This window comes from Argiope bruennichi, chromosome 10 (assembly GCF_947563725.1).
Source record: "Argiope bruennichi chromosome 10, qqArgBrue1.1, whole genome shotgun sequence".
Lineage (NCBI taxonomy): Eukaryota > Metazoa > Arthropoda > Arachnida > Araneae > Araneidae > Argiope > Argiope bruennichi.
Genome location: NC_079160.1, coordinates 115,294,685 through 115,438,863, shown reverse-complemented (window position 1 = coordinate 115,438,863; position 144,179 = coordinate 115,294,685). Strand labels below are relative to the sequence as shown.

The window sequence follows — 144,179 nt, the reverse complement described above, 5'->3', positions numbered from 1 at the left end:
TGAAGAATCTAATTTATTTTAAATTATAGCTTTTCTTAATCCGAACATAATTTTACAATTATTCGTATTAACAAGATCTAGTTCGTTATTGCTAGATATAAAAATACCTACTGTGTGATTGATTCGTGCTGTAATTTAGTTTTCAAAATGAATTAGTCGAACTTTTTCCAAGTGTTTTTTATTTGAATTGCTCAATAAAAGTCTTGTCAGGCTGTTCTAAATGTGTATCGAATTAAAAACAAATCTAATAAACTTAAACCTCAATGAACTAAATGTCATATTTTTGAAAAAGACATTTATTTATATGAATGTTTAAAAATACATTATACTGTTAAATCATACTAAAATGTGACACGCATAAGAACTTAGTGAATAAAAAAAGGAATGATTAATTAAAGAAAAGTCTTTGAAAAAAAAAAGAGAGAGTAACATTGGACTTGATTCATAAAAAAGAACACAAGGCTAAACACGTCTGTGATCTATCAAGGCTTAAACAGATCTGTGGTCTAAGAAAGCTAAACCTAATTCAAATTCAAATTATTTAATTTTTCAAAACATTTAAAATTTTAATTAAATGAACTTATTTTTTAAATATAATCTTTAATTTCTCTTATAATTACCAGCTATCAAATGTTCCGAAGATGAATTGTAAAACTCAAGGACATCAATTTTACTGGATTGTGAAATCAAACTCATTTGCTGAAGATTTCCTACATTCACATATAATTAACCATTAAATAATTAATTCTATATTAACTAATCATTTCTAATTAAATATTAATTATAGCATATAAATTATTATTAGACCATAAAACGCCCAAATAAAATTATAGTCATTAGTTAGATAATTGAGGTTATTAAATTTGTTTAATTATATGAATAAGCATATTTACTAACTGGCTATGTTTCACAAACTCTCAGCTTTATGTCGATTAAATGTCCTGTCAGCTAACCGTTCCGTGTCAGAGGTTAAGCAGAGCACGACTTTTTCAATAATTAATGTATAGCCTTCAGAAATTCAATATGTCCAGACAAAAAGTTACTGTTTCTCTCATCACTCATTTTTTTTCTTTGACTTTAATTATGCAGTAATAATAAGATTAATAAATATTAATAGTTTATAAAGTTGAAACGCGATCACCGTTTTAGAAGCTCATCTAATACGATAATAGCCCTGCACTTTCCATAATTAGAATAATCGACAAAGTATTCCTTCATTCTTGGTTGACCCACGCGATAATTTGGCAAATGTTCTAAAGATAACTTGAAAGGTGGCTTGTGGTCAAAATAAATAATATATGAGACAGGATTTCGGTCCTCAGCAATGGTATTAAAGCTATTATTTGCTGGCACCTAATTCGCTGATTGTTCCCTACTATTCACTAGACTTCTTCGATTGTTTTGCTGTTGCCATCTATCAATGGAAATATTAAAAGAAGCGAAACAATTATTGGATTTAATTGCCCGAAACCAGATGTCATGTGATATAACGCGCACGCAAACTTAATCGTTTGCATGTATTTCCCACCTCTACTAGTCATGTGATTTGCATATGCCTACGCTCGTTCTTTTATGGCGTTGCAGTTTCAATTTTGTTTGACTAGCTTATTTGGTATACTTTTCATTTTCAAACCTCCATACATAGAAAATTTCTAGGTTACTTTTCCTAAGATCTTAGATTTCCATTAGAAAAATAGTTTCTTTTTATTGAACAAAATTTCTATACATTGATCAAAAAATTTTCTTAAAAAAATCTCTATCTACGGTTTAAAATCGCCCTTGGAATTCTTTCAAATGTAAAAATACAAATTAAATAAATATAAAAATATATTGTTTCATTGATTTTTTATTGATATAAAAATTCATAAAAGATTTTTTTTTTTAATAAAAACGCATTAAAAACTTACAGGTGAATCACATGTTATTCTAAATTTCTGTCCAACGTATCTTTCTCCTAACATGAGGTGAATTTTTTACTTTAAATTCAGTTTAATTTTAAATTAATTGTGAAAAATCTCTAAAGGGAAATGTAAAAAAGAAAAAGTTAATCTACCTAAAACCTTTTAAAAAAACTATCTTTTTAAAAATTTACCTCAACATTATAGTCAGATAGTTATTTGAAACTGCTTCATCTAAAATAATTAAATAATTTCTGGTTTTTATACTATATGAACATGGATATTTACTTTCTCATATAGAGAAAAAGAATAGAGAAAATATAGAAAAGAGAATATATAGAGAAAATATTGAAATCGTCAAAAAATTCGAACTCGATATTTTGACGAATCTCCACGTTTTAGACCTCCCAAAGCTGAAAAAATAATTTTTTATGAAATGTCTGTCTGTCTATCTGTCTGCCTGTGATAAAGATAATTCAAAAACGCTTTGAGCTAACAGATGAAACTCGGTATATAGTCTTTACACCAAATTTGTAGATTTCTATCAAATTTTAGGCAAAATCTATTCTGAGAAAGTCTGTCTGTCCGGCTGTTCGAGTATAAGATAACTCTAAAATAAAGAGAGCTAAATAGGTAAAATTCGGCAAATAGGTTTAACATCAATATCTATAGTGTAGATATCCAGCAGATTTTGAGCGAAATCCAATAAAGGGTTGATCGTCCGTGTACTTTCAGAAAAATGTAAACTCGATAGTTCAAAACCACACTGACTTAAATATATTAAATTTGTATGCTATTTTGAGTCTACAAGTGTAATTTTGTGTCAAATTTTGGTTTCAGTCGGGTGTGGAAAGCGCGTCTGAAACACAAAATCTGATTTTCGGATACTATTAATCGCCTGTCAGGGATTAATCGCCAAAAACCTAGTCGAAAGTCACTCCACTGATTTAGTAAAAATGCTAAATTCACACCAAAAGTTAATATTTCATAACTTTCGTACACCCATGTCGTGCAAGGCATTCTCTGGGATAATACTTTTATTAAAGAATATGCGAGAAAATTTTGAGAAGACCATTCTAGTTGGTTAGTAAATTAATACCAAACTTGCACATTACATACAAATTTGTACATTTTTTGGAAAGATATTTTGCTAAATTCAATTTTTATCCGTCTTTAAAAAATTAAATATGTAACATTGTTTTTAATTGCAAAAGAATAAAAATTCTGCACTATGGCTTTCAGGATAATGGAATTTCAATATACCAATTTTTTTGAAATAAGAAAAAAAATATGTAAATTCAAGATTGTTAATTAGATTATATATATTCATTAGAACTTATAAAACGTTTTAACTAATTTATGTATCGATAATTTAAAAAAGAAAGAAAAATAATGTCATAAAAACGCCGTGCAATAGCGGTAGGTGTCTTTTTGGGTGTGAAGGTTCCATATCATGCATTATTTTCGTGTTTCAAAAGTAGTTATTTCTAAATTTATTTCATTAAGTAAAGGAATGTATTAATGTGTGTTCTTAAATAAAAGTCCTCATTTAATTGAGCTTATAATAACGGTGAAAATATTTCTTTTCTTATTTTTGGTGTCTTCAACTGTAATTCCGGGTAATGAAGTACAAGTTGCGATTGGAAAAAATATTCTATATAAACAACATTAAAATGAATTTGTAATAATAAGATTAATAAAATCAATCATAATAAATCCAAGATAAACTTGAATCTGTTTCTAATGGCTAATAATGAATAATAATCTGGGGGGAAAAATAAGTGAGGTTCGAATTCCTAATCTAGAATATCATAGCATGAAATGTTTTAGGCTTGTTTCATCTGTGTTTACTTTATTTTTAAAATGTATTCTTAATTGCATGACAGCGAAAATATGGCCACTAAAAATATATATTTAATATTTTTTATTACACTGACTATTAATTCAATAGTTAAAAAAATGAAAACTTACAGTGGCTCAAAAAATTGAGAGTACACCTTACTTTTATTTGATAAAACCGACTTTCAATATAAATAACACATTACCGAGAAGAGCAAACGTGTTTTTATTTTTACTCATTACAAATGGTTTAATTTAGAGTAAAAATAAAGAAAAATCAACGAAAAACTTCTAAATTGAAAAATTTCAGAAGCATTTTAAATAAACATACTCAGATTTTTGCCTCAAAAAATTGAGAATACACCAATGAAATGTTTGTTAATATCTCGCATAGAAACAAAGTGTCACTTTTAAATTGCATGTTTATTGGCTCCTATAATGGCCTCTTAACGTCATGGTACCTATTCGACCAATTTTTGGCGGTATCTGAAGATATTTAATCCCATTCTTTTTGCAACACTTGTTTTAGATAGGTTTTACTTTTAATTTTGTGTTTTTGGGCCACTTTTTCGAGTATGGCCCACGAATATTTGATGGCATTGATGTCGGGGTACTGAGGAAGTATGTGTAACTGCTGTTTACAATGAAAAAGACACCACATTTTGAAGTTAGGAGTATTGTTTGGGATCGTTGCCCTACTGGAAAATGAAATTCCCATCTAAACCCAAATTTTTGCACTTTCCTTTAGATTGCTGCGAAGTATATCCAAGTAAACCATATGATTTATAATACCATCTATAAGAATTAAATTTCCTACCCCGGATGAAGCCATGCAACCTGAATTCATGACTTAGTCACCACCATGTTTACCTGTAGGACGTAAATTTTTTGGATCCAAAGCAGTATTAGGCTTTCTCCATACAGTACGATGGCTATCAATGCCAGAAATGTTGAGTTTTCTTCCATTAATTAATATAACTTTCTTTCAGAAGTAATTTGTCTTCAATTAATGAGTTTTTTCAAACTTTAAATGCTTTATCAGAATTTGAAAGCTGATGAATTGTTTCTCTCTAACAATGCGAATTTTATATCCAGCTTGTCTACTGTCATTTCGCATAGTTTCATCACTTACACTTTTGCCTATGATTTGAAAAGTTTCTGCAGCAAGTTAGAAGAACCATACGGTCGTAGCAATCTAAAGGAAAATGTTATAAATGTGGGTTTAGACGGAAATTCCCTTTTCCAGCAGAACAACGACTCCAAACAGAATGCAAATAACGTCAAAATATGGTGTCGTTTTCATTGTAAACAGCAGTTACACACACTACCACAGTACCCCGACATCAATGCCATCAAATATTCGTGGACCATACTCGAAAAAGTGGTACAAAAACACAAAATTTAAAACAAAACTTATTTAAAACAAGTGTTGCAAGAAGAATGGGATAAAATATCTTCAGATAACGCCAAAAATAAGGTGAATCGGTACCATGACGTTTAGAGCCCATTATAGGAGCCAAAAGACATGCAATTTAAAAGTGACACTTTGTTTCTATGCGAGATATTACAAAAATTTCATTGGTGTATCCTCAATTTTTTGAGGCAAAAATCTGAGTATGTTTATTTAAAATGCTTTTGAAATTTTTCAATTTAGAAGTTTTTTGTTGATTTTTCTTTATTTTTACTCTAAATTAAACCATTTTTTATGGGTAAAAATTAAAACATGTTTGCTCTTCTCGGTAATGTGTTATTTACATTGAAAGTCACATTTATCAAATAAAAGTAAGGTGTACTCTCAATTTTTTGAGCCACTGTACGTAAACTGCACTTGAAGATATTTTTGAAAATGTATTAAAATTAGAGAAAAAAATTGTACGGAATGAAACTATATAAAAGAAAACATCTTTTTCTAAATTTTAAATTATCTTGTGATGATTTTTATATTATAATATATGCTATAGCCAGTGAGGGAAAATATAAAATTTTTAATTAACATTCCATTAAAATTTTGAAAAATACTTCCTTAACGATCCCCAATTGTTCAAAATGTAATTACATTCTAAACTCAGCAGCTTTAGATCCAGTGTTCTGTCCTATAGAATGTTTTTAATTAATTTATATTATTAATATCACCTAACGCATGTCGTAACTTATAAATAGTATGCGAACCTATAAAGATTTTCTCGTTAAAAAAAAAAGTATAAGGAAACCATTTTACAAAACATAATCAGGCGATTAAAATATTCTTAACAATCAGAAACCAAGAATGAATCGCACATGAGGTCAATGTCAAGTTTTGTTCTCTTTGAAAAGTGTTGAAAACCAAACGACAAAAAAGGACTCTTAAATAACTGCTTTCCACAAAAGATTTGTGAAATATTTAGAGAGTAAAATTATCTTGTCAAACAAATTTAACCTCAATTTGGATATTTATCCAACCATGTAAGTCAAAGGTGGAAATTATCTCCTGGATCATTAAAACAAAAATGATATATTTAACTAATTCTTCCAAATAAACCTCCGCTTTTAAGTGCTTAGAATGGGTTCCGTGTACCTAGATTACGCCTCCACTAACACGCCAACGCAAGACCCACGCTTTCATACTTCGGATTTCAAAAAAGCTGTTTTGCCTTACTTTTATTTTCTTCTTTTCGACCAAACGACAATTTTTTCCTTCTTTTTTTAGTGGCAACAGTTGGGCAATACCATCTGCTGTTTGCGATCGTTTATCTTCAAACCACATGTCTTTCCAGATGATTAATTCTTCATATCGCAAAGTGGAAGAATTTGTCCACATGCAATGTTCTAAAACAATATTTCTTTGTGAAATGTGTCTCACGGAACTCAGAAGTGACACTTTTTGTAAAGAGTTAAGGTTTGGGAACAAACATAACTTTTATTCAATAGCTTGTAGTTTTTGACCCACTTTTCTTGTTTAAAGACAAATTTCAAGTTAGTTAAGTGAAATGTCGTCTTTATATATACAATAAACAATACATTACACATATTAATGATACGTTTTTTCATAAGTGGTAGTACTTATAAAACATGTAACAGCCATGACTTTATTAATACGAAAATAATAAAACAGAAATTAGTATTAAAAAACAAGCCAGTTTTATAGGTTACAGATAATTGGACTTTTTTAAATATCTCTGTATTTTCTAACAAACATTTTGAAATACTAATAAAATATTATATGATTTTTATATCATCTCCAAATCATGTTTCTACATTGACGAATTAAATTGATAAAAAAGTAAAAGATAAAAAAATGGAAAATTTTAAAAAAAATTTAAATTATTAGCAGTAAATAAACAAAAGAAGTATATACAAAATAAATACAAAATACAAAACAAAATGCTATTTTGAAAAATTATGAGTTTTGTTAAAAGAGTAACTTGATTATCCTTTCTTAAATCTTAAATTGATTCTAGGATTGTTGTAAAAATAAAGATTGCGACCACAAGTTTTCGATCTAACTTAGAAAAAAAGTACCGCTTTTGCAATCTAACTGCCTGTTCTTTCATCACATTTGTAACACATTACAAATTAACAAAATTTCATATGGTGCGAAAACTAAGGCAATATCTGTCGATTAAAAAAAAATAAAACAACTCTACCATTTTTGGTGGTGGATCACGAAATGCGTGAAAATGCTATGCTAATAGAATGCGTGGAAATGGTAAGATTCGAAGTTTTTTTCCTTTAGAGAGTATTTATTTGGAAATGAAACTACTAAACAAATGTTATATTTAAGAGGATTTAGGCTTATTTATAGAACATATATAAAAAATTATTTGGAAGCTTTGAGAGAAAAAAAATAGATAAATCGGTCTGTAGTTAGTTTGGAATGGCAATGCTGCAATTAAGTTCAATTACAGAGAAGATCTCGGGGTCTCTGGGAACTTGAGGGTCATAGGATTCAATTTCTTTGATTGCTACATTATTGCTCTTGTCCAACTTGATGAGGAATCTTGATGACAATTTTTTTATGGAATTCATTTATTGTGGGATAGTTAAGATCACGAGGAATACAAATAAAACAAATAGAATAACATACAAATTATTCTTTGCGTATATATTTGATGAATCAAATGATTATGCAGATTTATGCGTTAATCTGTTCATATTTTAATTACAGTGCACTCCCGAGTATCCGGCCTAATGTGGCGGAAGGATAGACCGGATAACGAAGAAGCCGGATAGGCCGGAGCTCTATGAACTCATTTCTTAGCCCTTCAATACCAGAAGACAAAGTTTTTATACCAAAACTCACTGTTATAATACGTATTTTCTCACTTCTTATTGAGTACAAAGATCTCCAAGTAAAATATGAACACAGCCCAATAAATCTTAGAAGCAGTTGCCGGTTTTTGCAGTTACACCACCCTCTAGTCACTGTATAGAACGTAATTTCTCCTCCATAGTCAGTACAATTTTTTTTTCGGTTATTATCCATTTCGAAATCTGCACTGTGGTACATTTAAAAAAACATTAAGCATACCCCAAAAACAATTTATGAATACTGTTCGCACTGTGCAGTTATAACTAGAACAGCATCAACAACAACTGAGCTCCGTTGCACATTGACGAAATAATGAGCAACGAGCAGAACGTGGCTCTTTTCCTGTCACAACTTGCATTTTGCTCTCGGCACTTAGAAGGATCGTAGCAGACGCCCTCTTCCAATGCTTTGGCAATATTGCAAATACAACGATTAGTTTTCTTCATTTAATTACGATGAAGGGAAACTAGGCCGGATAATACGAAAGCCGGCTAGTCGCCAACTGGATACTTGGGGGTGCACTATGTTCTCGACTTTTTTCGAGAAATGTTGGAATGCTAGTTATTATATAATGCAAAAAAGAAGTTACGTTATTGATTCTAAGCAACGCCACAATTTGCCTGAATTAAGTTCTTAGAATGTAAATTTTGGACCTCGTGCCCAAGACTTCACTTTTTTTTAGAACTTAACCAAACGCAAGAATTGTCTTTTTAGCAATCAAACCATCAATCAAAATACAGATTTGCCGTCTTTCACCACATCTGTGAGGCGTAAAAAGCCAACAAGACTTCATAAGGCAAGGCGGAGCTTGAAATAAGGCAATATCTGTCGATTCGGGAAAAAAATCAGACAATTAGCGCAATAGGAGATAGCAGAAATGACATGCAACTCATCCTCTGCGTGGGAATGGGGTGAATCACAGATCTGTGTTCTCGCCCCCACGGCTTAGAAACAGGTAACGCCCAGGTATACCCGAGTCTGGACACCTACGTCCCCAGCGACAGGAGCCCAAGGTTCCCGAGGTCAATGCTTCCGTTCCAAACCTTGAACCGAAAGAGATATTGCGAAAGAATTAGGTCGGATGCGGACTAGAAAGTTTGGAGCCATCATATGAAATGTGCTCAAAAATAACTCTACTTTTTAGTTCATACTCTAAATATACATGAATATTGATAACATGACACATCAGATAAACTCATTTTCACGTGCAATGCATAATACTAAAAAATAATGTCATCAGATTCCAAAATCTACACTGCCTTTTATTTTTAAATGAGTTCAATGAAAATGAATGTTATTTGTGTTGGTTATCGTCAATTTTCTATCTGAGAAGTTGAACATTGTCATTCATTATTGTTTGTATTTGCTGCATAAATTATATTCAAAATTTAAAAATAAAATGCAAAAATCAGAATATTTTTTAAGGTTAAAATACTGGGTAGTTTGCAAAAATTTTTATAAAACCAGGGATTTAATAAATATTAAAACTAGCAGTGATACGAACCCGTATGTAAATTGTATGTTGTCTTTGGTAGCAGTGTCATTTCCTTTTCTGTTTCCTCGCTGATAATAAACGGACTCTAACGTAGAAGAAAATATCTATAATAAGTCTATGATTAGACTATAAAAACAGCTTGAAACTAATTGTAACGATAAAATCGATTGTTAAACATCAAGCAAAAAAAAAATTCTTTAAAAAATGTACTATTTATTGAAAAATAGCATAATAATTAAATTGATGTCATTAAAAAATTTTTAGTTTAAAAACCTGTAAAAAAGTAATTTTTGTAAGGCTTAGTTCTTTCCCCCCCCCCTTTCTTTATTTTTTTTCGTTATTGTTTAACTGTGCCAGTAAATCTCATTTAACTTTTAAAGAATTTAAATTTCAAAAACTGAATCTGAGATGCACATTTCTTTCTTCTAAAGAATATTTGTGCCAAATTTCGTACAAATTTTCGAAATATACTTCCATTGAAGTATAAAGAGCTGTGAGATTGGCGTTCAAAAAATAAGAATTCATGATGATCAGTTTGGGAGCAAAGTCATAAAACACATCATCGAACACTGATTCGAATTCATAGGTATTTCAATGACAAATTGCTTTTCGAAATGCTCAAAGGAAGAAAAAAATGATACAAAAATTCCCCAAGAAGGTTTTTATGTTATTACATTCTAATTAACATAGACTTTATAAATCACAGTGAGATTTCTAGAAATGTTACATTTGTTGATCAGCATTGAAATCTTGCAACAGAATTTATTTTATTTTATGGGAGGTGATTTTAGTTTAGTTTTGTTATATAAACATTTCCTTTTGAAGCAACCAGCATGAAAACTATTTTGGGGTATATTTCATCATTTTAAACTGGGATCAAATGATAGAATCGACACATGTACCAGCATTCTCTCTCCAAACTTCAACTCCAGACATAAGATTCGTGATCTTATGAAAGATTCTTTCCATTGGGTCTTGAACTCGAAACCCGGTCCTACAGAAATTATGCCATGTAAGAGGATCTGAGTCACAATAAATCTGCCGAGGTTCATCTTTCTTCCTCCAGTTTTGCACAGAATTTTGCAAAAGCCAGCTCAAGTTTCATCCTTGTTATCTGATTCAAAATTATGAGGCTTGTCCCAACAAAGTCTCTTAGGAAATCATAAAGAATCTTCTCCACTTCATCACAGCAACATAAGCAAATCTGAATAGTAAGACAGCCGTAAATAGTAATATGCTTGCTGTAAATATGCAAAATATTTCTATTACGAGTTACTAAGGCTGAGTCCTAATGGCCATCACCACCCACGTTATAACATCTTCCATATAAAGGTGCGTTCCGTCATTGAAGCAAAAGTAAGTCGTCACTACATCATTGCTATGAGAGGACAGTGAGAGGAACTCTCAAAGGAATATACCCGTTAACAATAATAGAACCGTTAATACCATATATTTTAAACAACCTGCTAGACGCAAGTAGCAGTGGGTGTACAATAACCGCCCAAAATGGAGTCTTTAAGAAACATTTCAAGTGCAGAATCCTCACAAGTAGGTACGTTTCATCATCCACGGTCGGATCATTATCTATCCAACATGTCCAATATTGTGCCATAAAAAGAAAAATGAATTTACTGTAGCAAATTCTTATTATTGATTCTTGAGGTGGTATCCGGCATCCCCCTCGTAAGATCATGAAACAGTTGTTCCCGACCTGCTGGAGCACACGGAGTAATCTGTATGGCCATCGTCGCCATAGAATGGGCGTGTGAACTAATGCAAAATCCTACTTGCCATCAACAACCATGTTGTATCTTTTTCTGTAGAAGGTGCGATCCGTCATAGGAGCGAAAGTATGTAACATCACTACATAATTGTTATGAGCAGACAATGAGCAGAACTCTCACAAAGAAATATGTCCGGTACCAGTAATATAACTGTTAATATCATATAGTTACCTCCGATATATACCAAAAAAAAATCTACCCTGTCCTGAGGATATTCGGTACATTCCAACTACCCGCCAGGTGTAAGTAGCAGTTGGGGTACAATACCCGTCCATAATAAAGTCTTTAAGGAACATTTCATGTGCGGAATCCTCAAAAGCAGGTACATTTCGTCATCGCCGATAGGACTGTTAACTAGCTTACATGTCTATTATTGTGCCATAAAAAGAAAAGAGAATTTATTATAACAAATTCTTATTATTCATTCTTGAAGTGTTCTCAAGTATCCCCTTCAGTTATTCTCGAACTTCTCTTGCAGGCGGAGTGACCTGAATAGCTATCGTGGAGGTGGCATGGAGGTGAGAACTGAGGCTGAGGCTGAGTCCTACTGGCCAATCACTTTAGATAAGAACCAGAAATGTCTATAATACACCAAAAGTACAGAAATTATGGACAAATCTATTTCTGGAGAATGAAAAGACCAATCAGAATATATAAAAAATATCTAATATTTATTTCTTATTCTTACTCATAAATGATCATTAGATATGTTGTATCTTTTTCTGTAGAAGGTGCGATCCGTCATTGGAGCGAAAGTATGTCGTCGCTACATCACTGTTATTTCCGTCAGGAAATCCAGACTAACTACTACTGAACCGAAAACTTTTCATTTCCATATTTGGTATGCCTCTCATAGTAAAGGTTTAAAACGAATCAATAATCAAATTTAAACTAAATCAATGAAATGGATGAGATCATTGCTCAGGAAATGCATTTATGAAGAGATCGCAAAATATGTCATCGCAAAAAAAAAAAAAAGTATTTAATGAGCGCTCATTTTTTTCGTGGAATTATTCTTCGCTTTTGTGCTTCGTTCTCACTGTTCATTTGAAGATATTAGTTTCATCCAATAATAATCATTTCAGTTTCAATGAAATAACTAGTCAAGAAATTATTTTAATTCTCAATAAACAGATGAGAAAATATATGAGAATCTCATTAATTCAAGCGCTGCCTGCCTCATTAAATCATTCTAATGAGCTATCTGTTTCTTTCAGGCTCATATAATATGGCTAAATAGCAATTTCGAACACGAAGACAATCAAATTAATCTAATATTTATTTCTTATTCTTACTCATAAATGATCATTAGATTTTATGGTCTATCGATTTATTTTACCTTTTGTTTCAAATAAGAAAATCTTAAATTTATGAGTTTATTTGCTTGTGATAACAGTCAAATAATTCATAAAAAATATGCTTAAGTGAACGCTCATCTAATTCGTCTGAATTAATCAAGCATTTTAAGAAAAGCAAAAACTGTGTAGAAAATACTTATGAAGCTATATTTTTTAAATAAAAGATTAAATCTGATTTATCTTTTTTCTAAAACTCTTTAACTAGAAATAAACAACGGAATAAAGTGGGATACATAAATTAACTTCAGTGACTATTGGTGACTTAATCAAATTCGTGACTATTACAGTCTAATCACTTTAGATAAGAACCAGAAATGGCTATAATACATCATAAGTATAGAAATTAGGGACAAATCTAATTCTGAAGAATGAAGAGACCAATCAGAATCTTGGAATTTTCTGCCATTCCAATATAAAGTCAAGCCTTGCTTAACGAGTACCTCCAATAACAAGCAAAATGAAATGGGAAAAAGTGGCTCGTTTAACGAGCGACTTTTCGCAGAACGAGCGTCAAAAAGACATCGTGACGTCATATGCTGGATAACCTGTGTCAGTTTCTATTGAACACACATTTTAGCAAAACTTTTATATCTACATGGAAAAAGCTTTGGTTGGATAACGCTATCGAACGTAACTCCGAAGGGTTTGTGGATCTTAATCAACGATATTTTGTATCCAGAACAAGATTCTAGAGTTAGAAGTGCATAACTACGACTTCGATGGGCCGATGGCAGAACATACTTTGGACTACCGGAGAACTTATGGAGCTATATTTTGTGTCGCAGAATCTAGTTCATTTTGCAAAAATATTTCATTCGTATTCGTTCATTCGAGTTTTTGTATTCACATGCACAAAAGCAGACAGGTTTCGCTTTGACAGATCTCGACTAGAATTTGGCATAGCACTGCCATAGGGATATAAAACCTACTCATCCAATTTTTTTCACCAAGTTTTTTGCGTTTGAATTACCTTGATCATAGGCAGATAGAAAGAAAAGCATAATTCCAAAATGTTGTTCCATCACTCATGCAAATCTAAAGCATGATGAGCTATTAAAATCTGGGTATCGAATATCTCAAAATGTTCAACAACATCATTTACAAACTATCATCTCTTTACACTTCGTATACAAATAAGCGAAAGTAAAATTTATTTAATTAATACAAAATTGTCATCACTGACATACATGGCACAGAAATCGAGCTTATTACTGATTGTCGAGTGGAAAAGTTAAATATAAACAAAACATCATACGAATTTCAGACTATTTCATTCACTGAACATTTTTGCAGTTGTACTGAATAAAACGCTTTGCTTACTAATTAATGGAGCTACAAAATATTATTAGATGCATTACGGTGATAGTTCGCCATGTCACCAGAGAAGGCATTCAGTGAGAGGAAAGAAAATATAAAAGAAATTTTAAAAAATAGGCTTCAAATAAAAAATTCAATCAGGCGCAAACATAGGTTTAACCATTGCCAAAAAAGTTATCGTGGTAAGACTTAAGATTAATGTACAGCTTCTCGCCAAACACGCCAAAATCGTGCCAATCATCAAAATTCTGCAATTCTGGGGGTATACCAAAAATTTCAATGTTCAATAATATATATATATATATATATATATATATATATATATATATATATATATATATATATATATATATATATATATATATATATATATATATATATATATATCGTTCATATTTGGCTAGAAATCGCTCCAAAATGTTTCAGTTTTGGTGCCCGTATATTAATCTTGTCTACCTATAATCGTTATGATTTGCCTATGGAAACTGACGCTCTCGTCTTTTAAAACAATTCTTACAAAATTGCTTTTTGTATCACCTTAAAGCTAAAAACATTGCTCTCACAAATATATAAATTTCATCTTCATACAATTTTTATGTAACTTTAAAAATATTTTTAATTCAATTTCATACATTATCTGAAACAATGTTTTTAAATGATATGATGGAATTCAAAATATTCAAAGTACATGCTTTTACTAAACATTAAATCAGTAGTAGGGTTTTCACTTTCGCTTTTATTTCGTGTCATATACACATTGTGAATTGCTGTAAACTATTTTAATTGAATTTATGTGTTTTAGTCGTATTAAATTACAAATTAAAATGTTTTTTTTTAAAGAAATGCATCCCATATTAATAATTTACAACCTAAAAACTCAATAATCTTGGCGAACAAATGGGTCGCCAAAAGTGATTAGTTCATATGTAATAAAAGATAAAATATGTGACACAGAAATTGCAATTATTATATATTGTCGAATGGCAACAGTTAAGTGCAAATAAATCACTCTACGATTGCTTCAGATAAATTTATTGAATGTTTTTAAAGGCACTTAATTCAGTTTTTCTCTATTTAATGAAGCTGCAAATTTGGAGCTCGAACAATTTTGAGATGAGAAAAAAAAAAACATCTTCTTCTAAATATCAAAGCATGTGTAATCTGATTGTCACGTGGTTGTTTAAAAATCAGTTTAAAGTGGGTTTTCACGGAAAAAAAAATTTTAGAACTCGATTGACTTTGAGATGGTCAAAAATCCTCGCTTATTTAAACGTTGGTAATCGCGAAATATGAGTCATGGGAGAAAATGATGTTTTTATGTCGGATTGATACCACGTGATTTAAAAAAAAAGAATGTTCTCACATGATAACTTTTTAATATTATTGTGATTTATATGAGTTATTAAAAGTTTAATAATATATATTTTTGCATTATTTTACTTATTTTAAAATTTTATTTTAAGTTGACCTCATATCACATTTAAAAAAAGCTGATTACATGCTGCAAGAAATTTTAAATAAAGACTTTTTTTTATAAATAAGCACGAGTTATAAGTCTTCATTCGCGAATAATTCACGACATTTACTAATTCGGTATTTAGGACATAAGGCATGGCAGTCTTTCAATTAAAAATCCTATAAGTCAAACAACTTCACAGATATATAAATAAAAGATTACAAAGAAAAAGAACATTATTTTCATATCTGAAACTGTACATTTATTTATTTACTCAGTGAAATTGTTCATATATATGATAAATATCACAATTTTGACACAGTTCGTCGAACTGAGTTTTGTCGATTAAAAAAAAAAAAAAAAAAACCTCTAATCTTTTAGTTCGTATAAAAACTTATAATTACAACACTAAATGAACAAAACAAATGCAATCAGAGATATCTTGTATGTAATTTCAAAATAAAATGATCGCGGTTGAATTTTCGATAAAGCACAGTTGATATTAAAATCTTAAAATACAGAAGACTTTCAATAATCTGGCGTTTTCATAAAATTATCATGTTATGAGAATACATCATATTTTCTCTTTTAAAATGTATGGCGCTGTAAAATCTATTGTAAAATATATGGTATTTATTTATATCAAAATGTATGGTACTATCATCGTGTTGAGCCATACAAGCTAGAACTCCAACATGAATCGAATCAAAATTATCTGATCCTTCAAATGCTAATCAAGGGGGAAAAAGTTTTCAAAGGCATATTATTTAAGAAATAAAAAATCCTATAAAAAAACAATAAAATTCCGCAGACGATAAATGAAAGCCTGCTAAGAAAACTGAACGTTCGTTCTTGATATTTGTGATTTATGGAACTTTTACAAGCTCACTGACAGTTATCTGTCGGCGATTTAAACCGAATGAGCGTCTCTTGTTTTTATCTGTAGCGCCAACTAGGGCCAAGAGTACGACTTCTACTTCATGTGTCGCATTCGCTTGCACAGCCCCTTTTTACACGGGGGGATTATATTTGCATTTGGAAATTAAAATTAAATTATTAATAATTAATAAAGTTAATTTTCATAATATTTGTGATTTCAACATAAACAATTTGAAGATTTGGAAATAATACCATTTTATAAAGAAATTTTAATGCACCAGTTATAATTATGCATTAAATAATTTTGATTGAATTTAAAGTTGAGAATTAAAATTTAATAAATTACTTTTGCTAACCCCTGTATATCCATTTATATGAATTCATAAAGCTACTATTGGGAAAAAAAAAAAAAAAAACAACTCCAAAATTCTGTCTTCGATATTCTCGGAAGATTAAAAAATCTTTTTGGTGTTTTGTTTCATAATTTAGAGAAGATATTTGTTTATGTCTTTTCGATTATTTCTTTCACCTATTAAATTCAAAATCTTTTTTTTAAAAAAGATTTTTAAGTTTTGGTGTCGAACTTCATATATCTAGTTCATTGTTCCTTTTAGTTATTGAATTCATATGACACGAACGGACGGACGGAAGGCAACTGCATCGATCTAAAATGGCATACTTTTTTCTGCAGCGCTGATGAGAAGATTACACTCTAAAATCCATGCACTTAGCTAGTGTTATCTCATTCATATTCATGTCAAAGAATAATTCTACAGAAAATCAACCTATTCGACGAACCTGGACCATAATTTAATATATTTAATGATATACCAAATTCCATCTATGTGACTCATTGCATTATTCTGCCATCGTGTATAAATGTATACGGATAGATAGACAGATTTCCTGCTTGCCAATTTCTTCCAAGACTCGATATGAATGTCCAGTGATGATGTCGTGTCCGCGTTACCACGGAAAGGGGGTGCAGTAGCTTCTGAGGGTAAAGACCGCTGAGCATCCGAGGGCAGAAGTCTAACTTCTAGCTCATATGAAGATGAAACTCACACATTCGCTTGTACAACCCCTTTTTCCAGGGGGGGGGGGGGCAATTTCACACACCTCGCCGATAGAGCACACGCGGAGGAAGAACCATGCCCGAACCCGGGACGCTCAGATCATGAGGAAGATGCGCTACCCCTATGCAAGAACGCCGGCATGAATGTCCAGTACTGATGTGAAAATCACATACTAAATTTCAACCCATTAAATTATTCCGTCAGTAAGTCTGCCTGTTCTGACAGGCATAATTGCAGACAGACATGATTCTATAAATGTTTTTCTCGGATTCAGGGATGTTTAATATGTGGAGATTTATAAAAATCTAGCTTTTGAATACAATTATTTATTTGAACATGCATGCAGGAGAAGGGGAAAATCTACACCTTAAAACTTCTCGTTTTAGCCTTTAGTGGCATGTGAAACATGCGCCTTCCTGGTCGCCAGTTTCACATGCTACTGTTAACCCTCTGACTGCGTAAAATCACTATTTACATGCGATGTTTGCAAATAAGTTCAAACATTTTTCCAAAACAAAGTGAACTGATACTATATATTACACGATAATAATATAATATAATACAAATCTGTAATTGTAAAAATAAACACTCTAAACTGCGAAAAACATCAATGGACTGATTGCCAATCCGCAGAAATCGCGGGATACGCAGCTGGAAGGTTAAGCTATGAAACAAAAAATAACAAATAATATTTAACTCACCTTTTTATTTCTTTTATCGCTAAAATTTCGTAAGTGGTTGCCACTTTTCACACAGTAAATTTTCTTTAAATGAGCGTAATCTACTCGGTTGTTGCTATTCGTTCTAAAACAACCAGTCCCCCAAAATTGTCTTAGTCCCGCAAGCATCCGCTGATCAGTGTCCACCGCGTGGATTTGTCGGGGGGCGTTCTTTGACCGTCAAGGCCGAGAGCCTAATTGAATAAGCGGGGCCAATGAAATGCTCCGAGGCAGCGAGCCATGTCTCGAGTCAAGGTGGAAATGAAGAACCCCCGAATCGATAAATTCGCGGCCAAGTGTACATTATTTATTGCTCACCGCTTTCTTGATTAAAAGAGAGAGAGATGACGTGCCAAATGCTCTTGGGTTCTCTGTGGCGTTTCTCGACAAGTTGAAGAACAGCCCTTTTGTCGGATTCGTCGAAATGAATCGAAACAGGGAAATATGGAAATTTGGAAGTAATTAATTTCCTTAACAATTCAATATAAATACTTCTGACTTTTGAATTAGCCTGTAGAGCATGGTTCGTTTAGTTAAATCCAGGCTATAGGCGGACTTCCAACTAGAGTCTAGTCACTAGACAGCTACTTACGGCCTCTAAGCTGAGAGATACAGCAAGCAGATCTATTTGAAAAAAAATTATAAGTTGCTATATAAATAGGTTTGAAAAAAAACGCACAAATTATATGGATAATAAAATATTAGGATATTATTAATGTTTTAAAAAGTATAATCAGCCAGGTTGTTTTATGTTTCTTATCAATAACTTAGTTATTAGTATGTATATACGAACGTTTGCTTTAGTTTGGTTTGGTTTGGTTTTATGGCACAAGGAACAGATTTGGTCATTCTGCGCCAAATTCTTGTTAGAAATGGATTTCATGCTAAAAATTAAAGCATTCTTTGAAAAAAGATGCAATTAAATCTTATGTAAAATTTGATTATCGTTTAAAAAGGCAAAAATATTTGAAAGAGGTTTATAGTCTAAAATATTATTTAAATTTTTTTTTCAAAAAAAAAAGTCGCGCCGAAATTAACACATCGTTGTGTAGTAAAATTTTGGCATTCACACAGAATATACTTAACCGTTAAAACACAATTACATTTATTACTAAGTGGTTCATGATCGGAGAGCAAAAGATGTTTTTGGGTTAAATAGTTGTGGTCCTGTTCGAAGTCTCGTGCTAATAACATCTTTCTTTCTGGTTAGAGTTTTACTTTTGAAACTTTTGACAGATGGCTGTATTTGAAAAAGTTTATTTGTAGATAACTTTTCCCACGTAGCTTGCCATAATTTATTTTGAACAATATTTATTGCTTGTAATGTATCGGGTAATGAAACAAAATTTTCTTTCATCAGGCTTCAACTTTTTGCTGTCTTGTCAGCTTTCTCATTGCCCCAAATTAGAACATACACAGAAATCCAACAGAATTTAATTGCTAAATTATTTTTGAGGGATTTATGTATGTGCAAGCTATTTAGAACTAAGGGATGATTTTCCAATGACACATTCTTAAGAGCAGCAGTACTACTTTTAGAATCATTATTGTTACGGATTGTTATGAGCAAGGATAGAACCTGGAATCCTGCGGCTCGCAGCCGAGTAATATGACCACAATACAAAAGCGATTGCTCGTGTAGCGTAGCTGTTAACTGGCTTATAAGCTTTCACCGCAGACTCTCCCTCCAATGATTCGGAGGTGAGACGAACGCCAGTTAACAGCTACGCTACACAGGCAATTACTTTTGTACTGTGGTTTTGTTACTCGGCTGCGAACCACAAAATCCCAGGTTCTATCCTCGCACATAACAAATCGCCACAGTATATATAATAACTTTAGAGGGTGATGAAGTTGCAATTCTCAGGAAGCTTAGATATATTGCATAAAGTTGGGAAGCAAAAACAGGACAAAATGGGTGAAGTCTTTCGGATATTGTTACATTTCGGAAAACTGCTGCTGAGATGACACTTTTGTTTCAATAATATTGTGATCAAACATGGATATTAGGCCAGTCTAGGAACATCTCTACCAATAATAAAGAAAGATATGCGTGCTCATGTTTGTATGTATGTGTGAAAGAAAGAATATTTGCTTTTTACAGATCTGCCCATTTGCTTCATAGCTATCCAATTTGGAACCTTGAAGGCTGAGAATGTGCACCTCGGGAGAATATTTATAAAATTTTAATTATTAAAAATTAAGTTAAATTTGGCGTTTTTCTAAGATAAAGTTCCAAAATATTACCGTATAAAAAATGCATTTCACACTGCCTTAGAATATAAAAATTACCTTTTTAACGATATTAATTTTATAAGCTTGGGGATTTTTTCGAAATTTTAGCAATTTCTTAAAAATATTCGTTTGCCTGATTTCCAACAATAGATTATATTGTTGTCCTGAAATTCAAATGGCTTTCATAAGATATTTAATTATTTGATTTTCTTCCAATATTGAAAGCTAAAGAAGATGGATTGTTTAGTATTTCTATAATTCACAACACAGGTTAAAAAAATTATAATATCGCGAAATTTAGAAAGCAAAAGAACCACACAATTACTTCTGTAATAACGCTTTGATGTTATGGAACTGTCTCTGTTTGGAAGGCTCATATGCACAACAAACAGAACTTAACTAAGACAATTAAAATGCTATTGCTTTAATGTCAGATAATTTTTAGAATCATAGACTTGAAATATATCTAAACGATTTATTTACGGTATCCTCTCAAGAATCCGGTGCGCGACTATTCTGCTTCCAGACTATCCAGCCCATTTTTCTTTTATCGTAATTAAATTATTTTTATTGTACACAATCAAATTATTTTTTTATCGTAATTAAATGAAGGTAAGGCGTTGCATTGGCAACGTTAGCAAGGCATTGGGTGTCTGCTACGATCCTCTTACTCGTCGTATGCAAAATACATCCTGTCACAATATGCTACGATAATTGTGACAGGAAAACAGCTGCGTTTTTCTCGTTGTTCATTGTTTCGTCAGTGTGTAACGAAGCTCAGTTGCGGCAGCTGTTACTGATTATTATTATAAATGCACAGTACGTACAGTATTCATAAACTGTTCTTGGGGATATACTTAAAGTTTTTTTATGTGTACCACAGTTAATATTATAGAATTTATGTTAAAATGTAAACAGTTTATATCCTTTAACTTACAATTTCTCTAATAAATTCTTGAAACGTGCAGTGCAGTTTATAAACATATATAAACTACCAGTACAGAATCTTCTATTTTAAATCGACATATTACCGGCAATGGCTTCTATGATTCACCTAGCCCCGGCCGCGTTTACATTCTACATGGCTTGAGATAAATGGAGGGCTTAGCACTCAATAAGAAGTAAGAAAATACGTATTATAACAATGAGTTTTTGTATTGTGTATAAAAATTTTATGTTCTGGCGTTGGTGGGCAAAGAAATGAGTTCATAGAACTCTGACCTTCCCGGGTTTTTTGTTACGCGGCCTACCCTTCCGTCACATTAGGTCGGATACTCAGGAGTGTACTGTAATAATAAAAAAAAAAAAGTAATCAATATTTCCAGCTGACTTGTAATAAATAAATATAACAAATGCATAATTTACAATGTCGATAAAATTAAAAATATGATTTAAAAATAAATCAACAGCTCGTTAAAAATGTGCCATTATGTGAAATTAAATTGACCAGGAAAGAATGTTTTACAGTCATCTGTATTGGACGGAGTCCGTTTGTCGCGTTGGAGGTCCCAAAGCTTGGCGACAAACTTGGCGATCATTTGGCGACATGGCAACTAATTTGGCGACTTTGGCGCCAAAATAGATTATACCCGAAACATCTAGAATTTTCCCGTTCCGTCCAGTAGGAACCGAGTTACGCCTCGAACTTTCCTGATTGGTTGAGAGGCTTCTAGCCCCTCCTCCTGAGACCTATAAAAGGAAGAAGCCGCAGCTGCCGGGTTGTCGTAGTCGGGGTTGACGGTAAAGAACTAGCCTTCCAGAGATAAGCGGAGCAGCGACGGAGTGAAGCCAGTGCTGAACTAAGCTGTGTGCTACGGTCTACAGTAGAGATTTGTTGTATGCTGTTGTGTGCTGCACGTCTCGGCTGAAGATAATCGTCTTTTGTGCTGTATATAGTTGTCGTCTTTGTGCTGTCCTGTGTGTCTTCGTGTAAATAAACGTCGTTGTTTTATTTTCTACTGCCGCCTGCTGATTGAGCGTTCTCCACACCATATAACTCCCACTATCCAAACGAACCCGGAAATTTCGTAACAATATATAATCGACCTTTTGAGCAATTTTGCTCAAAATTTCATAACACATTTATAATGCAAATACTAAAAATGTATGCTAAATCTTAGCTTTCTATCTCTTTGCATTGTGTAGTTTTCATTTGCAATCAGGCTGATATCTTCAGTGAATAAATTTCGCTCAAAATTTGGTATGTAGAAATGCGATATAAAAATCACATATCAATCAAATTCACGATATCTGAAAGCTTTTTTGAATTATCGAGTTCACAGACCGAGATAATTCAAAAAGACACAAATAGTATAGAATCCGACCAGGCCGTGTTAGGTCCTGTAGGAGCAGCTTTTATTCTCCACAACTTTTAAAACCAGAAAAGCAAATATGGATTTTATTTTAATCTTTATGAAAGCAGTCTTTAAGTAATAAAAATTATAACTAATTTAAATAATTAAACTCTTATTGAGATCAGCTACTCGCATACACATTTTTTAAAAATTTATTCTACATTTTAAAAAAGAAAGTAAAAGATCCATAACTTTTTTTAATGTAATCTAAATATTCTGCTGCAACATTTTCCAGAATTATTGATATTCAAATCAATCAGCCACTTAAGGAAAACTGTGAAGTGCATCAATCTATAGGCGCATTTCAAAACGAAAAAAAAAAATCCTAAGGATATCGTTTTGAAGTTTAAGCTGTTTTTGATCTTAAATTCGTGTACAAAACCCCTGCAAATGAAATGAAAACATATAATTAGGTTATCTTAAAAAATAAATCCTTTTGAAAAAATGTCGAACCCTCAGGTCCCCCACACACCTGTGGGGGCACTAAGCTGCCGCCTACTTCACTTATTTTTAATACGATCCTATCTTAGAGAATCATAAAACACAGAAATTTATTAAAATTTAAAATATGGTGTGTGTGTTTTTGTTACATTCCTTTTTTTTTTTTTAATTTGTCTACTTTGAGTATGAGAAAGTAAAACTCCTTCAAAACGATCAGCAGTACAGATCGTTGAACTTAGAACGTCAAAATTTGGACATCTTACTTCTTGAGCAGTAAACATTCTTTAAAAAAAAAGATTTTTTAATTACAAATTAATCAAATGTTTTCGCTTTTCTACCATAACTTCAGGATTTATAACAATACAATAAGCACTTTACTCCACTTTAATATTTTTTTTATAAAAAAAAGTTTTTATTTTTATTATTTATTTTTTTTAAAAAAAAGCTTATATCAATTTTACATCTTTTCAATTTTTTTCTCTGTTTTTAATAATTTTTTTTAAAATATAAATATTTTTTCATTTGTCAAATTTTACTGGAGTTATACTCGCGAGTTCGCAAATTGTACAGACTAAGTCTATGGCAAAGGATACCGACGTGCTCTGATTAGTTTAAGCCTTGGCATTTTTTTTTTTTTTTGGCAATGTTTTGCACCCATAATAGTGTAGTTTTCGCTTATTTGGCTCAAACCTTGTACCTTTCATTAGTTTTATGGAAGATACGAGTGAATATCAACACCATCTAATTTTTATTAATATAATTATTTTCTCTTAATATTACTAGTAATACTACTAATACTAATTAATAATAATACTAACAAATATTACTAATAATGCTAGTAATACAATTAACTAATGTTGTTTATTCACAGAAGTATAAAAACTAAATGGAAGTAATTACTCAACATATGATACAGCAATGAAATAATTCTTATTTTTCTATGATTTTCGTGCCTTTATTAGATAATTTATGCAGTCAGTGAAACTTGTTGATGAACGTTTGTTACTTTCCCATCAACTACATATGGGGAGATGATTACTTAATGCCCAAAACGTATAAATATGTAAGCTTTAACGGAATATGTGATTTCGTAGCTAATTTCTTTAGTTATATCAAAATAATATTAAGAAGAAACACACACACAAATTTTTTTTCTTAATATATTGTAATTTTTATATTTCCTGAATTTAGAATTCAGGATTTGATCTTTTCTGCTGTATATGTGTTCCAGTTTAATATTACATGTAAACCGTAAAAAATGGGGGGGGGGATAAATTCACAAATTTTATTTATTTTGTAAAATTCTAATATTTTTGAATTTTTGCATAAAATAGATACTAAAAAAGTAACATCGTTAAATGTCAAAAATTTAAAAAAAAAAAAAAATTTTTTTTTTTTTTTTTTTGTCTAAAAAGAGCTATAGAGCTAAAACCTTCTAGCTTAAAAGTTTATCAAACGATTTGCTCAAAAATGTGAACATATTAGGTGCTTGCATGTGTTTTAATCAGCGACATCTATTGGTAAACATGCGAAGTATCTATATAAACGACAATGGTTTTGGGTTTTACCAATTTACTATTATTTTATTGCTATCAGAAAGTTTTCTATTTAATATTATTGAGTTATTCAGTGTACAAAGACCCCAATCATTGCTTTGTTTGTTTGATTTGAAAAAATATGTTACTGATGCCCATCAGACACGTTTACAATCATATGCTGATGCTGATCCATCATAGTAAAATTGTCGGTTTGGTTTCAACGCTTTAAGAGTGGTGATTTCGATGTCAATGACAAAGAACAGCCTGGGGGACCAAAAAAATTAGAAGACAACCAAGTGCAAGACTTACTGGACGAAAATGGGAAAAGATTGTAGAAAATGATAGAACATATTTTGATTGATATATATTGTAAAAATTTTTTTCAATAAATGTTTTTTAGAGTGAAAAAATGATCAAAATAATGCAAGCACTTAATATCTTTAAAAATATATTTTCTAGTTCTTGAATAAAAACAGAAGCTCTCCTTGTGTCAAATCTTTAAATATCGGGGTTCGACTAATAAATAATTCGAAATTCTCAGTACTTTCAGTATTATTAGCATTTTCACAAGCATATAGACCAAATTCGACTATACCCGGATTCGAATTCAAGATTTTTGAAGATTTGCGAGAGTTAGCGGAGTTTCTGAACTCGAAGTTCTTAACCTCCGGACTGGTTTGGCAATGAAGTTACTTAGCAAGTGGTTGTGCATAAAAATTTCAAGTGTACTTAGCAATTATTTATTACAAATATAAAATTATTAATTATTATTACTAATATAATTACTTAATATTAAATTTACTTATAAGATAGATGGGGGAATAAAAGATAGAAAAAAAGATTATGAGTTTACATAAAAGTTTTGTCGGTAAAACTCGGTTCAGAGAATTGATGTGGTAAAGCTAATGGAAATGCCTTAGTGTCATTGCATAAAAGACGGCGAGGTCTTCCGGATTTCTTCGAGAGTTGGGGAGATAATTTTCTATTTTCTTAATAGCAACTTTTGTCTAGCGCTTCTGTCTAGTTTTTCAAAGAACTTCGTGAACAATTTCATGCGAAAGTCGATAACTATTGAAAGAATAAGGCGTTTTCAAATATTATTGTTCCCATCAAACCATTGAATAGATAGCACGTGCAAAATTTCAATGCTGGATGTCTCTATGTACTATCTTCACATTTATAAATATAATTTGATTCAGCAAGTATATTATTGGGTTAGTTTAATCGCTTCCCGTTTCTAATTATAATTTAAATGAACTAACAGAAACTTAGGGAAGCCGATAATGCAGTCAGACCAAAGTAAGTTTAGTTTAGTTATATTAGCACCCCGTTTTAAAGCAACACCAGGGCTATTTTGGACGGACCTCGTAATTTGGAACCGCAGTTAGATGACGAGGACAACACCCGAGTTGGCACCCCCACCCCCTCTCCAAACTTCCGCACTACACCAACGGGAGAACATTTGGCCCCGATAGATTTAATATGAACCAGACCCGCTTACACGATGGTTCTTCGGTGGAATCGAGTCTGGCACTTGGAACCTTCCGGTCCCGAAGACAAGACCTCTCCATCAAGCCACCGCGGCCACACAGACCAAAGTAAGAATACTAAAATTTTAATGTAGTCTATCAAAACTTGAGTTTTTAAAATTTTAGTTGAAAATGATTTGAGTTTTTTAATATTTTAGTATTTGAGATCGACACTTTTGCTTTAAGATCAAGATTTACCAAAAATTTGTTTTGCAAACAGTAATTTCGGGGCACTAATTGGGATGGCAACAGTAAATAATTAAGAAATGGAAATATTATTTTGATTTGAATTACTACAGAAGATGATAAAAAGGAGCATAATGATTTTACAACAGTACATAAATTATCTTTATTTCAAATCGAAATGTAAAACAAAACATCACAACCATGACATATAAAAATTCTTTTTGTATACAGAAAACTAATATTGCATTGCTACAAAAGTGCAAAAAAAAAATTTTTTTTCAACACGAACACTTTTCAACTACTATACAACATCAGTGCAAAAATAAAAGAAAAACTTGATTTGCAAAATAATCCAAAACAAAGGCAGAGTAATTTACATGAACACGCACAGCAGACTAAATATAATTCGAAAATATATAAAAATAAGAAACTTACAACAAATAGTTATCATAATATAATTTCATAGTTACATATAGTCAAATTCACTACCATACTCATTCATGCAAAGGGAATACTACAATATTCAATTAAATAAACTTGATATAAAATTTCATTTATAACTGAAGTCAATGACAACTAAGCTTGAAAGTATGTAGAAAGCTATACGGAATATCAGTTAAATAATTCTAAATATCTTCTTCTGGTTTTTAAATCATATCTGTACCAATAATAAAGATGAAGGACGTGTGTGTCTACAAGTCAGACCTTTTGGTCTATAGCTACCAAATTTGACACTAACTTGGTGGGTGAGAATGTACACATAGGAGCATTTTTTTTAATCTTTATTAATTAAAAATTAAGATGAATTTGAAGGTCTTCCCGCGATAATTTCCAAAAATATTGCAGAACAAAACTAAATTTTATGCCCTTTCAAAAATTTTAATTGATTTCTTAATGATACCAATTAACAATCTTGGGATTTTTTTCTTCTAAATTTTAGTAAATTAAAAAAAAATCCTTATTTCCAACAATATATGCATTGCTGCCCTAAAATTCAAGCCGTTTTCATTGTTTCATCAAATACGGAATCGCGTGATTTTTACCCCATTGTTGCAAGCTAAAGAAGAATTTTGTTTAATATGTGTGTAGTTACCAGACAAATAAAAAAGAGAAAATACAATATAGAGAAATTTAAAAGATATATGAACCGGATGTTTACATTTTTAAAAGCTCTATGATGTCATCGGGCTGTCTTCATTGGAAAAGTTCATTACACTATAAACAGAATTTAACTAAAAAATTAAAATAACATGGCTTTAATGTCGGAATCATAAACATAAAATTATAGCTAAATTATTTATCTCAAATTGGATAAAATGAATATTTCCAGTGAACCAACTGGTCGCCTTAGGCGACTAGTTTCTAGATAGGTTTCTGCTTGCAAAACAACAGCTGATTCTCTATGTATAAATGAAACGAAAGGTAAGATAGGTTTCAAGTTATTCTCCAGTCAGTTATTTGCTGTTATTCCATGCCATAACAAAGACATGAAGGCATTTCAATCCATTATATTTCTTTAGGCCATCCATTCATACATTCTCGGTGTCTCCTAGTTATAAAATTTCTTCTTCGATATAGCACTGACCTTAAGAAAAGTAGGTCCCAATGATAAAAAAAAAAAAAAAAAAAAATCGATCTTTAATTAATCTTTATCGAAATTAATTAATCTTTTAAATCTATTTCAATTGTCTAAAAACTTAAGGACAGAAAAAAATAGTAGAAATATTTTTTCTTGAATTTCTGGTATTCCATACGATGCGTTATATACTTCAAAATATAGTGAAAAAAAATCGTCTGAGCGACTGTTTCCTCCAATTAGGACGTAAAATATTACAGAAAGATAGAATTTTGGTAACAAAGAAAATTTCACTTACTTAAGACAATACACTTTTCAATTAAAGTTTTTTACATTCCCATAAATCAACAAACAGATTGGCAGATAAGTCAATTCTTTAGTGCATTTGGTTCCAAATATTACCACATGTTAAATTTAATTTCTAGCTCTTTTCGTTTTTGAGCTACCATGCACACTCTGAAACAGATTTCCCGTAGACGAATTTCATTTGAAATTTGATCGGAATATGCAATTTAGGTGCTACGACCTCAAACTATTTTTACTTTGGTCTCATTTCCTTCGTTGCATTTGAGTTATCGTATTAAACCAACTTAATTCCTTTTTTTAATCGTGTGGCAATATGATTTTGTTTTGGTTTGGGGTTTTGAAGCCACAAAATGCACAAGCAGAAAATTGGCGATTTATCGCTTTTGGAGCATCAATTTTTCGCTTACAGGGTTATTAGAAAATGTTGAAGAAGGTTGTCACATTTAGCGACTTATCGTTAACGAAAAGTTACAACTTAGCGCGAATTTCTGCCATGTACTCGATTCTCCAGTTTGACAAATAAAGGAGAGAGTAAGGAGTAAAGGAATAAAGGAGAGAAGCGTAAGACGCTATCACCCTAAGAAGCACACAGAAGAAAATGGAAATAAACGCGAAACAAATATATATATATATATATATATATATATATATATATATATATATATATATATATATATATATATATATATATATTGATTTTGAATTTTTCTAGCTGGAAAAAAAAGCTTTGGAACTCGAATAATTTAAAAATGGGGGGAAAAAAACGCTTTTCTAATTATTGAAGCATGCGTAATCTGATAGTCACGTTATTGTTTTTAACCAATTAATTAATTAAAACAAACAATGACTCTTGAAATCTGCTATAGCAGATTTCAATTTATTATTATTATTTTATTGAGAAAAGTTTAAATTTGTCTAAGTCTCGAGGTTGAATTTATATAAGATTGCTATAATTTTTTAATAATATTTTAAATGCTACAATGCAAGAAGAAAGTAGCTTTTGAATTTTTTAATTCAATTTTGCACTTACCGATCCAACATTATTAACCCTACTGGATGAAGCAGAACCTTTAACAAAGGGACTGAATTTGAGCAATAGGTCCAATCAACTAAAGGTCAACCCTGCCTATAAGCGGTTCCAAACTTTTCTCCCCTCAACTACTAATCCTGATGGTGCGGGCCGATTAGAATTAATTCGTATGCCTAACTTTCCACTCCACACAAAACATAAAAATGAGAAATTTTCACATGGATGATCATTTTGGATTTAATTATAACATGATTGAATGAACCAATCTTGAATGACCACCATTAACATTCCTCCAAAACTTTCAGGAACATGCATTATATCAATGGTGGTCATCGCTTGTAGCTTTCTACATGCGTTCAACATCAATTGTCATTAGCCATTATAGAAAATTTACAGATCCAGGGAAACAAAATAATTCAAAATTGTAAAATTTTCTTTCCATTTTTGAATAAACTGATTTATAAAATGGATCCTCGCACAAGAAAAATGCAATCATTTTGGAATTTCATAAAGGGAAGACTAATATCTTAAACATCATAGATAATCTTATAGCACATAACAATTTTAGCTATAATTAAATGCCTGATGTAATATTTTATATTAGTTCACATCCTATAATTTTTATTTCATACTTGAAACTACAGACATTGTTTTCAAATCTACATTTTTAAGAAGTGGGTATTTTTTTTTTTTTTCATAGCTCAATATAAGTATTTTAGAAATATCACTATGGAAAAGATTTTTCTTTTTCTTTAATAAAATCAATCATTCAATTCTGGTTTTGGATATGCAGACACGTTCTGTTTAATTAGATTAATATCCTATTTTCTATTGCCTATACGAGGACTATTTTGGACTTTATAATTTTGAATTATAGTCAAATGATGAGGACAATGACTGAGGTAACATCTCATTCTTCTAATTTTTACACCACACAAATATATGAACTGTGATGGCAGTTAAAGTTTACCACCTTTATATACACAAGAGATCTTTAATAGAATCCTGTCTTAAACCTGCATTCCTCTGATCCTGAAACCTAAATCTTACCATCAGGCCCCATATACAGATGCAAGATATTTAAATAACTATTATATTCTAGAAATACATTAAATATTTTATGTTGGCACAGTATATTTGTATAATAACAAAAAAATCTTTTTTATAATAAATGCAAAATATAAAATTTAACAATATAAATGGCACACAAATAGAAAAGGATGGGCATTAACATTTTCCACACCTAAAAACAAAGTACAAACTCTAAAAATTATATCATATTTAACAATAAAGCTACAGTGTTTAAATTATTTAAAATTTTTGTATTTGTTTATTGCATAAACAATTGTGAATAGACATTAAAATTTTATGTAAATCTTTTTTCAATTACTATTGAAATTAATATAAAAATTTAACTAAATTATAATCTAATAGAAAGCTTATCTTAATCCAGATGGGATAGGGTACATGCTTTTCCATGCCACTTTTTTTTATGATGTTACTTGAAATATGTTTATAAATTAAGGCCAACTGCATTTAATGAAACAAAAGCAGCATTTGAAATAGAATCCATTTGAATACCAACTCAAATACAAAGCACGGTTTATAATTCCATCAGTCAATGTAAAAGTAATTGCCAGAAAGTAACTGTAAATAGTTGGATTGTTTCTGATAACTTACAAAACTGTATGCCAGCATAAATTTAGTTATGTAACTTTGATGCATATTATTAAATCTCCATGCAATAAATTTTTCAAAGTACATATTTTGGGACACCCTGTTTTAGTATATTTTTTTTAACAACAATATTGTTAGTATATTTTTATCACAACAGAACAAAAAGTGAGAATGGCATTTCATTTCTCAAAAAAACATTTCTCAAACTTTTGTCATTTCATTCAAATTCTCTCAAACAGAGCATAAAACAGTAGAATTTAAGAAATAATACTGCCAAATCTGAAATCATATTTAAAATACCTTGTAATTTAAATACCATATTCACTTAATATTTAACATATTATTATGTGAACAACATTTTAGGAGCTAACTGTTTTTTTTTATCTAAAAATTTGGCCAATTAAATTGCATGAACATAATTTCAATTAAATATTCCTTAATTACTTAGTCTTTCAAATTATTACAATTTCAAATCAAACAAATATCAATCATATTTTAAAAATGAAAATAAATTAAAAAATTTTTTAAAAAAAGCATTTCTGCATTAAAAAAATAAATTCATTATAAAATTAAAATGAATATTAAAGTGTTCAAAAAATAACAAATATTTTAAGATGTTTTTCAGTTATCAAAAAGATCCTTCCTGCAAAGCTGCTTTTGCTTTATGCTGTTAGAAAATAAAGTATAAAGATAGGGACAAGCATCTAAATCAGAATTTCCTACCTAAAATAAATTTAAAATTGTTATACAAAATATGAAAGAATAAAAACACTGCTTCACATTTTTCTCTATACAATTAGCACGCAATATCAATAAAAATGAATGCTCAAAAATCTGCAACCACATAATAAATCAAACATATCAAATAAATTAAATGCCATCTATATATATATTTATGTTTAAAAACATAACATTTGTAAATAAAATATCACTCAAATAATTTCATGGAGCAAAATAAGTACATAGAGACACAAATAAAGGCATAAAAATACACTAGTTTACATGACCAGCTTGAACTAAAAAGATATTAATATAGGTGCCATATCCATACAAACAAGAGAAGTTGGCAAACAGGCATCATGTAACATCACTCAGTTCCAATAAAGCATTAATGATATCTTCCTTGTTCCCTCTATTGCTTTCCATAACAGCACGCACAATGTCTTCTTCAATATTTGGGAACATTTCCACAACCTTTCCATGAAAAAACAAAAGCAACAAAATTTAATATTTGATAATGAAGAATATAATTATTTTATACTTTTAACAGTATAAAATTTTATTTAAAACTGCACCAATCTTTTATAAGTAATTAAAGAACTCAATCAACTCAATTATAATTTAACAGTAATGTAAAACACAGATTGAAAGCAAAAAATGTAGTAAGTGCCTTTTTCATTATTATTTTCTCGTTTAGCAGTAAATACTAAATTTTAAACTGAAAAATGATTAATGTGCTCAATAAACTAAGTAGTCTGTTCACATGAACATAGTATAACACCAAACTTGGTGATCTTAAAATTACAGCAACTTTTTTACATACCTTATTGTGTCGAGTCTATCAGAGATTTATTAGAATTTAACCCACATCAGCTCAACTGCCACCACAGAAGTTGTATAAGGCTTCAATTTGTTTGGCTTAACAAAGCCACTGTAATGTTATGCCGCAGCAGCCATATATTAATGATTTCAAGTAAATTCTAATTCCTGCACTTATGTATGAACTAATCATTGCAAAAGGATTGTAAATAAGATCAAGTATAGTCCACAGCTCACTTCGAGCCACCATAGTTGAAAAATTCATTGGTAAATGCCTCCAATCACATAAGTACTGCAATAAGCGATTTGGAAATACAACTGCTATTCAGCATTTACTGTACTTTTTTCCATTTTCATTTGTTCAATTAATAATGGGCAATGGCATAATTGAAATGAGAAATAATTGAATGCTGGATATGTAGCTTAGACTTTTGAATCATGGTGTGTTTGCTCTAGACAAAATGTTACTGAATAGTGCTTAAACAAGGAAGATCTGAAGAAGACCTATCCACATAATTAAATGGCCTTTTTTATATCAAAATGACATACCTGGTAGAATTTATACAATGATCTATACTAAATTAAACAAGAAGCTTTCTGAGCTTGGTAGAGTGAGACTTCTATGCTTTCCACATAGACAAGCCCAATTTTGCTTGTCTATGTGGAAATTTTCCAAAGTAATATATAAAATACTATTTATATATAAATAATTATGAATTACATTATTATTATTATTTAGTTATACTGTCAATACCAATTTACATTATCCTGTTATAAGCGAGTTCAAGGTTATGTCCTCATTTTCCGTTCCCACTTTGTATATTTCCTGTTTTAGCAATGCAAATACAAAATTTCGATATAAACACAATTAGAAATAAAAAGATAACTGACTACTCTTTTTGCGTAAATAAGCAGTGGGTAATATCAGAAAGAGATCAAATCATACATGTAAGAGAAGAAATTGTTAACATAATCACAAAATTACATTTAGAAGTTCATAATAATAATTTCAATTTACTGTTGGAGGCAATAGAAAGAACTGATTATTGATAATCTCATAAAGATGCATGAGCAAATCGGTACTACAGAAACTAATGCTTCAAATCCAGATTCACCAATAAAGCATTTGACATTTTATAAGCATAATAAAAGGTTTCAATGTAATGTGAAAGGGAATATAGACTTTGAAGTAAAACTCTAAATGTGAATATTTCAGCAATAAAGAGTTTATAATAGTTGAAAAATGCATTGGTAAATGTCTCTAATCACATGAGAATGTGATACCCCGACTTAGTCAGAAGCTAATTGGGAAACATGATACAGCCGCCAAAGAGCAACCCCACCTAGCACAAAGGAACAAACTACACTTGATGTCATTGGACTCTTGCAAACAATAAAGAACCCTCTAGACAAAGCACATACTGGTACAGAAAAAGAAGAGGGGAAAAAACATTGCATTTTTGTGAAACATTAAAGATGCATAAAATACATTAAATGAGTGTTAACTTTTTACATTAGGAGAGAGCTAAATACAAAAGCTTTGATAAAATGTCTCTAATAGGAAATTTAAAGATCGGAATTTTTATGAGTTCTTCGATTTCAAGAAACATCCAATTTCTTGGCCATCTTAGTTTGTGTTCTCGCCATAATGCACAGGCTTTGGTCACATGATATAGATAGATAGATTAAGATGATCCTTAAAAATCAATTTAATAGATTAAAAATTAAATTTAATAGAGCACCCTACAAATTTGTTCAATGACTTAAAAATACAGTTTTGTAAAAATGTTAGATTTAGAAGGCCACTATCCTTCCTGCTTTAACCTTCTGACTCTCAATTCGGCCGAGATGACTGATCATAAAAGCTTCCACAGAATGGCTGACATATCATATCCTTACATCTTTCTCCTTTTTAAAACCAGGTCATAAAATGGTGGGGAGTGACCTTTCTCTTTGACATTGGTTTCTTTCTCTCTCACTCTTATTTCTTCCTCTCTCATGCTTACTTTAGATTAAGCTTTCTGCTTGCTAACTACTAAAATCTCTTGCAAATTCTTGAATATAATAAAATCAGATATTTTTTTGCAGTGTTTGCATCTTGTGTTCAGAAACAATTCTGGACTTGCAAAAGGCATTTGTAAAAGAAGGGAGATGTTTTGACTTGGTTATAGTAGACATATATCTACAATATTTGAGAATGTTATTTAACATGAGAATATTTTGCCCAAGTAAATATTCTATGTCTTTTGCTGCATCTCTTGTGTTATTCTGTCATTTTAAATTCTGGAACTTTTAATACATTTCGGTAATTTACTTTGGAAATGAAGTTATTTTTTATGTATCTATACATATCTTATTAATCTAAGCGATTGCTTTGGAAATTATTTTGTTTAGATTTAAATAAATTAAAAATTCTCTTAAATTTCAATAATATATTAAATGTTTTCAATGAGTTATCTAGATTAATTATATTGAAAGGAAAAAAAAATGAGACTTTTGAATGATTCAATGTTATAACGGAGCTATGGTTTTTCTTGTCATAAGCAAGCAAACACCATTTTAAAGTTATGTTTCTACATCAAATAAGTCTTTTATCAATTAAGAAGAGAGTAAAGAATGAAATAATATACAGCAGTAAAAAAATGAAACTTCTAGAAATTATAAAGTGCTATCATGATTTGTACATGCTTCAAAAGTCAACAATAGCTTGGATGTTAGAAACATGATGACACAAGTACCTCCACGATGCATATGAAGACTTGATTGCAAGAAGGGTGAAGGAAATGTTTTAAAACAGGAAGGGAAAAAATGAATATTTTCATCATATTTTACATCTTTATTTTCCTAAAGTAATAGATACTACTGATGATTAATAAGCAATATATGTTGTTGAGAATTATTAAAAAAGAGTTAAACCAAATTCCCTTTTCATAATTTTTATCAATAACATTTAGAAGACAAGCAATCTGTCTCATCATTAAGACGAGCAATTTGGCTCACCATTCAAACTGCTGGATAAGTATAAATGATTCAAACAGTCATACTTCAGCACATCAGATTAGAGAAGGAATTCAAACTTATATATCCAACTCTTACCAAAATTAGGAATTTTCAAAAGCTCCATATTTAAATTTTGCATCATTTAAAAAAAAAATTAAAGAAATGCAGTAACCATTTTTTTGCTGCTTATGCACCAAACATACTGAAAATAATCTATTTTTCAAATAAATGATAAATGGTAATGAAATGCTTTGTTAGCCATAAAATCAATTGTGATAGCACAATATAAATTTCAACAGAAGTTGAATTTCTTCAATGAAACATGTTGCTATTAGTTTAGAGTAATTAGAAAGGTATTGTATATTTGTAGTTGCCTCCAAATGTGCATTAGCAAAAACTTATTAAATTATATGAAACAATAAAGAAAAATTGCAAATGGTTAAATAATTAAATTTTACAATAGTGATAATTTTGCATATCTTTAATAATTCATAAAAAAATTATTGAACCTTATTTCAGAAATATCACATCCATCATGAAGTTTGAATTAGAAAATCAGTTTTTGTTCATATATATCTTTGCAAAACTCTTTGAATGTAAAAAGTACAATGATAATGGTGCAGTGAGATTATGCATGTTTTTTTATTGCCTCTAAAAAAATCTATGAATGTAGGATAGTTAAGTTACAAAAAGTAAGAAACTGCTGCTGAGCAAAACAGAATACATACATCATTGATTAGAGTCATTCATTCATTTGCAATCAGAGCTTAATTTATAAGGAAGCAAACAATTATTTTACATGAAATTAATATTAATTAAACATATTTAACTGCTAACATCTATTGCTCTTTTAATCCACTTGCATTTTGTATTTAAATGTGTCACAACTTTAATTTTGAATGCAGTATCTATATATAGATAAAATGCTAACATATATGGCACAGAAATCACTCATTACTTATTGTGGAATGGTAGCAATGAAAAATAAACATATTGATGTATGAAAGTTTCAGCATGCTGCTTCATTCAGCATTTTTACAGCTGCACTTAATTCATCGCTCTATTAATTTAATTAAATTATTATATTATAAATGCTGTCCCCTATGTCAAACAATTCAGTCAGAAGATGTAAAATTAATTACGAAATAAACTTTAATTGGAAAATTTAATAATCAAGAGTGAAAATAGACTTAACTATCACTATGGATATTTGCTATGACGTACCTACTGGAAATAGATAACTTTCAAAACTATTCATTCCTCAAAAAGGTTCTTGCATTATCATAAAACTTAAAAAATTATCTCTTTAATGATATCGATTTCATTTCTATACATTTTTTTCCTTTTACTTTTGATAAATTCTTCAAATTTAATTTACAATGTTATGATGCTTTTAATATTAAATTGGGCTTGGTCTGAAAAAAGCCTTTTAAGAGTAATGGTCACTTCAGTTGCTTTTAATGTTATAAAATTCAAACTACATCAAACTCAGCCGTGATTTTGCTAATGTTGAAATTAAAATAAAAAAATTATATTTTTTATAATTATTTCTGAAATAGGATTTTCACTTCTTCTTATATTTTATAATATGTACACTTTTAATTTATGCCTACAATAATTTGTTGCAGAATCATTCAGTTAAAGTCTTATTTTTAAGCCATATCAAATAAACTGAATTTTAAAAAATGCATTCCATAATAATCGTTTAATAACTTAAAAATAAATATCTCTGGCGAGCAAGCTGGTCACCAAAGGCAGCTGATTTGAGATAAATATCATAAATATTAAGCCTGAACAGTCTCATTCTAATTCTAGCCATTCAATGTCTTTTACAATGATTAATAAAAATTATTTAAATAGAATTCCTTGCACATCATTCAAATTAGAATAACAAATCTTATTCCAGCCAACAATAACTGTGATAAATAAAACAAAATTCAATAGAAAAAAATTCTTCAGAAAATGTAACAAAGAAAATCTAATTCTAAAATTTGTCATTCAAATTAGAATAACAAATCTTATTCCAGCCAACAATAACTGTGATAAATAAAACAAAATTCAATAGAAAAAAATTCTTCAGAAAATGTAACAAAGAAAATCTAATTCTGAAACTTGCACACTCATGTTTTATTTCAATGTGATATTTTTACTAAGCCATATAATAAAACCAATAAATTAGGAAAAGTCATAAATTATTAATTCATCATTTCTTTTAATTACCTGTCTGTATTCTTCTTCAGTTAAATCTTCAACCTCTACAATACCCATTTCAGATCTAGACTGATCATTAACATTTGATACTGATTCATCACTCACTAAAAGAAAGTAAAAAGCATGTAGTATTAATAAAACAAAAATTAAATGTCTTAATAAATAAAAGAACATTTACAAAACATTATATAACATATACTGCTTAAAACAATTGGAGGATATTGTGAGTTCAGTACGAAACAACTATATAAAAGGCAACTTTTTTAACAAAACTGAAAAAGAAGAGGTACGAAAGGAAATTTATAATGTTATATATACAATATGCAAATACATAGAAAACTATGCATTTTAGATTAGGAGTGAACAGCGACCTGCGGATTTCCTTCGATATGAGGAGATTAAAAACAATTGATATTGTTGAATGTTTTGTAATAGTAATTACTATGTCTCAGCAACATGACTTAGATGAATCAATAGCTTGGAGGGCTATCGGTCATTCAGAGGCGGGCCAAACACAATCCGTTATAGTGCAAGTGTTAGAAGTTTCTCAAAGTATGATTTCCAGACGATGGAATTGGTTTTTGAAAACTGAAAGTGTTTACCGAAGATCAGTACAAGGTCGTAAGCCTGCAACAACACAAAACCGCACTATGAATGCCACTTTATAGCAACAGACCTCCAGAGCAGTACCAAATTTTCGACTCAAACTATTCAAAATCGACTCCGGAATGTGGGTTTATATGCTCGCAGACCTATGGTTTGTATTTCGTTAACAGTGGCTCACTGTGCTGCCTGCAGAAGGTGGGCACAGGAACATCTCAGAGGAAACGAGATGAGTAGAGCAATGTAAACTTCATGGACGAGTCCTGTTTTAGTGTACAACCTAACAATAGGCGGATTCTCATATGGAGAGAACCTGAAACTCATAACAATCCTGCATTTGTGCATGAAAGTGTCCATTTTGGAGGAGGTAGAGTGATGCTCAGGACCGATATTTGTATCAATGGCCACAACAACCTGTACATTATCAGAAACAGAGCACTAACGACTCAGTGACATATGGATGAGTTCCGCAGACCAGTTTTGGTCCTTTACGCTGCAACAATTGGGGATGAATTCATTCTTGTTGTTATTACGGCAGGCCACATTGTGCTGAGCTGGTGGAAAATTTCCTTTGTGACAAAGGAATTCTTCTAATGGATTGGCCAGCATATTCCCCAGATATGAGTCCAACAGAACAATTTGGGGCATTCTAGGAAGAAGGGTTGCTAGTCCTCATCACTTCCAGAAACAATACAGAAACTAGAAAACTCTCTTCTACAGGAATGAGAGAGAATACTCCAGTCCCTTACTGATAACCTCATTGAATCGATGCCTTGTAGATGTGTGACATTGTTTTTGTTCAGGGAAAAAAATACCACTTATTAAAACTCATTTCTATCACAAGAAATCACTTTTCATGTTTGTATATTATGCATGAATTGTGCATTTTTCAATTTAATGCTGCATATAATTTAATTATTCCTTGTTTGTTGTTCCTTTCCTTTTTCTCATATAACATCTATACATAATAAATTAGTCATGAAAACATTTCCTCATCCGCACTTTATGTCCAAAATCCTAATATCCCCTAATTGTTTTAAGCACTGTATATACTGATATCTTTTATAAGAGCTGGCATCATTCAAACCAATAAAAAAGTCAATTAAAAATCAAATTTATTGTTATTTTGATGTATTACTGGAAAATATAAAAATTCAAAAAATTCTTCTCTTTCCTTCTCTCTCTCAATATATATATATATATACTAATCACATTTACAAACAAAATGATTCACAGGGGAATTTATATTTAATTTCAATTAAATATAGAGATAACTTTTTACTACATTTCCATTAAATTGTTCTGACATTAAAACTGTATTATTTTAATTGCCTTATTTAAATTCTGTTTATTATGCACATGAACCCTTCTAATGGAGACAGTCCCATAACATCATAATGCTATGAAAAATGTAAATATCTGGTTAATTGATGTTCTAAATTACGTTATACTGTAATTTTGGTTTTTTTTTAAATTTGTTTTGCAAACTTCACAGATATTAAAAAGACTACTTCCAGCAATGAAAACAAGATCAAATTTCTACAAGATCAAACATTTAATGAAGCAATGAAAATGTTTTAAATTTCAGGATAATGTAATCTATTGTTTGATATTAAACAAAATATTTTTTTAAAAGTGCCAAAATTCAAGAATATATAATTATTCATTTGATTTAATATATGATTATTCAATATATGATTCAATTATGATATCGATAAAAAGAAATTTTTAAAAAAAAATTTTGAAACCTCCTTGTAGAATTTATTTTTTACAATTACAATTTCAAAAGCTATTATGGAAAAATACTAGCATGTGCTTAGTTTTTAATTAATTAAAATTCTAATTAAAAGTTTAAAAAATCTCTTAATGTGCACATTTTCACACTCCAGAGTGCAGAGGGTGAGAACCTGACCTGTAGAGCACCAAAAAAATGCATACCTGCACAAAAACACCCATATTCATCTTTATTATTAATAGAGATATATTAATATTAGCACTATATACTAGTGGATAGATCTGATATTATTCAGGAATAAAAACATTTCATGTATAGCATTTTTAAAGTATAAATTACTTAATTTAAAATAATAATATGTCAAATCCTTTACAAGATATATATATAAAATAAAAGAGAAATATATATATATATATATATATATATATATATATATATATATATATATATATATAAAGGTAGAATATTTAAAGATCTTAACATTGTTCTGCAAAGGAGTTTAGTTATTTCAAAATCATCAGAGCTAAATTTTTCAAATAATTAATAATTAAAAAATAAAAACAAATAAAATAATAAACAAATAAATATATTAATTAAAAAAAGTGATTAGTATAATTGAAAACACAAAATATTTAATTATATTTAATTTTAAAAAATTGGTGGGTTGTTTTTTTTTAAATAATTTTCTTAGAAGTTTCTTTGGGGGGGGGGGGAGGCTAAATATTGTTTATTTCTCATAGTCTGAAACCACATTTGATGAACATCAATTTAAGCTCACAAATTAAAGCTCACAAGAGCTTTAATTTTCTTACCCCTGTTTCAGAGGCTGACTTACACCAGCTTTGAGGAATTTTTAAATCAATATTCTGAAACAAATGAAAAGTATACAATAAAACAAAACAGAAATTTGAAATAAGAGCGGCAAGGTAGTTTGAGGTTAACATTAATTTTAATGTGCCTATATTATTTAAAAAATTAATAACAATTGAAAGAAATATTTTGCAGAAATGAAATTGATATTAATAAAATGGTAAAATTTGAAATTTTAAGGTCTAAAAACATATTTTCTGGAATAATTTCCTCTGAAATTATATAAAAAAAAAATGGTGGAAATCAGAATACACTATTAATATTTTTAATTTTTGGAAGCTAACTGTATTCTTTGTCTTGTTTTAAATGATAAATGCGCAGAATATGTTTGAATTCTAATTTGTGTAGCTAATTGTTTAGGAAGACATGTGGAACATATATACATACATATCTACCATGACCTTTATTTATATTAAGGTTATATACATATAAAACTTTAATAATACTAACCCACACCTTCTTGGTCAGAGAAAGGTCCATAAGGAATAACAGTAACCATAGATTTTGGGTGATATATAAGAGTACCAGCAGGAATTGGCTAAACATAGTGATAAAAAAATGAATATTTTAAATTGCTATAGCATTATTAATTATGATTTTAACTTTGTGTAATGTATGTGTTACACAATATCTTAACCAATTTCATATATTCTTAATACAATTCGGTAATTATTATAATAATGTGTAGCCATAATAAAATTCGCATTCTTTAAAATATGTTAAATTTAAGTTCAAGCGACATTTCTGGACAAGAAAAACAACAAACCCATGCACATTTGTCAAAAAATACAACAATTACATTCTCATCATAACTATTATAATTTCAATTTGTAGGAAAATTAATAAATCATGAATGCAATTATAAATTTTTAATTAATTAAACATTATTAATTCAAAAATATGACTTTAATTTGGGACACTTACTGAAGTTAGAAATTTTGCTAACATTACAAATTCTATAATATTTAAGAAAAGTTATATTATTAAGATGTTATTTAGAAAATAGATATTATAATAATAGATACTTTAGTGAGATATAAGTATCTATTATTATTATAGCATCGATAATATAATTATCGATAAATAATATAATAAGATAATATAATAAGTCAGCAACATAATATTACAAGATTATTTGATATTCAACAATTCTGAAACTTCCATCTTTCATATACTGCCTTATAAATGTTATAATATAATACTGTTGCAATCCAAATTATTTATAATTAAAATAAAAAGAAAGGAAAAAACATTACAACTTCAAAAAAGCACATATGATATTATGTGTGTTAACCCTTTAAAGGGCCATTTTTTTCTAGTCATAGTATGTTAAAATATTTTTAGGCTTGAAATTAGAATAAGAAAAAGGATTTATTTAGCTTATTAGATAAATTTAATTTGATTAATTAATTAATTTGGTTAATTAATAATTAAATAACAAATCAAGACACATCATTTTGTCTGAGATAAAGAACTAAAGCATCTAAGTTTCTGAATTACTAAAAAAATTTGTCAGAACTTATGCCAACCTACATAATTTCATACAAAGATTGATAAATTTGGTGGGAAGCATACTTCCCACGGCCCTAGAAAGGGTTAAGTAAATTATGTCCCAATGTTTTCTAGTATCAGATAGATTTGATAAAAAAGCACTCTTACTGGGTATCAAACAATTAAGCTTTTAATAAAAGAAAATATTACATAGTTTTTAGGATTTTACATAATTAATGCTTTAAATATGATTTGTTTTTATCTAATAGCTTCATTTCTGATAAAATATTTTAATTTAAAGATGAAAAAATAATAACTTTTCAGTACTTCCAGTTTACTCTGGTAACTATGGTAAAAATTAAATAAATATGATATAATTTTTTGTTGTTTGTAATTAAATAATAAGTCGAGTCTAAAAGAATATAAAATTCTTAAATAGAAATGGATGATCTCAATTGAACTTAAATACATTAAATAAAAAAAAATATGTAGGTTTTGTTTGTTTGTTTTGGTTTAGCTTTTTAATTTACAAAATCTGAACAGATTTATGTATTTAAAAAAAGTTATTCCTTTGATATAATACAAAATTAAATAATCTGCAAATTTAGATTTTGATACAAGATTTTGCTTGAGGCTGAAAATTGCCTTATTAGTTTAGACAGTTTGAGTTACAGCTTTATAAAAATAAACTATAAAATTTATAATACAACTTTATAATTTTTTAATATATCCATTTGCAGAATTAACTAAACTCTCCTATCATCAGAAACTGCCAAAAATATTTTCTATACATTTAAATTTAAATTTCTTTCTGTTAAAATATAATTGATTACCAGTTAATTGCAAAATATGATAAAATGGCAGAGACCATATTTCTGATTATCTATAAACAAAGCTTCACTGATTACTTTTTATTTTACTTACTTGACAAGTAAGGACTAGATTGATAGTTCCTTCTTTGTTCTCTCCTAATTTTCCAGATAATTCAACCCACACATTTACTGTTTCCCCTTGTAGAACATTTTTTGGAATATCATATGACCCATATGCTATTCTTTCATCCAATGAAAATGCACACTGTAACACATATAAAAAAAAGGCAAAATTAAATAAATAAAATCCAGAGAATATTAATATAGTTCTGACAACAAAATCTTAATGAGAAATAATCAAATATTTTTCAACAAGAAATTGACATAAAATGATATTGATTGAAAAGTTATTGATATAAGATAATGAAAACATTTAAATGCTATTACATGCTTAACATTTAAATGTTGAGCATATAATAAAACTTCAGTATATTAGGATTAATTTTAAATGATCAATGCTGATCACTTAAAATTATAAATAAACACCACATTTCACAATCAAAATAAATATTTTGCATACTTTATAATTTAATAAATATACTATAATCATCTATATTTTAATTTTTTTAAAGTATTTATTGTACAACTAATTAGAGGAGGAAGTTCATTAAAGCTTCTTTTAAACATATAAACAGTACTCTTTTAAATACAGTAAAAGTACTTTATAACAGAATTTATTATTATAATTTTACAGTAATATAAAGATAGTGAAATTCATAGAACTATCAATACATTGAATATTCTTCCCAGAAAGAATTTCTGGTGAAAGATAATTGCTTCTTGGATAGCAAAGCTTTGTGCCTTATTCCAACAGTAAATTTAAACAAACCTCTTAAAATACTTTTTTCAATTATTTTAAATTAATATTATCCTTATGCAATCAAGCACATACTGAATTTAAATTCAGATATTTTAGTCATCAAAGGAAATCATGGAACAAATATTTTTTCTCTCATCTTACTGTCATCTTTACAAAATTTTTTTAATGAAATCTTTTTTAACTGAAACTGATAACAAAATAAATGTTTTTGCATTAGATTAGAGTGTTATTTTGACATGCAATTGTCACATGTTAAAAAACAGGTAATTATAATATTATATTAACTTCTTATTAATGAAAATCTGAAGGAATCAAAACAAAAATGGCAGTGTTATTTTGAAAGACAATTGATATTAATTGTTTATGTGATTTTATTATTTATAATATTTTGTTTTTTATTTAATCACTTTATCTGTATTTTTTATTCTTTGTATATTTATTCATACAGTCAAGATTAATACTGAACATAGATGGCGCAGTATGCGCTAACCCATATGTATGTTTGGAATGTGGGGGAAGCGCACTTAAGCTGTTTTTGAAAACACTTCTCCCTGAGAGTTGGTGTGAAACTGGTGCAAGTAGGCACCGCTCGCTCTTTTGTTAGCGGCAAAAAGAAGTATTCGTTCGCTCTTTGTTAGCGGCAATTTCTACTTTAATTGTATATAGTATTATGTGTTACCTTATATATGTGAAGTCATCGTCCATGTGTTGTTATATGTGTGTGTGGGCAAAATAAATAAGAAAAGAGACAAGAAGGCATCTTTCCTTGGCTTAAATACACACAACCAGCTCTACATAAAAATTGGAGGCACCGACGAGATTTCAGCATGAGAAACAGATAAGTTTCTTTCATTTGTTTCTTATTATTATTGATTATTAGTTTCATGTTTTTAAAGAGAAGAACATCTGAAAAATTAATTAGAAGTTCTCGAATTGTGAGCGAACATAATTTTCTTTAGTTTCGGTTCCGTTTCGCAAACGATTTGTTATATAATTTCTTTTCAACATGGACGATCCGAAAAGATATAAGGAACACATCTCAAATTAAAGTCGCAAGAGGCAAGGTTAAGGCCTCCTTAACTAGATTAGAACATTCTGCAGATGAATTAGAATCAAAAAATGAAGTAGTGATTCGTTTGCAGAGGTTAGAAGAACTTTTGAAAGAGTTCGAAAAATTAGATTCAGAATTAACTATTGAGGATTCTGAAATAGAGGAATTCGAAAATAGATATTTTTCCTTGAAATTAAAGTTTCAAAATAAAATGGATGTCTTTAATACATCTCAATTTACTTCTGCTCAAACACAAAATTCTTCAGTTCAATCTATTTCGAATTTTCGTTTACCAAAACTTACTATTCCAGTGTTTTCTGGTAAATTTGAAGATTGGATGAACTTTAAGGATTTATTTGTATCCACAGTTCATTCGCAGCTTTCACTAAGCAATAGCCAAAAATTTCAGTATTTAAAGGGTTTGTTGTCTGATGAACCCGCTTCTTTAATTAAGCACATACCGTTGTCCAATGATTCCTATGAAGAAGCATGGGGAAAATTAATGGACAGGTATGATAAGAAGAAGAAAATTATTAATGCATTAATCAAAACATTTTTGGAACAAAAAGGCATCTCTCAAGCCAATTCAACGAATTTGCGAAATATAGTTGACACGAGTGATGAGGTTTTGAGAGGGTTAAAATCTTTAGGAGAAGAGGCATCTAGCAGAGATCCATGGCTAATTCATTTGTTATTGCAAAAATTAGATCCTGAAAATTAGATCCTTTGGTCCGTGAAAACTTCAGAAATAGAATTTCCTACGTGGGAAGAATTCTTGAAATTTTTAAATACCAGATGTTCATCTCTTGAACTAATGGTTTATAATGAATCTGATGCTAAAATTCCTACTAAGTCTAATTTTGTTGCATGTGAAAATATTCAAAGAAATAAAAGTGATAAAAATTGTTTGAAATGTTCGGGAATGCATAAATTGTTTAAATGTATTAAATTTAGAAATATGGATTTGAATGCTCGGAAGAATTTTGTAAAGCGAAACTATCTTTGCTTTTTATGTTTGAATTCTCATAAAATTAAGGATTGCACTAATTGCCATTTAAAGTGTACCATATGTAAAGAAAACCATAATTCACTCTTGCATGAAGATGTTAAAAGGGTAGTAAATAGTGCACGTGTTTCAGAATCCGAACCCGAACCTAACGATCAAACCCCAAAACACCCCTCCGAAGACGACATCCGCCCAGGGGGAGAAACGCAACGCAATAAATCAGTGGAACCTCGAAGGCCTGTTAGTTCTAGCACATGTCTAAACAACTCCAAATTTATAACCTTCCTTCCCACGGCAAAGGTTTTACTGTATAATAGTGGGGGTGATTCTTTCTTATTCAGAGCTTTACTAGATAGTGGTTCGGAGTCCAGTTTTGTCAGTGAAAATGTAATAAATATTTTAGGACTAAAAAGAAAGAATGCTAGAGTGTCTCTAAGTGGGATAAGTGGGGTTCAAGCAGGAACCACACGTGGCTCAGTTAATTTAAAAATTGGGTCAAGATTTAGTGAAGAATGTGTGACAGTTAATGCTTTTATTTTAAATAAGGTTACTTCTCAAATCCCAGTTGAGAATATTAACATTAAAGAATTAGATTATTTGAAGGGCATCACTCTGTCAGATGAAGATTATTCAAGGCCATCAGTATGTGATATAATTTTAGGTTCTGATTGCTTTTTCTCAATCCTTCGTAATGGAAAAATTAGTGGGTCTGAAGGACAACCAATTGCGCAAAGCACAATATTTGGATGGGTTGTCGCAGGTCAGATTCGAAGAGATTCTATTTCATCATCGTACACACAATCGCATCTGATTTCCGTTGAAAGTGATTGTAACATTGATTCTGTTTTGCAAAAATTTTGGCAAATGGAAGAGTTGCCGGATAAAAAGTTTCTTATGTCAAATGAAGAAGAATTCTGTGAAAATCATTTTAAATCGACTTGCAGGATAAATGATCAGGGTCGATTTGTTGTAAGATTACCTGTTTATAAGGACATTAATCAGTTAGGAGATACAAAGGGAATGGCTATTTCTAGGCTTCTAGCTATGGAAAAGAAATTTGACTCAGAATTTGAAATGAAATACAAGAGTTTTATGAGAGAATATGAAGAATTGGGGCATATGTCACCTAATAAAGATTTTGATTCTTCTAAACCGGATTGCTTTCTTCCTCATCATGCTGTGCAAAAGAAAGACAGCATTACAACCAAATTTCGAGTTGTGTTTGATGGATCCTGCAAACCGCCTAACTTTAATTCGTTGAATTCAGTTTTGGGGGTAGGAAAATTATTGCAACCAGATATATTTACTATTCTTGTCAGATTCAGACTAAATAAAATTGCTTTCACTTCCGATATAAAGCAAATGTATAGACACATTTTAATTGATTCAGAAGATCAAAATTTGCAAAAAATAGTGTGGAGAAATTCACCTGATTCCACTATTAAGGAATACAAACTTTCTACTGTAACTTATGGAACTTCATCCGCTCCATTTTTAGCTACTAGATGTTTACATCAAATAGGCTTGGATTCTCAAATTATAAATCCTGAAATATCTAAAATAATTCAAAATTCCTTTTATATGGATGACTTGATGGCTGGAGCAAAATCTAATGAAGAAGCAATCGCGTTAATTCAAAAATTGTCGGAAATTCTAGATGTCCGAGGATTTCACTTAAGAAAGTGGCGTTCTAATTCTCCACATGTCTTAAATAATTTAGCTGAATGCCTGAGTGCTAATGAATCTAATGTGGAAATTCATCCCGAAAACTGTTCTAAAACTCTGGGACTTATTTGGAACTCTTCTACTGACTGCTTTGTTTTTAAAATTGACTTTAATTTTGAGAATGAAATCACCAAAAGATCTTTTCTGTCACAATCAGCAAGGCTATTTGATCCTTTGGGTTTTCTTTCACCGTGCACAATATTAATAAAAATCTTTTATCAGCAGTTATGGTTGCTGAAACTTGATTGGGATAGTGCCTTACCGGAACATTTTGCAGTTAAGTGGCGTAAATTCAAAAAGGAATTTCGGCAAATATGTCACATTTCTATTCCGAGATGGCTTCTAACTACAGAAAGGGAAATTACTCTTCATGGATTTTCGGATGCATCGGAATCAGCATATGCCTGTGTAATTTATGCGGTTCAAAGAGCTGATAATGGTGTTACTAAAGTCACTATTTTAGCAGCTAAAAGCAAGGTAGCTCCGCTAAAGCCTGTATCCATTCCACGGCTGGAGTTAAATGGAGCTCTCCTGTTAGCCCGATTATTATCTGTTCTAATTAAAACTTTTAATGATCATGTTATTAATATATATGCTTGGACAGATTCTCAAGTTGTTCTTTCCTGGTTGTCTTCACCTCCTCGAAATTGGAAGCCCTTTGTTGCCAACAGGACTTCAGAGATCTTGGACCTCATCCCTCAAAATAGATGGAGGTATGTGCCGTCAAAGGAAAATCCAGCAGATATAGGATCCAGAGGTTTGTCTCCTAAGGATCTGCCAGACTGTTGTCTATGGTGGGAGGGCCCTACTTTCCTAACATCATCAGAGGCTGACTGGCCAAAGCAACCAGTATTCAAAAACAATGACTCTGTCCTTAAGGAAAAGAAAAAAACTGCATGTGTATTTGCTGCAATTTTGAAAAATGACTTAATAGATTCATTAATTGAAAAATACTCGTCATATACTAAGTTAATTAATGTATTATGTTTTTGTATAAGATTTATAAATAATTGTAAAACTGGTAAAGTTAATAATTCTACAGGTATAATTGAACCTATAACTTCAAAGGAAAGAATTTTTGCTCGTAATATTATTGTAAAATATGTTCAAACTGTATATTTTGATGCTGAAATCAATTGTATAAGGTCAAACCAACCAATGCCAAAGAAAAGCCCACTATCAGCACTTTGTCCATTCATTGATAAGGACGGGTTGCTCAGAGTGGGAGAGCGTCTTCAAAATGCATCTTTGCAGTATAATGCAAAACATCCTATCATATTACCTAACCAGCATAAATTAAGTATTCTGATTGTACTATATTTTCATATTTTAAATTTGCATGCATGTGGTAATTTGTTAATGGGTATTTTACGCCAAACATTTTAGAAATTAAATGTTAAAAGAATAGTTAAAAAATGTGTATTAAATTATGTTGTATGTTGTAGATTTTGAAGTAATATGTCAAAACAAAACAGGAGAAAATGGAAAAAATTGTTATCCAAACATTAAAATCTGTGATATTGCAATTATTAAAGAAGACAATATTACCCCAGCAACATGGCCTCTTGGTAAGGTTGTAGCTATACATCCTGGCAAGGATGGGGCCATAAGAGTAGTTACATTAAAAATTTTGAAAGGGCTTTTTAAAAGGCCTATAGTTAAACTGTGTATCTTACCTGTGCATCAAGAATGACTTCTTGATGGGTGGGAGTATGTTTATGTGATTTTATTATTTATAATATTTTGTTTTTTATTTAATCACTTTATCTGTATTTTTTATTCTTTGTATATTTATTCATACAGTCAAGATTAATACTGAACATAGATGGCGCAGTATGCGCTAACCCATATGTATGTTTGGAATGTGGGGGAAGCGCACTTAAGCTGTTTTTGAAAACACTTCTCCCTGAGAGTTGGTGTGAAACTGGTGCAAGTAGGCACCGCTCGCTCTTTTGTTAGCTGCAAAAAGAAGTATTCGTTCGCTCTTTGTTAGCGACAATTTCTACTTTAATTGTATATAGTATTATGTGTTACCTTATATATGTGAAGTCATCGTCCATGTGTTGTTATATGTGTGTGTGGGCAAAATAAATAAGAAAAGAGACAAGAAGGCATCTTTCCTTGGCTTAAATACACACAACCAGCTCTACATTAATATTAAACAGCAAAGTAAAGGCATTTTAAGAAATTGTTATTCAGTGATTTCTATAACATCACAACAATACTGGCAGGATCTATAATTGATTTCTGAATGTCATCAATAACCACAACTCCTCCCATATGAAGTACATCTCATTATCAATAGTGGTAGGTACAGAAATGGACCTCCTGCCATGCCAGGGTGGTGAGAAATTACCATCATGCAGGAAGCTTCTCATCCCCATTTTTGAGATGCCCCAAGATAATTGTAAGAATAAAAATATGAGCTGAAAATTAGGAGAATGAATAGGACAATATAAAATTAAAAGAAGGGTGTTCAGGTTTCTAAAATAATACAAGCTATATGTCTATCAAATTTGAAACATAAATAAATTTGCTGCTGAAACCATTAAGAACAAGTTACAGAAAAAATTTAATTGAAATTTTTAGGAATCATTAATAATGGCAAACCAAAGATGGCTAGTAATTAATAAAAGAATGGAAGAAGAAAAAAAGATTGAAAAGAAAGAATTGCTACTGAAAAATAAAGGCAAATAATAGCTATTCAAAAATAAGAGAATAGGAGAATTACAGGAGGGAAAGAGAGAGAGAGAGAGACAGGGGTTAAATAGAGTTAGAAAAGCTCAGATTGCAAGCTGTAATTCTGAACAATGTAAATGAAATTAGTTAATTAAATGCTAACATTGTTTTTTCTAAATTAAAACTCAGGAATTTGGTTAAAATAATTTATTCCTAAACAGAATTTTGCATGAAATAATATTTTTTAAAAGGAATCACATACTGAAATTAACTAATTTGCAATTCTAAGAAATGGATTATTTAATTGGCAAATAATAAAAAACAAAATAAAATTTATTCTCACCTCATCAAATATCTCAATGTGTATAGTTTTATCCTGTGCTATGAAAAAGCTGAAAATGCAAATAATATACAATTAAAATAATTATCATATATAGAGCAAGAACTATTTACATACTTTCTTTTATAAATAAAAATTAATTAATATAATTTAACATAACATCAAAAGGCAGTATAATTTATTAATAATATGTTTTAATCTTAATATATATATTGCATTTTTAATAAAATAAAATAAAAATTGCATTTTTCTAATAAAAACATAATTTTTGTTTCATATATATATATATATATATATATATATATATATATATATATATATAATTTTAAATACTTTATTTTTGCCGACCTTGATTGGGGGGGGGAGGTGGAATAAGACTTTTTTTAAAGGACAAAAAGTGACTTATTTCACAATATTCAACATGATGACAAACAAATATAAATCTCTACATAATTTTTTTAAAATCTATTTATATGAGAGTAAGCTTGTGTTTAGTTTTTGTTATGGTTTTGTTTTCCTTTTATAAAGATTATAATGATCACTTTCCTCCCAAAAAATCTAACAGATAAAGAGCAGGCCTTTTTTCTTTAAAAACTACCAACATTTCTATATATCTCACAATAAAATTGTAAATTGTGTTGTTTTGAATTGTAATCAGAAACAAATAAAAATAAAATGAATTATTGATATAGATAAATTAATGATAATTATTTAACTTAATAAAAAAAATTTCAAAAAGAAAAAAGGTACTTGCAAAAAGTGGTGAGTGTTTTGTTTTTTCTGAAAAATAATAATTGACCATTTTTAAAAACAATTAACTTTTTAAAAGCCTCGATTATTTTCCCATTCAAACTCCAAAATGTCTTTAAAAGTCCAAATGAATTTAAAGGCTTTTTATTCCTTTTAACTAAGATTTACTTTATTATTATTATTATTACATTTTATTGGATCAACAGAAATATAAATAAACATGAAGATATTTGAATCTCTAATCCAAAACAAAGTTCCATGATAAGTAATTTTCAAATCTTGACTGCATTGACCAATGAATTCCATTTATAACAATTTTTTGCTATAAAATTTACAGAAATAATAATAGCTTCTTAAAAACATAATAAAAATGAAGTTTTATTTAAGAATTTATCTCCAAAGTAAGTTTAATTAATTAATTTATTTGTAATAACTTTAACAGAAATTTAAATGTATTACTGAAAGGTTTGATGAAAATAAAAAGCATTATTGTGCTTAAATTAAGTTAAAAAATTATTGAAATAGAAAAAAACTTATTCAAAGAAAAAATAAAATTTGGTAAAAAGTTAATTTAAGAAATTTTAAAGTAATGTAAAAATATTTCATGTAATAATATGTTTCAAAGTTACTGGGAAAAATCATTAATTAAAAATCTAATTAAAATCTTGAGAAAACTTTCTTAATGAGAATCCATAATCCAAAAAGTAATCAGATGACAAACCTCGTAGCTCTAAGTTTAATGGTCTGTCCAGTAGAACATTTTAAATGACTTTTGCATAAAATATTATGATAAAAACTTAAGTATAGTAATCACTTAATTGGAAATTTCACAAGAAAAAATTCCTAATTACCAAAAGAACTGAAAAGGATAAATAGAAATATCATTTATTTACTTTACTTTATTTCTATGCCCCCGCATTTTTTTATTTGAAATTTTTAAAAATGTTGAAGTCTAATAGGTAATATTCATCGCCAATCTAATGCCACAAATTTATGAATGCAAAGGGAAAAAAATTATCTCGACACTAAAAATTGGCAAACATTTTGTTATGCTCTACTAACCAGAAAAAAAAGAAGACAAAAATGATCCATTAAGTTTTTTTTTTTTTTTTCCCCAACAGAAATTATTATTACAATAGATAAAAAAAATTATTTTTAGCCATTTTATAATTTTTAGAAGCATGAAAATCCTTAATTTGTATCAGATATTAATAAATTATCTTTTTGCACATAAAAACATTTTATCATGTCTTACATTTTTTAATACTAACAATAATTAAGCTTTAAATACCAGAAACACATACCAATTAAAATTCTTATTCCATCTAGGATTCCTGGCACCATTGTAGTCAGTATTTGTTTCATAAATTGTGTTTCCAACTCGCAATCTTACATAAGGATCCATTCGTGTTAAGCCATAATTCTTGTTTAACTTTGCCTAAAATGGAATAAAATTAACACTTTTAGAATATATATATGTAATTTTTAAACTCTTAATTTAATCCAAATTAATTTCCAAGAGTTTATCTTAATTTAGCCCATCGTAACTTCATTCTAAAATATTCTCTTATTTTGTGATCCAATTCCACTTTCGGTTTAATTAATTCCTCTGTAAAAATAAAGTGCCATCAGTACTATGTATCAAGAGAAAGCGATATCTTCGGTTGCCCTTGAAAAGGTATCAAAGGTCACCACGTGTATTGAATTGGAGCCTGGCCAGAAATCCTATGTTATATAAGACTAGTGATCATTTGTTCGCCCCCTTTTTGCCTTCTGCTTTTGTGCCGCACTGCGCCTTCTTGTAAATAATCATGTTTGCCTCTCGAGAGAGAATAAAACGAAATTAAAAATACAAAGTCTCTTCACTGCTTCAAACCTGCATATTACTTAAACTAAAATATGTTACATATAATTTAGCTGACAGGATTCGAAATCTATTACATATATATACATATATATTTGTCTTTTTAAAAGAGAAAAGTTATTTTATCAATTTAAAATTTATTATTGTTTTAAAGAAAAATCTTGCATTTAAAAATAAGATATCTCAAAGGTAACATGGAGAAATTTTACATTTTTCCTTGTAAAAAATAAAGCAACTATTTGAAATAACATTTACTTATACTCCTATTCTCTTAAATCCCCACCCAGCTGTAAAATCTTGGTCAAATATACAATCTCATTGATTAAAGTTCCATGGGCACTTGCTCAAAGTCATGTTCGATAATGCTATCTGGACAAAACTTCTTATTTGTAGATATAAGGGTCCTTTTCAAACAAATGCTTAACAGACTGATTCAGGCTAATCCAGCATATGATGTTACTGTGTCCCCTAGCCACTTATTCTGCAAAATATCATTTGTTAAACAAACCACTTTTTCACATTTTGTTTTGTTCTATAAGCGAATCATTCATTATGGCCCATGCTTGTTTCACAAAGTTTGACTGTAAATTCAAAATGATTGTTGTGGAATGAGAGGAGTTACTGGCATCTGCTTAATAAACAAGTACCATGTTTCATTTAAAAAAATCACTGAAATGAGAACTAGATGACAGTCTACTACGTTTATTTTTTATTTATTATAATTGATTAATAGAAGTTAAGAAAACATATGCCTATATTTGTTTTGTTTTTTTAAGTATAAAATATATTAATATTTGAAACTTTTTTTAATGGTACAACTCAAATTCCTTTTGACTCCAATAAAGAATGAAAAATCATTTATACTAAATTGTAACTGATTAATGCTGTATTCCAGTAATATTTTTCAATAATGATTATGTTCTCATCTATACATGAAAATCTATATTTACATTCAAACATTTTCACATTCAAAACTATAGTAAAAATACATTCAACATAACATTCTCATATTTTACTTCATTTTAAAATAATTATTATTATAGTTTAGTGTGATTGATGCCTTACAAAAAAGTCTGTCAATTAAACATATCACAATAATGAATAATGAATCTGGTTATGAATATGAACAAAGATTTCCTTTAACCAGAAGATAGGAAAGACACAAGAATGACTCAGATTGTCACAAGCATGTAATATTGACAGTTATTACACACAATAATTGGCATGATTGATTGATTAAAAATATTGTTTAAGAAGTAAAAAAAAGAAACTGAATTATTTTTTTAAATTCACATTACAATTGAAAATACAATTTTTGCATACCATTTTTATTCAATTAATTATGCTCATACTATACAAAAATATGAAATTTATAAAATTTCTCAGAATAAAAATAAATGCAGTTCATTTAACTTTTTCTAGCACAGGTTATTAAAATTTTAAAAATATAATGGAAAAGCAAAATGAGTGGGATAAAAGATCTTACAGTAAAAAAATTATTAATATTAATATCTCCCATCATGGGGGTCTCTTCATTTGGGAATATTGCCTATTTAAAGTAACCAATTAGTAAGAAAATCTTCAGTTCATAAACATTTTCATTTATGTTCCAAAAAATTTAAATCATTGAAAACATTAAAAGCACATGATCTTATATATTTACCACAAAATTATTCTAAACTATATCTAATATATGCAAATTAAGAAAAATAAAAATCATTATAATTTAGAACAAATTTTTGATAAAAATCAAAGTTAACAAATTAAAATATAAAAATAATTATTTAAAACAAAATGCAAAATTTAAAATATCATATAAAAATTAAAATGTCTTATTATTTTGAGTACAACTGTTTGAAGCATGAGCCTATGTTTTTTACACAAACGATTTTTGAATATTTTACATATTGTATGTGTTTTATGCACATTTGTTTTTGTATAATACAGTGCATATCTTCACAGGAGAAAGAGCATATGCTTCATATTTTTGAATCAAGTTTCCCCTGACGCAGACATATATATATATATATATATATAATTATAAGGACCACTGATATTCTGTGTCATTTCATGCTGTAAGATTTTATTCCTCATCAACAAAAGATAAAAAAATTATTTCTCATTTGAAATTCTGTAAGATTTGTAGTATAGTATTTTTACAGGAATCTGACAGTTATTAGTACAAAATATATACAGTAAAACCTGTTTTTATGAGGTAGATAAGGACCGCATGAAAAAAAACACATAAAAATATATTCTGAAATTTTATAAATTTTTATATATGGTTACGAAATTTCCGGGTTCGTTTGGATAGTGAAAGTTATATGGTGTAGAGAACGCTCAATCAGCAGACGGCAGTAGAAAAAAAAGACAACGACATTTATTTACATGAAGACACACAGGACAGCACAAAGACGACAACCATATACAGCATAGAGAAGACAATTATCTTCAGCCGAGATGTGCACACAGCAGCACACAACAAGACTCTACTGCAGACAGTAGCGCACAACTTAGTTCAGCACTAGCTTGATTCCGTCACTGCTCTGCTAATCTCTGGAAGACTTGTCCTTCACCGTCGATTCCGACTACTCTCCCGGCAGCTGCAGACTGCCTCCTTTTATAAGTCTCAGGAGGCGGGGCTAGAAGCCTCTCAACCAATCGGGAACTTTCGAGGCGTATCTTGGTTCCTAATGGATGGATCGGGAAAATTCTCGATGTTTCGGGTATAATCTATTTTGGCACCAAAGTCGTCAAGTTAGTTGCCAAGCTCTGGAACCTCCGACGCAACACCCGGATTCCGTCCAATACAGATGAATGTAAAACAGTCTTTCTGATGATGGAACCAACTATATTGGGAAGCAGCTTCACAGATTCGTAACAATATAATAAACAATTTTGTATGACATAATACATAAAAAAATTTTATGTGGCAGACAGGGACAACATTAAAAAAAGTAGCACTTAGAAAATACATCAATTATTTACAAAATGCATAGAAAGTGCATCAAAACAAAATAAATAATTAAATTACATCTGGAAACATTTTTAAAACATTTAATTTCTCATTGTATACATGGAGCACTTTATATAATTCACTGCTACTCATCCTTATCCAAAACAGATGGGCTACTAGTCTACTTAATATTAGAATCTTTGTTTCGAATTGAATTGTCTTTCTTTTCACTGTTTTTTTGGCTACAATTGTTTATTTTAAGGAGTACTTATGTCTAATAATAAAAGAAAAATCATAAAAATTATATACAAATACAAAAAAAAGTAATTATTTATTTAGTTTTAATCTCATAATAAAATGAAGCTTAATCACTTGAATCAGAATATGAAGCATATGTTACTAGTTGTCGAGCAAAAATAATTGAAAGTGCATTGTCAGGTGACTGTTTAAAACAAATAAAATTTGAAGAGTACATGTATATCTACACTGATAAAAAACATTACAATGGTGCCAATGCCATTGAAATTCATATCCACATTTAAAAAATTGCATGAAAAAAAATTATATAAAAATAAAATCTCATAAAAAAAAGACCACACAAAAACAGGTTTTACTGTACCTTCATAATTTAAAAATTAGAAAGAAAAAAAAAGCCCATGTTACCAATTTTAACTTTTCCTATCAATACTGTATAGGCTTTCTAAATGGTTAATAAATCTCTTGTTGTAATTAACAGATTAAGGAAACATTTTTTTAATGGTCTTTTTCCTTATTTAAAATCTGGATTGAGCTATTTGGTTTTCCACAATTGGAACAATATATGCAGACCAATAGTCTTTCCATATAATGCACATTGTTGCTATTGCTATTCCCCAATCACATTCATCCTTTTACACTCCTTTCTAATAGTCAAATTTTCAGGTCTATTTTTCAAAACACACTCACAATTTTGAATGCAAAAATATTTTTCATGGTCGTCATTCTGGAAAAAGACCATACTTGCAGAAAATTTCAGAAATTTTGTTTTTATGCAAACTGCTGATACTAAATATATTTCCAATTAAAATCTTCATTTAACATATAATACACCATTGTTGTTGAATTAAGAGGTAACGAGGAAATATAATTTTAAAAAAATAGGTACTTTAATCTTTATGCGGGAAGAATGGAAAATGACTTTGATTTCAACTGCCATATTATATCCTGATTTTTAAACTGTTTATTTAATATTAATAGATATTGTAAGCTAATTATAAAAATTTGCCTTTCAATTTCAACAAAAAGGCAAAAAATAGAAGACATATTGATGGAAATTAAGAGCACTTATCTAAAATTATAAACATTTCATAAAAACCTTGAACCTCAAGCAATATTAATTAAATTGCAAAAATTTCATGTAAGATAATTAACAGTACAATAATATGATTTTTAAGCACCATATCACATTTTAAAAATATATATTAATAAAATAGTTTTAATTATTTTTATCAAACTATAACAAGTACCTATTGAAATTATTACAGCAGACCAGCACACAACTTTAATATTCATTACAAGAAACTAGACAAATTTTGTTAAAAACTAGAATTTCATTTGTTCAAATACCTTTCAAATTCTTGCTTTAAAACTGGAAATATCATTTTAAAAAGATATAATGATGGAGATATTTAATTTACGAACCTCAACAACTGTAATAGTTAGACGTCCAGAAACAGCAGATGCTACTGTATATTGATGTTGCAATGCAATTGCTGCTTGTTCGTCCAAAGATAATTGCTGTGCCGATGTAAGAGGAGTAACTCTTAAGAAATCATCCGGAAGTTCTCCTAACATCACCTAAAAAATACATTAATAATAAAACAAATGAATAGATAAAAAAAAGTCCCAACTAGTAAATTAAATTAGATAATGGCGCAGAATACACATTTCTTTTAGAAAGATACCTGTTTCCTCCTTTCTTTGATTTTATCTTCGTAATCATCACTAACAGATTCACAAGAAGCCATTGCATATGTCACATTACAAAGAAGAAGTATATAAATAATTGCCTATGTTTACTCAAGAGCAATACAACTGGAAACAAAAACACAGCAACTAATGAATGTTTATTTATTTTTAAAAGATATCGATAAAATTGATGACGGAGAAAGACATGGATAATTAATCGATTATTTCACGACTTCAAGCTCGGAAGACAAATCTTTCAAATTAAAATAGGTTATGTTAAAGTCAGTTGCAAGTAATTTGACTAGAAATGCAATTTTCCAATCAAATTATAATTCTTAATCAAGTAAAATGACTGATGAAATTCTCTTGAATATTAACCTTATTTTATGACATTTATACAATGATAATTGCTTCGAAGTATGGCAACAATCCACAGGTACAATAAAATTTCTGATCATATGACTTTCGTTCTCTCTCTCTAGTAAGGAGTTGGTCTGAAATTTTTAAAGTACATCGTTTATTAAAAAGAAATTCAAAATGTCTCTCAGCGACGATGATGTGCAAAAACAAGTAAGTGTGATATTAAATAATCTTTGTACGTATAAAACTATTTTCGAATATCTGATTTTTGCCTCTTAAGAATTTTATGATTTCTCATTTCAAAACTGAAAGGCTTGTAATTTTGTTTTTAAAGAATAAAATTTGTTTAAAATTTATTCTTTTGGCATTCTTTAAAAAAGTTTTTTTACTATCCTCCTGAAATTTTTCATGCAGCTTTTTATAAAAAGATATGAAAATAAACTGATATTTCTCGTATATTTTTCTAAGTTCCATTTTTTAGACTTTGAGAGATTATTTTAATTGTGGGTATAGCTATTAATTTTTATTTATTTAAAAAAAAACTTTTCTTTTTCAAATTTCTGAAATTTTATTAATATTTCTAATGTATGCTGAATTAGACATATTTTTTTAAATGATTTAAAATTTAAACTCCAGTCAAGTTTTATGTTCCATCGTAAGAAATATTGATTTGACAATTAGTGTATTTTTAGTTTGAATATTTCGAACTTTTTTAGAAGGAAGCAAAAAAATTTAAGTATCTGTGTAATTAAAAGTTCAATAAAAACTCTGAAAAACATTTTAATAACTTTTAAAAATATATGACTAAGGCAGCTACTTTAGAATTTCAACATAGTCTAGTTTGAACCAGGATATATAGATTACATTATTATTTTATAATATTACATATTTGTTTTGATGCCTATTCTGAGTTCTATAGAACCTGTAAACAGATGACATCTAGATCATAGATCAAATTGCGTCTTCCATTGTTTTAGTTTTATTATTCCTTCTGTATATATGTTTCTTATCTGTTTTCGCTTTGTTCCATGCAATAAGCTACATTTTGGAATGATAAAAATAAATTTAAGATATTGAGGTAAAACATCATTTTAAATTCTACTTTATTAATAGTTTTTATGTGTTTATTTAATTTCAGATCAATCACATGATGGCCTTCATAGAGCAGGAGGCCAATGAAAAAGTAGAAGAAATTGATGCAAAGGTAAATTATCTGTGAATTTTTAAATAAATACCCATTTTTGATATCATTTATATTATTTAATGTTATAAATTAAATAATATTTTATGTAGATGTAAAATATAATTGATAATAGATATATTAAAGAATATTAATTATTGTATTATTATAGAATGATTATTAAAAGTAGACAGTTAATTGGAAATTAGGATATTTTATTATAATAAAAAAAATAAGTTTTTATACACACTAGATAGTGTACTTGAAAATTCATCTACATGTATTTATTCTATATATTTGTAAAGATAACTAAACACAAATACTTCTAAGTCTACAATTTTTTATATTTAATGCAGAAAGGATTCAAACATCACCCTCTATTTAATGATACTCTAAAATATCTGAATGAAAAACATCTTTAATGTCAATGATTGAAGTATGTATACTTAGAATTTGGCTGCAGATAATTATCCGTGGGAGAAACATGGAGCTTCTAAGCATAGTGGCATTTTTAAGATCTTAAATTTTAATTTAAAAGATTTACAAAGTCAGGAGAAGGCAGTCTAAAGGCTTTTTGTCTTCAGATTCTTAATTTTTTTTTTTTTTTTGTAGTAGTAGTATATCTGATTAAAATCTCTTTAGCAAAAAAAATTCTATTGTCCCCTAATGTCAACAAATCAAAGTATATATCAAAAAATTTCAATGATCAAAGAATTTTCAGATGAACTGACTAAAAACAAATTTTTTGGAAAAGACTCTCAAAAAACCATATTGATTACTGATTAAGGTCACGTTTTTACTACAGGTTGGATATTTCAAGCAATATAAGAGAATACGATCAATGTCTTTTATTTTTGTTGTTGTTTACTGAGAGACAGAATTGTGTGTGTGAATTTTCAATAGAGCTGGAGTATTAACCTTCTGGATAATAAGGCTTTTTATTATGTCTTTTCTTTTTTTAATCATAAAGTATGGTACAAAAGAAAAGAACATTCTCTAGAGTTTTTTAATGCTTCACTATTTTGATAATTTTTTTTCCTCATAATATGAAGTAAGCTTTTCTTGTACAATCTTCTACAATCCTTTCTAATTCATGGCCTTTTTTGTGAGATTGTCATTTTTACTCCATGATATATTTGAATGTCCTGAAATCAAAACTTATATGATTCTTGTGCTTTAGTTGGATTCTAATTTAGAGTATCTTGACTATTTAATGAATAACTCCTAGTGATTTAAAAGATAATTTTTTAACACTTGAAGAACAAAGAAATTAAGTGTCTGCAAAACGTCTTTATTAATGTCGCAGAAAATTGAAATAACTTTTGAAAAAAGGATATAGTTGTAAAATGCAAAAAGCATAGAAGTAATTAGATTTATAGTTAAAAATATAGAAGTATTAAGATAGTTATCACAATACCTACTAAGTGTAATAATATTATTTCTTCTTGTAAATATGTCTCATTTTGTTTAGATGAAAAGAAATTTTACTTTTTTTTTTTTTTTTTTTGAAAGGAATAAGATTTTTTTTTTCCAGTTATTAGTATAAACAAATGCTTTTTACCAAAAAAAGTTATCAAACTGTATTTAAGGATTGGGGAGTTAATGATTGTTGATGATTTGATAAAAAATATTTTTTTCCCAAATGCCAAACATACATGCCGTAGATTCTAACAACAATGAGAAAATTGATGCACAAGACTGGAAAATCCAGAGCTTAGACAAGACAGTTACATACATTCCATATAAGTACAAAAAATTTTATGAAGTGTTGATAAGACTACATAAAATTGCAACAACTGTAGATGATGGGAGATGTAGTATTGAATTTCATTGTGTAGTTTGTACATAATACTTTCAAAATATGCATGTAGCGTGGAAATATATAGTATAAATTACATTATTAATATACTGAAAAATAAACTTTGAAAAATTCTGATTCTTAACTCTCTGGCTGCGTAATTTTTAAAATCACTATTTAGTAGTGATGTTTGCAAATAAGTTCAAATATTTTTCAAAGAAAATGATGTTAGATGTTACAATAATAATATAATAAAATCTGTAATCGTAAAAATATACACTAAATTGGGAAAAACATAGAATGCCACAGGAAATGGACTGATTGCCAATCTGCGGGATACGAAGCTGGAGAATTAATTGTTACTTTTTATGCCTAATTTATTACTCAATTTAATTTTTGGGAACAATTCCATGATTTTTAGTGCCATTTTATATCTTTAAGGAGCTTCCAATTGATTTGTTCCATAACCATATATTCTATGGATAATAGAGGGTTAGTATAAAGAATCTCATAATGAAGTTTGGGTCAAATAATATAATTAGCAAGAAAATATGATTTATTTTTCTTATTTTTAAAAACGGTTTTTGGATTTATTACATTCATTTTTAACCCGAGTATGCTTTTCAGGCTGAAGAAGAGTTTAACATTGAAAAAGGTCGACTGGTGCAAGAACAAAGGTTGAAAATTATGGAATACTTTGATAAAAAGGAGAAACAAGTTGAACTTCAAAGAAAGATGTAAATTTTTTTTTAATAATATATTCATGCTTATTTTAAAGTTTTTTTAACAAATAAGAATTAATTGAATTTGATTTTGTTTGCAGTCAGAGCTCAAATATGTTGAATCAAGCAAGACTGAAAGTTTTGAAAGCAAGAGAAGATCACATCAAGGTTTATTAATATTTTCTTCTATTGTTAAAAAAAAAAAAAAAATGTTTTTTGAATAAGGTGGTGGATATAATCATATATTTAAAAATATATGGATTTATGTGATAATGAAAACTTTAAATACTTTACCTTCGTTAGAAAGTTGACTATTTCTGTCTTTCTAGAAGTGGGAGAAAAAAAAAAAAACTGCTTTAGTGATTTATTTTCAACTGTTTAGTAATTTCATTTTAGTAATGTTCTTTTATTATAACACAGTATTAAAAAATTTCAAGCCTCATTCAAATCTGTTAAACTGAGGATAATGGATGTTCTCTTTCTTACTTTTTGTTTTTATATAGCAAATGGCATTCAGAATTGTTAGATAGTATTATTGTATTTTTTTTAATTATTATTATGTAAGAACAGAAATATATTGCAGTCAATTTAAGAAGCACTTTTTAAATTAATTGTATGACCGTGTATTTGTCTTTGCATTTTGTAAATGCTTTACTAAATTGTTTTTTCTGCTTTTTGTAAACTGTTTTGCAGGGTGTTCTTGATGAAGCAAAGAAAAAGTTGCATACTAAAACGAAAGATACTGCACATTACCAAGATGTTCTGAAAAATCTAATTCTCCAGGTAAGGCATTAATATTGTTATGCTGACTGAAAAAAAAAATGAAATATTCAGATTTAATTAATCATTGCATCTGTTCTTCCATATTTTAAGGTTTCTTTTTCTGTTCCTTTCTACTTGCTTACTAACTCTTGTATTGTTATTTGAAAACAATTTAAATGGGAAAACTGTTTCGTTAAAGCATCAAATCTGTTTACTCAATTATCCAATAGAATTTATGAAATTTTCTTGTTTTATAAAATAATTCATTAATTTTATTTATTTATTGAAGTAAGCCAAAAAAAATCTTTTGCAGTTATTAATATGATTGTGTCATTTGAATATACTTAGAACCTTGTGAAATGAAAACTTTGTTTTCTCTTATTGGAATATGTAATTACAAATAAAAGATTTCCTTGTGGTTTTTAACTTATGCATATCAGGCTTAACATGTCCAGATGGATGGATGGATTGTTGATTTTTAATGGCATAAGAGCCAGGAAAGGCCATACTGTGGCATACATATGGTCAATACAAAATAATGTAATTCAAGGAGCCTTCAATGATAAAAGATGAATAAAAGTCGATGATAAAACTGTAAAACAATGATGATATGCCCATTGTTTTTAAAAAGCTTTTTGTGAGGTTTTCCCCCAACAGCACTCGCATATTTAGTGGTAAGGAGTTAAAAAACATAAATGATGAAGATTAAAATCAGGGCATTCAATAAAAATATGATGAATTGTTAAGATCACTTGACAGAAAGGAGTTTGATCACCGAAAAGAAAGAAGGAGGGAAAAAAAAGATATTTGTGTGTTAAGCGAGTATGGCCAATATGGAGTCTAGTCAATTTGATATTGAATGACAAGGCCATGATAAATTGAAAGTTTTGTGCAATGTAATTTATTATTTATCTGTTGGTTCCATGATTGTTGCTATCATAAATAAAGATATCTCGCAAAAGAGTTCTTTTCATCAGGGAATAGTATTTCATGCTGCATAAACAATGTCGCTGTACTTGCAGCATTGTCTGCCAATTCATTCACAGCTATTCAAGTATGACCTGGAATCCAGCAGAATGTTTCAGAATCTCTGTTTTGAAGAGTCCTTAAAAGACGCAAGATTTCCACAGCAATGGGATGAATTTGAATGTAAAAAAAATGGGAAAATGTTTCTTAGAAACTCATATTGTTGGTTTAAATACAAAATTTACATTCAGTGCAGAGAAAAATATTGAACATATTTGGATTATAATTATATATCTAGAATAATTGCAGTTGCTTAAGTGACCAAAATCTTGGGAATCATACAAGTATATGTGTAAATTATTGTTAAATAAGTTTTGCATTTTAAAGAACACTGTTTTGGTCACTATTATACTGTGTGCCATTTAGAATTAGAAATTATAATTACTTTAATTCATTTTATTTTTAAATTAATAACAAAAATTTTGTAGGCTGTCTTTCAATTGCTTGAAAATGAAGTTTCTGTTCGGTGCAGAAAACAAGATCTAAATCTGGTAGAAAATATATTAGGCACTGTAGCAAAAGAATACCAAGATAAAGTTGGGAAACCAATTAAGATCAATGTGGAGAAGGACAATTATCTGTCACCTGATTGGTAAGTTTCCATTCCAAATTTTGAGATAAAAAATTTTACTGGTTGTTTATGTTTGACCTAAATTTAATTTGCCACTAAACATTTGTTTTTATTGGCTTTTATTGTATTTGTGACCAAGTTTTCAAGAAACTTGCACTATTTAATTTTATTAAAGTATTTTCTTTAAAGTATAAATAATTTAAATCCTTTGATACCTAACATGGAACCAATATTTATTCATACTCTTCAATTTTAAAATGTGCTAGTCTTTCATCTGTTATGGATTTCCTAACAGTTGTTCTAGGTTATATACTGCGTATTTTATAGTTAAAAATTATTTGATTGGCTTTTGAAAAAAATGAATTATTCTAAGAAATAGTAACTAAGTCCCTATCCATTTTATTATATTGTTAAATAATTGTATATGTTTCTGTTCCTTAAAACATTATCTCTACTTAAATTGAATGCTGCTTCTTTTAATAGTTTTGATCCACTTTGCTTAGAAATATGACTTTAACTTAGATAGAAATTGTAATTTGAGATCCTATTCACTTCACTGTATATCTTCTATGCAGAAGGATTTGGTTTATGTAGAGTTTCCTGTAAGAGTTCATATAACTGTGTATTGAAAAATAAGGCTACATGTTTGAATATCATTGTAAACATTTGATGATATTAATCTTTATATATCTTTAAATTTGGACATTAATCTAATTTAACTAAATGGTAGTAAGACGTTGTGAATTCTTATATTAGTGAAATAAAATTTAAAAAAAAAATGTATTTTACTTGTTTTGTAACAAAACTGTAAGTTTATACATAATTTTTTTAAAAAAATGATCAAGATCAATAAAATACTTAGGAAATAAAATGGATAAACAATGAAATTTTGTAAAGAGAATTTTTATTTTTTAAATATGTTTTTAAAGCCCTTCTCTTGAATACAGTTGTGTTTTAAAATCATATTCTAAGTATTTATTTCAAATAAAATATAACTATTTTTCAGTCTAGCTTAAAATTGTACTTTTTATTTCAGTGCTGGGGGCATTGAACTGACAGCTCAGAAGGGAAAAATCAAAATCAACAATACTTTAGAAAGTAGATTGGAAATGATAAGTCAGCAGGTAATTCCTTATTATTTGATGTACAGTCTTGATCATTTACTCCTCCCCTCTTCAAAATTAGAACTGGACTTTGAAAATACAGTTTATAAAGTTATTTTATAAAATCATGACTTAAATTGTTTAGACTTCAAAAAGATTTTTTTGTCTCATTTTAATTAAAATATGCATTATATCTTTCAATATTTTCTTTTCAGTTGCTACCTGAAATTCGAGAAACCTTATTTGGACCAAATCCCAACCGAAAGTTCAAAGATTAAAAATTATAAAGATTGTGGTGGTTTTTTTTGTTATTCAAGAAAAAAATCTCTCATTGCAAAAAACACATTCCGTCTTATTTGGGTAGTGTAGATTTCCACAAAAAAAAAAACTGGTGTAATGAGTAGAATTGTATACTGATATAAGAAGTTGAATTTGTTTTATAATTTATTATAATCAAGTGTCATTTATGTAATCTGTTTTTCATTTTATAATGAAGTAAAGACTGTAAATGTTATATTGTTAAACCATTTTGTTAAGATGTTCATCCTTCATTCTTATACAAAACTAGTCCATGTAATTTAGATGCTGTGTATTTATGAACTTGATTTAGTAGAGAAATGGTGCAAGTTTGTTAACTTTATGGATCATGTGTAACTGTTTTGCAGTATGCAAAATTAAATTAAATTAGAAAATGAAGAAATGTTGAAATGATTGTTATATATGTCTTGAAGTTAAGTTATAGGTGTATTTATTGAAGAAATAAATAATATTTGGTTTAATTTACAGTTCTTCTTAATTATTTGAGTTAATAACCATGATAAATATGATATTACTGATTTATATTGTGCAAGATTTCTTTGACAACAGTATTTTTGCACATATTCCAATTATTGAGGGATGGCCGTGCAATTTTAAAAGATATTTTTAATGTGCATTACAAAAAAAATTATTTTTATTTATATGTAGTTATTACTACCTAAAAAATACTTTATTTTCTATTTATAAATTTAAAAAAAATTAAAATATCCATGACAGATTTGCATTAGGCTTGCATGAAGATGAATTTGTCTCAATTTTTAAAAATCTATGAAGTCTTAAATAGACAAACATCCAAAATAAGTCCATCACCAATGCTTAATTGCAGTGAAAGCGTGTCTTTTTAAATTAAAAAAAAATTAGTGATTTATTGCTTAAACCTAAAATCTCTGAAATACATTATACACACAGACATAAAAATATAATTAGTTGAAAACTACAAACATAGTTTTATACAGTACTTGATTGCTTAGAATTTTGTAAAGTTTTCTCAGCAGGCAAATATATTGTCCATTTGGGATAACAAAATATTAGAATATTTTGACTAACAGAATGAAATTGTATAAGAAAATTTTAGAAATCCTGCTTTAATAATCTTTTTGTCATGCAATATCATCTAGAGTCACAGTTCATAATAGAAACCTTGGATTAATTAGAATCTGCGGGGTGCATCCTATATAGAAGTGACAAATCCTTCAAACCAGTCCTCTTCCATAAAATGGAGAATCAACTGAGATTGTAAAAGAATAATTTAGGGGAGATATTTTGTGCGTTTTAAGGTTATCTGTCCTTATCACTTCTGAGAAAACAGTTATATATCTTTAAAAAAAATGTTATGCATGGGATTTTAAATCTTCTTTATTCATCATAATAAAATCAATATATGAATAATTATTTGTAACTGATATTTATATAATATTTATATTTTATAAATCTTAATTGATATTTTTTAGCTTAATAAAGCATATCTACAATGATCATTATAATATTGATTCCTAAAATATAATTAATATAAAAAAAATTTCAGAAAAAATTGAAATTCAAAGTAACGAATAGCATATACATTTTTACTAATGTAAAAGGTTATAAAAACATTTTAAAAAATGCATTTTATATATATATATATATTTTTTCTTTTAACTTTTCAGTATTGCATGCAATTAAATTCCCATGTTTACCTTGTATTGCATTTTCATCTTCTAATGTTTTTTATAATATACATTAAATGATGATACAATTTGCCTATACTTTACATTGTATGAAACAATATGATTTACTTAATACATCTTTCCAAAACTATATAAATATCAGAAAACAAATTTTTATCAGCATAATCCAATTTCTCCTATCATCTGTTACATCTACAGGGCTAGTAAAATTAAATTTGTGGAAGCTTAAACAAGGTCCACAAGATCTAGCCACAGTCCATTGTCAAAAGTTGCCTGTTTTTTAGGAATGTATTATTTTAATAATATAGTAAAACAACAATTTATAAGCTTTTTCCGGTATTTCTTACTGATGATTATTGAATCATTATCAGTAAGATAAAGCATATTACCAAACTAAATGAGTAAAAATGTATCTTATTTATATGTGTTTGTCAGTTTGCATATTTAAATGACATTATATATTTACTGACGCATTAATAATGCAATGTTTTTTGGAATATTCCATAAGCATTTCATTAATAAAGATTTCATCTTTTTATTTTTAAAATACAATAATATCTAGTAATATGAAATATACTATATAAAATATATACTGTATTTTATATAGTATATTTCATATTACTGATATTCTTAAGTTGAAAGGAGTTTAATTTGACTTTAATGTTTAGCACCTTAGAGTGCCTATTTAAATTTTTCTCTATATATTGATTAATTCCTTATATAAAACTAAATTTTGATGACTACAAATTTAACACACCATAGCACTAATTTATATCTTAATAAAAGTTAGGTCCTTTTTTTAAAAAAATTCTTAATTGTGATATTTTTTACTTAATGAACTGGAATATGAAAGTCTTATATTCTAATGTTTCTTTGTTATAAGCAGACAAAATTATAATAATTTTTTAAGTCATAATTTTATCAGAAATTTGTGGATTGAATAATTTTTATTGGTAGTACTGGCAAAATATAAATGTGTCTAATCAAATGTATTTATTTTTATACTTAATTATGACAGTATAATTTCCTTAGTTTCCATCTTAAATATTTATTGGGGGGGCACATTGTCCAGTTATTCTATTGGATATTTACATGTTTGACAATTCAAATTGTATTTTTTTAAAGATATAATGATTATAGGTGATGATTCCTGTAATTTTGACCTCTAGGTATAAGATGAGAATATCTTCAGAATTCTATGCCAAATCATTGTAAAAATATGAGAGAATCTCAGGAATTAATATATAATGAACCTGTAAAGGACATGCCGTTTTTCTAATTATCCGGTTTCTTTAAATCAATGCTATTTGACAAGATTTACAAAAACAAAGTAGTGTAAAGATGAGAAATACAATCCTCAGCTTTTTTTCTCTTCTAAACAGTAGATTTTTTATCAAAATCACTAAATTGGAACAGATGATAGGTAGTTATAAGCAGGCCAATTAAAAAGTGTTTTAGTCCTAACTGCCACATAAATAAATTTGCAAAAAATGTAAATTCTACAAATTATAAATTTAAGTACGCAATGTAGTCACAAGACTTTATATCATTGTTAAATGAATTCAAGTATAATTATTTCTTAAAGAATATACTGGAATATTAGTTAATGACCTTACTTAACATTTCCTATAAAATAATAATTAAGGGTTTCCATTTGTAAATAGGAAAATCATTAACCCTCCAGCTGCATATCCATGATTTCCGTGGGTTAGCAAACAGTCCATTTTCTGTTGGCAATCAGCCCAGCGTTTTTCGTTTAGAGTGTTTATTTTTACGATTTTTTATTATCGTGTAACATAAAGTTTGTTTCCTTTCTTTGAAAAATATTTGAATTTATTTGCAAACATCGCATCTAAATAGTAATTTTAAAGAATTATGTAGCCAAAAAGTTAAGTAGTAATTGCAGTTAATTTTTCAAAATAAATAACATTTTCACAAAATTATTAAAACAATCATTAACATGTTAATTAAGTGAAATGTGGTAAAAAAGAGGTTTCATAATGTACATTCCCTAGGTCCACAGAATGCTTAAATTCATTACTATGTGTAAATGTAAATTTTAATTTATTTTAGTTTTAGTTCTTATAAATTTGCAGTATGATAAAAAAATTCATATTTCATTGTTTAAGTCATGATAATATTGAAATATTTATTTATTTACAAGAGCTGCATTTGCATACTTATTCAATATGAAAAAAAATATCTCTGTAAATGAGCCTTTATTATGTAAAAAAGGGGATTAAAATAAATATAACTTATAACCCTGAGCTGAAGTACAAATAAACAAGCTTTGTACAGTAAAATAAGATCTTGAATGTAAAACAAATATTACAGCAGATTGGCACTGACTAGAATTTAGAGAGAAATTATTACAAGGAAATGCATCTGATCACAAATGGAGTAATACCAGTCGGGTGCATAACGAACAATTAATCTCGAGGTGACTTCAGATGGTGTGATGACATAAGCTTTGTATGGAGTCTAAAGAAAAATATTCCAAAATTAATAATCTGAAAAAAAATGTATGACATCCATGCTTTAAAAATAATCTCTAATATGAAAAAGACCAAATGTGAGAAGATTAGTTAAGTATCACAGGAAGGAAAAATGTCATAGTAAATAGGACATAAGATGATATGAGCAATCAACCTTGAGACTCCAAATCAGTCATTATGATTCCAATTAAATTAGAAAAACAAATGATAATGCAAGCCCAGATTGTGGAAGAATAAAGGTGAATTTGGTAAGATATGTGATCTCTTTGATTTGAAAAGCTTTTCTCTAATCCTGTTTTCCTAAAATAATAATTTTTGTATTCATATGACCAGTGCAACAGAAATATTCTTGGTTATCTTTGAACAATCTGGACTTTTAACTTTTGGGATTTTACAGCATTTGGTGAACTGAAGAAATTTAAAACAAAAAGAGGGTATTTTAGGAATGCTTCTTATAACAATCTCAAAAGTTCTATATAGATACTAAAACTATAATATTCTGCTTGGATAAATGTCTCTTCAAACTTAACAATGGTCTTAGACATGTTTTAAACCATGCATATTTGATCTATACTAAATATCAGCAACCAATTTAACTGCATGTACACTTATACTAGAAAATAAATTTATGGGGGGAAAATTTTAAAGTCAATAGAATAAAAAAATCGCAAATTATATTCTTTAACAAATAATTTATGAATCCACTTCAATAGTTTAGAATTCTTGAATTATTTTCTTTATATTACTATTCATTAAACTGTCTAACATCAGATTTTTTTAAAAAAGCTTTGTTCTTCCAGTTCATCAGCCATTTAAATCTTGCCTCACACCAAATTTCATACTACTTTAATACATAATTCATTTCTATGTTAGCTTTATTGCAAGTGCAACAAGAAATCTCGTTTGATGAACGTGCTTCAAAAGCAATTAGTCCAGTAAATACTTGATTCAGATTTTTAAAAAAATCTTTTTTAGCCCTGCTGGAGTTTATTCTCACAAAGGATGTTTTTATTTATCTTTTAATTGTTATCAACTTTTATTTAAATAAATTCCTAGTTAAGACAGGATCCTTTGATTTGCTTTAACATATAACAATTTATCATAATTTAAATGGGCATTTTAATGAATGTAAATTAGCAACTATTGCAGTATAATTTATGCTACCAAACCTAACATAAAGGCACAACTCATCATTGGAGTGGAATTGACTCAACACCTTACCATTATTATATTCATCAGAAAAACAAAAACCTGCTTACTCGTATGGCAACCTTCCCATCCCTATACTTAAGTTCTTCCTTAGGGAGATAGAAGCTACAATATTAATTTTAAGCAATAGTAATAATTTACTTTTCCATATTAGTTGGCTTATGCTTTATTTAAAACACTTTATAGTTTAAATTATTGCAATTTAAAAACAAATATGCTTAATGGGCATTTTTTGACAGTAATCAAAATCAGCAACATGTACATAAATTATATGCACCAAATATCAGAATTTTTTGCAAAATTCACAAATAAGATTGTCATAATAGGCACTGACACACTTTATGATAAAGTGACATTTAATTCAAAACTATAGATTTAGTGACTATAAGTATGGGAAAATATTTATAAATATGATCATGATTTATTTTAAAAATTTATAGCACTGTGCGAACAACATATAAAGGTTTCCAAAATATTTATAGTTGGCATTAAAATAACAGGAGCAAGCCAAAAAGTTTCAAAATTTAATAATCACCTTTTCTGGTTCATTTGATATCAAAGCTGCCATTCCAATAGCTGAATCTTTAGTTTTGATATATTTTCCAAAAGTTCTTTTCAATATCCTGACTTGATCCATTTTCTCTTTTGGTGTTCTACCAAATGGTGTTGCAGTAAGAAGACATGCCTTTTTTGTCTAGATAAATTTGAAATATTTTGATTAAAAGGCATTATTGGAAGAATCATTGTTATGTAAACCTCTTTTTAATACTAATGAATCAATAAATATAGTCATCCTACAGAAAAATTAATTGCTTATTCATGGATATTTTATAAAAATGTTATTAAGGAAGAAGCTTTGAAACATAAAATTAAGATAAAATAATTAAATAGAGAATTTTGAAAAGCCACATGTATAATAAGAGGAAGACAAAAAACTAACTTTATTATTTTTGGTGATGAATTTTAATTATTTGGCTGGAGAAAATTTTTAAAAATAATTAAATAGTTTTGATGAAAAGTAGATTCTAAAAAGTTTTCTTCCGGAACTACATAATGATAAATCAATCAAGGATTTTCATTAGCTTTATAAATAAATCATTGAATGCTTAGCACAATTTTTATTATTATTAAAAATTATTTACCTTGAATGTTGGAAAACGGCCAGGTGTTACTTGTTGGCTGATTTTAATATGTGGATTTGACTTGCTTTTTGGCAATGCTGAAACAGCAATATTGATGTTTCCCCCAACATAGTTCAACTTCATGGGAGCTCGCTGACCCCTGACTAAGAATTCACCACGCCAGACATCAGGATATTTCTAATAAAATAATTTTAAGAGTAATTATATATATATATATATAGAGAGAGAGAGAGAGAAAGTAAGTATGACTAATTTAATTTTATTTATTTTAGCATATATTCTATAATAGTTACTAAAATTCCAAATTTGCATGAATTAGATTCATTACAAAAGATGGTCTGGAATCCTAATAAATTTTTACATGTAAATGTTTAAAGTTCACTTATAAATTTAAGTATTAAAATTAACATAAAAATTAATATTTGTCTTTGGTAATTGTCCCCCCCCTCTCACTCTCAATGAGTTCAGAATTTTCATTCAGTTCAATTTGATTCTATTTAACTGCTTTGCAAGGAGCACTCCCATATATTAGATTTTATCATAAACTTCTCTAAAATTGTAATTCAAAATTAGACATAATATTGCATTTCACTTAAAACTATGATATATATACTACAAACAATATTTCATTATTCTGTTGATGCAAATTTTACATATAAGATTTAGATTAATGTTAAAAAAAAATTAAATATAAAATAAAACAGTTTCAACTTATTTTAATTATTTAGCTTTTTTTTTTACACCTGTTTTAGACACTTCCATGAATTTGCACTTGACTGATATATTGAGCTTAGTTATTTAAATATTCATTTCATTAATAATAAATCCCAATTTTTACTAATATCTATTGTCACCCACTATTTACTATAATATATAGAATGTTCATGTTTGAATAATGTAAAAGCTTCATTTACAAATACAATAAATTTAAAATGTGTTATTCTTTTCATATAAGCATCCCATAAAGGATACATTAATTTTTAATCAGAAAACATTTTTAGTGAAATGCATGCTTTTTTAATCCTTACTTATGTCATACAAAATTTTAAAAACTTGTAACTCCTATCTAAAATGAAAATTCTACTTTTTCTTTGTTACACTTTTGCTTTCATAAACAAGATTCCTTCCAATTATTATCTATGATGAAGAGAAATCATTGTAATCAACATGATGATAAAATAAAACAGTTTTTATGAAAAGTAATTACAGCCTTTTAAGTATTTAATAGCAATTTTGCTTTTAGATTCTTTTAATTTTTTCACCCTGTTTTAACAGTAGAAAAATTATATCTTGGGATTAAATTTTTATTTTACTATTAAATGCATGAAAGTATTATTTGATTAATTTGAATCATACATGAAGCTTATTCATTACTGCCAAAACAAATTGCCTACCTAAATATCTTATAGAATAGTATCCTTTCTATGTGGAACACTTTTCGCATGCTAGCAATTATAGATTTTCACTTTATTAAAAAGTATTATAAGGAACACTTAAAAAATATCAATGGAAATGCAGTGTAACCAGGCAAATTAAAATTTATATAATCAGTTTCACTAAATAAAATATAATATTAAATAAAGCTATATCCTGAAAAAATATATTTTCTAGAATAGTATTTTTTTTTTTTTTTTTTTTTTTTCAGTATCATTCTCATCAGAAAATTTTAATTTCCTATTACTATTTGTGCTTTAAATTTATAATTTTGTTTCCTTTTTAAGTATTTTATTTTTCAAAATTCCAATGCATTGAATAATTATTATCTTTAAACAATGTATATATTAGAATAAAAAGAGTAAGTCTTTAAAATTATTTCCAGTAAAGTAAAGAGATTTCAAAAAGAAACTGATTTCAATTTCTATATATTTAAAAATAAACACATCAATGCAAAGGAAAAGTAACAAAGTTTTTTTTTTTTTTTTAATTATTGGCAGAGTATCATATATATATATCAATGTATTAGTATGTTCATACAGCTCTTTAGCTAAAGAAGTGAAAATGGTGTCTACTGAACAAGAAATTCTCCAAGTGATCTCATTTATATAATATCAATCCACAATCACTGCTCAACATGAATTTGCTTTCTTTGTTCTATTTCAAATTCTCTTAATTTTGTAATTAAGTACCGAAGTTTGGGGAGTAAAAAATTCTTTTAAAAATGTTTTAAAATATAAGCATCTTAAAAACTATTATTCAGGATATTAGTCTGAAGCAAACAAACTACAAAAATAAATATTGAGCATAATTTTTTGATAATGCTTTTGTTAGAGGCATATTTTTAGTCAATCACATTCAATTCATTAATTCTAAAAATAATAGTAATAGAATAATAGAAAGTCATTAATTCTAAAAATAATAACATCAAATATAGAAAATTTAGTAGAATATCAAATCACCTTTAAAAACAAGATTTAATTTAGACATAGATTTAATTAAGACATTTTAATTATTCTTTATGATAGAATCATGGATTGCAATTACTGCAAAAAAAACAGCATATCTACATAGATCATTTATATGGCATCATAAAAATTTCAATCAAAAATATAAAATAATAAATAATATTTTATAAACAAAGGCACAATGTTTTTCTCTATGCACAGAAACACAAGGAGACAACTCTTTTTTAACTAACAAAATCTTATTAGAACAGAACAATATTTCGGACATTTATGATTTCAAAAATGATGAATCTTAGTTTGTTTATTTAAATGCAATTAAACAAAGTGATATGTAGTAGCTGCCATTTAATGTGATCACTTTAGGACTTGAAAAAATTTAAAACATTAATCAACTGATAATGATAATTGATCTGGGTAAAATTAATTATATTTTTATGACTTCAGGAGAATAAAAAATAACACTTTAGGGGTGTTTTTATTTCAAAATTAATTGATTGTTACTTATTGAAAATTATTTCTTAACAGTTCATTTATATATCATTCACACATGCATTGTTTTTTAAAATTATTGAAAGATGGTGCATTTTGAAATATCAAGTATTTGATTCTTTTGAGGTATTTTTCAAAATATTCACCCTCTTTGAAATTATCAACATCTGTTACCGGGCCATGATCACAAAAAATATAATTCAAAATTATATAATGAAGAAGTGAAATTTTCAACTGCATCCAGCATTTTGTTGACTCATTTTAGGTAGATTTTCATAATGTTAAGAATTTCAATTTTGTATTTAACATTCAGATTAGTTCTTCCAAATTCACTTTGCTTTCATAATTCAAACACAATTTAAAGGGATTCATGACTATTCGACAATTTCATCCCAGATCTGACAGCATAACTGTTCTTTAAGCCAATCCAGGCTATTTTAGTCTCTCCAAAAAAAGAAGATGCAAGGGAAAAATAATTCGCAGTTGTTTCCTTATAAGTGAAGCAAGAAATTCCTTGAATGTCAATAGTTAACGCTGATTGAAAAGGAAAAATTGGACGCTTTTCTACCTCAGACTTGATAAAAACGATACAGCGATCATACTAAAAAAATATTTTAGTGTACTTTTAAATGCATCAGTTTGGGACCAGAGGATTAATAATATAAAACGAATGAAAACATTAAGTCGATCACATTAGATGACAACAACGTTAACAAAGGCAACATTTCAAGCATTCAAAATAATCATATTTAATATACCATAGTTTAAAACAATTCATCACTTTTCATTTTCAAAATAAAATATTCTAAAGATATATAACAAAATCTGTCATGCTACTACTCAGAAATTCAATAAATATGAATAACAAATGTTGATTACCAATTCATATGACATCATTTCAAATTCTAGAATCCAAAGATTAACACGGTTGAACTTATCTCTTCATAGCATTTCAAACAAGCTTGTCAAAATAACAAACCGCAGGCAGGAGTTGAAATTTAGTATTGTTGCCATACGCCAATTCAATTAATTGAAATTTCATCGGTATTTAATTCATGCCCTATAGTAACATATATCTGTGGGCATACAAATTTCAATTAAAAATTATAAAAATTTGCCGAGAAGTTATTCAGTAAGCAATATCAAAAAAAATTACAAATACCAGTGATTAATAGAATAGAGGTGTATAATCCATGATTTTTTAATACTAATATTTTTTAAATAAAAATTTCCAATTATTTATTCCAACTAACTGTTATCTTTTATACTTTTTCTTGTAAAATTAAATTATATATAAAAAAGTATTTTACGAAGGAGCCGAATTAAAACAAAAATGTTTATCGTTTTATACTTCTTTTCTTCCAAAATTTGTGCTTTAGTTTTATATTTTATCTATAGATGGCACAAGTGCTATAAATATTTATAGAAGGTCATACAATAGGAAACCGCAAAGAAAAGTCAATTTCGGTTATTACTAATAATGACCGGTTAGTATAAATAATAACTATTTATTCACATTGACCATAACAGATACATCAATTACAGTAAAATGTGGACTCGAATGGCTGTAGCATTTTTATAATTCGAAGAATAACTGATCCGTTCACTCTAGTACTACTTGTAGCGTAACTTTATGCAACGAGTAGTACAAAAGTGAACGGATACTCAAATAATTATTGTGTGTCCAACCAGGAGAATACTTCCCGTCAAATGTCATTGTGGACGGCGGTCGCTAAAGAAACGGGTTATTGTTCTTCTGGCTCACTTCGGTTAAATAAAAGTTCATTCAAGTTTCTTATATAGCACGTTTAGCGTCAAATTGGCGGTATTTGGTATTATTACATTTAATATTTGAAAAACTAATTCAAAAAATAATTCACTTCGTTCAAAATTTTTTAAATACTTGGAATCTTGAAAATATCTAATAATCATATAATATTTCTGAATATATAATGCCTGTAATCTGTAATCTTCAGTATATCATTATAGTGTTGAATATACAATTTGGCAGTAAATATTTAATAAAATTACTTTTCCATAATTGCATAGCTCAATAAATTCTAGAAAAGATATAAAATCATACTAACCAACAAATATTTTCATACAATATAATAGAATCGGACTTTTTAATTTCAAATTAATTCTTTCTTTTTAAATGTATAAGTTCAATTTCTTATAATTATTATTTAACTCTAAGAGCAAAAGCTTAGCTCACGTGTCCCCCCCCCCCTTTTTTTTCTTATCTTGACTATGATTGTGAAGCAGATAACTGAATTATGCATGTATACATATATTTCAAGGAAATAATTCAATAATTTCAATGAAAATATACTGAAATTGTAAAAATGATTCCTTTAAAAGTAATTAAATTCAAAGTTCCCTGCAAGAACTAACTTTAACTTAAATCTTGAATACAGTTTCCAAAGAAAGAATTCAAAATCACTAATCAATTTAATTTTTTCAATGCAAACAACTGAGTATAATTTGCTTTAAAAGGTTCAAATATTTATTATTTTAAAAATATGATTTTCAAACGGATTCCTGTATTTTCTAGCTCCATATATCGATCAATTCAAAGGGTGATTTTATTTAATCTGTTAAAAGGTTATCTAACGTGTTTTATGACAAATATTTCATTAAATTTCAGTTTATGGCATTAAATAAAAGTTCAGAATAAGTTATAAAAGTATATTCAGATATAAAATATTTTGAAAGAATGGGTTTTTTTAGTTTTAGTTGAAAATCATATAAATAATTATATTTTTATAATTATATTTTGTGGTTTATACACATTTATAATTATTTTTGTGAAATTTAATATAAATCATTAAAAATTCAGGACAGGGTAGAAAAACAAAACGGCATTCCTTGAATGTAAATGAAACGAACAGGTGATTTTGCATTTTTATTTCAAAAAAAAAAAAAAAATAGTGATACTGATTTATCTGAAAGACAGATGATCAAAGGGTTTTTTTTTTTCCTTTTTTTTTTAATAGTAACTAGGTTCAATTCGTTCATTCAGATCTGTGGTAAAACGTTCACTGAATTTGTCAGTTTAAAAATTCATTTACGTATTCAGACGAATGAAAACCTTATTATAATTGTGGTGTCTGCAGCAAAACGTTCACTTATAATTGTCATCTAAAAACTCACTTACATATTCATACGAAAGAAAAAGATAATACCAATGAAATCTGTGGCTAAATATTCAGGTTTTAAAAAAACATTTATTAAGTATTCATAAATCAGAAATGTCAAGTGCTTTTGATGTTTAGAGTAGAGCATTTTGAAAGTGTATTTACTTACTCTTATGTGTACTTTACTTACTCTTATGTAAAATTCTGTATGTGTGAAACGTGACTTGAAAAGATTCATGAGGAATGTGTCCCATTTCTACAAAATTAAAGGATAAGGTATTGAATATTATCAAACACGTTTGTGAATTCGAAGTAAAAATGTCGGAGAATCCTCATGAATGAGAGATTTATCAGTATATATTATTGAAAAAAAAATGTACCTACATTGTTTATCCTAAGCATCTGCAATAAGTTTTTTTCTTTGCCTATATACGCTCTTTAGTAAACTTTATTCATTTAATTAAAAGTCTATTTAAAAGTTTGATACAAATTCTTGCCATTTTAGTAAAGATTGATAATTGAAGTCTTTTATATTTGTTTGAATGTGAGAAATGTTTCTGAATTTTCACATGTATCAAAATGTTTCGCTTTGATTATTTAATTTTTCTGTAGAGCTCATTATTGTGAAATTAGAAATCAATATTGATTATCACAATTACGTAATCATTAATCTTAAAATTAATTTTGGCAAACGAATTCAATTTATTATTTATAAATGCAGCAATGTTCTATAGCCTAACTTTTGTTGTTCACTAATGTTAACGGAGTTGTCGTTTTCTTTGATAAATTTCAGTCGATTGTCAGACAAGATTATCGTATACACAGAGTAAGCAATTGCGTAGATACTCCATAATTTCAGAAAGACATTGATTTCGAATATTTTATTTCATTTGTTGAGATGTATTTTAGGAAAATTTGATTTCATGATTTACAGTGCCTGAGTACTTGACCTCATTAAAATAAAAATATTGTTTAGTTTTTGGAAACTTATTCCTAGGATTTAAGTTAAGTGGTTGAATATTAAAACCCGATTATGATTTTAAAAGAATTTTAAAATAAAAGAAATTATAAGGATAGAGCAAACTGATTATATATATATATATATATATATATATATATATATATATATTTGAAATTCACTTGCAAAGCAGTGTGATTCAAATTTGTTTGTTTTTCTTATTTGGTAAGTTAACTTTTTAGTTGAAGACCTGTTAGTTTTTCAGTTGTGTTATTTTTTTAATACTTTTTCGAAAATAGGTTTAAAATTATGAAAAAAATATATTTGTTATATAAATGTATTATTTGAAAATAATATTCCAGCGATTAATTTTTTGTTTTTAATTTGCTGTAATATTTATTAATTAGAACTATTTTACAGATTTTAAATTGAAATCAATTTTTAAAAAATTGGAAAGTTGAGATGGGTGCAGAAACTAGCTTTACTTAAGAGCCTTTAAAAATTTTAATCTCGTCCTGCCCACTGTGGTATGATTTTTGTTTTTATGATAAATTTTGAGGTTCCTCGAAGCTGGAACTCACAACTCTAATTCGGAACAAATTTTTTCTTTCATTTTTCACGGAAATTTACTAAAAGATTATAAATTACGAATTAGCCTTCCTGTATAAAAGCCCAATATCATCCAAGTCCCAAAACAATACCATTTTAATAACAAAATTTCTGGAATTCCAAAATTATGGAAAACACAATTCCACAAGCCAGAAGGCTACAATTCTGCTTCCGCGTAATTGAAACCTGCGTTACTGGCAACAAAAGTCAATACGGTAGCTCTAAAAATTCAAACATCCTCATATTTTATCAGAATAATTTCTCTTCAATTAACTGGGAGGCTCTGGAAAATATTTTCTTAAGAGACCAAATATATACAAACAATAGTGGCATCTACAATAGCTAATCAATTCTAGAAAACATACAAGACAAGTCATGGGAATCATCTTAGATTTCTCAATATACTCGGCGAAGAAATTTATTATCTAGAAAACAAAATTGGAACAGCAAGAAAGTTAAGAGAATTAAGTGACATCACATTAGAGCTTCAAAATTCAATTATTAATGTATTTAAAAAAAGCTTCGAAATTAAAAAACAATTATTATCAACGAAATCAAACTGGTGGAAGGAGAAGTATATAAAAAATAAGTTATAGCAGTAAGATCACTGCGGTTATATAAAATGTAAGGCAAAGAAGATGTTAAATCTTCAAGAAAGAGAAACCTGATTGCAAAAAACTTATTGAACAAGCAAAAAATATTTCCTGGAGAAATTTCTGCAGTACAGCCTCCAACTCATATGGAAAGCATTACAAAGCCGCTTTTCGGAAAATTGATTTCCGATCCCAAATCCCATACTTGATTATTAGCGATTCAAAAGGAATCTGAAAGAGGCAGCATAAACCATCCTGGACCAGATCTTCCTAATTATGTTTAAATTATGTGAAATCCCAATTCACTTTATATCCCAAGAACTTGTTTAGAATTGAAGATATTCCAAATCACAAAATTTCTCTCTGGTCAGTTGTAATTACTCAGAGCAGTGGAAACAACCAAGGATTTATCAAATGTATGGGTTAAATAAAGTGCCGAAACATGAAATGTCTTTTCGTGAAAAATGTAGTAAAATTTCAAAATGTCATTCAAGCATATCACATTGCAACAAGTAGGTAAATTTTAATTTCTGATTTTTTTTATATGAAAATTTATTTACCTTAATAAGAAAGGCATAAATTTTGTTTTGTACAACTTTTATTTTTCTTTATATAATTTGAATAATTTTTTTTAATGGCGATCTCATTATTTTTTCAGAGTGACAATTCAAGTGATTTTAATTCTATTTAGCTTAGTTAAATTTCCTTTTCATTTAAAATTTTTCTATGAAAGAAGTTTAAAAAAGAATTAAACAACATTGTTATATTTTGGTATGGCAATAACATTTGTGTAATTATTCTTATTTTGACATGAGGCTAAAGAAAAGTTTAGCATAATGTATTTATTGTAAACTTCAAAAAAAAAAAAAAAACTTGAGATTATGCAGGCACTTTTGAGTACTCTTATATGAATAGTTTCCAATTATTTCACATTTCATAAAACAGTAACATAAATTTTACACCTATTAGTTTGAGTTTTTTTTTATTATTATTATTATCCTAAACATTATTATAAAGTTTGCCTACACAGTCCAATATCAGAACAAAAATATTATGCTTATAAAGTTCTATAAGATTTTCGCTTGTTAATTACTCATCTCCAATTGTCAACAAATGTTTTATTTGTACTTTTTAAATGAAGTGAAATCTCAATTATTATTATAATTGTTTTCTAGCTTCATCAAATGTAATCAAGAAGGAAAAGTGAAATGTATATATAAATATATAATTCTTTATATGTAGCTGAAGATTCAGTTATACATATATAATATTTAATAAATGTGTGTGGATTTTTAGAAATTTCAAATTTTTCAAGTATTGCATAATAAATAAAGTTTAAATAATTTTTTTATAAATGACTTTGTGATTATTTATTCTTGTAAGTTATAAGTCATAATTTCAGGATTTTGCTTGGTAAAAATTATTCAGTAAAAAATTTCAAATAAATTATTATTTTACTTTGTATTTCTAAAATATTATTTAATGAAGGTCTTTGTAAATGAATTGCTTTGCATAGTTGTTTTTCTTTTCTCCTAAAAATAAAGATGGGAAAATGATATATGATATATATATATATATATAAAATGATATATGATATATATATATATATATATATATAAAATGATATATGATATATATATATATATAAAATGATATATGATATATATATATATATATATATATATATTTGGGTATTGAATTTTTGTGAAATATTCAGTGTTAATCAAAGATCAAATTTGGTTCTTGTGCCATAAAACCAAACCAAACTAATCATAGAAAAAAAAATTAGAAATTTGAAGTAAATTATTAATTTGTGCTTGTAAATGTTATCTATTGGACATTAGCTAACACTAAAATTTATAATGAGGTATAAAATTTCTTCATGAAGTAATTTTGTAGGTAAATAAAATCAGTAAAATTGAAAGAAGCGTTGCATTTTTGTGCATGGAATTTTTATGAAACATATTTGTGAAATATTCAGAGTTTAACATAGATCAAATTTGGTTATTTTGCTACAAATCTAAACCTCACTAAACATAAATTATGAAAATATCAGAAATTTGAAGTAACTTATTGATTTGTGCTTGTAAAATGTTTTCTATTGAAGAAACATAAAAAAGATGGGAAAAGATGTAATAAGAATTATATAATTTAGTGTTTTACACAATTTTTAACCAACGCATTCAATTTTAGGGTGTTAAAATAGGAATTTGTATTTTATTCATTATTCTTTAGAAATTATTTGTTTATTGCTCACGTTAAGCAATATAAAAGTGTGTATAGTAAAGAAAATATTTTTTAATAAGAATTATATATTTTTCTGTTTCGAATTTTTATGAAACAGCTTTTAAAAATAGATGATATAGGCAATATTAGAAATTTAAAAGTAGGTGTATTATATATATCAGTAAAATTATACTGATTAATTATACAATTGAAACTATGATTATGTTAACATTTCTTCCCATGTATTAAACAATGAAAATAAATAAGAAATATCAATGAAGGAAATAAATCTTATATGTATATAGATGTGATCAAATTTAAAATTATTTCAGATAATTTTAACATTTGTTTATTTTTTTAAAGAGCAGTAAAAAAAAAGTAATTTAAACATTTTATAGGGTAAGATTGTGGTAAAATATATGCTATAATAATAGTTAAAAAAAAGTTGGAAGAATTGTTAGAAAATCATGGACAATGTCATTCTATCAAAAGCAATTATTTTATGGAATTTTAAATTTATTAAAATAAGTAACAAAGATAACTCTTCATAAGTAAAAAAGAAAAGTAAACTATTCAAAATATTTCGTATTTTCAGTCTTGACAAAATTTTGAAAGTACAATAGTTTTAAATATTATGACACTAGTTTCTAGAGTTTGAAAAAATTGAATAACCCCTAAATTAATATTTCAATTTGACACCAGCAAGTGTTCAGAAATAAATCGCCTAATGATTGGTATTTGTTCGCCCATTGCTAAAATATATGAGGAAATGATTGGTATTGGGTCGCCCATTGCAAAAATACATGGGTAAATTATTGGTATTGGGTCGCTCGTTGCAAAAATACATGGGGAAATGATTGGTATTGGGTCGCCCACTACAAAAATACATGGGGAAATAATTGGTATTGGGTCGCCCATTGCTAAAACATATGGGGAAATGATTGGTATTGGGTCGCCCATTGCTAAAACATATGGGGAAATGATTGGTATTGGGTCGCCCATTGCTAAAACATATGGGGAAATGATTGGTATTGGGTCGCCCATTGCTAAAACATATGGGGAAATGATTGGTATTGGGTCGCCCGTTGCTAAAACACATGGGGAAATTATTGGTATTGGGTCGCCCATTGATAAAACAGATCGCGAAATGCGTCGCCCGTGATAATAACACGTCGGCAAATTCGTCAAAAACAAGCCGGGGCGACCACCGCGCGGCGAATCGCCGGGGGACATGACCAATGTCAGGGCGAGATCGGAGGGGTATTCGCCCCAACCTCGCTCGTTCTGTGGGGCGATGCTTGGCCGACGATCTTTTGCTGCTTGGGTAGCTACGCAGATTCCCTCTTCTTGCTGAATTCTGTCTAACCACTTTGTATGCCATGATTGTTGTTAGTTGCTGATTACTACTTGTGTGCTCCTGTTTGTACTAAGTGTTCTGCTATGTATTGCTTGTGTATGTCTCGGCTGTGTTTTGCCGTCTGCATAGTGTTAATAAAGTCATCATTCGCTATTGAGGCCTGTTGATTCTGTTACATTATGCACCCACTACTAGCGAACCCATTGACTTTACGGCCATAGTGGGAAACAATATGAAGCTTATGCTAAAAATAATTTAGTATTTGATCATTTAGATATAACTGAACGATGGATAATGAGAAATGGCTAAGAATATCAAGACAGTCATTATGGAATGAATTCCCCTATAAAAGATTATAATCAACTATATATGTCCTTTAAAAGCTGGTTTAAATATTATTAATACAGATACAGGTTTATGATTAATTATATATAATTTGGTGAATTATATCCAATTATTTGTTTCGATTTATCACTTTTCGTAGAAATGTTACTTCTTTAGAAAAAAGAACGTCACAATTTAATTGGCGATTGAAAAGTAATACTCAAAAAAGATTGTATATTTTATTTTATTTTGAAAAAAATAAATAAATGTTTTTGAAATATGTCTAAAAATTTAATTACAGGTAGTAGAAAAGAGGACTAAGGCGATCAGCTATAATTTTATTTTCAATAAATAGCTGCTTATTATCCAATTTTTGATGATGATGAAATAAAAGCTACCGGTCCTCCAAGAATTGGTTTTAAATTAACAAATGATAATGATATGAAAAATAAAAGATGTAAAAATGTATAAGATCAAATTGATAAAAGTGATTCAACTACTGAATCATGAAATTGATTTGATTCAAAGTGATTTAAAATGGGTGAACAGAGGCGGCAGCAGGGCAAGATATATCCATCCCATGAAGGCACAATTTATTTACAAGAAGGAGCGGAAAAGGCACGTCCGCTCCAACAACAGATTAGGCAAGAAGAGAACTAAAAGAAAGAATCGATGGAAAGCTGATGAACATTTTATGCCTGGTCTTATATAACATGAGATTTCTGACACGTGTCGTTTATGATTGGAATTTCTCACACGTGGCGACCTTGGCAAGGGAAACAGTGGGATCCTTTAGAAGAATCTGTTTACATCAGCGATTCTCTATGTCTTCACTCAGCACGTGGGAACCGCTGAAGCAATTATTTTTACAAAGCTTCAATTGAATGGATTAGAATTGAAATTAGAGTTTAAAATATCATTATATATATATATATATATATATATATATATATATATAATCCCCAATTATATATATGTACATTCAAATACAACAAATGTTCTTTTCTATTTTAATATAAACATCCACAAGGATTTATATTTGCAAAACTTTTTTAGATATATTTAAAATATATCATGTTTCTATTAATTAATACAAGATTAAAGTAAAATAATATGTAGGACAATACTCACCTCATACAAAGCAGGTTTATTTTTCTATAGTATAGTAAGTTATAATATTTTTAGAAAGTATAGTATTTATTAAAAATAACTGTTTTGAAAAATGTTGTTTCGAACCCTTGGTAACAGCTTGAGATATTTAGCCAATAAGAACTAAGGAGATCGAGTGATTTTACAACTGAATTTCCCTGGCTATAAATTTATAAGGGTCAGCCTATTTTAGCCCCCCCCTTTTAATAGATGTGGGGTATCATCAAGTTACAAAAGCCTGGTAAATGTTTCCAGTGTACAAATAAGATATTGTTCTATTTGCCTTATAGTAGTGTACACAAAAAGAAATAGTGCACTGTCAATGCTTCAGAACAAAGTTTTTGAGAATTTATTCTAGATGGATTCTAGATTCATTTTACAGAGGAGGAAGAAAACTCAGTAAACTATGATTTTTATGTTTATATTTTTCTAACTTTAAATATATACATTAAAGAATACGGACATATCTGAATTGCAAAAGTATGTATATTTTTCTAACGTTAAAATACCAAAAAAGCAAAAAAAAAAAAAAAAAAAAATTGTCATCGAATGATTAAAAAATATATGTAGTTCTTCAGAATGATATTTTATCTTCTTTTTTAAAGAAGCAATTCCTATGAATACTGCAGAATACTTTTTAAAATTCTGATGCTGACTAAAATCAAAATTGCATATTTTTCAAAAGAAAGAATAAAAAGGAGTTCCCAAGTTTTTTTTTGTTTTTTTTTCCCCTTCCAGAAACGAATAGTTTGTATTCTTGTTATAGCAATATGACATTTCTTAAATTTCATGAAGGAACTTATGATCTGAATAATGTAATTATTAAAATGTTTATATAACTTGTATCGATATATAACGTGTATCTATATTTAAAAGAACTAATACGTTAAAATTTAAGGATGAAAATATTTTCTTTTTGTTTTTGTTTAAACGTTGTCGTCGTTGCTCATGAAAAGAACTCAAACTCAATAAATAAATGCGCATTTTGCGGACTGTAATTCACTTAATCGACACACCATAATTTGACGAGAGACGATGGTACACACTGTTTTACACAAAAACTCTTTTTTCATACAGATGGCGCGACGGAAGTATGCGCAGATACATACCACCGGGCGTTGCAATGTTTTAACATTTGTTTAAATTGTACTCTTTCTCAAATCAACATATATATAAAATTCACAACAATAAATGCAATAAGTTTCTCAAATGACATAATATAATGAATAATATGACAGAATAATCTCAAATGACACACAAAAATTTGATAAGTTTAAAAAAATAAAGTACGATATATGCCTTAGATTACGAATAAATATTAGTTATTTTATTATTAGTTTTTATTCAATAGGCAATATACAAAGTTTAGAAATTGGACGTTTGAAAACTCCTTTATTTGCTTTAATATTAGCACCACGAATCTTGCCATCTTTTCCCGGAAAGACCACCACAGTTCTACCTATTACCCAATTGCACACAGCCATGCTATCTTTTTTTATTACAACCATGTCTCCTACCTTTAAATTTTGTTTATCTAAGTATCGTTTCGATCTCTGATGCAAGGTTGTAAGATAGTCATTGTGCCATTTTTTCCATATTAGTTGCACAAACTTTGTGGTTTTTTTTGCCACAAACCCAGCCTATTTTCTAATATATTTGTCAAATTTGACTCTATGCAGTAAACGGTCTTCCGATCAGGAAATGGCCTGGTGTGAGAGCGCTCAAATCATCGACATCCGAAGATAAAGGAGTAAGTGGTCGAGAATTCAAAATGGATTCAATTTGATTAATTACTGTTAAAAAGCTCTCATAAGTTAATTTCTGACCACCCACTACTCTTTTCAGATGAAACTTGAAGGATCTCACCCCAGCTTCCCAAAGTTAGGGGTTCTAGGAGGCAAAATTTTCCATTTTACACTTTCATTACTCATGTAACCACTTAAACTCTCATCAGGATTGTTGACCATTTTAAACAATCGTTGTAACTCAGTATCGCTCCCTACAAGTTTGTCCCGTTATCCGAGTATAAAATACTGCATTTCCTGTACACGAAAAAAACCTTTTAAGGGTAGCTATAAATGCTTGAGAACTTAACTCTGTTACAGGCTCCAAATGCACAGTTTTTGTGACGAAGCACACAAATATCGCCACATAAATTTTTTGATATGTGCTTTTATGCTGGTGCTTAGATTTAAGTGTGAATGACCACAAAAGTCAACTCCTGAAATCAAAAATGGAAAGTTTTGACTCACACGCTCTTTAGGTAGGTCATCCATTAGCTGGTCACACGTTACTGGTTTAGCTTTAAAACAAGTTACACATTCGTGGACTATCTTTCTACAACCAGCTCTGCCATTAATCGGCCAAAATCTCTGCCTTATAGTAAACAATAATGTTTGAGGTCCTATATGCAAATGCTTAATGTGATAACTAGTAATTATTAATCTCGTTAACCGATGATTACCTGGTAACAGTATCGGAAACTTTTTGTCAAAGCTCAAATTACTGTTGGACAATCGTCCTCCAACTCTTAAAATACCTGCTTTATCAATAAAGGGATGTAAATTTTTTACCTGACTTTGCCTTGAGACTTCACCTAAACATCTTAAATCTTTCATCTCTTTGGCAAACTCACTTTGTTGGACTAAACTTACCAATGAAAGCTCGGCTTGTCTGAGCTCATCAGGGGATAAAAAATCTCTTGATCTGTCATCTTTCTTTTTACAATTTTCGATGAACATAACTCAAAATACGAATACGTTTACTATAACTATTACTAATTTTTAGAAAATTATCAAGAAAATTATTATTATTACTAATAAAACAATTAGAGTCACTAGATGGTTTAAACTCTTTAGAAAAGTCATCTGCAATAACTCTGATTAAGATGTCTGTATTTGGGTATTCACTGCTCGCAAAAATGATGGTCCTTTAAACCACAGTTTGCAATGATGAAGTTTATCAGGATCGAGTCCTCTGGAGATGAGGTCAGCAGGATTCTCATTAGAAGGGACATATCTCCAATCGTCAATGCAAGTAGGATATTGATTAAGTCAATCGTCAATGAAACAGTAAGATATTGAATTTCAGAAAGAGCAAGATATTTTATTTTTATCTTTAAATACGCATTATTGTTAAATTCTTTTCGCCTCCAGAGCTATTATAAACTAATATTTTCAAAAAGAAAGAAAAATTATACTTCATTTTGCATAGTTATAATATTAAATAAAGAATCTGAAAAACTGAGGTACTAATTCATTGTATAAGTTAAGTGCATAGATAGATTAATTTAGCACATGTGTATATACAGGGTGTTGCCAAATTCGACCGACAAATTCAGAGGGGTGATAGTAGGCATCAAGAGGATAAAGAATCACTATACAACATGGGGTCCCAAACGACATTTAGTAGGTGAAAACTGAAAAATATAGAGTCGGAGAACTGTTGGAAACTGTAAAAAATTAATACAAAAATAACAAATGATATTTCAACTGTGATTCTTTTAAAAGTAAAAGCACATTCTAAAAGGATTTTTTTTCATGTAGGTAACATGCAAATTTGATGATCTAGGGGGTCGCAAATTAATGAAAACGAAAAACTAGGTTAGAACTCGTATTTGCAAAAATATTTGAAATTTAAGAAAAATAAAAGCTTGAAAATGTAAGGAATTTTATTCTCTTCAATTTGATATAAGCGTGCAGTGTAAAAACTGGGGAGTTTTAAAGATATTCAAGAAAAACTAAAGTGGACGCCAGAGAACATCGCTGCTATATCAGTACCGATGATCGCAGAGGGCGTTGCAACTGTTTCTTTGGAATTCATGATTACAATTTTTGTTAAATAATTTGTATTGCAATCCACAAAAAATATTTTTGTCTTGTGAATTGGAATTATATACACAAAGATAAAGTTAATAAGAATCGTTCGATTTAAAAAGCATTTAATTTCTTATACTTATTTAAAAAGTAAAAATGCAAACTAAAAGTATTATATAATAAAACGTCTCTCTAATCTCCAGTTAAAAGAAAAATAATAAAATAAAGCTTTTCTGATTTTTCTCTGTACCTGCTTATAATGCAATTTCGAATTTATTCACATATCAGCTACATAATAGTATATTAAATTATATATTTCAGAGGAAATTCTTTGTAGTAAAAACCACTTTCGTGTGGTTTCTCTATAGCACTTGACAATAAGCAAGGAAATTATATTTCTACAGACATAAATATTTTAAAATACAAGTCACATTTACAAGGTTTTGTTTTGGTTACGTCAGGTTACGTGGTTTGGTTACTTTGTTAAATCAGAAAATTCTTACAGAAAAAAAAAAAAAAAAAAAAAAGTCAGTCCCCCCCCCTTTAGTATCGACTAGCAAATAGCCTCAAGTGTCGTTTATGAAACGGTATGCTTAGTGAATTTGAAACATTTTAATGAACATCTTAAAAATAAAAAAAAAAAAATTTATTCACAGGGCCTTAATTGAAACCAGATTTTCCAAAGGCACCATACATAAAATTAAAAAAAAAAAAAAAAAAGTTTTCTATAAGTCAGGAGGAAGAACAAACGCATTTTAGGTTACAAAATAATTTATTGAAGCGACTTATCGATAAACGTAACAGTAATGGAGCATGATCCAGCTGATTACAACACATTTTCACATCTAAGCGCCACGAGATAGGAAGCAGTCACACCTATTTCTTTCCTTGCACTAACTTTCGCCCGATACATTGATTCTACGATAGAGAATATCGACAGCCAACTTCCCGCAAATAAAGAGATCATGGTATTACACTTCTCTCAATTTCAGCACTTAATTTATATAATATTTCAAGGTGTATTTCTAAGAAGGTCAACTCGTGATGTCAATCAGGTGAACATATTAAAATCATTACAATATTACAAAAGAACGGTTTCTCTTCCACAAACAGCAATAAATGTCTCTACAAATTCGTTTCATGAGAAAACACTTTCCTTCGAATGCTACAAATATATCCTAATGTCTCTTTCTTAACAAGTTCCAAATGCCACAGGCATTCTTTTTTGGAGTGCAAATACTTATCAAAAATATTTCGCAGCGAAGACGCAATCTCGACAATTACAATTTCTCTACAGCATTTGTAAAGAAATGCTTCTTTAAGTTCTCTTCGTAGAAAACACATTACCATATATCTCGGAAGCATACTGTTTCTTTCAGTATGCATCAGTATATATAATTTCGTATTCTGTTGAATGAAAAAAAAAAAAAAAAAAAAACACGTTATACTGGAGTTTCTAACAGGCAAGCGGTTTCTATATCCGAAGAGAAAATAAACTCATTTGAAATGCACCTACTGAGAAAACGTGCCAATGGACATCTTGCAGCCGTAAAGTTTCTAATTTGTATGTGTTCGTAGATGTCTCTTTAAATTTCCCTGTATAGAAAACGCTCTAGTACACACCTTGCACTCATATGGCTTCTCGTTCGTATGTATTCGTAAATGTTTCCTCAAGTTTCCCGAATCAGCAAACGCATTATTGCATATATCACAAATATAAGGTTTTTCTTTCGTATGCGTCAGTAAATGAACATTTAAATGTGCTTTTCGAGCAAAAGTTTTATTACATATATTACACTCATGAGGTTTCTCTTTAGTATGCGTCCGTAAATGCATTCTTAAACTTCCTTGTTCAAAAAATTTTTTACCGCATATAACACACTCGTAAGGTTTCACGTTTGTATGCGTCACTAAATGTCTCTTTAGATGTCCCTGATGAGAAAATGCATTATTGCATATATCACAAACATAAGGTTTCTCTCCCGTATGAGTCCGTAAATGTAATTTTAAACCTCTCATGAGGGAAAACTTTTTACTGCAAAGATCACATCCATAAGGTTTCTCTCCCGTATGAATCCGTAAATGGCAGATTAAATGTCCCTTCTGAGAAAAAGCTTTATTGCATACATCACAAACGTAAGGTTTCTCTTTAGTATGCATCAGTAAATGTCTTTTTAGATTGACCTGCAGAGGAAACGCTTTATTGCATACATCACAAATATAAAGTTTCTCTCCCGTATGCATCAGTAAATGTCTATTTAGACATCCCTGCTGAGAAAACACATTATTGCATATATCACAAACATAAGGCTTCTCCTTTATATGTGTCCGTAAATGTTCCTTTGAAATTTCGACTCGAAGAAAACCCTTACTGCACATCTCGCAGTTATACATTTCCTCTAAGGTATTCGTCAATAAATATGCCTTAAACTGTTCCAGTCAGAAAAATACTCTCAGGAAGTAAGATTCTTGCGCAATTTCTTTGTCATAGATGCGTCGGTCTTTCTAAATTATCTAAAATGCGAATTATAGCACTATTTAGACAAAATCCTGTTTGTATGAATTTTATTTTATGCCAATTATTTTTGATACTGAGACAATACTACTTCATAAATTACACGCATATAGCCTACACTTCCTGTGAATTACCAGATGATTCTTTAAATTCTTAATGCGTTGGATATTTCGAAGGATAAAAGTTTTTTATGTGCTCTTTGTCTGTCAAATTATTAGCTTCCTTAATGAGTCAATTCTTTAAAATATTTCTCATTTTACAGCACGATTTTGGCGACCAGCTGATTCGCCAGGAAATACTTGCTACATTTGCTTTCAAGCACATAACTTACTCACTGCTGCGTTTTCATCATGTCATTTCAGGAAGCAATCTAAAATTTCAATTTGTGTTTCTGATTTAGATGAATGTTACAGAAGAATCACATTTGTTCTGCTTGCTTTTCCGGTGTACCTGAAAAATAATTTTTCATTGTTATGTTTTAGAAATAGAGCTTTCAAAAATCAAAAAGAAATAAAACCCAAACAAAAAAGTATTGTAACTGCTTAAAATGAAACAATATCTTGTCTTTATTTTTAAAAATGAAAGAAAAAAATGTTTACGCTCAATTCTTAAAAATAATGAAAAAAAACTTGAAATTTATCACAACAACCTGAGCAACTAGCTTGTCCGTCGAAAATACTTGGTAATCAAGGTGACGTTATTGAATATCATATACAGTGGCTCCCAAAATTGAATATATACTATACTCTTTCTTCTTTAATTTTTTTTTTTTTGATCTTAACATTCCTATTTATGGCTAATATTTATAAGAACGCTAAAATATACATTAACAAAAGTATTAGGCTAAAGTACAAAACGGAGGAATCAATAATATTATTATTACAGTAATTTTTATGTCAAAGTTACAAATTCCAAAGTCACAAAATTGAGTATACATCTAGCAAAATCTGTCAACAAAAAGAGAAAAAGATAAATTAATATTTTGCTGCATGTCCTTTTGCATTTAGAACAACTTGTAAACGGTGTGGCATTGAGCTAACCACAGTTTGAGTTGTTTAGCCGGATAGTTTCGACCATTCTTCTTGTAATACTCGTTTTAAGTGTTCCTTGCCCCTAATATCGTGTTTTTGAACTTATTTTCCTAATTGTGCCCATAAATTTTCAATCACATTGAGATCTGGAGATTGAGGAGGGGTGTGCAATTGCATTTTACAATTATACAACAACCATAACTTAATTATTTTAGCTCTATGTTTCGAGTCATTATCTTGTTGAAACACAAAATTTGACCTAAACCCAAATTCTAGGCACTTTGTTTTAAATTGTTCTTCAATATATCCAAATGTTTAATTTTGCCCATGATTCCATCAATGAAAACTAAATTTCCCACTTTTTTTGCAAACATACAGTCCCATACAAGAAGTGAACCACCTCCATGCTTGACAGATGGATTGGTGTTTTTAGGAAGAAGTTCAGAAATGGGCTTTCTCCAAACATAACATCGACCATCACTACCAAAAACATTGAACTTACTTTCGTCACTGAATATTACTTGATTCCAGAAGTCAGGGGGCTTTGAAATATGACTTTTAGCAAATGAAATTTTTTTTTCTCTCGATTAACTTTGGAAATGAATGATTTTGTTCTAGCTACGCGACCATTGTAATTTGCTTTTCGGATTACTCTTCGAATTGTTCCTGCAGAAATACGCTTTCCAATTGTTCTTGAAGTAGATGTAGCAATTTTTGTAGCACTCAACATAGGATTGTTTGCTACGTCTCGAATAACTCTTCTCTTGGTCGTGGCACTGAGGATTTCTTTTTTTCCTCTTCCAGGTTTATTAGCAATTTGTCCATACATTTTATACTTCTGAATAAATTTTTGAAAGCATCCGTGACTGCCTTGAATTTCCCTTGCAATTTCTCGCAGAAATTTACCATCTTCAGACAATCGAATAACAAGTTTCCAAATTTCAACATTTGTTTCATTTCTGGAGCTCATTATGATAACCAAAACGTTTGTTTTCACTTGGAAATCAATAATTGTCAATTATAGTAACTAAACTATTTTACTTATTCATTTGAAAATGAGTAGTTGTAGTCAAGTTTCGTATTTTATAAGGTATATACTCAATTTTGTGACTTTCAAATTTGTGATTTTGACATAAAAATTACTGTAATAAAAATATTATTGATTCCTCCGCTTTGTTCGTTAGCCTAATACTTTTGTTAATTTATATTTTATCGTTCTTATAAATATTAGCCATAAATAGGAATGTTAAGATCAAAAAGAATAAAATTAAAGAAGAAAGAGTATAATGTATATTCAATTTTGGGAGCAACTGTGTATATATATATACAGGGTGTTGAATAATTCGACCGACAAATTCAGAGGGGTGATAGTAGGAATGAAGATGATTACGAATCACCATACAACATAAGATCCCAACGACGTTTAGTAAGTGAAAATCGCAATAATATATGGAGTCTGTAAAAAATTAATAAAAAAATAATAAATGACATTTCAACTGATTTTCGAAAAGTTCGATAAATCGGTTGATAGGAACGAAATTTTTAAATAACAAGACAATTTCATTCCTGAATTTGTAATTAAACATATTTAAAAAAATAATTGTTGCAGAGAACTTTTATTATTTTCTTAAAATAAATGCCCATTCTTCAATATACTCAAAAGAAAATTTTCATAAATGGCCAAACAATAATTTCGTCTGCAAGCAAATTTAAAATAAGGTCATCTAATAATGGACGCGCTGCATCTATTACAGAAAGTAAATTTCCCCGCTCTATTTTCACACGTGTTTGAAATAATATGTTAGTGTAAATATTAACAATAATCTCATGCCCATTTCCTTTTATTGCAGGTCTTGCTTAACATATGACCTATGGAACGAATAGTTTTATCAATCATAATTTCGAAAAAGTTTCAATTCATGGAGAAGTGCCTCATCATTTAACGGCCTGAAATTTGCACGAACAGATACAACCGAATCGAATTTGACACAATCCAATCACAGAAAAGAAAAATAATGACTCCTTGAACGAAAAATTTGGTAATATTTCGAAAAAAACAAGATCAATAACGCAAATAAGCGAAAAATTAACTTTCGACACGGAGGACTTTTACAGTTATAGTAGCATGGATACTCAAATAAGGGAATAATATTAACAGACAATCGGAAGGAATTTAATACTTTTCCTTAAGTTGAATGCATCGTGATATCGAGTAGTTTTCTTTCTTGCATCAAAGATACAGCATATTTTTGTGACACAATTAAATTTTTAAATCCAGAACTTATGATAAAATATTTTTTTCCAATTAAATACACATAATATGTAAGAGTTAAAGCAACATAATATATTATTCTCATTAAAACAATTAAATGGTCATTACAAATTCCAAGAGTTCATTAAAAAAAATATTGCGTCCTGAAACTGTTAAAAATTATGATTACAATTTTCATTAAATAATTCGTATTGCAAGATACAAAATTTTGGCGTGTGAATTCGAATTATACAAAAAAATTAAGCAAACAAGAATCGTACGATTTAAAAAGCTTTTAATTTCAATTAGATATTTAAATAGTAGAAATGAAAACAAAAAATATTCTATAACTAAAATAAGTCTTCAATCTTAAGATTCAATTTTAAAGAAACAAATAAAATGAAGCTTTTCTGATTTTTTTCTGTAACTACTTATAATGCAATTTCGAATTTATTCACATATCAGCTAGAGAATAGTAGACTAATTTATATTTCAGAGGAAATCCTTTGTTGTAAAAATCACTTTCGTGTGGTTTCTCTATAGCACTTGCTAATAAGAGAGGGAATTATATTTCTACAGAGAGAAAAATTTTAAATAAAAATCACATTCATAAAGTATTGTTGTTGTATATGTCGAGAAATTTTTCTTTAAACCAGAAAATTCTAACAGAAAAAAAAAAAAAAAAAAAAAAAGGACAGGGGGCGGATTTCTTCTTCTTCAGTATATAGCTTTAAGTCTCGTTTATGAAACAGTCAGTTTGCTAAATGTGAAAAAATTTTAGTGTACATCTTAAACAAAAATTTTTTATTCACAGAGCCTTAATTGAAACCAGATTTTCCAAAGGCACAATACATAAAATTTAAAAAAAAAGTTTTCTATAAATCAGGAGAAAAAACAAACGCATTTTAGGTTACAAAATAATTTATTGAAGCGATACATTGATTCTACGATAGAGAATATCGACAGCCAACTTCTAGCAAATAAAGAGATCATGGTATTACACTTCTCTCAATTTCAGCACTTACTTTATATAATATTTCAAGGTGTATTTCTAAGAAGGTCAACTCGTGATGTCAATCAGGTGAACATATTAAATACAATACAATATTACAAAAGAACGGTTTCTCTTCCACAAACAGCAATAAATGTCTCTATAAATTCGTTTCATGAGAAAACACTTTCCTTCGAATGCTACAAATATATCCTAATGTGTTGCGATTCGCAACAAAGACGAAATCTCGGCTATCTGCGAAATTTTTCTCCATACCATTCCTAAAAAAAATACTTCTTTCAGTTCTTTTCGTAGAATACACATTACCACATATCAAGGAAGCATACTGTTTTCTTTTAGTATACATCAGTATATATAATATTGTATTCCGCTGAATTAAAAAACGTTACATTGGAGTTTCTAATACGAACACGGTTTCTATATTTGAAGATAAGAAAAATTCTTATTTTAAATGTACTTGTTGAGAAAAACTTCCAATGGACATCTCGCAGCCGTAAGGTTTCTACTTTGTAAGTGTTCGTAGAGGTCACTTTAAATTTCCCTGTATGGAAAACGCTCTAGTGGACACCTTGCACTCAAATGGCTACTCGTCATTGTCAAATGTCTTCTTACGCTTCCCCAAGCGAAAAACGCATTCTTGAATATATGACAAATGTAAGGTTTCTTTTTTATAAGCGTCAGTAAATGTTCTTTTAAAACAATCTGTTGCGAAACAGTTTTACTGCACATCTCGAAGGTATAAAGTTTCTCTTTAGTATGAGGCCGTAAATGAACATTTAAACGACCCTTTCGAGAAAACGTTTTACTAGTACATATATCAGATTCATAAGGTTCTTCTTTAGCATGCATCCGTCAATGCATCCTTAAACTTCATTGTTCAAAAAAAAAATTTTTTTTTTCTGCATATATATATAAGGTTTCTCTTTAGTATGCGTCCGCAAATGTTTCCATAAATTCTCTGGAGAAGCAAGCGTTTTTAAGTACATCTCACAGCTGTGAAGTTTGTCTTTCATATGCAATAGTAGATGTTTCTTTAAACTTACCCAGTGAGAAAACGATTCACTGCATATATCACACACCTAAGGCTTTTCTTAAGTATCGGTGCGTCCGTACATGCTTTATTAAATCTCCCTTTAGAGAAAAAGTTTCACTACATACATTACAGCTATATAATTTCCCGTTTCTATGCGTCAGTAAATGTCTGTTTAGAATTGTCTGACGAGTAAATGCATTATTGCATATATCGCAAACATAAGGCTTCTCTCCCGTATGAGTCCGTAAATGAACAATTAAATGACTGTAATGAGAAAAAGTTTTATTACATATATCTCATTTATAAGGCTTTTCTCCCGTATGAGTCCGTAAGTGAACACTTAAATTACTGTAATGAGAAAAAGCTTTATCACATATATCACACTTATAAGGCTTTTCTCCCGTATGAGTCCGTAAATGAACATTTAAATTACTGTACTGAGAAAAAGCTTTATTACATATATCACACTTATAAGGCTTTTCTCCCGTATGAGTCCGTAAATGAACATTTAAATTACTGTACTGAGAAAAAGTTTTGTTACATATATCACACTTATAAGGCTTTTCTCCCGTATGAGTCCGTAAATGAACATTTAAATTACTGTAATGAGAAAAAGTTTTGTTACATATATCACAAATATAAGGTTTCTCTCCTGTATGAATACGTAAATGGCAGATTAGATGTTTCTTCTGAGAAAACACTTTATTGCATACATCACAAACGTAAGGTTTCTCTTTAGTATGCATCAGTAAATGTCTTTTTAGATTTCCCTGCAGAGGAAACGCTTTATTGCATACATCACAAATATAACGTTTATCTCCTGTATGAGTTCGCAAGTGTCTCTTTAGACACCAAAGCTGAGAAAACGCATTATTGCATATATCACAAACATAAGTCTTCTCCTTTGTATGTGTCCGTAAATGTTTCATTAGATTTCCTTTCTCAGAAGAGGCATAATTGCATACATCACAAATATAAGGTTTCTCTCCTGTATGAATACGTAAATGGCAGATTAGATGTTTCTTCTGAGAAAACACTTTATTGTATAGATCACAAACGTAAGGTTTCTCTGTAGTATGCATCAGTAAAAGTCTTTTTAGATTTACCTGCAGAGGAAAGGCTTTATTGCATACATCACAAATATAAAGTTTCTCTCCCGTTTGAGTTCGTATTCATTAAGATTATTGCGCAGTTTTTTTTTCTCATATATACGGTCTTTCTAAATTACCTAAAATGGCGAATTATAGCATTGTTTAGACAAAATCCTGTTTGTATGAATTTTATTTTATGACAATTATTTTTGATACTGCGACAATACTACTTCATAAATTACAAGCATATACACTTCCTGTGAATTACGAGATGATTCTTTTAAATTCTTAATGCATTAGATATTTCGAAGGATATAAGTTTTTTTACGTGCTCTTTTTCTGTCAAATTATTAGTTTCCTTAATGAGTCAATTCTTTAAAATATTTTTCATTTTACAGCACGATTTTAGCGACCAGCTGATTCACCAGGAAATACTTGCTGCATTTGTTTTCAAGTACATACCTTACTCACTGCTGCGTTTTCATGATGTCGTTTCACGAAGCAATCTAAAATTCCAATTTGTGTTTCTGAATTAGATGAATTTCTCAGAAGAATCACATTCGTTCTGACTGTTTTTCCATTCTACCTGAAAAATAATTTTCCACTTTTATTTATTTTTTGAAACTTTCCAAAATCAAAACAGAAAAAAAAAAGTATTGTAACTGTTGAAAATGAAACAATATTTTTCTTTATTTTTAAAAATGAAAGAAAATGTTGATGCTTATTTCTTAAAAATAATGAAAGAAACTTGAAATTTATCACAACAACGTGAGCAACTATTTCGCCCATCGAAAATACTTTCATATAAAGTTTGCGTTATTATATATATATATATATATATATATATATACACACATACACACACAGGGTGGTGCCGAATTCGACCGACAAATTCAGAGGGGTGATAGCAGGCATCTTTCCAAAGGACGTTTAGGAGTCGAAAATCGCGAAAACATAGGGAGTCTGAGAACTGTTAGAAACTAAAAAATTAATAAAAAAAATAACAAATGATATTTCAACTGTGATTATTTTAAAAGTAAAAGCACATTCTTAAAGGATTTTTTTCATGTAGGTAACATGCCGATTTGATGATCTAGGGGTCGTAAATTAGTGAAAACGGAAAAATAAATTATAACTCGTATTTGCAAAAATATTAAAAATTTAAGAAAAATAAAAGCTTGAAAATGTAAGGAATTTTATTCTCTTCAATTTGATATAAGCGTGCAGTGTGAAAAATTGGGAGTTTTAAAGATATTCAAGAAAAACTAAAGTGGGCGCCAGAGAACATCGCTGCTATACCAGTACCGATGTTCACTGAGGACGTTGTGAAATTCAAGAAATAAATTCAGAGCAAGGATAATAGGCGTTGAGGAGATGAAAAGTTACCAGAAAACATAGTGTCGCAGGAAATATGTATTCAGTGAAAATCACAGAAACAGATGTCGAAAAGACAATGAGCCTGGCAAAGAGAATATTTCTATGAATGGGAGGATTAGAAACAAGGTAATCGAGAAGTCGAATCGAGGTATGAAAATCTTTCATGCATTCGAGGAAAATAAAAGCAGCGAGAAAGTATTCATTAAATTGTATTGCAAAATTGATGGTCGCTAAACTTCATTCGCAAACAACGAGGCGGATTTCATGAAAGCAACTAAAATGTGCTGGTGCTCTGTCATGCATTAACAAATTTTCTGGCATACAATCGTTGTCGTTCCCTGCAGTAAATCGGAAGGAAGGTGCTGCAAGAAAACAAAGTACATTGCACCACTGAGGCGTTGAGGCAGAAGATACAGTCCCAACAGATGACCCTGGCCGGATGATAATATCAAACTTGTGTTGTACGTTCGACGAGATAGTGATGTGGGGATTTTCGAATGACTAAATTTGCACATTGTGCGTGTTGAAGAGGCTCAATGTGCAAATCTCTCGTAAAGTAGGCTCCATCTGAGAATAAAACTAGGGGGAAAGTGTGCATCTTCCTGTGTATCATCAAGCATCCAGCGTTCGAACTCCACCTGATTTACGATTTTCACTCAAAAACGTTAATTGCTACCCTATGTTTTATGTTAATTTTTTCATCGCCTTAAGGCTTACTATCCCCGCTCCGAATTTATCTTTCGAATTTGACAATGTGAACATCGGTACTGATGTTGCAGAGATGTTTTCTGGTGCCCATTTTAGTTTGTCTTGAATATCTTTAAAACTCCCCAGTTTTCGCACTACAAGTTTATATCAAATTGAAGAGTTCCTTAAATTCCTTACATTTCCAAGCTTTTATTTTTCTTCAAGTTCTAATATTTTTGCAAATAAGGGTTCTAAACTACTTTTTAGTTTTCATTAATTTACGACCCCTAGATCATCAAATCGGCGTGTTACTTAAAGGAAAAAAAAAAAAAAAAATTAAGGATGTGCTTTTTATTTAAAAAAAAAAAAAATTCATAGTCAAAATATCACTTGTTATTTTTTTTATTTTTTTTTGCAGTTTCAAAAGTTTTCGGAATCTTTATATTTTTGCGATTTTCACCTATTAAACGTTATTTGGGACCCTATGTTGTATGGTGATTCTTTATTCTCTTGATACCTACTGTCATCCATCTGAATTTGTCGGTCGAATTTGGCAACACCGTGTGTGTATGTATGTGTATATATAGACAATGTTAACGATTAAGCAAAAGATTAGATCTGGAAAACATTTATATTTGTAACCTTAAAACTTTATTTCCTTATGGTCTCAATAGTAAATTAAATGGGGAAGGTTACGCAAATTTAAACAATTGCATTTATTACAAATTTAACATATTTAAAATTTTTCTAAGTAAAGATAACTATTCTAAAAGATTTAAAAGATGTAAAGGAAAATGTGGCAATTTTCAAATTATATTTGAGGAATTTCAAAATTACTGTAATCTGGAACACAATAGCGAAAACATTCACAAAATCAGGAAATATATTTTTGGTCTTAGAAATAATAAAATTAAATGGTTATTAAGTAATAAATTCGGGGATTTAGAGTTTAAAAATTCGTACACTAAATGTATTATTCTAGATCTAATCAAATGTAAGCTTAACATTGGAAAAAACGATTTACTTTTTAATAATAAAAATAATGTTTACAGAGAATTCTGAGTGTTTAAATTCTTGGATATTTACTTCAAATATCTAAAATTACCCAAAATTATACATAATAATAATATATATTTTCCTCTATCAGATAAAAAAAACTGTTTGAATAGCGTTTAGTTATACTTCAACTTTCAAGAAAAAAAATTCGTAATTATAATTACTATAGCAAAAATTTAGATAAAATAAATATAACAGATTGTTACTGTAACAAAGTAAACTTTAAAGATTTTATAGATGTAGATAAAGGTCATATTATTACAGGTAATTTAAAAATTATTGAATCCAACTCTTTAAGAGATTTAATGGAAAGGGGAACTAAATTTAGATTAAGAGAAAAAATAAACCATAATAAAATTTTGATTTCTATTGGTAAAGATTTGGATATTTTTATTGCTAAATTATCTAGAAAATACCATGGGCCTGCGGAAGATTTCGGGGAATGGAAAGTGAGAATTTTAAAGGAAATTAAAATAAAATTGAATACTGATATTGACAGATCTAAAGAACGTGGGATTTATTTTAGCAAAACAATAAAAAACGAAATAAAAAATTTAAAAGAAAAATTTGTTATTACAGTATTAGATAAATCAACAAATAATTTGTTTAATTTGTAAATATTATTACAAAGAACTTTTAATTAATGAATACAACTCTAACGCAACTTATATGTTAAAGAACACTGGGAAAAAGGAATTAGATAAAAAAAAAAAAAAAAATGCTAGCTTTCGCAAAAAGAAAAAAAAAAAAAAAAATTAAGACTTGCTTTCTAAACTATCCTTATTTATTCCCAACAGTTAAATTTCATAAAAATCCATTAAAATTCAGATTCGTGACTTGTAGCACTGGCAGTTATAATTACTAAAATATTTCTTTAAATACTTAAAAATTATCCTGGGCAAAATAAAAGACGAAGACAACTTTATAATTTCTAATAACAAAGAAGTACTGGATTTTCTTAAAGATAACAACATTAATAAACTTAATACTTATGATTTCGAAAATTTATACACCAATCTACCTCATGAAAAATTAATAAAGGTCCATACTTTAATATATGACGAATATTAAAATGAAAATGTTATTCCTAAAAATAACTGGCTAGAGTTGTGTAATTTTAATATTACTGAAAATTACGGTTTTAATGGTATAAATTTTTATAAACAAGTTAAGGGCATTCCAATGGGAATAGCTTTCTCAAGTGCTTTAACTAATATTTTCCTACATTACTATGAGAAAAAAAAATAATTAAATATAATTTAATAAACGGGTGGAGGTATATTGATGACCTATTTTTGATAAACTTCGACAATACTAATATTGTTACTAATTGCTATCCAAAAGATTTAATTCGAACAGAAACAAATAAAAATCAACTTGAAGCTACCTTTCTGGATTTAAAAATCGAAATTGCTAATGATAAAACAATAGTTGGTATCTACGATAAAAGGGATGAATTCAACATTAAAATAACAAAACTTTGTAATTATCATTCCAATCTAAACTCTAAAATTTTCAAAAATCTAATTTTGTCACAAGTTAACAGGATCAAAAAGGTTTGCAATAATAAAAATTCCTATATTTAAGCATCAAATAACCTCATTAAAAATTTAATTAAAAATGAATTTCCTAGAAATTACTGTAATGTCAACTTTTTGATTAAACAAAGTATGGCTTGGGATTAATCCTTTACCTAAAATAAAAATAGAATTTTCCTTGCATGTTAGATCACCCAATAGATGGCGCTGGGACCCTACAATTGTTTTTTTTTTTGTTTGTTTGTTTTACCTTAAATACGTTAGCTTTGTGGTCTTAAAAAGCGGGAATCACAATCGATAGCTTAAAATCTCTTTGCCTGCTGATGGTATGTTTTTACCTTTTTGTTTTTTTCATGTTGTTTCTTATGGCACTTGCCATGGACAAGACCGCTATTCAAAGGCAGCCGATTTAAGCCTAAGGGGGAGCGCCTCTTGGTTTTTATCGTAGAGCCAACTTGGGCCAAGAGTACGACTTGACTACTCACGCATCACTCATTCGCTTGCACAACCCCTTTTTACAGGAGGGCACATTCACACCTCTCACAGATAGAACAACCATGCCCAAACCGGGACTCGAACCCGGGGTGCCCAGATCATGGGGAAGATGCGCTATCCCTATGCCAGGACGCCGGCTATTTTTTGATTATTGGTTTGAATGTTATTTTATGGTATTTTTGTTATTGTATTTTTACTTATTAGTGGATATTTTCTTCTTATTTGTTGTTTTGTATTTTCATCAAATTTTGTATTTGTATTAAAATGGTATATCTCTTGGGCGTAATTTCAGGGGATTTTCGGGTCACGAAGAATCATTATTAGACTGTCTTGTCTGCATTGCTTCACAGAAAAAATCCCTCTTTTTTTTTTTTTTTTTTTTTTTTTTTTTTTTGAATTCCTGCCTGAGGCTGACCCTTGAAAAAGTCTTCAGGCCGGATTCTTTTTTTTATTTGGTTTAATTTTATTTTCCTATTAACTTGATTTTAATACTTTTGTCTCAATTCATCTGTGTTTTAGAAGTAGCTGCATTTGCGCTACTCTAAATAATATGAAGTTTTTCCTGTTCCTTTATTGATTTTAGTTTGAAGAATAAATAAATTTCAGTTGCGATTCCGAAACTATTTCGTTTCGTTTTCAAAATATTTCTTACTTTAGATTGGTTACATGTAAAGAGGAGGCATTAAGCTCTATCATGAAGGTTTCACTAATAGTACAATGCACGTTCAGAGTTTTCCTCGTTTAACCGCCCGAAAGTAGTTGATTTCATATCAAGAAATGTCCAATTAGAATGCAAGCACTCAATGGAATTGATTGTCCTCGGCGCACAGATTTCTATCGTTACTTTTTGCAGCATAGTACATTTACCCCGAGCTTCTCTGAAAATATACTTTTCATACATAAGTCATCTTTACACGAGATGGTATCTTGAATTACTGCAATTGCCATGAGTGCATCAGTTTTAAGACCCAATTCCCATGACCGCCTTGCGTCAGGCTCATTTTGCCCTCATTTGTGGTTATTCTAAATCCGACCAATTGCGCTGTCCCCATGGCTCGTGGTCTCCAGAGAAACGCTTCCCGATGCGATGGATGCACAGGCCAGGCTCACCCTCAGATTGTCCGGCTCTTTGATGTCTGTTCATTTTACCAACAGTTTGCGGAAACTGGGTGCGTAGATTAATTTTATCTTAAAAAATAAGCATTACATAAGTAAATTTTAAGGACCTTTAAAGAAAAAATAAACACCAACCTTAGCCTAATAATTTCATTTATTACAGAACTATTAGAATTAGAACCAAATGAAATAAATCATGTTGAATATTTACTAAGTAAGTGTTCAATTTTATACAAACATTAAGACAAAATACTACCAGGAATCCCTAACATCGAAACTAAGATATTCAAAATATTTTTTAATGCAGGTTTCGTTGGAAAAATCTTATTAAAAACAATTTCTTTGCCTATCTTAAATTCTTTAATCACAGTGCAGTTAGCAGTATAAGGGAGAAAAAAAGTGAACACTTCTACTTCGTTAATATTTAAATATAAAAAAAAGAATTAGAATGTAAGTAAGAACATATAAAGTATTACTAATTTTATTAAAGATGTAAACAAAAGATTGTCTCTCTTCAAAGATCTTTTCAATCACTTTCAATTTTTCCACTAATAACTTTTCCCAACTAATTAAGTTTATTAAAAGTGAAAAGTTTCTGTCTTGTAGAACAAGTAACTGCATTAGCTTTATATTCAATTTCAGCAATTCCCTTTTCTAAGAGAAATTTCTTTTTCCGTAAAAAGATCCAGAAATCAGAATCCCCTTTTTTTTATGTCACTAAACAACTATTTCGTTTCTTTCGCAACTGTTTCCCCAAAAGTAGTCGATAATTTTGAACGGGATGATGATATTGCCGACATTCTCAATTCGTTAACAATGTTTACCAAGTGGATTTTGCATAACTGCTTTATGTGGTCATAGACTACATGCTGTGAAACATGTTATTTTCAACTCAAATTTCCCACTTCAATATTTTGATTAATGCTGAATCTTCTTTCAAGAAATGCTTGTTGACAGGGCATATATATATATATTTACAAAACTTTCAACATTTGTTTAAATTTATGACCTTCAAAAAATGTAAAAAAATTCTCATCCATCTCATTTTTTCTGACATGAATATTATCGAAACCGAGTAAAGGTGATATTTGACTAGGAAATCCATTAACTCCTTGACATTTGCCAAAATACATACTTGTGATTTGCCAAGAAACATTTCTTACTGATGCAAAATTTACTGAATTCATTATGCAACCCAACATTTTTAACACAAGTTACTGACAATTCATACTTGAAAAGCATATAATGATATCGGTGATTGCCTTTGCGGAATGCAAGTCTTTTAATAATTTGTACTTTCTTATGCCTGGACATATTTTATCAATTGCAGAGCAAGATGCATTGTTAAAGAAAAATTATACTAGCATGAGCAATTAGCCGAAAAAATAATTTGAATTGGGAAAATGTCTTTCAAACCAATGAAGGCACTGTTGTTGTTTTACTAAGTTACATATATCATATACATAAAAATGCAAAACCGAGTGATGATTGATACATTTGAAGAAATGTCTTAATCAGGGTTGCCACTCAAATCTAGAAAAAAAAAAAAAAATCCCTGTACGTATATTCAAGATAAGATAAAATGCGCAAATATCACTCATATGTTATTTATAATGGATTATGGTTTTAAGGAGAGGAAAAAGTCAAGGAAAGAATGTAACAGTTTAATATTATTCTAAATAATAGCATATTAAAAAAATGTTTATCTACATGCTGAAAATACCCAATTTATATTTATTTATTACCTAGAATTTAGTTAGAGGAAATTTAAATATTGAGGGGGAATATATTACCTTTCATGTACTTTAAGTGTAAATCACACAAAATTAAGGATTCGGGTGAAATAAAACACAAAACATTTTTGTTACCATGATATAAATCATTTGATGATTACTTTTTTTAAAAAAATTACAAAGCAAGAGTTTTTTTTTAAATTATTATTATTAATTCATTTTTGCTCATTCAAGTATTTGGGTTTTAACCTTTGCAGATTTTTCAGCCATCAATTTCATGGAGCTAATGCACCGAATCTGTAACAAATGAAGTGCATTTCTGTACAGCCTTACGAAAATTTTTCAGATATCTCACTATCAGTGAAGATATCCGAAAATATTTCCGACATATCATTGAATGAATTAAAGGGCGAATGTGACACAACACGTTTTAATGCCCATAAAAATTCAGTTTTAAATTATTGTTCTTGAATTAAAAAGTTCGAAATCGATTTATTTTCGGACATTAAATCTGACGTGTTCGGATTTGATGTGTTATTCTTTATAGATACTAAGCCCAGCATCCATGATCATTCTTTTGAACCGGCACTCAGTCTTTTTTGTTTTCCTCTTTTAGCATGACTAGAAAGTACCTGTTTTTTCCATATTAATTTGCGAGCAGTACACAACAGAATGATTTCATGGAATTTCTCCAATGATTTTTTTTTCTGCGTTCAACTCGATGACATACAAATTTTTAGCAGTTTACTGATTTAAAAATACTCTCTAATCTACTTTGAGTAAGTTCACAGTTTCTCAAATAATAAAAAAACCATTCATAAACTCAAATATGGTAGAAACTCAAATATTTAAATTTCAATGGATAGAAAACGCTTTTTTGCATATATTGCAACTTTAAGGTTTCTCTTTCGTAAGTGTTTGTAAATGTTTCCTTAGATCTCCTCATTGTATTACTGTATACCTGTACTTTACTGTATACCTCACACACATAAAGTTTCTCTTTTGTAAGCGTCAATGAATATTTCCCTAAAATTTCTCGTTCAAAAAATGTTTTACGACACGTCTCGCAGTTGTAACGGTTTATTATTATTATTATTATTTTTAATGTGTACCGATATGTTTAAATTCTTAAATTTTATGCTTGAGAAAAACTTTTCTACACATCTCGCAGGCATACTTTGTCTTTTTCCTCTCAGGTATGTGTCAGAAGATGCTGATGAAGATGTGTAGAAGATGCTTCTTTCCAAACAAGTACATCGCACTAGTGGGAGGACATTTCGATTTACCGCCCACCAGACCCGCCTGTACAACGGTTCTTCGGTAGAATTCGGTGTCGAATCAGGAACCTTAGGTCCCGAAGACCTTACTACCAGGACACCACGGCCTTTGTTTAATTTTTAAAAAGGAAATACACCCAATTTTATGCGATAAACTAATAAGAAATTATTGGCGAAAAAATTGACGAAAACGTAGAAATTTGACAATAATTAATAACAATTTCAAAGGGGAGGAAAAGGCTTTGATATTCCAACTATCCAAAGAACATCTCTGCCAAATTTGGTGTTTCTGAGTTCAATGGCCCGTTCTTTAGATCAACAGATAAGGTCGACCCATCTTTATTACTACTTAAGACGGTGAAAACAATTCTCTGTTGATCACTTGAGGATATCAACTTCAACACGTCACTTGAGGATATCAATACGTTTTCTTCTTTTGAGTCTTTCATTCGAGACTATACGGAATTAAGATTATGCATTACACTATTTTAGAAACCGCTTCAACAATGTGGCTGCTGTGTGGTACAACCAAATGCATACGCCGAAAAATTATATAAAGCATATTTTGGCCAATAAGGTAATAACATTGATAGTATCTATAAGAAGGAAGAAATTCATTCACAAACAGTACTAGAAAGAAAAATATTATCTGCCTTTTTTACTTTATTATTGCATATTTCAATGCATGCTATAACTCAAAATTTTACTTTTTTTATTGAGAAATTAATAATCTTATAATAGATGACATTCATTGTCGGAAAAATTACAGAGAGAATAACCATATCACAATTTATTGCTACGAAAGGGCAAGCAAAATCTAACATATAATTATCTATGCATTGGGCAGAGAGTGCAATATAAAGCAAATTTTTGAATTCCTATGATGAATTAATACCTATATTTTCCGAAAAAGTTCAGGGTTGCATATTTTTAAAATATTTTTTTTTTCCCTATCAACCAACGAATTTTTAAACTTCACTGAATTATACTCAGATATATCAGCGTCTGCATAGTTTAATTTCCAGATAAATTGCTTCATTTCATAAAAGAAATTCCTTAATTGATGAGACATATGAAGAACAGGTCTAAATAATCGAAAGCTACAATAAAAAACAAACATATAATTCCATATTTGTGGTGGTGAAAGGGTAATCTATATACTTATAATAAAGCTCAATGTGTGTGTGTGTGTGTGTGTGTGTGTGTTGGCGCTCTACAGGCCAGGTCATTTGACGTACAGCTATCAAATTTGGTACATGTATACCTTAGAGGTCGGGAATGTGCACCTGGGGTCCCTTTTTTTGAAATTTTAATTAGAATTTTAATTATTAATTAAAAACTAAATTTCCCGCCAAAAAAATCTTCCATTTTCCCCACCGCCAACTTTTCCGCCAAAAAAAATCTTCCATTTTTCCCACCGCCAAATGAGTAAGGCTTCAGTTTCTTTTTTCTCCCAACAGTAATGAGGCTAAGGTTAATATTTTTTGGCGGATTATTTTAAACGATTCTGTTTATTTTCTTAATGTTTTATGCATTTAAAATTAAACATTGTTAATTAATCCATGTTTCAGATTCATTCTGAAGTACTTTTGAATTAAAATAACACAGAATAAAGGAAATTAAAAATGTATAATCTGCATAGCGTTACCCCAACTGGCGTAGAAAAATTCACGCATTTGCGTTACCTAACTGGCGAAGAAAATTCACGCATGCGCATTGTTCTGATTGTTGTCATGACAACCACTTTCAACGGATGATTTAAATTATTTTTAGGTTAGTTGCAAGCTTTTGTAAGTAATTTATGTTAGTTATATATTTTTTGTATATGCTTATAGTTTCAAGTGCATCGTTTTTTAAGTAGTTTTTTTTAACCTGTTTTCAATGATTTAAATTATTTTTAGGTTAGCTGCATGCTTTTGTAATTAAATTGTATTTATGTTAGTTATATATTTTTTGTATATGCTTAGAGTTTTAAGTACATCGTTTTTTAAGTAGTTTTTTTAAACCTGTTTTAGACCGATCATTTTAAACGATTCATTTTATTTTCTTAGTGTTTGGTGCATTTAAAATGAAACGTTGTTCATTAATCGATCTGTTCATGATGAATCTGAGAAAATTTTGTTGACAAATTCTTGAGATATTACATAAATTAAGAAAGATATTCTTTAGTGCCCATAAAGTTTAAACGCTCAGTGACTCTATTATCAGTAATCATATTATTAAAAAAAATGCTTTGTTTCAGTAAAAAATAATATTATATTAATTGCAGATGAATCATTTTCACTTTAATTTAAAGCATAAATTCTACGAGGGTTAACAGAAAATTAGAGAGATACATATCACGTTATGACTGAAGGCCTTTATAATATTATGAGTGAATTATATGACTATCAAAATTTGAAGTTTTAAAATATTTTGCTGAAGAATCTATTAAAGTTGGAATTGCATAAAATATTTAATTATTAAAATTTTAACGAACATTAAGATTGGCGAATCGGCTGGTCGCCAAAGGCGGCTAGTAATATATTAAAATAGTCCTGTTTCAAGTGAGAGTAAAAAAATTTAAGATTTTACCAAAGCTGATTTTATACTGCCAAGAATAGATAAGAGAAAATAGCTCATAAAAATAGCTTGAAATGCTCGAGTTTGTATAAATTATTCAAGGATATGATTTTTAAGTGTTTAGATTTTAATGTCCTAAAGGTTTTTGGGAACTGTCGCTGTCTTCGGCAATAATGTTTGAATTTCCTCATCAAATCCAAGTTTCAGTTATTTCAGATGCAAAATTCATTTCTGAATTTAAATATTAAAAGCAATAATGAATATATCTGCATTTTGGAAATAAAAACAAAAAACAAAAAAAAATTAATAAATAAAAATACTTTTACTAAAATCAACTCTTGCCAGAAAAATGTATCACAAATGAGCTTCCAAACTTCAAATCAATATCTGATCTTCTAATACTGAATGAAAACCATATTTGAATCTATAAAACAATTAAACCGCAGTGCCAGCGGATGTTAAAATTAATTTTACCATTTCTATATATATGCGTGTATGCATGCTTCTATGTGTTGATTAGTCCACATTACATTCGTTTCTCTGCACAATCATTTTATTGAGGGATTTAAAGGAAATGAGTGGTTCAAATAACCAACTTGAAGAATAGCGAAATGGGGTCAGCTATGTAAAAATGATTAAAATAAATTAAAACAGTCTTAAAATACAGTGAGATGTAAGAGAGTACATTATGTATGGTCCTAACCTGTTCATCAATGACATGGACATGAAAACTCATAACTGAAAGGAATTCAGATAGATAAAGTTGATTTCATAATAATGATGATTTCAAGATTTCATAATAATATAAAATCCAGATGAAATTATTCATAAAATTTTGGATCCGATCCATTATAGGTTTGATCATATGCCAGCTTTTCTTTCAATATACAAGGAAAATGAAAACAAACTCCTAGACTAATGAATTTTGTAATATATAGATCTATCACAGCAACTACTGACCTGCATCAGATTTTGGGGGCCAACAATTCTAATGGGAAAAGTTAAAAATGCATATTCATTTTTTTCCCACTACAGAATGAAAAAGAAAACATGGCATATTGTGCTAACGAACAAGAAAAAAGACATAATTCTTCTGTTGGTATGTATAAACATTCCTATTTTTATGCATTTTTCTTTCAAACAGCTTGACATATTCCTTATATCAAGTACTTACAAAAAAAAAAAAAGTTTCCATGTGTGTGTGCAGTTTATTGAGAAATGTTAATGAAAAATAATTCATTTGGTGATGGATAGATATATCTCCTTATAATTCATCTGACAATAGAGATATATCTTTTATATCTTCTGATCAGGGCTATATCCTATTCTTCATTGGGGAAACTAATTCAGTAAGAGAAGCATAACAAGTAAGTTAAAGCATACTTGTTGAATCATGCAATATGATGAATCAGAATAGGTATATACACAGAGTTTTCTACAATATTTTCATCAAAAGATTAAGCTTATATTCTTGCAGTAGCAGAGAAAAACAATGAAATAGCAAAAATTTAAATGAATTCTGAATATTAAGAAAAGTCAGACAAAAATATAAAGTATAAAAAAGATAAATAAAATAAATTATTAAAAATGTTTATATCAATACAACCAGCGAGAGTGTTAATGCCATATCAGATACAATATCTCTCCAAAAAGAACCAGAAGATTTAAATATATTATATATATATAATCACAATAAAACTATATTTAGAGAAAAGCAATAATAATCCTCTATAGTTATTTCTACTGAACTAAAAACTTTTGTCAAACTCTGGCAAAAAAAATTCTGATAACGGGATATTCATTATGGGAATTGAAATGCCATAAACTATAGATACAGTTTTTTGTTCCTTTTCTGCAATATTGTACATTTATAACTCAGAATTAGAAATAAAATAAACAAAATTTTGATTTGAGACTGATTTTGCATATAATAATATTGTTATAACTAGCTTCTTTTACTTAATATATATCCTTGCGCGAGAGTAACATGTCATTTTTGTTACATAATGTTAATCCATAACCCTATTCTCGCAGAGAATTTTGATAAAACACAAAATGATAAATTTTATTTAACTATCTCAGTGAATTGTGGAGTTATTGCATTCATTTATCTAAAGCAGGCATACTATCATGACATTAATGGACTGGATTCAAAATATCAATCTCTGTCATAAACATGGATGTTACTTAGTATGTCACCATATATCGAATTTCATCATGAATAATTCTTTTTGAATGTAACTGCTTATATGAAGACAGAGAAACAGACTAAATACAAAAAAAGAAGGGAGGGGGCTTTTCAGACTTTTTACTGTCTGAAGAGCAGCATAAAATCATGAAAATCTTACAAAAGAATTTTCTAGTTGATTTTTATCTTCTTTTATACAAGGTATAAAACATAAATTTTATCACAAATAGCTCATGTTGCTAAACAATGATCTTGTTCAGCTCATACTTCCAAGTATATCAAACAGGTTTTTATTTTTTTTTTTACTTACCTGAAATTTTTACACTATACTGCACAGCACTAAGAAAAAGAAATAGTATCTATTTACACATCAGACGAGAAAGACACTTTGTCTTTCATTAACAATAATTAACTACTGACACAACAGTCACTAAAACCTTGTGCTATATTTATGCAAGCATACCCCTGAAGTAATATAGAAAAAAGTTGGTGTATTTTGCAGAACAAATTTGTTAGATATAAAGTGTAAACAATGTACAATTAAATCTAATTATTATTTATATAAGCATTTAAAGGAATGCCCTATAAAATGTGCATACATAAACAATCTTTTAAATATATAATACTTAATATAAAATTATTTTTTAAATAAATATTAAAATCTCCACCTGAATTGAATCATTGTGATACCATATACATGTGGCAACTAAAAAGAATATAAATAAAATTATTTAAAAACATCTATCATTTGTTCACCCAAAAAGAATGACAACATGAAAAATAAATAATCCATTCCATGTATGGAAACAGTTTCAATAAACGAAAACTTAAAAGATATAACTTATTGGCAAGAAATCGCTACTAATAACTTTTATCTTTCATAATATCCAATAAGTATGATTCTTGAACAATAAAATGAATAAATTTATACAAAAAAAAAAATACTTGATGCAATTTTGTAGAAATATTAGATAAAAAAATTAATCTGTAGAGCGATAAAATCTGATCCAAAAAGCACTGAAATCCTGCTTGCACTTATGATTTTATAATCATCTATATATAAAATTTTATCAGCTTAAAATTCAAGGAATACAAAATTCCATGGACAACCTGCAAGACTTAAAGCTAACATTTCACCATTATACCATCACTCTTCGAACAATGTAAATTTTTTTTAAAAAAAAAGGCATTCATTGAAAAATAAGACTAGATGAAAATATTTTTTTACCATTATGGATATATAAACACCAAAGCTCCCTTGTTAACTAATTTCTAATCTAATTTTGGTAAGATACAAATTTGCATATACTTATGCATTACTTATTATATGAAAATTTTAATTTAGTGTAAATCCCTTAAAAATACAAATATGTACAGAAAGTAAGAATAGTTGACATAAAATATAATACTTTTAACATCTATCTTTATAAATAAAGGCTTTGTGGTTATATATATATGTGCATCTCTTCCTAAGCAATTGGAAAAAATTCAGCTAAGTATACTTATTATACATGACATAAGAAAAAATACTGTCAACTTTCTGAAGGAGAAAATTTTATTAAATCTTCAACTAATAAGAAAATAAATAATTTTTTTACACTCTATACAAATCTGTCACTATTCTTTAAATTTTATCTTTTAATTTCCTTCATCTTTATACAGTACTTTCATTGGATGTAAAGAAATTATTCCGCCAAGCTAAAAAGTAAATCTAAATCCATCACTCGAAGAAAGACAACCTTTCTTATACTTCAGAATTTTGGAATAAAACTTAATATTAAAAAACACACACAATCTAATTACTTATGGAGAAAATTAATTATCAATTGGAAATTGATTAGTTCAAATAATATTTTAATTTTAATCAAAAGTAGACAATAAAGATTTAAGACAATAAAAGAATATTGCATGTTATAATATTTTTAACAAAACTATTTTTCACATTAAAATATAAGAACTTTAATCTTGAGCAATGTTGAGTATATCAACTAATATCTAATAAAATTAATTTAAGGAATTTGGTAATGATATTTATCAAAATGAAAACCTAAGAAATAGCTTAATCCCATCATGATATATACTCCTAATCAATGAGATAATTAAATTATGAAAATGGAAGTAAAGAATTTTAAATAAATACACACAATGCACAAAACATTGATATGCTCCTGATATTCTCATAAACTTTAGTTTTATCTATGTGAAATCTAATATCAAATTTGTGAGTTGAAAAAAATAAATAAAATCAAGTTTTGGCCATACATCAATTTTAAGTTAACTCTTTGTGCAAAATACTGATATTTAGTTTGGTTTAGTCATATTAATGCCGCATTTTGTAACAACAATGAAGCTATTTGGAGCATAATACTGAAAACTACTTCTTTAAATACTAATATTTAGACTCCATGTACTTGTTTACCCATTATATTAATCACATCTACCCGCTTGCCACATGGCATTGGGATATAGAAAACTAGGATATAGAAAACTTCCGACAGAGCATCAACAAAATATCACTATCTTTTAAAATAAAAACAGAATAAAGATTGGATATAAAAAAAAAATCATCACACCAAATATTATACCTTAGGCCTATTATCTGTCATCAAACAGTTTTAAGCTTTCTTGATATTGTTCATTGCTTAAAATAAAAATTTTTAAATGAGTTATTAATTACACATGAATGTCTTGAAACTTAATATAAGGTTGAAGGTAACAACAGTACGATGTAAAAGCATTTGTGTTTTGCTTCTTATCCGCATATAGAAACACATACGAGACAGTGACTAGTAAAGAATAAAACAGCAAGCGTAAATAGGATAGGAGTAAATAATGAATGAATGCTTACTTAATATTCCTATTCACAATAAATTTACTTTCGATAACAGCCAATGTATAGAAGGAAAAAAATTTCACCACTCTTAAGTACAACAATCAAAGTAAACTAACTGACAGATACCCGATTCCACAAAGGCGGGTGAAACTTCATCTCGACTGGTACGAAACGAACGAATCACCTCAGAAAAGGAACTGAATCGGTTCTTCTTCTTATTATTATTTGAATACTTTCGTATACAAACGAATGTGAAACCAAATATTGTTCACAAACCACAGAATGAACAAAAGGCTGGATTATTGAATATACAAAGTAGGCAACTGCTTAAGGACTGCTATGCATCGAGAGATAGTTTTTTTTCTTAGAATGAAAAGGGGTTTATATTGATTTTGTTTTATTCTTTGACTTGAAGTGCATTTAAATTAATTTTATACTTGAAAGTTCATGCCCTCGAATTTATGCAAATTTAAAAAAAGAATCTTTGAAATTCCGAAAAATAATTTTTATGAGTTTTTAAAGCTTTCAATTTCGCTTACAGATCAATTAGTATTGTCAATTTTTTCCACTGCTATCTGATTGATTCGCAAATACTTATCTCTGAAAAGTTCTATATTAAAAACATTTATGTTATTATAAAAGTTTAATGATTATTTTCTATTTTATTTTGATTATTAAAATGTATTATTAAATATTTTATTTCAGGTGATTATAATATTTGGTACTTAAAAAATTGCTTATACAGGAATTGAAATTAAATAATTAGATTCTTCTTAAGGTTTTTGAAGTTGAAGAGGTAAAAAAAAACTTGCATTGCCTACAAGCCCTAAATGAGTTTAATCCGGACCTTTGAGGACTCAAATATTCCCGTTCCCAGACAACTGCATAGAACTTGTTAGTCTCGTTAGAACAACAAAGACGAAATTTTAGCCATAAGAAGAATGGGAGCAGAATACCAGCTATTGATCTTCGACGATTGAGCTGTATTGCAGAGAGATTTTTCCCGTCCAGGATTCCTGGAACTAGAAAAGTGTAAGCCGGGAGTATCAGATTGCTAGGATGCAAGAAAAATGTGTTCTGGGTTTTTTAACTGTAAGAGTGATTTACTGAAACTGAAGCTGGAAATACATGCATTTAAACCCCTTTTCAGAATACAGCTTTGGAAGAATGTTTGCAGAAAATCCGAAATTGTATGCACGAGTTAGTGACAGACCAGCCATACTGCCTGATGATAAGTGGGCAGCAAGATAGTGTTTTAAGAAAAGAGAGTGAGAGCATGAAGGAACGAGAAAGTGGAACGCTTTAGCAGAGGATTCCTAGAAATTCGTTTAATTTTATAGTTCGTCAACGGATTCTGAGACGACCACTTTTTGCCGACCCCATCTCATTAAGGGGTGAGACGTAGAACGATAAGCGCGTTTCCGGTATTCACCTTTGACCTTGGATTTTCCCGAGTAGATACTTTTTAGTTCGATTTTTTTTTTCACGTGTATGTGAGTGTTGTGTTATTTCTGACCGCATTTTATTTTAACTCAAAATTTCGTATTGATATGACTAGTTCAAGTGGTAAAAAAGCTTTCAGGAGTGGTACGAAGAAAATTTTAAATAATATCATTAAATATTGTGACCGAGAAGCAGAAAACGGGGAATTATTTATTCCTGTAGTACATTCTTCGAAACGAACCAGTCAAATTGCCGGCATTTCAATTAACACCCTTAAGAAGATCCGACGAGAAGCAAGAGATGAACTTCATCCGATTTTTGTTTCACCTAAAAGAAAAGTGAAAAGAAATGTGCTTGAAAAAACATCAGTTGATGAATTCGATTGTAGCATCATAAGACGAACTGTGCATGGTTTTTATATCATGGAATGAAAAATCCCTTCGTTGATTAAACTCCTTCCAGTTTTGAAAGAAACAATGAACTTTAAGTGGAGTAAGGAATATTTAAGGAAAATTCTACATAAAATTGGTTTTAAATGGAAAAGGTGTCAGATTAAACGGAAAATATTAGTTGAACGCAAGGACATAATTTTAAAGAGAATTCAATATTTGAGACCCATTAAAAGATATCGCACAGAAAATATATCAATAATTTATATCGGTGAAACTTGGGTTGATAGTAACTTGACTTTTAAAAAATTTTGGCAGTCGGAAAATGTAGTTGGCATACTCCAAACAGGCAATGCTTCAACTCGCATTATTGTGCTGTGTGCTGGGGGCTCCACGGGATTTTTCAATAAAGCAAATCTCATCTATGAAGCCAGTAATACGAAAGGGGACTATCACGGACAGATGAACTCGCAAATTTTTGACAAGTGGACGAAAGAAAAATTGATCCCTAATTTTCCAAAAAAATGCTGTGGTTGTAATTGATAACGCGTCATATCATACTGTACAGGTTAGTAGTAGTATAAGTAAAGTTCCAAATTCAAATAGCCGCAAAAGAGAAATTTTAGATTGTTTGGCAGCAAATTCCATCATTCACTCACCTGATTCCTTAAAAATAGAATTATTACAACTTGTAAAATTAAGTGCTCCCAAATTTAAGACTTATAGATTTGATAGTATGTTACAAGAATACGATTTTCAAATATTTCGCCTTCCACCATACCATTGCGACATCAATGCAATCGAGTATATTTGGGCAAATATAAAAAGACAAATTAGAGAAATCAACCCCACAGCCGACATGGAAATGAACAAATTATTCCGAGAAACTGAAGAGGCTATATATAAAACGTCTAATGATAGATGGCAGTTTCATTGTAAGCACGTTGAAAAACTTGAAAAGGGAAAAGGACGCTTGGGAAAAGGACGCTATTATAGAAGAAATGTACGAAACTCTTCAAATTTCTTTAATAAATGAAGAAGAAAGTGATAGCGAGTGTGACAGTGAGGCCACCCTTTCAGCGGAAAGTGAGGAAGACGATATTTAAAGGTAAAATCTTGCAAATTATTTTATGTAATGCATTTAAAAATGTTTATATTTTTAAGTAGAAAAATCATTAATAATAATGTTTTTTAAATATCAAAATATGTAAAATATCATATATTTTAAAAATAATATAATATTTGTAGGACATTCTAAATTTACAGCAATTCCTGAAATGAAAAAAAATTTTTTTTTAATATAATAAACTCTCGATTATCGATTGTTGTTAATCTTAAAATTTAGCCGCAAAAATTAAATAACATATAAAAAAAGCATTTTAATATAAATAAGATCATTTTTATTTTGTAAAAAAAAGTAATCAGAAAATTTTAAGATCATAAATTTTTCATTTATTCTTGATAATTTAATGTTTATTCCCCTTACATTAAATAAAAATTGCTCTGAGCTATTCTACTGTGCATTAGTACCTTTTTCCGTCAGTATTACTAATTATCTGTAATGTTTAGGCCTCAGAAAACCGCGAGTCTTCATTGTTAAATGTAAACATCTCCTCCTTTCATCTTTTCTTTCACCCTTATTTTGACGCATTAAACCCATCCTAACGCATGCACAAAAGCGCGGAGGGTTTTACAATCCGTTGCTGAATTATACCTTCGTTACCAATACATAATCTCTTCGGTGCTAAGCTTGGTTGCAATAACCCCTCAAATTTTTACAGTTGTCGATATCCCGCGCCGACACCGAAGGAATGCTTTTACCTTTACTGGAAGTTTGCGGTCTTTGCGAGAAGTGACTAAACAAAGGGATTTTTTTTCTTTTTGTTACAATTGCATTTTACTCTCATGATAAAGTAAGGAAAACACGAAATGACTATTATAAAGTAGCTGATAGTTTTTTCTTCGAACAGCTAAAATCCTTACAAGGGTTACAAAATTACAGAAGAATGATGTAATTTTGATTTGCAATCAATGATTGACTGAAGCAATCTTTGCGAAACTGAAATTATACATGCCTTTTTTTTTAGATGTATGGGTTTCGAGCTTGTTTACAGTGTTGTCGGAAAAGCAAAGGGATCTCAATCTGAGACCTTAATCCTTTTTTCAGGTCTTCATGAGATTTTATTAGAGGCACAGTTTGGAAAGTACATGTAGTATTCTTGATTTCAGGGAGAAAAAAGTAAGAGCGTATTTTGCAAAAGGAAAACTTTTTTGAAGAGGTGGGCTAAAAGTTTGGTTTCTTTATTTTTAATTTATTTTTAGGCGACTTTGGCAATTAGCTCATTCGCTCATCTTATTGTTTTCACTTTAATTAAGACTAAGAATTAATTTCATTCACAGAAAATGGAAAAAAAATAATAACAGAAAATGCATTAGTATCTGCACTAAATTTTTTTTATTGAATAAAACATGCTAAAAATCATGATATTTGTTGAGATTATTTTTCTATTATTTGTATTTAAAGTGGGTATAAATTATATTTTTAGGGATTATTTAGCTGAAGTTATTATCTTTTCTATTAAAAATGATGAATGCATGTGCATGTGTTGTCACTTTACAGGGACTTTACATTATCTTTAGTCTAAGTTCCCAATGAGAGCGGGAGCCTTCCATGTGGCAGCAGTGGGTCCAGAGGCAACGATATTTTATTATTTGGAATGATGAATCATTATGAAAGAGGAGGCATTGGAATGAATCTTTCTTCTAAAGAGTCGATTGTCCAAAAAGCATGGGAACTTCTGCGTTGAGCTTGGAGATACGAAATTTGGTACATATTGTTACAAAGTGTAATGTTGCTTCCCATCACGGTTAGTTCAATAACTGGAAAGACCGTTTTACGATCAGCTCTGATCGAATGCCGAATCAGGTGAATTTGGTGACAAAATAGATATTACTGGAAACTCCGAGAATTTTAGCAATTGAGCTAATAGAAATCAGGATACGACTGATTGGTCCAGAATCTTCTCTGTACGCCTCAAGGAACTATAAAAGGCCGGCAGTCTCAAGCTGCAGTGAAGTCAGTCAGAGACGTAGACAAATATCGAGTCGTCGAGAGGATAACGAAGCAATGGCGGAGTGCCAGAGTGTGTGGAACTCAAGCGATTGCGAACTGATCTATGTGCCGAGGCCTAGTGTTTATTGTGGAAGCAGCATCGAGTCATCTGAGGAGTAGCCAGTCGTGTATCGGCAGTTGGATACAGCTAAAGCGAGGAGACAGTGGAGAATCGCAACCATTTGGAGAGACCATAGAGAGTAGCTACGTAGATTACCTCTTCCTACGGAATTCTGTCTAGCCGCTTTGTATGCAGTGGTTGTTATTGCTACCGAATACTACTTGTGGGCTACTGTGTGCTGTCCTGTGTTCGTATCAGCTGTATATTTGTCGTCTTTGTATTCGTGTCCTTCCAGTTAATAAAAGTCATCATCGTCGTTTGTTATTGAGGCCTGCTGATTGTTTTCACACCCTACACCCATTACAAACGAACCCGTTAACTTTATGGACGTACTAGTGGAATTGAAGTTCCGTAACAATAAATACTTTAAAAAGTGAAAATGGCAGTTTTGTACTATTGGGTTGGCAACTAAGTAATTGCGGATTTTTTTTAGAAAATCAAAGACAATTTTTTCATGGAACTAAATAACTTTATTCTGTAATGTATTGCCCATTTTGATCAATGACCTTTTGCCATCTTTCAGGCAGCATCATAATCCCACGTTCATAAAACTTCTGGTTTTTATTAGCAAAAAACTGAATCAAGTACGATTTGACATCATCATCATTATTGAAATTTTTACCATTCAAGGAGTTTTGTAAAGATAGAAACAAAAAGTAATCAGATGGTGCAAGGTCAGGACTATATGGTGGATGTGGCAAAACATCCCAACCAAGCTCCAATAATTTTTGCCGAGTGACCAAAGATGTGTGTGGCCTTGCATTGTCATGATGGAATACAACACCTTTTCGATTTGTCAATTCGGGCCGCTTTTCTTCAACTGCATTGTTTAATTTCGTTAGTTGTTCAATGTAGACATCAGAATTGATCGTTCGGTTGGGTGGTAAGAGTTCAAAGTAGACAATTCCTTTGTAATCCCACCAAACTGATAACAAAACCTTCTTTTGATGAATATCAGCTTTTGACGTTGTTTGAGTTGGTTCACCTGGCCTGCTCCACGATCTTTTCCGCTTGATATTGTAAACAACCCATTTTTCATCGCCAGTTATCAGTCGTTTTAAAAATGGATCGTTTTCAGTACGTTTCTTTAGCAAATCGCAGCTGTTAATGCATTGCGTTAAATGCGTTTCTTTCAGTTCGTGAGGAACCCATGTATCGAGTTTTTGAACATAGCCAAGTTGTTTTAAGTGATTTTCAATGCATATATGTGATACATGAAGCTTCTCTGCAATTTCACGTGTTGTACTGTGACGATGCGAATCGATTATTGCTTTGATTAGGTCGTCATCAACTTCAACTGGACCACCAGAGCGTTTTTCATCTTTGAGTGAAAAATCACCAGAACGAAATTTGGCAAACCAATTTTGACACTGCCGTTCTTTTAAGGCTTCGTCACCATAAACAGCACATAACTTTTTATGCGCTTGCGATGCGTTTTTCTCTTTGCGGAAATAAAAAAGCAAAATATGACGAAAATGTTCCTTTTGATTTTCCATTTTTCAACGAACGCCAAACGAAAACTACGCAACCGATCAAAAAACTTTTTTTACTGATTGACAGCTGAATTGCCAACTATCAAATAACAAAATGTGTTTTACATTTCTACTACGTCTGCAAACCTAAAAATTCAACTGAAGCCATCTATGAGTGAAATCCGCAATTACTTAGTTGCCAACTCAATATTTTTTTAAATCTTAATTAAAAATTAAATTAAATTTTGATGTTTTTCTTTCATAACTGCTGAAAGTCTTATAAAAAAATTTTATGCCATCTTAAAAATTAAAAAAAATTATCTTTCCAATGGTAGCAATGTAATTGTTGCACCGTTATTACTTTCCGGTCTTTAATTAATTTTAAAAATATTTTTTGACCTAATAACTATAATTTAATATATATAATTATCATCATAACTTATTAACCTTGTATTTCACTGTGTAAAGAAATTCATATTGTTTTTCTTTTTACTACAAGTATTTAATACAGGATTTTTCCTCCAATTTTAGTAATGAATGGATGAAAACAGTTTTTATTTTTCCATAATATGTGTTTTCTGTATTAAGTTTGCTTTAAAAATACTTTTTGCAATTAAGTTAAAAGTAAGAAATGATGAAAATTTTGCACTAGGTGCATTTTAACATAATTTTTGCAAGAAACTTTTTGCATTAATTGAAAATTCATCATTTCAGTTTTAAATTAAAGTTCAAATTTTAAATAAGATGATTGAAAGCCGTTGAGATGCATAGCACAGTAAAGTAAAGTGATGTAAGGTTTCTAAAATAATGAATGTGATATAGCTAGCAAAATTTGAAGTTTAATTCCTGAGGAAATCAATAAGAGGAAGTTTCATAAAATTATTTAATCGAAAATTTTATCAATCATCAATCTAGACTAGCTAACTGGTCGTCAAAGGCCGCTACTGGCAGATAAATGAATAATGCAATCTCCAGAGAAGATTATCTTAATGTAAGGTCAAACGCAAATTAAGAGCATGACTAATCAGTCAAATTAGCGTAGTTAACTGAAGAACAAGCTTCATGATAATGAAGCTTGTTCTTCATTATCATGAAACAATTTTCTTCATTATCATGAAACAATTTTTGTGAGCTTTATAAAGTCCTCTGTACTCTGTCAGTTACCTAAGTGCACTGATAGAATAGTCCAAATAAAACGATATTTTCAAAGATGAAGATCATTAAGAATAAATAATTAAAAAACTTTCAATTAGAAGATATATATATACATATATATTTAGTATTGTAACAGTCCCCTTGACTTTAACTAAATTGCTAACGCTATCTGTTGTAACAATGACGTTAAGAAAGGATTCCTTCCCCCGGTAGTAATGCGTGTGTGTGCAGGTTTTGTGCGAGAATGACTTTTATGTATTTCTTATAGGTATTCCTGTGATATGATGTATCTGTGAACTCAAAAATTAAAAGGTTTTAATTAACCTAGATGCGAGTATCTTCATCCAAATGCTCAAAATGCGTTTCACTCACACACACGCCGGTACAATATATATATATATATTGTTACGAATCTGCAAAATGTTGCTTCCCATCACAGTTAGTTTCATCGTAGGAAAGACTGTTTTACGATCTTGATTGTTTCAGAACCTTCTCTGTCCTGTTCAGAAAATTACAAAAGGTCGGCAGTCCAAATCATGTGTAGAGACGTCTAGAGGTTTAAAGACGAATAGCGAGTCAAAAGCGAATTAGTTGGATCAGTCCAGCGAAGCGCAGGCATCGAGTGGAGGTCAAGAGATTGCTGAATTGAGCTGTGTGTCGAATCCTGGGGTTTATTATAGCAGCATAGAGTCGTGTAGATTCCCTCCTTCTCCTGAATTCTGTCTGGCAGCTTTGAGTGTTGTGATTGTTATTAACTACCGATTACTACTTGTGAGCTGCTTGTGTACATCTCGGCTGTGTATTTGTTGTCCGTGTATTCGTGTTAATAAAAGTCGTCGTTTGTTATTGAGGCCTGTTGCTTGTGTTACACCATAGAACCACTACAAGCGAACCCGTTGACTTTCCAGACTTAGTGGAGGAAGTTCCGTAACATTCGGTTACAGAAGTGGAACAGTGGTTAACAGTGTATGATGCTGACGAAATCCCGAGCAGAACTGGCGGTGAAAGTTGATTTGAATGCTATGTTAGCTGAATTTAAGAACGTGCTGGATGAAATTCGAGCTGCACAAGAGTAAATAAAGAAAATGTGGGAAGATATTAGAACTTGTAGGGGATATATAAGAGTTTAATGCATTCTTCGAAGGGAAATGCGATGAATTTAAAGATTATGTTGACGGATGTGTCGAAAGAGTGAGAACTGCCCAACAAGTGGAAGAAATCCAGGTTGTCACAGGAGAAATTGAAGAAAAGGCGAGAGCCAATTGGGAGAAGAAAAGGCTGAAGATCAAATCAAGGCCGGTGTCATCGAAAGGAAACTTAGCAATCCGGAGAATGAACCGAAGTTCAAAAAGGAGATTCACGAACAGGAAGAGTGCAGTAAAAAGCAAGAAAACCTGCTTGCGATCATCTCACAGAAAGAAAGCTGTTTTCTCCAAATGAAGCCACTCAAGCGGAATCAAAGATTCAGGCAGGTGGAGAATACGAATTTTGTTTGGATGAGTCTCTTTATGGCAATCCGTGTTCAATGTTAGTAAACACAGTGGAAAGTTGTACTTCAGTAGAAAGTTCGAATTTCCTTGCGGACCGCTACGATGAAGACTACGTGGCTAGAATCGCCGATCCTTATAATATCGATCTGGATTTCCTTCGGCTTTGTTTTGGATCTGAATAGCAGTGTGATGCGAATGAGAGCCGAGGAATCTCCTCAGTATCTGGACAAATTACGTCGTCACAGAGGAACAATTCCCTCAAAGGTAGAAGCACTCTTTAAAGGCAAGCCCGTAAAATTTCGTCTATTCCTCTATACAATCCTGTACACTTTAGAATGCCGATCTTTGAACTTAAGACTTCCTGGCGCTGAAGATGAGAGCTTTCGATCCATTTCTTTATATAGAACAGAACGCCTTCTCATACATCCGTATCCGTAATCGTTCTGGTTACTGGACGGTTTAATGGGCATGTCAAGGGAATTTTATTAAATACCAGAGTATTTATAGAAAAAACAGAAATAAGTACAGAACTTACAAAAAATGACAATAATATGAAACCTCTTAATATGGTTTTCAACTTTGAAATAGAATAGAAAAATGATCTTATTAAAAAATCATCAAACTTATTATATTAGTTATGAAAGGAGGATGCGAAAATTTTTCTGGCTTTTTGGTTCGTACTCTTTGAATTAGAAGATGCCATGATACTTGCGCTACTGTCGACGTGCATTTTAAAAGTACTGATGTTTGGAAACTGAAATGCAAATTTAACTGCTTCATGAAGTACGGTGATTTCAGCTTGAAAAACGGTATTGTTGTCATACAGTTTGGGAAACCAGTGGCAGAACCAGTGTCATTGATCAGGACACAGAACGCAACTCGAATTCCATGTTCTGTTTTCGGGCTATTTGTGAAGAACCTGATGTTGTTCCTTTTAGCTTCATTTAATCTTTCTTTTCCCAATGAGATTTGGTTGAGATTGAGATGCTGTGATGGGCAAATTAACTAGTCAATTGCCTTATTCTCTAGATCTTCTGAGTGGATCTCTTACGTTATTGGCAAGAGGGATTCTTAGGTGATGTATAGTAGTCAGTATGGCTTTAAATTATAACTGCATGTGCAGGAGTGAAATGCCAAATATGATTTGTAGCGCTGCCGTTGAAGTTGTGCTATATGCACCAGAAATATAGAGTAGAAATGATCTCTGAATGGAAGAGAGTTTCCTCTTCAGTTCGTATATTGGGTTTAGACACCAGACTGAGGAACCATGGGGTAGCATTCTCTCAAATACCATTTTAAAAAGAAATCTTCTGTGTTTCTGAGATTATCCATGTACTGCCAGCGATTCTTTTAAAGTTCTGATGCATTTTAATAGTGTTTTCTCCTTGTTCTTCTATATGTTCAAGCCAGTTGAATTGGTCATCACACTGGATTCCTAGATAGTTTAAAGATTTGGTTCTCTTGATAACGTCTCCGTTCCATATGATTTTGGGACCTCTCGCCATTTTGCTGAAAAAAATATGTTGTGTTTTTCTGTAGAAATGTAAAGTTGATTATCTGAACATCAGATGTTAAATTTGACTATTGCAAGTTGTGTATCTCTTTCAAAGCTGTTTTTTTTGTGTGTGTGTGTGTATGTGTCCTCTTCTGATGATCAGCATAAAATCATATGCGAATGCTTGGATATGTACGTTTTCTGCCCAGACTTGCTTAAGAATTTCGTTGGCTTCGAGATTTCAAAAAAACCAGGACCACTGCATGATCTTTGAGGGCAGTCTTGTTTCTGATCTTTTTTTGCCTCTACCTTGTGGAGTCAGTAGGGTTATTTACATGGTTTTTGGAGAAGGATGTGAAAGCGACTTTTTATGTTGAAAGGATAGATCCAGACTCTTAAGAATTGCTTTGTGTTGCAAGTTGTTGAAGGCTCTTTTAATACCAATAGAGAGCAATAACAGATGCTTGCCCTCTCTTCTTGCAGCTTGAAATTTTTTTAAAAGCTCATGGATGGCTGCACCTACTGATTTGTCCTCCTTAAACCCGTCTTGACTTTCGTTAAGTCTATTGGTGGATTTAAGACGATATGTTAACCTTTGTCCAGTATTTTCCTGTTTGTTAGCAGGAGCGAATATGAAGATGCAAGTCTCTTCTTTCTTTCTGGAATAAAATTATATTCCCTATTTTCAAGGAATCTGGGAAGAAGCTTAATTCTAAACACTTATTGAACAGGGTTGGAAATATGTTATGAAAGCGCATGTGAATTGTTTTAATAAGGAGGCAGTCAATCCCATGAAAACTGGAAGCTTTATCTGAATGAAGATGGTCAATTATCACTAGAATTAGAATGGAGAATCAACTGGCTGCATTGAAATGTTTTAGTCAGTTGAAACAGCAGATCTGGTCCAGGATGGTTTTTGCTGCTTCTTTCACACTTACTTTTGGGTCATTATTTATTTAAGTATGGGATTTGTGAAGGCAAAATTATTTTCCGAAAAGCGGCTTTCTAATGCTTTCCATGAGGGTTTGTGGCTATACTGCAGAAATTTCTTCAGGAAATATTTTTTGCTTGTTCAATGTGTTTTCTGTAATCAGCTTTCCCTTTCTTGAAGACTTAGCATCTTCTTTGCCTTACATCTTCTACACCCTCGGTGATCTTACTGCTACAACTTTCTTTCATTGATTTCTAACTTCACCTTCCAGCAGTTTGATTTCGTTAATAATAGCTGTTTTTTTTATTTTTTAAAAAAAATTTCGAAGTTTTTGTTGCATATATTAATAATTGAATTTTGAAGTTCTAATGTGACGACACTTAATTCTCTTAAGTTTCTTGCTGTTCTTATTTTGTTTTCTAGATAATAAATTTCTTCACCGAGTATATTGAGAAATCTAGGATGATTCCCATGAAGTGTCTTGTATATTTTGTAGATGCTACTATTATTCGTATATATCTGAGGTCACTTCAGGAAATATCTTTCACAGCCTCTTAGCTAATTGAAGAATCAATAATTGATTGGGAACACAAGATCAGATCTGGTGAGACAACGCTATTGTTTCTCTGGAAAGTTGCTGAAGAATCTGATTTGTTTAGAATATATAAATTATTTGTTAAGATAAAATCCAAGGCTTCATTGCTTCCGCTCTCACTGAACCTATACCCCCAAAGAATGTTGTGCTCGTTGAGGTCAGCGCCGATGATAATCTTTTCCACTGATAGGCTAGTAATGATCTCCTGGAGAGTTGTGCGGATATCTTGCGCTGGTGATGAGGAGGCAGAAATTATTGTGATGGGATACAAGGATGTTAGAATTTTTAGCGCTCATGTCGACTTTTGTTGCCAATAGGGCAGGTTTCAATTAGGTGGAAGCAGAATTGCAGCCTTCTGGTTTGAGGAACTATGGTTTCCATAATTTTGGAATTCCAAGAAGCTTATTATTATAATGGTATTGTTTTGGAACTTGGATGACACCGGGCTTTTATACAGGAGGGCAAACTCATTTAATGACTTATACCCTTTTAGTAAATTTACTTGTAAAATAAAAGAAAAAAATTCATTCCGAATTAGAATTGCGAGTTCCAGTTTTGAGGAACAGCAAGATTTATCATAAAACAAAAGTCATACCACTGTGGATAGGGCGAAATTAAGCTTTCTGAAGGCTCTTAAGTAAAGCTAGTTTCAGCACTCTTCTCAGCTTCCCATTTTTTTTTTTTTTTTTTTGTTGTTGTTGATTTCAATTTAAAGTAACTAACTAACAAATATTACAGCAAATTAAAAAAAATTAATCGCCGGAATGTTATTTTCAAATACACTCATGTCCATAAATTAAGGATAATTCAGACGCGGAAATCGAACACTAAAATACATATATCACCTGTAAAATGACTACACATAACTTCAAAAATCAAATGCAAATTGCAGGAAGCCACCAGATGATGTCACAATGACGAGAGTGATGTATAAGGAATGCAGGCAAAGAAGTAAAATTATTCGCAAGTGCTTTATAAGCCTTTCAGGGCAATACCTTCATAGTTATGACACAAAGGACGCATTTGGATGATTTTTTTACGTTGTAGAATTATCGGCCGTACCCAGCTGGAAGTATCCGAGGAACTTGGAATCGCTCAGAGTGTCATCTCCAAGCTTTGGCAACGATTCCAAGATGATAGTAATGTGAGTAGACGTTACAGCACAGGTCGCCCTCGAGTTATAACCCCGAATGAGGATCGGTATTTGGCAGTTACTGCCAAAAGAAACAAACGAAGCACAACCTCAGACCTGTCTCGTTATTCTCTCCAGCCACTGGTACGACAGTTTCAAGGCAGACCGTGTACAGACGCTTAGGGCAGATTAGTTTATAAGCTCGTAGGCCTGTCAGATGTGTTCCACTTACTGCAACTCACTGTCGCCTGCGGTTATCTCGGAGTAGAGCGTGCAGTGTGGACACCGCAACAGTGGTCCTGTGTGATGTTTTCCGAAGAGTCCAGGTTTAGCTTGCAGTCTGATTCTCCCCGAACTTTCATATGGAAAGCGCCATGTACCCGTTGCCATCAAAAGAACATCATTGAACGACACCGTTACGGTGGTGCTGGATTGCTCGTTTGGGTAGGAATTATTCTGGGTTCCAGGACTAACCTACATGTTCGAATTGGAACCATGACAGGCCAAATCTATTGGGACGTCATTCTGGAACAACATATACGTTTGTTTCGGGGCACCATGGGCTCAGAATTCGTGTTTATGGATGACAACACCCGTTCTCACCGTGCAAACATCGTAAACGAATGTCTTCGATCGGAGGATAATACTCGTATGGACTGGTCAGCATTCTCACCGGACTTGAACCCAGAAGACCATGTGTGGGACATACTTAGCGGACGAGTTGCCTCCCATCAACCACCTCCTACACGTCTACCGGAACTTTGGAGAGCATTGCTTTATGAGTAATATTCCCCAAGATCAGATCATTAATTTGATACTCAGCATGCCTAGGCATTGTACGGACTGTATTGCATAGTCTGGGAGACATACTATGTATTAACCATCATACCAACCATGTAATATTGGTTTTTGAAAATAGTTTTTTTTTTTTTTTTTTTTTTTGTAATTTGCTCTAGGGAGCAAAAAATCGTAATTTTTATTAATGATATCAAACATATAGCATCTTTTTTGCTCTTTACCTTTTGTTTAATAAATAGGCTTTGCAAATAAGTCACATTTGTTTTGCTTCTGACTCTCTCTTTTTCTGAACTTGCATTATCTTTAATTTATGGACATGAATGTAATTCGTTTATGCAACACGTATAATTTTTTTATAATGTTAAACCTGTTTCTGAAAAAGTATTAAAAAAATGCAAATTTTTTTAAACATAACTGAAAATCTAATAGGACTTCAACTAAGAAGTTAATTAACCAAATAAGAAAAACAAACAGACACGAATCAACAGCTTTTCAAGTGATTTTCAAAAAATAACCTTACTCTATCCGTATAATCTCTTTTGCTTAAAAATTTTTTGAAAATCAAAATCGGATTTTAATATTCATAATTAATATAAATGTAATTTAATATATATTAATTAATATAAATTTAATTTAATGTATATTAATTTAATAATTTCTACACAATTACTTATTATGTCTATATAATAATCTTGCCCTGACAATTTGCTGAAATTTATCAAAGAAAACGGCAGTTAACATTAGTCAACAACAAAAGTTAGACACAGAAAATTGCTGCATTTATAAATAATAAATTGAATTCATTTTAATAAAATAATTTTAAAATTAATAATTACACAGTTGTGATAGTTAATATTGATTGCTAACTACACAATAATGAGCTGTATTGAAAAATTAAACAATCGAAGCGAAACATTTTGATATATGTAAAAATTCAGAAACATTTCTTTCATTCATACAAATATAAAAGACTTTCAAATATCAGTCTTTAACCAAAATTGCAAAAATTTGTATCAAACTAGTAAACGGATTTTTAACTAAACGAATAAAGATTACTAAAGAGCATATATAAGCAAAGAATAAAATTTATTGAAATGTTTAGGACAAACAATATAGGTACATTTTTTTCAATAATATATACTCTTAAATTTCTCATTCGTGAACATTCTTGGGAATTTTTACTTCGAATCCACAAACGTGCCGAATAATATTCAATTTCTTATCATCTTTTAATTCCGTGCAAATGGAACAGTCCTCATAAACCCTTTCAGGTCACTTTTCACACATACCGGATTTTCTTTAATTAAGAGTAAGTAAATATACTTTCAAAATGCTTTACCCTGAACACCAAGAGCATTTCACATTTCTGATTTATGAATACGTCATTAATGTTTTTTTGAAAAACTTGAATGTTTAGCCACAGATCTCATAGGCATTCTACTTTTCTTTCGTATGAATACGTGAATGAGTTTTCAGGTGACCACTTTGAGTGAACGTTTTGCTGCAGATTTCACAAGCAAAAGGTTTTTCATTCGTATGGATACGTAAATGAATTTTTAAACTGGCAAATTCAGGGAACGCTTTACCACAGATCTCGCAACTATAAGGTTTTTCATTCGTATGAATACGTAAATGTATTTTTAATTTTCTATTTTCTTTGAAAGCTTTACCACAGATATCACAACTAAAAGGCATTTCTTTCGTATGAATACGTAAATGTCTTTTTAACGGGCTACTGATAACGAACGATTTACCGCAGATTTCACATTTATAAGGTTTTTCATTCGTATGAGTACGTAAATGTATTTTTAAACTGCCCTTTCTAGTGAACGTATTACCACAGACTTCACAAACGAAAGGCTTTTCTTTGATATGAATACGAAAATGAATGCTTAAAGTATATTTTAGCTTATACGTTTTGCCGCAGATTTCACAAGTAAAAGGCTTTTCATTCGTATGAACAGATAAATGTGTTTTTAAACTGCTACTCTCAGTGAACGTTCGACCGCAAATATCACAAGCAAAAGGTTTTTCTTTGGTATGAATACGTAAATGTCTTTTTAAAATGGCATTTTTAGTGAAGACTTTACCACATACATCACAGTCATAAGATTTTCTTTTCGCTTCCATAGTTCTGTTTAATGAATGCTAATAGGTGCAATCTTCATAAGATTTGAACCGATTGTCATGTCTTCGTCCAAATAGCGATGTTCCACTTTTTATTGCTATTAATGGAACTGGTAATAAAAATGTTGGGAAATATTATGCAGTGAAATTTAATATTCTTTTTGTCAAAAGCTTGGTATGCCATAAAGTTAATTCAGAAATGCTATTATAACAAATAACTTCACAACTGTGACCAAAAATAACAAACGACTGTTTTCAAAACACGAAAGGAAAGAAAGAAATTTTGCAATACTGCTTGACTGATCTGATGAATGAATGAATCGAACCAGATGAAAATGGCAAAATAAAGCTTAGATGCTTACGATTTGATGAAATACTTCAGGCACGGATTAATGGTAATTGTCTTTACATTATAATTTCCTTTCATGAAAATGAATTCAGTAGGAGCCAAGAATAAATATATGAATAAAATTTGACGAACTAATAACTTTGGAGAACATTTCGAGTTGGCGACTGGCGGTGGAGAAAATTCTTTGGCGTATTCATTAGAAGGATGGCGATCAAAAAGTAATCAATGCCAATAACCGCAAGATTCCAGGCTCTGAAAAATAAAACAAAAATTAAGTACTACATTTGCGTATAAAGCATTATATAAATTTTGTAGCTAAAAAGAAGTTTATCAATATACCCTCGATTTAATATATGTTTATTTGATAGTTTGATATTTGTTTTATCGTTATATATTTTTTCTATAAGAATAAGTACAAGACTTAAATTTATCATTACTATTATTTTTTTAACTTTTCATTTATGCTCTGCTTTTTTCTTTGGCAGCCATTTTTGTGTCGTTGCATGGTATCAGAGTTTCATAAAGTTAATTATTTGCATATGCTTCTTCTGAAATTCATTTTCTGCTATCAGAAGGAATCGAATATGGCAATTGTAGTTTCTAATGATGTATTATCATATTTCCCACACAGATTTAGTAAAAAGATTCGGGAATAAAATTTTTGTAATAATATTGATCAAGTATTAATTCCCACATTCAGCTTGTTTGGTGAAATAATTAAACTGCTTCTTCTTACCAGTGGCTAAAAATTAATAATATACTATGACTGTTTTTATTGAAGTGCACAAATAGGGATTTTTAGCAGCAATGAACGCCATTCTCTAATACCAAAAAATCAGAGTTAATAAAAATCAAAAAACTTCAGTGAAAAGTAATATACTTTTGCAATCAATAGTGTAATCGGTATTAAATAAATATTAATCGGTATATATAATAATCAATAAATTTACAAAAAATTTTAACACATATATTTAATATGATATAAAATAATCTCGCTTCTGTTTCAAAATAATATAATTTGCTATAAATTTCAGTAATCAATCTAATTAAAACTGAACATAATTTATTTTAGAAACGCTTTTATATTCAAAATAAGCATTTTAAAATCATATCAAGAGTGTCAAGAACAATCTATTGACGCATATATGGAAAATGAAATTTTATTTTAAATATTGAAAAAAACAGAAAAATCGAACGATTAATCTGAAATAAATAAATTTACATTTGGAAGGATGTAAATATAAGTTTTTCTGGAACAAAATCGTAAAAAAGACAATACACAAAAAGAAATATATTAAATTAAATTTTATACATCGAAAACATTTATAGTGAATGGAGAAACTGCAGCGAACACAAGGCTAAATTATCAATAAAACATACAATTCATATCTAAATATTAGCAGTGAATGAAAAATTGGTTATTTAAGAAATTAAGAAGGATGCAATGGATTCATTAAATGTGTAAAACATAAGAGGATTTTTAAATTAATGAATTTGAATATAAGACAGTGTCAAGAATGGGTGCAATTAAAATGAAAGATGAAAAATTTTCTGACACAAAAAATTGATGGACAAATTTTAATCTATTTAGTATTTCTTTTATTATCATTTTCGTATGGTGTGTGTACGTATCAATTTAATCAATAGTTTATATAATTCATAAGCAAGTAAATGCAGCAATCAAGTGAATGAAGTTTTAATGTTAAATGGCAATTCAGTAGAAATTTTTCTTTCTCCCATGAAAATAATAAATCTCAAAAATTTAAAACCTTCTGATCTTTTTTAAGCTGCAAAGACTGAAAAATTAATCTCTGAAATTTAATGTTAATCAAATGCTGTTTTTCTGTTTTTATTTTAAATATACAGAAAGGCAAATTTGTTTAATAAAACATTGTATTTTAATATCATTATATATTTATTTTAAGCTAAATCTTTACATATAACTAACAAATTATTTCAGCATCTATAAATGAATGCATAAATTGTTTATCATATTTGATAATCTGAGTGTTCATATTTACTTATGTATGAAAATATTATTAATTTATACATTCTAATAAGCAAAAATTATCTCAAATTGTAATAATTTTAGATAAATATGACATTAAAATCAATGCAGAACTTATAATGAGCTAAAGTAAAAATCTTAGCCCAGAAACTGATTAGATTCTATCAATATCTAATTGTATTGCACATTAATGTATTTCTGTATATGATGACTTAACAGTTCTGTATTATGGCAATTATATATAATTAATATTATGATATATAAAATTGTAGTATTGTGAAGTATAATGCATATCTTCACATATTATGTTAAAAATATATAATTACATAAACTTCGTTATATACTGCTTAACGATAATTGAAATTACTAATTTTATATATTTCTGTAAAATGGTGCATGTTTTCTGTTTCAGTTAATACTTGTAAGCAGTTTTAAGAATTAAAAGAAAATAATATCATTCATATTGTAAATGATATTAAAATCATTCAATATTTGTAAAAAATAAAAATAAAACAACATTGATGCATTTTCACATTTTGATTTGATTGATGAAGCTGAATTCTATTCTTCTTTGAACCATTTGATTGGATACTTAAGTATTAACAGTAAGCCATTGGTAAAATTCAGTATTAACCACTGATGAACACTAGATCTTAAAACTTTTACATGAATCAGCCAGCTTCGGCAATCAGTTTGTTCACTCAGTTTATTGACTTTTTAAGTAGTGAAATTATAAACATTGAATATATATATATATATATTTAAAAAAGTTTCAATGTGCTATTTTATATGACTGAAAGGCATGAATTCAATTAAATAATTCTGCTACAAATTACTGGGATGCAAATAAAAAAAATGCATATAATATGAAATAAAAGTGGAAAACAGAATCGAAATTTGGAGTCAAAAGGCAAAATAAAGCAATTTTTAAAACTCAATTTTAATGCTGGTAAAAGTTTTTTGAAGGTTGAATTTGAATTTCATCATAACATTGTTTCAAACTGAAATCAAAGTTAACTTCAGAAAAGACATTAAAAATAAGGAAAAACATTAGACAGAAATGAAATTTGTATTATCAAAAAGGAAAATGAATTTTAATTTAATGCAAAAACTATTTAGAGGAAATAATAGTTTTGGAAGATATAAACATTATTTTTCATAGGCAAGTCCTAGTGATTACCCATATGGCAATATATAAGTCTATTTATGTGCTCAATTAAATTTTGTTTCACATTCGTTTCTGAAATTTTTTCTAATTGACTGAAGTTTTTACTGAAACAGTAAGTACTCAAAAATTCTAATAATATATTTTGCAGCTCTATAAATTGATTAAGCAAAGAGTTGAATTAAGTGCAGTTGTAAAAATATCCAATGAAGCAGTCTGAAATGTTTATAGAGCACTTGGTTTACATTTGAATACTAGCATTTGACAATAAATAATAAGAATGGTACCTGTGCAATGTATATTAACATTATGTGTGTGGGTTGAAAATAAATTTTCATTTCACTAGACTCTCCTTCTTTACTAAATGCAAAAATAAAAGTAGAAAAGGCATATTTACCTGCACACCAAACATTTTAAGTACAGTTTTTCTAAAAAAACAAGATATTCTATTCTTAAAACTTGATTTAATTTTAAGTACTTAATACATGTAAAATAAAGTTATTTTGATATAATTACAATGATAACTACACCTGTACTTATGATTCAATATTACGTGAAACATTAAATGCTATGTTAAAATGAAATGAAATAGAGTAGCCAAACACAAACACACAAAACATAAAGAATCTACAATTATAATTAATATCACAAGTGAAAGAATTAACTCTAAAAATATTATGTCCAATTAATATACAACCAATTCTTAATATGTAGAATCATATAAAATAATTAACAACCTATACAAGAATGCAGAAAATAAAAAAAGTATTTAATGTCTATAATAGGACAAATATTATTGTGCATTAACATACATGTACATCAGTAAATATCATAATAATATGTGTGTCAACTTAACAATGAAGTTTACTCACACAACTTTGTTTGTAAAATCAAATCTCTCACAATTCATAAGCATAAACATATATGTGTATATTATTAGAATATATTCCCTATATAAATACACACATATACATATTCCATGTATAGATGTAAATATCATATAAAAGAGCACAGTAAGGCAGCATATTCCATTCCATTGCAGTGATTCAAATAGTATTTTTTGTAAGAATGTAGTATTACATAACAAAATAAGCTGAATATATAAGAACACATTTTGCATAAAAATAAATATCATTGCAAACCATGCAAATATTTTTTTAAAAAAGTAGTAAGAATTAAAGAAAATAAAGCACTCGATTTTCTTATTTAACAAAAGAAAAAAAAAGAACAATAAAGTTTACATCTTTGAAAAGAATATGGACTAAATTTTTTAACAGAGTAAAAAAATTACTTTGGACCATCGCAAATTTTCTGCCAAAAATAACAAAATGCTGCTTGCTTTTACTTTCTAGACAGAGAAATTTGTTTTGATTTTTTGCACAGAAACAGCTTTGATATAGACCGTAAATGGAGACTTTTCTATATCGCTTAGCAAAACATCATTCCTATTGGTTTGTGATAAGAATTCCGGCATGCGAGATGCGCCAAATGAAAGAAGTTGCAAAAACAAAATATCGCCATATGGGATCTGTATCAAAGTTATACCAGTAAAGTAAAAACAAAAATAAAATAATTCATTTAACCAATAAGTTTTTGCTTACCACCGTAAACAAATTCGTTGTTTGTAACAGCCACTCTCATATATGCTAAGTTTGTTTGATTGTTTGTTTGAATGAGGGGGATTTAGGGATTTTTAGCTACAAAGGCTGTCATCCCAGCGTTCAACAATATCTTCAATCAATAAATGTCAAAAAATTTCAAGTGTTGAAGGAAAATATGGAGAGAGAGTTTATCTGCAAATGCTTTGCTCGTGAGTTGTTTGAAATTACAGCTTGAAAGAGAGTTGAGGCCCAACTTCGACCACAGGCAACGTCTTACGCTTGAGTATTTTCGGCAGTGCAGTAAGATATGATCCAAATTATTCAAAGAGTGGCATGTTTCGCAATTTGGTTGATTCGACAGGTTAAAACGATGTAGAAGGCCAGGTGTAATGAGTGTTTTGGTAGATATTCTAGCGCAAATGATGTCTTCTCTTCTATTTCTTGTCCATTTAGCAATATTTTTTATGTCTGGAATTTCACCAAGAATTTCATAATATTTGCTCTGTCTATAGCTGTCTGTTGTTTTTCTTTTTGAGATTTGTTTGATGCGTGAGATGATGTCTTCCGATGCGATCCATTCAATGCATGGGCTGATTTCAGTAACTGATTTTGCGATCAAGTCCGCTTTTTCATTCCATAAAATTGTCGAATGCCCTGGGATCCATAGAAAAGTAATATGTTGGTTAATCTGAGATTTTTCCACAATTTTGGCCACAATTTTATGAATAATGGATGGGGATTTATATGAAAATTTTTGAAGTGCTGTAAGAACTGAAAGACTATCTGTAAGAAGAAGTAAATGTTTCTCAGGAACGGAAAGATAGTCCAGAGCCTGGCAAATTGCAAGAGCTTCAGCTGTAAAAATTGAATTGATGTTGTGGGTTCGAAAAGCAAATTGAGACAGATCCGAAATGCCGGCGATTGAAGTTAAGTTTTGCGATTTCGATGCATCAGTTGCGATAATGAAACACTGTTTGAAGTCCTTTTGAAGCGTTTCTTGAAAACTGCCATTAATAGCTGAGTGTGGGAGAGATTTGTTTTGAAAAGGGTATTTTGAAATAATAATACTGCAATTTTCTCTTGGAAGTTGCAAAAAATGTTGATCAGAAATAATGCGATTCCAATTAATGTTTAGATCAGAAAAAATTTTATCCAGAAAAATTTTGTCCTGTTCAATAAGAGCAAGATTGAAATGTTCTAAATCTAATTTGTAGATGTCGGAGAAGGAACTGATAGAAATCTGCTTAATGAGAAATTGTAAGGATAAACGTTTGATTTTTTCACTGAGAATTTCCTGATTGGAGATGTAAAGGAGAGCTTTATTTGGTGCCCACTGTGGAACACCAAGTGCGATGCGAAGTGCTTTGGTCTGAATAATATTACATGCTTTCATGTGAGTTTCTGGAAATTTGTTGATAATGGGACTGGCGTAAAAGAATAAGCTGCAAATGCTATTGTCTGTGATTGTGATTAAATCTTTTGTTCTTGGGCCATAATGTTTATATGCAAAACCCTTTAATGCGTTGATTTTTTTTAAAGCTTTATTTTTAATTTTATTTAAGATCGATCCGTTTTGATTTCTTTTTGAAAAAGGAATTCCGAGGAATGTAATTGAGTTTTTCCATTGGATGTTCGTTCCTGCTAGTGAGATATTTGGGTGGGTAAAATTAATTTTGTTTGAAAGATCGGCTATGTAACTTTTCTCTGGATTAACTGAAAGCTTCCAATACGTACACCATTGATGTACGTTTTCCATTGTTTTTTGTAATTTCTTAGCAATAAGTTCAATAGACTGGTGCGAGCAAAATATAAATATGTCGTCCGCAAAGATCAAACAATCAACTTCATTTTCAAGAGTTTCAAAAAAATCCGATATAAAAATTGCCCATAAGATTGGCGAGAGGACACTACCTTGTGCTAATCCTTTGTTTGTAATTCTTATGTCGGAGAGTGTTTGTCTCCATCGCACTTGAAACGAACGGTGACTAAGGAATTGATGCAACCAAGCGCATATCTTCCCGCAGATGCCCAATTCCAAGCATTTATATATCAATCCGTCAATATAAACCGAATCATAAGCTTTTGCGATGTCGAGACTAATACCAATGAAATGTTTTTTTTCCCTCTTTGCTTTTGAAATGCTGTAATATAATGAGTAAGTGGCTGCCCTATTGTCCTTGTATGGTAAAAAACCAAATTGTTTTGGATGAAGTTTTTTGTTCTTTCTAAGAAAATCAGTAATTCTTTTACATAAGATACGTTCAAAGATTTTGGAAAAAACAGATGTTAGAGCTATTGGCCTATATGATGTTATCTGAAGCTTGTCTTTATTTGGTTTTGGAATGGGAATAATAAGTGCATGTTTCCATGTTTTGGGAACATATGCTGTGTTAAAAATCTGTTGAAATAATTGAAGGATGTAATAATTTGCATTTTTGTTAAGTTTTTTGAAAAAGGATGCGGGAATATTGTCTGGACCTGGGGTTGTTGTTTTTGATTTTTTAATTGCGAATTGTAATTCTTCCATTTGAAGTGCTCCGTTTAATTCGCTTTCCTGATTGTCCGTAAACTGGATTGGTAATGGTTCGTGAGTACTGGAATTGTTGGCATAAAATTCTGCGAACAGATTACTTTGCACGAATGGGTTTGTGATAAAAGAATTGTTAACAGAAATGGTGTTGAAGGAGTTATTATCTTCATATTGCTGATTCAGTTTTCTTAAGATAGAATAAAATAAACGAGGATTTCTTGCACTATTACATAAGTTATCCCAAAATTTTTGTTTTGCTTGTTTACTATAAAATTTGAATCTGCTTGCGAATTTTTTGTGAAGAATCCAAAATTTAGTTGATATGCATTTTAATGCTTTCTTCCGATATATGATTTTAAGGTTGTAAAGTTTGTGACAGGTTTTATCCCACCAGGGTGGGTATTGTTTGTTATTCAAAGGTATTTTTCTAGTATTATTGGATATGATTTCTGAAATGTTTGATGAAACTGAGTCTAGGTTAAGATTTGTATCTTCAAAAATTTTTTCCGATTGAAAAAGAATAGATTGCCCTTTAATTTCTGTGAGGAACCTTTGTTTGTTGTGTAAAACTTTGCAGGTGGAAATTATGGGGAAATGGTCGCTGTCAAAAGATGATTCAGCAACAAAACAATCTGAGCTACAGAAGAGTGATTTGGAACAAAGGGTAAGATCCAGAAGTGATTGGTTACCTGCAGGAGTAATGTGCGTCGGGTTCGAAGTATTTAAAATGACAAAATTTGAATCCGTTAACCAATCGACAAAATTGTTGCTGAGTCTGGAAGAAGTGGTTGAGCCCCAAAAAGGGTGATGTAAATTAAAGTCACCAAAGATGAACGTTGGTTCAGAAAGTGAGTTAAAAAAGTTTCCGAAAATTTCAATGTCAAAACCTGTAGGAGCGTAAATGTTTACTATGCAAAAGTTAAGAGAAGCTGTAATGATTTTAACGGTGAGTATTTCCACGTCCGAATTTTGAGGTACATCGTAAGGGATTATGTATGCCGACAAATGATCGGGGATTCCAATTAAAAGGCCCCCTCCCAGTCTGCCTTCCCTGTGAGATCTAAAAAACCTTTTTTTATAGAAACTAAAATCTTCTTCAGCATAAAGAAAAGTTTCTTGAAAAATCCAGAAATCTGAAATTGAGAAGGGGGGAATACCAAGCCAGATTTTTTTATTCCTAATACTACGGCAATTCCACTGAACAAAACGCATCCTAATAAATTAAACCAACAGAAAAGGAAAAAACAATCTGCAAACTCTGCAAGGGGTCAACCAAACACCGGGGTGACGTACACACACAGAAAAAAGAAAAAATCCAAGCATTTGGGAAAGATAAAATTGAAGCAGCGCTTTGCAAAGAAGAGAAACAAATAACAAGCAGTAAAGTGGGAGAGGAAACATAAAACAGCAAAAAGGAAACAAAGCGCAAAAAAAGATTATTAATCCGAAGTCCCAGCAGGGCCACCAGCGTCCCATTGCATGGGTTGACTAGTAGAACTAGCGAAGTTTTTCGAAGCATTAAGTAAAGCTTTTTTCTTCCTGGATGGAGATTTAATTTTTCACCTTTGTCAATCACATGAATTAACTGTTGCACCATAGACTCGACCGTCTTTTGAAATATTTCCAATAGAGCATTGAAATGTTGCTCCATCTTTTTGTTGATGTTTTGGATGAGGGATTCCATTTTGTCGTTGAAGTGTTGTTCCATCTTTTTGTTGATGTTTTGGATGATGGATTCCATTTTGTCGTTTAAAGATTTTTCAAAGTCAATGGGTTCCGTGTTCAATCTAGTAACAGTCGCATAAGTTGTATTAGAAGATGCATTAAATATGCGTCATGCTTCCCCCGTAGTGAGGTGGTTACGACATTTTAGATCCAAAATTTGTTGTTCCTTGACGTACAAGGGACATGCTTTAGATGTTGCTGCATGAGAACCTTGACAATTAATGCATTTAACTGGGTTTTGACAATTTCCAACGTGTTCTGTTCCACATAATTGGCAAACTTGGTCTTTCGAACATATCCTAGATGGGTGTAGGAAACTGTAACATTTTGAACACTGTCTAGGCCGATCGATAAAAGGTCGAATTTTCTGGATTGTAAGCCAAAGTTTAACTGAATCTGGAACAGAAGTACCCAGAATTGTTACGAGAATTGGAGAAGTTTGTTGTGTCGAATTTTGTTTGACAAAACGTCTCATCTCTCTGATTTCAATATCATTAAACTGTCGCAGTTCATCTGCAACTTCTTTGAGTGGAACACATGTGGGCATATCAATAAGCAGAAATCTAGAAGTAACTCCTTCCCAAATAACGTTTGAAGTAACCTTAGTATCGTTAATCTGCTCTAAGCTAAGAAGTTGTTTTGCGCATCCCGGATCCTTTGTAGTAAAAATTAGTTTCCCTTGCCGGGTAAATCTCATGTTCATGATATTTGAGTGTCTGTCGATATTTTGCTTTATGAAAGTTTGCATCAGAATGGGGTTTGTGCGCGGTATTTGAGAAGAAGCATTCGCATTAGAAAAAATAACGTTTATTTCCTCGTAATGTTTCTGACCTAAATTTAGCACAAGGTCCTTGGCAGGTTTTTCATTCAAAAAATAAATGTCAGTAATTTGAGGCATCGTGTTGAAGGCGAGAGTTTCAGAATTCAATTGAAAGGACTCATCACTAAAGTCTTGCACTGATACAAATGTGCGACTCAGCTTGCAATGAAGAAAAAATTCACAAAATATAAAGGAACAATCTTACCTCGGACAAAATGAATTTAGCAGAGTAGAAATATGAGGAGAAACAAATAAAAACTTGTCTAAACTTGAGAGTAAGATGCAAAAACAAAATCCACCATAAAGTATTTTTAAACGCAACTTCGCTTTTTTATAAACAAAAGACCGTTATATCTTTCAAAAATATATGCTGAGTTGTATCACAACACTAATAGAGATTGTTCTTTCGTGAACGAAACGTCGACACGAACGGATCATCTAAATGAATCAACTGAACCATGTTACTTGTTTCTGAAAATATCGTTCGTTGGTGAAGCACTGTGTGGAACCACTTATTTTCATTAGTGATTCAGCTGAATAGCTGTGTGGATTCAAATATTTTTCTTCCACAAATGACTGTGTGGATTCAACTATTTGAATTCACAAACGACTGTGTGGAACTTGCCATTCTCGATTGCAAACCATAGGAAGGGTGAGAAGTAAGAGAGGGTTGGAGGGCTTGGAATACCACTTCGTAAAAGAACTTGATAGATAAAGCAGCTCTTAGGAAGGTTTTTCTCAATAATTCATGTTGCTTCCGGCAAATAATTGATGAATTGGAGTGATGCAAGGAGGGTATCGATCCCATTCAGTATAAAGCATTTTCTCTTTGAAATTATCCTTTCTCTATAAGGAGAAATACCTACCCTTATATACATTGATGAAGATGCATTTTCAAAATATAGTTGTTAAAAAAATGTTTGCAGAAAATGCAAGATTATAGAAAAAAAAGTTATTTAAGAGAATTCAAATTTTGTTTGTAAATCTACCTTTTCAATCAAAATTATATGCTTTTGGTATATTTCATATAACAGTGTTATATATGCAAAGTGATCAAAATTAAAACACCCCTACTCTGCACTTTCTATACAGCGAACTATTAAGTGTAAAGGCTCCAAAATTGTTGAGCTTACTATTCAAGACAGATTACACGAAAAAAAAAATAATTCCGGAAACACCGATAGATGGTACTGTACAACAAAAAAATGCTGAAAAGACTCAAAATACACATTTGTAACGCAATTTATTGGAGTACATCAAACATTCAATCACAAGGACCTTATCGATGTAAGGGAAACTGCTCAATATGGTACCCTTCTTCCAGATGTAAAATCTGCATTCTGTGGTCATCTTGTTCCTATGTGAATCGTAATTGGTGGATTGAAATGCTTCTCACATGCAGAGTGATATTGTGTTAAGGATGATGAATATTTTACGAGCGGTTATTACGTAACCAATATCATAAAGTCACAAATAACAGTGATCAATACTTTTGATACGATCTGTCCAATGGAAGCTCTGGAACAAAACAGAAAAGGGGAATTCTGTGAATGGGTTGAAAAGTGAACTGACCGGTTATTCTTGGAATTATCGTATCATTGAATTGCATTTCACTGAAATTTATCGGAGCGGTGTCTTCCCTGGAAAGTGTGAAGTTGCCGCTCCACTTCATGAGAGTGACCTTGACTTTCCGATATTCGCATTTGATGATGCACTATTCCATACAAATCATTTTTAATTGCTTGTGACGTGACTTTACATATGTTATGTTTGCTTCTGGCGCCATCTATTGGTAGAATATAGAACTAAAGTAAACATGTTAAAGAAATGACATATATATTTAATTCAAATTTTTCAGAAAATGGTTTACTCCAATAAAAAAATTAAATAAATAGTTTTGAAAAAAATCAAATTTAAGAAGTAAGCTGAAATAGATGAATTATTTAATCACCATTACTTAAATTAGTAAATTAAGTATTAATTACAATTAATAAATTTTATATTTAATATTAAGTAATAATTTCTAATTAATAATGTGATTGAAATAACTGATATTTGGGGCAAATATTTAAAA

The 144,179-nt window shown here is 29.7% G+C and overlaps 6 protein-coding genes across 11 annotated transcripts; 1 reads left to right on the top strand and 5 right to left on the bottom strand.

The window, feature by feature from the left end:
- Positions 1 to 28,954: 28,954 nt before the first annotated feature.
- Positions 28,955 to 58,595, bottom strand: LOC129989241 (toll-interacting protein-like). 2 transcript variants are annotated; one of them, XM_056097630.1, is made up of 8 exons: positions 58,437 to 58,595; positions 58,174 to 58,329; positions 52,978 to 53,111; positions 50,927 to 50,975; positions 43,355 to 43,507; positions 41,396 to 41,477; positions 37,741 to 37,835; positions 28,955 to 32,175 (listed from the first exon to the last, which is right to left on the bottom strand). In XM_056097630.1, exons 1-8 carry the CDS (start codon positions 58,497 to 58,499, stop codon positions 32,059 to 32,061), a joined length of 849 nt encoding a protein of 282 aa, XP_055953605.1. In that variant the 5' UTR covers positions 58,500 to 58,595; the 3' UTR covers positions 28,955 to 32,058. The 2 variants fall into 2 exon arrangements, with proteins under 2 accessions (XP_055953605.1, XP_055953604.1); XM_056097629.1 differs by having other exon boundaries at positions 28,956 to 32,175; positions 41,390 to 41,477.
- A 260-nt stretch (positions 58,596 to 58,855) lies between these two features.
- Positions 58,856 to 66,747, top strand: LOC129989242 (V-type proton ATPase subunit E-like). Its single transcript, XM_056097631.1, has 8 exons — positions 58,856 to 59,010; positions 59,939 to 60,004; positions 62,406 to 62,515; positions 62,602 to 62,668; positions 63,194 to 63,283; positions 64,717 to 64,880; positions 65,896 to 65,983; positions 66,178 to 66,747. The coding sequence occupies exons 1-8, from the start codon at positions 58,978 to 58,980 to the stop codon at positions 66,238 to 66,240; spliced, it is 681 nt and encodes a 226-aa protein (XP_055953606.1). The 5' UTR covers positions 58,856 to 58,977; the 3' UTR covers positions 66,241 to 66,747.
- Positions 66,748 to 70,149: 3,402 nt separating this feature from the next.
- On the bottom strand, positions 70,150 to 76,692 carry LOC129988910 (protein split ends-like). Of its 2 annotated transcripts, none has more exons than XM_056097199.1 (4): positions 76,564 to 76,692; positions 72,794 to 72,970; positions 72,187 to 72,345; positions 70,150 to 70,428 (listed from the first exon to the last, which is right to left on the bottom strand). In XM_056097199.1, exons 1-4 carry the CDS (start codon positions 76,579 to 76,581, stop codon positions 70,303 to 70,305), a joined length of 480 nt encoding a protein of 159 aa, XP_055953174.1. In that variant the 5' UTR covers positions 76,582 to 76,692; the 3' UTR covers positions 70,150 to 70,302. The 2 variants fall into 2 exon arrangements, with proteins under 2 accessions (XP_055953174.1, XP_055953175.1); XM_056097200.1 differs by lacking the exon at positions 76,564 to 76,692 and adding an exon at positions 76,443 to 76,462.
- A 13,975-nt stretch (positions 76,693 to 90,667) lies between these two features.
- On the bottom strand, positions 90,668 to 115,796 carry LOC129988132 (zinc finger protein 782-like). 4 transcript variants are annotated; one of them, XM_056096275.1, is made up of 3 exons: positions 115,663 to 115,796; positions 98,923 to 99,371; positions 90,668 to 92,366 (listed from the first exon to the last, which is right to left on the bottom strand). In XM_056096275.1, the coding sequence occupies exon 3, from the start codon at positions 92,244 to 92,246 to the stop codon at positions 91,410 to 91,412; it is 837 nt and encodes a 278-aa protein (XP_055952250.1). In that variant the 5' UTR covers positions 92,247 to 92,366; positions 98,923 to 99,371; positions 115,663 to 115,796; the 3' UTR covers positions 90,668 to 91,409. The 4 variants fall into 4 exon arrangements, with proteins under 4 accessions (XP_055952250.1, XP_055952249.1, XP_055952251.1 ...); XM_056096274.1 differs by having other exon boundaries at positions 90,668 to 92,817; positions 99,248 to 99,371; XM_056096276.1 differs by lacking the exon at positions 98,923 to 99,371 and having other exon boundaries at positions 90,668 to 92,817.
- A 15,421-nt stretch (positions 115,797 to 131,217) lies between these two features.
- LOC129987747 (zinc finger protein 239-like) lies at positions 131,218 to 131,910 on the bottom strand. The gene has a single exon (XM_056095688.1). It carries the CDS (start codon positions 131,908 to 131,910, stop codon positions 131,218 to 131,220), a length of 693 nt encoding a protein of 230 aa, XP_055951663.1.
- A 9,484-nt stretch (positions 131,911 to 141,394) lies between these two features.
- On the bottom strand, positions 141,395 to 141,982 carry LOC129987745 (uncharacterized). The gene has a single exon (XM_056095687.1). It carries the CDS (start codon positions 141,980 to 141,982, stop codon positions 141,395 to 141,397), a length of 588 nt encoding a protein of 195 aa, XP_055951662.1.
- Positions 141,983 to 144,179: the final 2,197 nt, after the last annotated feature.

Bases quoted from the DNA above. Each gene is read 5' to 3' on its own strand.
- LOC129989241 (XM_056097629.1), bottom strand. From the start codon at position 58,499: ATGGCTTCTTGTGAATCTGTTAGTGATGATTACGAAGATAAAATCAAA. The intron at 58,330-58,436 runs GTATCTTTCTAA...TGTATTTTTTAG, and splicing joins TCAAAGAAAGGAGGAAACAG to GTGATGTTAGGAGAACTTCC. The intron at 50,976-52,977 runs GTATGTGTTTCT...TTGCATTTTCAG, and splicing joins TGGAATAAGAATTTTAATTG to CTTTTTCATAGCACAGGATA.
- LOC129988910 (XM_056097199.1), bottom strand. The intron at 72,346-72,793 runs GTAAATAATTTT...AAATTTATCTAG, and splicing joins GCCGTTTTCCAACATTCAAG to ACAAAAAAGGCATGTCTTCT. The intron at 70,429-72,186 runs GTGATTATTAAA...ATTTTTCTTTAG, and splicing joins TATCAAATGAACCAGAAAAG to ACTCCATACAAAGCTTATGT.
- LOC129987747 (XM_056095688.1), bottom strand. From the start codon at position 131,910: ATGGAAGCGAAAAGAAAATCTTATGACTGTGATGTATGTGGTAAAGTC.
- LOC129988132 (XM_056096275.1), bottom strand. From the start codon at position 92,246: ATGTATAACTGCGAGATGTGCAGTAAGGGTTTTCTTCGAGTCGAAATT.
- LOC129989242 (XM_056097631.1), top strand. From the start codon at position 58,978: ATGTCTCTCAGCGACGATGATGTGCAAAAACAA. The intron at 60,005-62,405 runs GTAAATTATCTG...TATGCTTTTCAG, and splicing joins TAGAAGAAATTGATGCAAAG to GCTGAAGAAGAGTTTAACAT. The intron at 62,516-62,601 runs GTAAATTTTTTT...TTTTGTTTGCAG, and splicing joins GTTGAACTTCAAAGAAAGAT to TCAGAGCTCAAATATGTTGA.
- LOC129987745 (XM_056095687.1), bottom strand. From the start codon at position 141,982: ATGAGATTTACCCGGCAAGGGAAACTAATTTTTACTACAAAGGATCCG.